Genomic DNA, 144,179 nt, shown 5'->3' on the forward strand with positions numbered 1-144,179 from the left:
ATCATATGCATTACTCAGTCATGAGGAGGGCCCATAAATGTGCAGCAGCGAAGTCACCTTGACCTCTAGTAAAGGTGTAAAAGGAATGTACTATAATGTGAACTATTGCAGGTACTTGGTACGTGTAAGGTACTGCACCAGGAAAAAAAAGTAGTCACCTGATGGCAAGTGACATGACACAGCTTTTTTTTCAGCTCCAAAACTACTCCTTTGCTGCTCCTCTCCACCAGCACATCTGCGGCTCACATGATAGGTGTCAGGATCAAAGCACTCAATGTGAAAAACCAGATGATGCTCAGCTTTGGCCCTGGCCCAGCTGATGCTCAGCTTTTACCCTGGCTCAGCTGATGCTCAGTTTTTCACCTGGCCCAGCTGATGCTCAGCTTTGGAACTGGCCACCTGATGATCATCTTTGGCCCTGGCACATCTGATGCTCAGCCTTGGCTGTGGCTCAGCTGATGCTCATCTTTGGCCCTAGCCTATCTGATTTTCAGCTCTGATCCTGTCCAAGCTGATTCCCATCTTTTTCCCTGGCCTGGCTCAGCTGATACTCAGCAAGCTGAGAATCAGCTGGCTAGCTGGCCCAGGACTGGGCCAAAGCTGAGCATCAGCTGGGACAGGACTAGGAGAAGGTTGAGCAAGGACTGGTACAAAGCTGAGCATCAGCTGCGCCAGGACTAGTACAAAGCTGAGCATCACCTGGGCAAGGACTGGTCAAAAGGCTTTATTCCAATTCTAAGAGTGAGCTGTGTGAAAAAGCTGAGTATGAGCTGGGCAGAAAAGCTGAGTATGAGCTGGGTACCAAAGCTGAGTATCAGCTGGACGGAACTGAGGATCAGTTGGGCTCATCAAAAACTGAACAGGACCTCCTTGGTAAAATTTTGAAGTTGAGGAGATGGTTGGGAGATGGGGGTAGATAGTGGATAGATATTAGATAGATGGTGGGTAGCTGGCTGGAGCTGGTGTAATGTCACTTGTCATCAACTGATTATTTTATTTTCCTGGTGCTGTGACATGTACTCTGTGGCTGACAGGGGGGAGGATGGTCTTGCAAGGGCTTCAGGGACCAATTGGAAGGCCAGGGCAGTTTGACGTAGACCGGAGGACTTGGCTTGCAGAGTGGGGAAGAGAAAGGGAAAATGGTGTCCTTAAATATAACATCCCTTGTATTCACAACTGAGCGCTTATCAAGGTCCCATACACGGAATCCCTTACCATCTGGTAGATAGGAGAGTAAGATGGAAGCTCGCCCCTTGTTGTCCAGTTTACAACTGTTTGCCTCTGGGACCTTGTACCACACCATACAGGTGGTACTCAGGTGTAATTAGTGGTTTTCCTAGAATTTCAATTGGAGTCAAGAAGCCCGCTGGTGTGCGGCACGGGAAAGAGTTAAAGGAAAACATTACGTGGCAAAGAGTGTCTGCCCAGAAAGGTTTGGGAAGATGTGCGTTTGAGAGCAAGCACCAAATCAGATTTCCTAGGGTCCTGTTTGTTCTCTCAGCTACCCCATTTAGTTCTGGAGAGTGAGGAGGACCCGGCTCATGAGTGATACCCAAAAGATTCAGGTAGTGCTCAAACTCCTTGGAGAGATATTCCCCACCTTTGTCTGAGTGCAATGCCAAAATCTTAAATATCCCAGTTTTCTCCAAGAGATCCCAAAAGAGTTTGAAGCAAGAAAAAATGTTTGATTTCAATTTCATGGGGAAAACAGCCGTATATTTACAAGAGTTTTCTATGAAGGTGACAAAAAATTTATGACCCTCTCTAGATGGTACCTCAAAAGATCCTACATCCAGTTTTATCAGCTGGCCAGGTTTTTTGGATCAATAGAGGGAGCCGGAGTACAAAGGTTTTGAATGCATTTTTGATTGGATGCAGACTGGGAATTGCTGAACATCCACCTCATTCAGTATTGTTGGATTAATGTTGAGGCGGCAGAGGAGTGTCTTCCGGGGCCGTAGGCCTATATAGGATAGACGGATATGAAACCCCATCAGGTAATTGTCATGCTTGGGCATGATAGAGGTGGAATGGCATCTCACATGGTTGGCCGGGAGATAGTAGAGGTTGTTCCTCCTGTATCCTGCGCCAACTGGTTCACCTGGGACTTTCACATTATCTGATTTGTATATTTTGCAAGTTGACTGGTTGAAGAATACTGTGAGGTTTGCATCACAGAGGTTGGAGATGAAGACAAGCTGTTTGTGTAGGTTGGATACAACAAGTTCAGGTACTTTGGTCGTGCCAGTTATTGGAAGATTGATTTATCCTCAGTGTAAAGCTTCAACAAGTGAATGGTTGGCTAGCCAAATGGGGGTGTTGTCCACACGTGGGTCCTTTACATCATCAGCGTATGGAGTCATTGTGATCAAGCAACCGGTGTGGTAGAAGAGAGGGGACCTCCGGTATGAAATGACCGGAGCAGACCTCCTTCTACACAAGATATTCCCGAGTAGTCAAGGGAAACTCAGGACTCAGCGTAGCATAAGCGTAAAAAGAAATCCGCAGAAGTAAAGTAACACATCAAGCAAGAATCATAATAGTAATATGTCAAAATAGTAAGGCAAACACCGTAAAACACCGCAAAACACCACAACAACTAGCCATAAAAGAATGATAGCCATAATAAACCATAAGAAACCCATCCCTCCGCAATCACAATCCGCAGAGAAGAGTAAGAATACACAATAAACAAAAGTCCGTAAAAAGATAGCATGATAAGCCAGGACTTGAACCCGGGTTGGGCTAACTCTAGGTGCCTGCTTTACCACTAAGCTACAAAGCCTGAGTTGCCAGTTTCATCATCTAACAGTATATAAATATGCAAGAAGCTTGGTGCAAAGCGGGTATGTCCGGGCGGTACACCTGGGTACCGCCGGTACCCAGGTGCAACCTATTTATTTGGGAAAATCAGATACCCGGCACCGCCCCGCGGGTATGAGGCAGTACCCACCAACTGGTCCTGGGTACCGCCCAAGCAGTACCCCTTTGCCATCTTTACCAATCGGCAATTACAGCTGACTTAATTGGGTCATAGTTGTGTCATTGGGCCAACCCAAAATGGAATTGGCCTGCCCAAACCCAAACCCAATTGACAATTGGGTCTTGCCGGGCACTGCAAGAAAAACTCTAGAAACTGCTTGTAGTTGAGATGCAAGATCTCAAGGCAAGCTGTGCCTCATACAAGAATCATGCACTGGTTGATTCAATTTCCATGCACATTGCATAATTTATGCAAGAGTGAGTCTAAGGTACAAAAAACTGAGTACAGGATCCAAAATACTGAGTTGATACCTGTGCAAATTCCCCTTTCATGTGAAAATTACCCTTTCATGTGAAAATTCCCCTTTCATGTGAAAATTCCCCTTTCATGTGAAAATTCCCCTTTCATGTGCACATACCCCTTTCATGTGCACATACCCCTTTCATGTGCACATATCCCTTTTGTATGTATTCACCCCTTTCATAATGTGTACATATCCCTTTATGTGCACATACCACTTTCATGTGCGTGTATCACTTTCATGTGTGTGTATCCCTTTCATGTACATGTGTCCCTTTCATGTACAGGTATCCCTTTCATGTGTGTGCATCCCTTTCATGTGTGTGTATCCTTTCATGTGAATGTCTATTCCCTTTCACAATGTGTACATACCCCTTTCATCATGCTTTCATGACCATTTCATGTTTACATGTCCCCTTTGAGTTTTTTACATCCTTTTCAACCCTTTCATCATTCAGGTTTACATACCCCTTTGATGTTTACATATCCCTTTCATGTGCAAATACCCCTTACTGCACATACCCCTTTCATGCATACATACCCCTTTCATGATTACATACCCCTTTCATGCATTCATTACATATCCCTTCTATGTGTTAATACACCTTTTCACATTCCCCTTTCATGTGTACATATTCCTTTCATATGTACATATCCCTTGCATGGGTACATACCCTTTTTATGTTATTCTGGCTGGATTCAATGGCACATGGAGTGTTTTCTGAAAGCAAATAAAAGGGTGCTCAGGGGAATGCTCATTTGCAAGGTTGAACATTTGTCTCAGCCTACCGCATGAGCACTACAGCATGTAATTAAGCATTGAGATGCCGGGCCCAAACAAGGTACACACTGAAGGTGCATCAGCATGGAATTTGGGTGCTTGACTCCAGCTTGAGCTGATGCTTGATTCAGGCTTGCTGCATCTCAACTGCAAGCAGTTTCTAGAGTTTTTCTTGCAGTGGGGTTGGGTTGGAAATTGGTTTTTCAGCTTTCAGCCTACCCAAACCCAACCCAAGACCCAACAGGTCTTGGGTTGGCTCCGGGTTGACCCAACCCATTTGCATCCTGATTATAACCTCAAGCTTCCTTTGAGTGGCTGCATCTCAGCTGTTGGCATTTTCTAGAGTTTTTCTTGTAGTGCATGGGGGGTTTTGCCTATTTCATTTTGGTTCAAATTCAATAAAGTAGCTCTGCACTGGCCATGGTGCCTGCAAGGGCTCACAGGTACCTTCTGAAGGGTGGCGGGTACCCGCCAGCGGGTGCCAAATGGCCATCTCTAGTCTGAGAGCCACTGGTAGCTGGATATGAGGTTTTGTAATACATCAAGTGAATTTGGTGTTTTTGTGATTGAGGTGGGGATTACCCAACTGTCCAAGAATTATTCAAAACATAATAAGTGATCATGAGTACCCAATGGATGATTGAAATACAGAGCAACTTTGATTGAATTACATGATCAGGACTTGCTGATTATTTTGCAAAGCTGTTAATTTAATCTGTTCATCACATTAAACAATAAAGAGAACAAGTATGCTTATACCATCACAACTGTACCACAAATCAATAAAGCATATCTATTTTTCCAGGTTGGTGAACTGTTACCCTAGAGATGTATCGGCGATGATGAGCTGAATAGCAATAATAGAAGACATTATTAAAGAATTGTTTGACTGTCTTAGGAATTGAACGATCCCTCTGTTGGAAAACTCCAACCCTCCACGAAGTGATCATCCAAATCCCTAAGTAACTCCAGAGGTGTGGATGCAAGTTCAAAGCTCCTCGAAGATTTCTCTTTTTTCTGAGCGCTTTGACGATTGGTTCCAGATCTTGATTACTCTGAGATTTCGGATCATTGTAGTTATTAGTCCAGTTGTTGAATAATTTTTGGGCGCGGAGTAGTTCAATTTCCAGGGTGACTTCCTCCTCTCTCGGGACGATCGAACATATCATCTCGACATAGAATAGATAGAGGGGGAAGAGCACCGCAGCGTCCTCGAAACCGATAAAGTGAGGTTGGAGCAGATTTTTTTCGAAGTCTATCCCAGTTTCATCAAACCAATGCTGATACCAATCCTTGTAATGTGACACAAATTCGACTAGTTTGTTCGCTAATCTATAATTATTTCTATCACGTTTAACGTGTTGAACTTGATCCTCGATGTGTGACTTTGCAGACTCGCGTGACAGCTTGACACTGACAGTCCGTCCGATATCCTCGCGTATAATGCCAAACCCGAGAAACACGCGATGGGCCCAGTGGAATTCCGACTTGGAGATGACAAGTTGGTCGTTCGGGAGTTTGAAAGCTCTGAGCCGTGTCAGGATCGGACCCATTTCCATCTGTTCTACGGGCTCCGATGGATTATTGAGCGCAAAGTCATTCAAATAAAACCCGAGTGGCCCCTGTGGAGGTAGCTTTTTAGAAAGCGCAGGCCGTTGGCTTTCAGGAAATGGGATGTACAATTTCGGTATGCGTGGCTTCCTCTGGGGCTTGAAAGGCAGATGCTGAGGTTTGATGCTTTTGTCCACAGGCCCGGCAGTTTGCTTCCGCTTACCAGAAGGACTTTCGTGGGGTCCGGAGGTTGTGCCGGAGGAGGGCACGAAGGGATAATCCGAGAAGGTGGGCAGATTCGACGGAGGAGGACCTGTGAATGTTTGACTATGACTATCCGATACATGCGCTACACCATGATGTGACTGCGGAGCCCTCACCCCTGTGAGGCCATCCGCGTCTGGTGTTCCGTGTCCGAGGAACTCGGTAAGGGTGTTGAAGTCGTGGGGTAAGAACCCGGGTTCAAACAGTTCGCCGGAGTCAAACGATATGTCTAGATCATGATAGGGCTGGGAGTTAACAGTACGTTCTTTTGCGGCCATTTGGGCAGGATAATAAAATTCTGGGAGAGGGGAGTGGTGGCTAGCTGATGGCGGCCCGGCTGGAAGACTGCCGGGGTTTGAATGGGAGGCCGAGGATGGTTGAGAATGATCAGCTTGTCCAGCCGTCCCGGCCTCCGATGCAGGAGCGGGAGGGAAGATATGGTCGAGGGCACGTGAAGCGCCTGCCGCCGCGAAGCCATTCGAGGCTAGTGTTCCGTCTGCGAGGAGCTTAGCTGATGGCCGGGCTGGAAGGCCGATAGGTTGTAAATGACCGCCCGAGAATGGTTGGTGGTGATCATCAGCTTGTCCAGCCGCCCCGTCCTCAGATGAACCGCCGGAAGGGAATATATGGTCGAGGTCGACCAAGTCTTCGTCCCAAGCAAACAACTCCGCGCTTATTTGCGAGGTGGGAAGATCTATCGGCTTGCACCCGCTGACAAGGAGGAATGCGAGAAGACTGACCAACCGAATGCCGCTGCGAAATTTGTAATTCAGAGTCATTGTGGATGCGCTTTACTACCTCTTCAATTTTATTGTGGTCCTCGGGGATTGACGATGGCATGGGCTCGTCAGCCCAAGTTTCTCTCGAGCAGATTCAAAACACAAATCTTCTCTAAATATGCCCACCCACAAAATTGTGTTTCAGGGCTTCTTCGCCTACATCCCAGAACAAAGCATGATGCACTTCCCCCACGCATATACATACTACACGAGCTTAACAAAGCCTCTCTGGAGGAGGGCCCCGCAGGGTCTCTGTCTCACAGAGAGGCTTGCCCCCAAGCGGCGAGGTTTGGCGTGAATCCTGACGGGCCGGAGGCTCGGCCAACCCCCAAATTTCATTAAATCCTTTGTTACACATCAACCACGGCCGGGATAGGCCCATGAGTGGCATGGCCTTGAAGCCTAGCTTCTTGCGCAGGCAGCCAGCCATCCACCATCCATCAAGCCCCTTGTAGAGCTGCTGGACATGCTTTCAAAAGGGGCTGGCTTTATGCACTCCAAATATTTACTACATGCACTCCAAAAAAGGAGTGAACCTGTGTCTACTCCAATAAATTTTGGAGTGAGCAAAGGTTCACTTCAAAAGTGGGTTAAATTGGAGTGTTCAGAAGTTCACTCCAATATATATTTGGAGTGAACCTTTGTTCAGTCCAAAAGTGGGCTAAATTGGAGTGTTCAGAAGTTCACTCCAACATTTATTGGAGTGAAAATTTGTCCACTCCAAAAAAATGGAGTATAAAATTAGGCACTCAAACTGTGGAGTGGAGTTCAACCCACTCCATGTTTTCTTTTGGAGTGTGGACCACTGGGCACTCCAAAAATGTGGGGCCAGTAGTTCCCATTGAAAAAGAGCATATAAATAGGCTCAGACTCAATGGAATCTTTGGGGCCTAGTCTTAAGGAGAGGAATTTGAGTGTGGTGGAAGTTTGTCTGTAGGGGGGAGGCAGGGTCTCCAAGGTCTGAAACATGACTTGGTTGATCTGGAGGAGTTGCTTGGAGTGCATGGATGTATTTAAAATAGGTGTAAACTCCAGTATTTGTTGGTGTGTACAGTAGTACACTCCAGTATTTATTGGAGTGTACAGTAGTACACTCCAATCTTGAAACATACCAAGTTTCAAAATTGGAGTGAACTTCTGAATACTCCAATTTAGCCCACTTTTGGAGTGAACAAAGGTTCACTCCAAATATATATTGGAGTGAACTTCTGAACACTCCAATTTAACCCACTTTTGGAGTGAACCTTTGTTCACTCCAACATTTATTGGAGTAGACACAAGTTCACTCCTTTTTTGGAGTGCATGTAGTAAATATTTGGAGTGCATAAAGCCGGCCCCATATTTATTTTGTATTTTGTATATTCCGTCATTTTTATTAAATTAATGTATAGACTCCCATCCTCAAGAGGGGAATTAATTAATCAACTCCCAAAATGCTTTTGGGGCCGCGCGAGGTCCCGAGGAACCAGGAGGGGCGTCCTGAGACGGTCCGCGCGACATAAACAACTTTTGGGAGTCGATTTATTAATTCTTGTGAGTCGATTTTTCAACTCCCAAACATCATAGGTCCGCATGAGATGTATTGACTGGAAAAATTTGATTTTTTTTGGTTGAAAGTAACGGGTTTTCCTTGAAAATAATGGCTGATTTGTTACGCAAATCGGCCCATAGATTGTCATGCATTGCATCGGCCCACCATTGCTGTGGCTTTGGGACCCGCGGGCACTATGTTTGGATGCATAGGGCCCGCTTTCAGATGGCAAGCGGCTTGCCTGGGCAGCGCGGGCCTAACTTAACACAAGTCCCTTCCTTCCGAGGAGGCGCAAAGCGCCTCCAAAGGAGAGACTTGAATATAATGTCCCAAATCTCGCGTGAGCGCAACCAGCCATTTGGCTGGGGAGGGCATTACAACCCCTGAATCACCCACAAGCGCTCTGATTCTGGTCACGCCTCCCAGACCATTGAAAAGCTTGTGACTTTTTGGTATATGTACGGCCATCAAAGCTCCACATTTCCATAGCATTAGGAAACTGTGGGGATGGATAAGTATTGGGCATTGGAGTGATCCGCCCAATGCAGGCCCAAATAAACTCTTGGATCAATCCGCTTCTTATTGCATAAATAGCAAAAGGCATACATCATAAGCCATGCGCGCCACCAATTGGAAATATGTACACATTTAATTAACGGACTTACTTCGCGCACTGCGAGAAACTCTTCGCGCACTGTGGGGGTTGTTGTCTCGACGTCCCGCCCCCAGTGCGCGCTTTTGCCACGGCTCTTCGCACACTGTGCATTCCCCCCAAAAAACGGCTTGCATTTCTTGAGATATTTTTTGATGAATCAATAGAATGACTTTTTATGATCCCCCTAAAAAATAATCAAGTCATTTAGGGGTCTCCTTGAGCCTAGAGAAAATTGACATGAAAAAATCATATTTTAACGCGGCAGGGACTTGTAATACCGCTTTATGTGCCCCAGTAGCCCCAAAAATTTCACAGTATCATGTTACATGTGCAAATTCATCACCTGATAATCTTCAGAATTTTCACTAGCTTTCCTTGAGCCCAAATAGGTATTGCATTTATTATTTTGCACATATGTATAACTTTTTTGTTACACACAACAAAGGTACAAAATTTTGAGAGCACAGAGAAATATGCTTCAAATTAATTCCCTGAAATTCCTAGCAATAGTGTGTCATTATAAAATGAGATATAAGGGGCGCGCAGCAGGCTTAGTAGGAAAATTACTGCTAACTGTATAGCCTTTTTGTCACACACCCAAACAGTCCAAAAATTTCAGAAATGTTTTCACTGTGGATATTCTCCGCGCCATAAACTTCTTGGCAATAGTGTGTCATGATAACATGAGATATAAGGGGTGCGCGGCGGGCTTAGTAGGAAAATGGCAGCAACATGTATAGATTTTTTGTTACACGCTGAAATAGTCTGAAATTTCCAGGAATGTTTCAATTTTGCATATTCTCCGCGCCATAAAGCTCTTAGCAATAGTGTGTCATTAAAACATGAGATAAGTTAGCAGTCATTTTCCAACTAAGCCCGCCGCACTACATCTCATGTTATCATGACACACTATTTCCAAGAAATTTATGGCGCGGAGAATATCCACAATGAAAACATTTCTTAAATTTTGGGACTGTTTGGGTGTGTAACAAAAAAGCTATACAGTTAGCAGTAATTTTCCTACTAAGCCTGCCACGCACCCCTTATATCTCTGGGAAAAATTCTGAAAATTATCAGGTCATGAATTTGCACATGTGCCATGATACTGTGAAATTTTTGGGGCTACTGGGGCACAGGAAGCGATATTACAGGTCCCTGCCGCGTTAAAATATGATTTTTTCATGTCAATTTTCTCTAGGCTCAAGGAGACCCCTAAATGACTTGATTATTTTTCAGGGGATCATAAGAAGCCATTCTATTGATTCATCAAAAAATATCTCAAGAAATGCAAGCCGTTTTTTTGGCGGAAAATGCAGTGCGCGAAGAGCCGTGGCAGAAGCGCGCACTGGGGGCTGGACGTCAAGACAACAACCCCCACAGTGCGCGAAGAGTTTTCCGGAGTGCGCAAAGTAAGTCCGTTAATTAAAAATACAATTTAAAACTTCAACTCTCCTTGATCCAACAAGAGCAGAATCCGGCAGGTCAGCAAAATCTAATCTCCCAAACCTGGAAGTGCCCTTGCAAAAAAAACTGCTGAGCTGGCCAAATTTCCCCCCAAAAAATCCAGCAGATGCCCAAAATGGGCAGCTACAGCTGTGCCAAAAGGCATTAAAGAGGGTTTATTGATTTATTTTTAATTTTGTGCTGGGTTTATTTTTTATCATTTCCCTGCCAAAATTTGACTGTCCTCAGGCCGCGGGTCCGACTTTACAAGTAAGCCTCTCCTTCAGAGAGAGTCCCTTTGGGACGCGGGGTGCCCCCCCCCCCCAAACCTCTGATTGGGAGGCTTAGTTAAGCTTGAGCGCGGGCGCCCTCTGAAAGAGAGAGCTTAACTAAGCCTCTCTGAGGAGGCGCAAAGCGTCTCCAAAGGAGAGGCTTAGGACTAAAGTCCCATTCTTGGCCTGAGGCTGACGGGTTTTTATGCAGAAAATCAAGTTTTTTGTTTTTAAATCTGTCTTACTCCTCCCTCTCAGTGTCAAAGTCAAAGCCTCATGTACCATGTTGTAGCCCACAATCTCAGCTGTCTTGTACATAATTTTTCAAATGAATCCATCAAAAACTGGCCGCCCAGCAGCCATTCTTGTGAGGGCTGTTCCTGAGCAATGTGATGGACCTGTAGGGCCAACCGCCGCCAATTGCAGGTCCAGGTTCTCACAATCTTGGCTCCACAAGACCTTCCCAGCCAGTTTTTTACATCCAAATTACTTGCAAGGGATGGGGATGTAAGTTTGATGGAATACATATTAACATGTAGAAAGAGGAGGTGATTCTAATGGTGCCGGAGGCTGTGAGGAAATCAGAGTTGTACCATGTGATACATGGGTTCAAAGGGAATTTTGGAAAATTGGCTGGGCAGCCTCAAGCCAAATATGGAAATTGGGCACAAGTCCCTCCTTCGGAGCCCAAGGAGGGACTTGCGTTAAGTTTGCTGAAAGAGGGACTTCCACTCTTTGGCTGGATTGGTTTGCCCCACTTGGCTGGGAGCCGTTTTCCAATTTCCTCTCATGTCCACACACCAGGGGGGGGAATGGTCGCACTCTCCAGAGAGTGCCAGACCATAATTCTGTCAGACAACCTGTCTGATGTTAGTCATATGCCAGTGCTAATTTCAACTGCAACTCATTTTTATCCTCATGTGTAACTCATCATGAGAACTTTTGGAAGTATCAAAGCTGCAACCGATGCGATGTGATGCATGTATCGGCCAATACAGTGCATTGCATCGCCTTGCAGATACATGAAATCTGCAAATTTGTGCATTGCATCGGCAGTCCCGATGCATGCTTTTCAAAAAGCTTGCATTGCATTGGCAGGTCAATGCACTACCAATGCACTGTATCGTCGATGCAATAAAGCCTATATCAAGGCCAATACCACCAAAAATGCATTGCATCGGCGGACCGATGCATGCAATGTGATAAGGTGTGCATCGCATTGGCCGTCCCGATGCATGTATTTCAAAAAGCCTGCATCACATCGGCAGGCCAATGCAATACTGATGCAGTGTATACCAGATGCAATTCAATGCAATACAGGCCAATGCGCAATACTTGCATTGCATCGGTTGCAGCGTTGGAAGTATGATGTATGTATCTTTCTTCCAGTATGCATTCATGAGTGAATTCTCATTATGTAAATCTTACCTCTAGTCCATCCTAACTTTCCGTGTATAATATCTGATCAAACATAACCTGACTGCAGATGTGCTTGTATCCAAGCAAGCCAAAAAGTGTTACATGGTCACCAATTTTACCAAATTAAATCAAATTCCAAGTCATGTTTCCACAGTCCCTTTTATTTGTGAGGGATTGAAGTCTCTCTGTGCCAAGCTGAAGTGAAGCAAGATTTCATCACTCTGTGATGCTCACATCATTATATTTATCATCTGATTACTTGCTTTCCCTTGGGTGTCAATTACCTCTTTGGAAGTCACACAAACTAACTACAACCCAGCCATTGAAGGAAGTGTGTACTCAATCTTCAATGTTGGGTAGATTTCAGCCATCAGGAGTACATATGTAGACTCCCCCCAATGGCCGGGTTGCACCCGCCATCAAAGGGTAACACACTCCCTTCGACGGCTGGGTTGTGCCAGCCATCCAGGGGAGTATACACTCCCTTCAATGGCTGGTAAAACTTGGCCATTGAAGGGAGTCAAACTACACACTTCCTTCAATGGCCAAGTGGTGCCAGCCATTGAAGGGAATGTGTACTCCCTTTGATGGCCGGGTTGTAACGGCCATCAAAAGGAGTCCACACTCCCTCTGATGGCCTGTGCAACCCGGTCATTGAGGGGAGTCTGCACCCAATGGCCAAGTTGTACTTGCCATTGAAGGGAGTACACACTCCCTTCAACAACTGGGTTGTACCAGCCATTGAAGGGAGTAAGGACTCCCTTTGATGGCAGGTACTTCTCGGTCATCGGTGGCATACTCTCCTCAATGACTGAGTTACACCAGCCATTGAAGGGAGTAAGCACTCCGTTTGATGGCTGTTCCAACTCAGCCATGGAAGCCCTTCATGGCTGAGTTACACCAGCCATTGAACGGAAGGCTTACACCCTTTGATGGCCGGTGCAACCCGGTCATTCAGGGAGTTTACCTCTGATGGCTGAGATGCGCCCGCCATCAAAGAGAGTCCGCTCACTCCTCTGATGGCCAGTACAACCCAGCTGTTGAAGGGAGTACACACTCCCTTCGATGGCAAGTACAATTTGGCCATTGGGTGTAGACTCCCCTTGATGACCGGTTTGCACCAGCCATTGGAGGGAGTGTGTACTCCTTTTGATGGCCGTTACAACCCGGCCATCAAAGGGACTCCCTTTGATGGCCCATTTACACCTGTAACATAGGTGGGGGATGTCACAAGGGCCTGTGCTTGACATGTCCACCCTCACGTTTGCCCAAACGGTAGGGTGGACATGGGAGACAATGTTCCTTGCCAAGCTGGATATATTTATATATATATATATCCAGCTTGCCGAGGGAACTCCTCCCAGCAAGCTGGATACATAAGTATCCAGTACACTGGGAGGAACCCCCTCGGCGAGCTGGTTGCATACATATCCAGCTTGCTGGGAGGAGTCCTCTTGGCGAGCTGTATATACATATATGTATATCCAGCTCAGCAAGGGAGGTCTCCAGCTCGCTGGGAGGACCTTCCTCACCGAGCTGGATACATATGTATCCAGCCCAATGGGGCGAGTCCTCTTGGCAAGCTGGATTCATATGTATCCAGCTTACTGGGAGGAGTCATCCTGGCGACCTGGTACGTCAGCTTGCCAAGAGGCATCTGCTGGGCTGAGAGAGCCTGTTAGGAGTGGTCCCTCATCTCAGCGAGCTTAACCAGCTTGGCAAGGGGGGTCCTCCCGCCAAGCTGGTCACATATCCAGCTTGCTGAGTGGACTCACCTCTTCAAATGGACGCATTCCTCCAGTCAACAAGGTGTACATGAATCCAACGGTGACAGGAGGGATTGATTCCTCCGGTCAGAGGTGTGTAAACCTCCTTGACCTCAGGGATTCCTCCGGTTGAAGAGGTGTACATAACTCCAACAGGAGGATTGATTCCTGTGGTTGGAGGTATGTACACCTTGACCTCAGGGATTCCTCCGGTCAAAGAGGTATGTACACCTGCTTGACCAGAGGGATTTCTCTTTTCAAAGAGATGTACATAGCTCTTTGACAGGAATCACTCTGGCCAAGGGGGTATGCCTCCTCAGCCAGAGGGATTCCTCCAGCCAACTAGGCAGTACACCTTTTTGACCGGAGGAATCCCTACAATTGAGGAGGCAACCTGTGATTGGAGGCATTCCTCCATTCAGAGCTGTGAAATTGTTGGAATTCCTCCAACCAGAGCCTCAGAGGTCAATTTGAATTGCAGCAAGCAGGGCAGCTATATTGTTGTATTATAAGGTTTAAATTAATCCAACAGTAAAATGGTGGTGCAAAAAAGACAACTCACGGGTCACAGGGGTATGGCAAGTACTTACATGTTGTTCAACCCAAGATCCCAGAACATGCACCGGCACCTGGCACCTGTAGATGAGTGGTTGTTGTGAGCCTGAAAATACTCCCCTATGGGTGCAGAGTACTTGCCAAGGAGTACTTTGTGTACTATCTATGGCTAAGCATGAATTGCACTGCTGCAACAAATGGCATGTTTGATAGTTACAGAAGAAAATATGGAAGTATCTCAATTGCCACATCATCATGCTGTGATGTTAACTTACCGGATTATACAAGCATGACTGAAGCGGAGATTGATATCAGTTGAACATAACATCAAGTGAGCACATGACTGAGTTAAAGCTGAGGCACAACTCACATCTGGCAGCCTTCCTGAAAGAAGTTGCCATCTGCCACTCTCTTGCTACTTCCCGGGAGCGCAGCGGGAGGTGGGCAAAGTCCAAGAAGCCACGTCCAGTAGACAATCCGGCTGCGCCGCGCCAGAGAGAGCACGGCGCAACCCGGAAAACCTGACTCTCCTAGCTGCTGCGGAGGCCGCGGTAAACCTATGTAGTTGATCAAACACAACCGGTACCGCCACTCAGATTGGGGGAAGGATGCGCAACACCTACGAATCCGCCGAACTTGCCCTACCGCCGCTGGCCGATCGTAGGAGTTTAGGACGAACATTCCTCCCCACCCACCCACCCAGTTAGTGCTCCCACCCGCCCGTTGGGCTCGGACCTTAAAGGTGACCAGGCAGCCTAGGAAAGAAGAAGATGGCAGCCCTGTGACTTCACACTCCACGACAGACCTCCCTTCAGAATGACCAGAGAGGCGTCAGAAGAAGAGAGGAGGAGTTGAAGTTACACAACACAGGATCTTCTCTCCGCTATCCCATACTTGGATCACTTGGGGAGAGGAAACTCCCGGGCCATCCTGGACAACTAGAAAGTGGTTGAAAATGTTTAAGACAAAGGGAAATCCAAAGAAGCATAGCTTCCAATGATTTGCCAAAACTCTGCGCCTAGAGCCGGATTGGATGGAGAGTGCAACCGTTCCCCCCCTGGTGCCATCACTGCACCTTTCCTCTTGCCCCAGAGGAAGCTGGATATTCTCGTTCAAATCGTGCGGGTCTCATCGCATTACCAACCAGTGATAAATTCCGGAAATGCAGATATTCCAAAGATCGCACATCCATGATATCCGCCATGAATCTTGCCGAAAAACATCTGGATATCTTTGTGTATCTTGCATGTATTTGCTGCTGTATAAGCATCCATTTCCCACGACCCTCTGATTTGCGACTTGATGGGCAACAGTGGACCATCCAGCCAGCCAGAAAACCGTGCAGAGGGGGGGCGTGCGCGCCATCACAAAAGAAGCCCAATTGATGACCGGCCGAAGTCGGTGTGATGGGGTGGAGGGGCGATGAGGCATGCGCCATGCGGCGATCATGTCTGTAGGAAGCCGATCCCTGGCCCCATCCACGGCTGGGCTGTAGGATCTTATTTAAATGGCAGCTGAGCGCTCGAACTGCGACCGCTAAGATCGAGATAGAGCTGCCGAGGGTCGCGCGGGCACGCAGGGGCGCTGCGTCCGAGAAGCGCAGTGACTCGGTGGCGCCCAAGCCAGCCGTCTGGCCCGGCGCGGGCCCACGCCCCGAGCAGTGCAGATGGACAAAAGACGGGTCAGATTTTTTTCGCGGGCGGCGGACGGGGCAAACAAGCAACACAAAAAGGACGGCGGGGATAAATAGGGCGCAGGATTAGGGGCGGATGGGGGCTGCGGAAGGGAGCGGGCACACAAGACGGACAAGCTATTAAGGCGAAAGCGAAAGCAGGGCGAGGGTGTTTTGGGGCAGAAGAGACGAAAGTGCGGGGTGCTTATGTACAGCTGATGATGATGATGAATAAAGAGAGAAAAGAGGTGCAAGTGGGGAAGGGGGAAGATTAGAGGAAGTCGGGGGGCAGGTCGGGGACGGGCGGGGGCAGGTCGGGGGCGGGGGGGAAGAAGAGAGCGCCGATGGATTTGCGGCGTTTGGTGGGTACCGGGGGGGCGTGGAGCGATGGGCGGGGCTTGCGGAAGCTCTTGAGCGAGGCGCGCCAGCCGGCGTCTGCGGGGTCGAGGGGTGCGCGGGCCTGGACGAGGGCGATGGCGGGGGCGTCGTCAGTCTGTCCGGGGCCGATCTTGAAGGAGTCGAGCAGCCGGGCAAGCGAGCGCAGGGTGGCCCTGGCGGGGGGCTTGGGCGGGGCTGGACGGGGCTGTTTGGTGGGGGTGGGGGGGACCTGGCCGGGCATGATGGACTTGCGGAAGGGGTCGACGGGGGGCGAGTCGTAGATCTGCGGGTCGCGGTCCTCCTCGAGCAGGGCAGCGTTTTTCGGGCGCCGGCCGAGCTCGAGATACTCGTCCGAGGAGCCCTCCTCGACCGAGGTGGGCACGGTCGAGTGGGAGCCGTCGTCGGCGGTGGGCGAGGCCGAGGAGGGCGCGCGGCTGGATGCGGAGGCCGAGCTCTGCGACGTCGACCGGCGCCCGTCGACCGCCCGGCGCGACCCGGCCTTGGCGCGCTTGAACGGCGTGGCGAACCAGCCCGGCTGCGGGGCCGGGGTGGCGGCCTTCTCCTCCTCGATCCGCGCCGCACGCATCTTCTGGTACTCCTCCTTCATCTCCTTGCGCTGCTTCTTCTTTGCCGCCTCGGCCTCCAGCGTGACCAGTGCGGGCGTGGATGCGGAGCGCAATGCTGTGGGAGGGTGGGTTGAGTCAGCCGGGCTTGCAGGGGCTCTGAGGGGCTGCTACTCACGCGAGGGCCGGTAGACGGAGCCGAGCCGGCTGGGGAGAGGCTTGGAGTGGCGGGCGCCGACGGAGCGGAAGCTGTGGACGCTGCGGATGCTGCCCTCGCTGCTGTTGCGCGCCTGGAGGAGATACACAGAGGTCAGCAGTGATGGCCCGGCCAAGCGAGCGAAGAAGGGACTGACGACGAGGGAGGGGGGGCGGGCGAGGGCGAGGCTGCGGCGCTGCTCGAGCTTGGCGAGCCGGACCCGCTCGGCCTCGCGGTCGGGGTCGAAGAGCTGGGCTGAGGGGGGCCAAACGGGGGGCGGGTGGAGGAGGGCGGCGGCGTTGTAGAGGTCGGTGCGGATTGCGGAGGAGTGGCGGGAGGCGAGCGAGGGAGCGGGGGAGGCGAGGGGGCGGTGGGGGAGGGAGTAGCTGGACGAGCGTGAGGATGGGCGGGTGGCGGTTGCGGCTGTGGGAGGGGCGTCAGTGTGTGGTGGGCAGCGAGAGGGGGTGGGTTTGGGACTGACCGGCGGGGGGGCTGAGGAGGGGGTAGGGCGAGAGGGGGTCGATGAAGGCGGTGGTCAGGCCGAGGTGGGAGTGGCGGAGTTCGGTCTGCGAGAGAGAGTGAGAGTGTGTGTGAGTGTGGGTGCGTGTGTGCTGTGTGGGATGGACAGTGTTTGGGTACCTGGCTGGGGGAGGCCCTGCCCATGAGCTGGCGGTGGAGGCGGTCGTCGTCGTGGGTGGTGGCCATGGCGGTGGGTGGTTTGCGAGTGGTTGGGAGTGGGGATGGAGGGAGGGCGAGCCAGGGGATCCAGCCATGAGAGATTCCCTTTTCAGCCCAGCCACAGCGTACAGCGCATACAGCCAGGCCCATGCGCACACCGTGGGGCTGTAGCACACTCCGCTGGGCATGCGGCCGGCGCTTGACAGGGAGCCATCGGACTGCACGAGGGTACATATTTATTTATTTAGCAGCACCGAGAGGCTCGAGCACCGGCGGGCTGGCCTGGGCGGGCACACTCATACCACCACCATTGCCATCTCGAACGGATCATCCATTCCAGCAGAACACCTTTTTTTTTTATATATGTAGCATGTTCTTGATTTAACATATCACACTGTACAACTAATAGCGGAGTAATTACAACTGTATGTCTCTTGTTGTCCTTATAACGGCGGTACAACATGTCATGAGGATGTCGGCAATCTGGATGGCATAAGGAAGAGGGAATTCGTGGTTCAAAGACTCTGGAACTTTGGTTGGGGGCTCCAATTGTGATGTTGTATACAGGAAGTTAACATTAACCTTTGTAATGAATCATCAGCGCTTACAGATAAGTTTTCTGAAGTATTTGTCACAGAGTCTCTGGCACGCCTCCCGCCCCATAGGGGGGATTTTGATTGCATGATTAACTTGAAAGAGGGGGCCGTTCAGCCCTTTGGCAAGATGTATAATTTAAGTAAACAGGAGAGAGATGAATTAATAACTTATGTTGATGAGAACCTTGCAAAAGGGTTTATTAGGGTTTCTTCTTCTTCAGCAGCAGCGCCAATATTTCATGTCAAGGTGGAGGGTAAAGCCAACCGACCTTGTGTCGACTATCACATTCTCACCAACATGACTGTGCCGGACTCTTATCCACTCCCAGTAATTGCTCATCTCCTTAACAACCTGCAGGGTTGTAAATTCTTGTCAAAGATTGATCTCAAGGCGGCATTCAATTTGCTTCAGGTGGCGGAAGGCCATGAATGGAAGACGGCATTTCAAAACACCCTGGGGCTTATATGAATACCAGGTGATGCCCTTTGGTTTAGCTAATGCCCCAGCAACTTTCCAGCAATTTATTCAGCATGTTTTACGTGAGTTTCTGGATGTGTGTTGTTTTGTTTACATTGATTTACTCAAAGACAAAGGAACAACATATGCTCGATTTGGATCGTATTTTACAAAAGCTTTGCAAATCCCAACCAGAGATTTCCCACTTTCTGGAAAAATTTCTGCAGCATTTCCCCCCACTGAAGGCTTCCATAGCAAGTCTGAAACTCCGGAGCCTTGCTCAATTTCCTCACATCAAGAGCCTCTATTTATACCTTTCAGAATCCGCCGCCGCTGCACAGGCTATTGTTCTCCTGACCCCTATTGTGTACTCCTCAGGCCGTTGTTCCTGTTTATTGTTCTCTACTCACCTTATTGTTTACTTATTGTTTACCTTCACAATGCGTTGATCTGATTCAAACACATAATTCTATCGCTATCATACATTTTGCTTGATTTATAGTTTTGTGAGGCCTTCTCTAATCGCTATTCCCTGATCCAACAATTCCTTGACCTCCAAAAATCTATTCACTTCCATTACCAGATTCCAAAGGTATATCATGCCGTCTTTGCAACAATCAAATTTCCTAAAATCAACAAGTTCTCCGTGCCTCATTCTATTCTGGATTGCCTCACACATGTCCTCCTCTAATCACTATTCCCTGATCCAACAATTCCTTGACCTCCAAAAATCTATTTACTTCCATTACCGGATTCCAAAGGTATTTTGTGCCGTCTTATCGCAAACAATAAGAATCCTACAAATGCCCAAAAACGACCGCCGCCCGCTTTGCCCAATAACACATCACACTACGAGTCGGATATGGTCAATTCCAAATCCACGTGAAGCTAATGCACACTTGCAGAAAGTTCCTTCCAGCTAATTCCCAAATCCAGCAGCACGACATCCTCATTGCCGACCCAAAATGTAGTATAGTTCTTCATACCCTCCGCTTGCCAAACATCTGCCGCTTCAATTGCACGCTCACTGCAATTTGCATGGCCGGATTAGTCAAAACCTGCTCTCAATTCGAGCTCGGTCTAGCTTTTCATACGCTTTGAATCCCTTCCATTGCCGAACACCGCCGCTTCAATTGCACGCTCACTGCACCGCTTCGATTGCACCTTCACTGCATTTCTCATTGTACGCATTCCACCACCGCACACCCGGCTTGAATGTAATGGGCAGTTCAATATACTCTTTGTTGATGTTCAGTTTCCAATGCTGATGTCCTCTCTTCATCAGTCCGTTTTCTTTTCTTTGCCAAGGCCGCCACCTCCCGGGCGTGGAATTTTGACGACTTGACATAACCTAATCTGTGCAAGCGGTTGGGCCCATGCCAACAACATGCCAAAAGCCAACGCCCATAACCGGCATCACTTGACATTTTGACTCTTCATGGTGACAATCACATTCTCCTAATTACTAATTCCCGACCGCTCGAGTGATATGTCGTTTAACAAAACCGGCAATTGCCCGTACACAGAGGCTGTTCAATCTCCGGATACCTCCAATCTTGGAAGGTACTTAAACTATTGCGACCGCCTGGCCTTGTCCCACACCCACACCCCTCCCCCACCATTCCCGCTACTATTCAATCAAATCAACACAATGGCCCCGGCACTTTCAACTTTGAGGCGCCCAAGCCACCCTATGTTCACCCGTTCCCCATTTGACATCACCAAGATGGTGAGGGTTTCTGCTTTTTCTGTACCACCTCCATCTGACTTCTCTCTTTAGCTCCCGCCCGCAATCAGCCCCGGTTCAACATATGGACAGCTCATGTTCGAATCAACGTTAGCATTTGTCAACAACTAGACTGGTGAGGATGTAAACATGAAAATCAAACTTCAGGGATATGGATCCACTACCTCTTCTCTTTTAGAAGACAAAATCTATTTCCTATCTGGCTGGCTGATTTCACCAAATTCAAAACCCCCCCCGGTCCTTTACTACGACCAGGAAATGACTTTTCCTATCGCTGATTCAGAAGGCTACAGTGTTTCACTTGCTAACAAAGCAGGGTGTTACAGATTTGGGGTTGTTGTTTCCAAGGTAGAAGCAAAGGATGAATCATCATCTGTGACTCAGTTCAACAATCTGTTTGTGAAGATCCGTCACACTGACTACGATGTTCAAGTAAGTCAACCCTTCTAATTGTGATCCAAGAGCCCTTTACAACGGTCTTGATTGTTGTCATGTTTACTCACACATAACGCTTTGTCATAGACTTGAACCTCTGTTAGTTTCGTTGTCCAATACAAGATTGCGGGCAACCGGAACCTTGCTAAAACTTTTGGCCTATTCCAAATTGGTCGAGAGGTGGTCATCTCAGGCTACATTGCCGGGTACAGTGTTGAGAATTGTATGCTTGAAGTTAATGTATGTTGTGATCGGTAACCGTCATCAAAAGTGAATTTGGACTGACTCTGAAATATTAGGCATTGTCTGTGTCTGTATCAGCCGGGAAACATCTACCAACGTTGTTGTAACCTAACCTGTTAGGTTACATGTAGTGACACTCGCCCGCCCTCGAGACCATGTTTTGGACTCGGGAACAAGCTGCAGAGCTTGTTCCTCTCTCTGCATTTACATATTCATCGTTTCAGTCACTTCAGGTTATGAGCCTGCGTTACTCATTTTTTTTTCCTTCATCTGCGTATCGCTATCTTGGTAACTCAGCATAGAGTGTAATCGACCAAATATTTTCATCGGCTATCTATCTTTTTCGCTTACTTCTACGGGTATCCCAGAGCAGGGTGTAATCGTCCCGGGTCTCGGTCTTCAACATTTTCATCTTCAATCTCTCGATTGCCGGTTTGGCGACAGTCGGTGGTTGTTTATCGATTATCTGAGTTTCTTCCGTTTCCCCACTATCTATCCCTGAGTCTCTAGAAGCACAAGCGTGGTCGTAGCGAAGCAGTACGCCAAAACTGTGAAATTTTACTCCTTGGCAGGAGTAAAGGCTCGACGTGGTTTGCTGTGGAAGTTTCTCTACTCCTCTCGTAAAAAAATTTTTGGAACTCAAATAGTCGGTAAGTAATCACCGGTTGTCTGTCTCTCCATCAATCACCCGAACTCCCGGTATCTCCTCCTCGGTTTATGTCTGGACCCAATCAACTCGGCAATCACTCAAGAACTGGACGACGATCATCTAACTCATCGACCTGGTCCAACCAATCGATTCAAGAACTCGACGGACAAGCTTTGATCGACGCAGTCACTGCATCCATTCAGAACACACCACACGCCCTCGCCCGAATTTTTGGACCTCCTGGAGATATTGCTGACGCCAACAACTCCCCGGGCAACGAAACAGCTGCGATCAATCGGCGGATTCCGGGCGGCTGGCAACAAGCAAGACCGGCAACACCCAGGAATCAATACTATCCTGAACTACCTCAACTGCCGACACTCGAATCGAATCCCGCGGAACCGGTTTTCACCGAACGACATTTCGCTCCCCTTCCTAGATCAACCTTCCGTGCTCCACTTTTTCCCCCGCCTCCCTCCCCTCCTGCTCCCCCTCCTCCCTCCCTCGCATCACCTCATCTACTCTCATCCGAAGACATCTCACCTCCCAACATCACAGTCCCACCTTCTCCACCTTCCCCCCATCATCCTCCTCCCGCTTCTTTCCGACAAACTTCTCCACGACAAAGTTCCCCCGAATCGCCTCATCCTCCGACCCAACCAATCATCCCAAACTCCCCTCCCACATCGATCATCCGTCCGCCGACAATGGATCCACCACCCCATCTTACAGCGGCGAAACGAGCGGCTGACCTGGCCGAAGCCAAGGCCCAGCTGGAAGAGTCCAAAATTGTTGGACAAGCCATTCTTTCGGCTACTTCGAAGATTCCGGACGATATCATCCTTGCACCGGACGGATCGAACTTCGAGGTCTGGCACCGAGAACTAGGCGAAAAAGGAGGAATCCACCTCAACAACAAGGATTTCTTTGTTCAGCGGAACTCGAACTCGGTCCTTGAGAAAATAGGCAGAGCTATCTTCTTGGCGATGATACACGACAGTCTCAAATCCGATGTCCACGACGCTGCAAGCAGTTTTGATATGTATGAACTGATGTTTAAAAAATTCAAGACCATCAGTAGAGCGGCTCAATTGGACGTCTTCTACCGGTTTATCGAATTCAAGAACAGTGAGAATCCGACGTCCGTCGGGGTGGCATCCAAGCTGAAAGACCTGGCAACCGAGTGGCGCAACCTCAAAGTTAATCTCACAGCTGATATTTTTATGGGTTTCATACTCCAAGCAAGCATCAGCAGGGACACTCCACTCGGGCTCGATTTCAATCGCCGAGTCGAACTTGAACTCCAGAAGACGCCGGAAAACACCATCCCCACGTTTGACAAGATGGTTCAGATTTTGTCGGCCTGCAAACTGCAGGACGATCATACTCGGACACCGGGACGCCAAAGCTCCACAATCTCTCATTCCCCGGCTCTTCTTCAGTCGAGCGCCGATCTTCCACCGTTTGATCAAGAAGCTTTCCTGGCCGACATCCCTGAAGTCGATTGGGCCGAAGCTTTGCGTTTTTACAGTGTCACAGCGAATCGCTGCTGGAGCTGTGGTGATGCGTCTCACTATTTGAGAGAATGCCCTACTCGATCTCGTTCCACACCAGTCAATCGACGGCAACGTGGACCAGGAGCTCTGTCCTATCGACCAGCCGCCCCGACTCGCGCTCTTGCGCCGCAAACCCCGTTCATGCCAATGATCGGTGCGGTTTATCCTCCCGCAGGTTTTCCGTTCCAACAGGGACAGTTCGGCTCAACCTTCCAACAATTCCAAAGCCGACCCCAGTATGGTCCAATGACATACTTTCCTCAACAAGCGATGCCCTACCCCCCCGCGACAAATCAACATCAGCCCCCCTTCCAAGCGCCTCCAACCTCAACATATCGCCCCGCCGACTCTTATCGCCCCCACACTGGCCAGTCTCAGAGACCGAACCAACAATACAACCGCCAGAAGTTCGACAACCAGAAAGGGGGTGGGGCAACTGCGAAGGAGGCGTCTGTCGAAGGACTTCCAGATGGGATCGCGGAAGCTGATTTTGGGGCTATGACAGCCGAATTAGACGTAAGCACTCCTGCCATTCTTGACTCGGGAGCAACCCACAACCTTACAGGCAACAAGGACCTGCTTCATAACTTCCGAGTACTCAAGCGCCATATTGCTTTGAATGTAGCTACTTCAGGCTCCGGGGCCTTCATATCTGGCGTCGGAGACCTGCTATTCCGAGGGCCAGGAGGGACAATCATACCCGTAAAAGGGGTTTTGTATTGTGAGCGTGCAAGTTCTACCCTTATCTCCTTAGCGGCCCTCCGGAAAGCTGACTGGACCTTTCAGTTCAACATGTCCTCAGATGCTTTTGAGATATATGACAAGTGTGGTCGTTTGGTTTTCTGTTGCGAGTTCGAACGCGCCAAGAACCGCTGGTGCATACCTTTCCCGTTGGTCCGAAACACAAAGGCGCCTTCCTTTCCGGTCTTACCTTCTGCCTCGATGACTCATGTTCCCCTTCCCTGTGTCTCTTCTACTCCTGTTTCTACCGGGCCAATCCTGCCTGAGTCCGTTTCCTTGGACAAATCTAGTGCTGTCTCTTCTGTTCCTGCTGGTATATCAAATGAAGTCTCAGTTCTCTCTAAGCCCAATAGTGGTGAATTCCTAGCGTCTTCACCCAACGACCCGTTCATTACACCTTTTGAACGGATTTATCCATCATCGTGGAAGCCTGAATCGCTCACCGAGTCTGAGAAAGTTCTACTTTTTTGGCATCGCATTTTCGGGCATGTCAGCCTGAGAAAAATTAAATCTCTCATCAAACAACGCCTAGGATTTGGACTACCATCAGATCTGCCACCAGGGAAGATCCACTACCCGATTTGTGCTATCACTAAAAGCACAAGCCTCAATCCTTTAGCCAGCACTATGAGAGCTCCGGCTCGCCTTGAGATACTGTGTACCGACTTGATGGGGCCTTTCCCAGTAGAAGCGGTTGATGGGGCAAAGTATCTCTTGACCCTCAGAGATGTAGCCACGAGTTATTCTTATGTGAAAAGTCTGAAGGCGAAATCCGACGCTAACCTAGTACTTATGGACATTATCCGTAAACTAGAAAAGCAGACTGGGGATGTTGTGAAAATACTGCGGAGCGATAACGGTGGCGAGTTTGCCAATAAAGCGTTCAATACCTTCCTGTCAGACAAGGGAATCATAGCGGAAAGATCTTTACCGTACCAGAACGGAGTAGTAGAACGTTTTAATAGGACAGTAGCCGACATGGGACGCACGGTGTTGAGTGACAGTCAGCTACCAAAGACATTTTGGAGCTATGCTTTTCTTTGGGCGAACCATATTTTGAACCGTGTCCCGAACAAAGCAAGTAAAGGGAAAACACCTTTTGAAGCTATGTTTGACAGGGCTCCAAATTTCAACACCTTCAGGATTTTTGGCTCTAAGGCTTTTGTTCACATACCGGTAGAAAAGCGGAATAAACTGGATGATCGAGCTTATGAAGCCTACGTAGTAGCTCACCTCGAAAGCAGCAAGGGTTGGCTGTTCTATCTACCGGATACAAACAAATTTGTTTCCTCGGCCATGGTTCGCTTTGTCGATAGTGTTCCAAGGGTGACTCTTCCGAAAGTCCCGGTGTCTGCACCGGCAAATCCTTCATCTCCAGAAAACAAGATGTCTTTAGAGTTCATAGCCCGACAAATCGAGTTAGGTAACTTCGTCAATGAAGTGGAGTTCGATAACCAGGAACTGCTAGTTGATGCTGTCCTGCAATCCTGCAGTTTTTATGGGGTAGATATTCCTAAAACATATAGACAGGCAATGAAGTCACCGGACAAAGTATCTTGGGCCAATGCTATTACTGAAGAGCTATCTAATCTGCTCCAAATGGATGTTTGGGTGTCACGCCGGATGCCAGAAGGAGTAAAACCACTAGATGGGAGATGGGTGTTTGCGAAGAAATCAGGGGACGATGGGACGACGAGGCGGTACAAAGCGCGTTATGTAGCTAAAGGATTTAAACAGATAGCCGGGAAAGACTTCAATGAGACTTTCGCTCCCACGGCTACTTTTGTCTCCATGCGACTGCTGCTAACGATTGCTGCGAGTCTCAACTGGCCAGTGCACAGTTTTGACTTTGTAGCTGCTTACCTCAATTCTCCCATAGATGAGGAGGTGTGGGTGAAGCCACCGGAAGGAGTGGATCTGCCCGCAGGACACGCTTTCTTACTAAAGAAGGCACTCTACGGGACAAGGCAGGCAGCCAGATGTTGGTGGTTGCATCTGCGCGGAATCCTCGACAAATTGGGATATTCACCATCGCAGTATGACAACAGTCTGTATGTCCTGCGCCATGCGACTGAGAAGGGTGTGATATGGCTTCACGTCGATGACGGTATTGTCACGGCTTCCAGTGTTCATCTTCTTAAAAAATTGGAACTAGATCTTAAAGATGTACTGAAAATTAAGTGGTCAGCTCAATTAGATTCGATTGTAGGTCTCAGCATACAACGGACTACGGAGGGTTTCATTCTCTCCCAACCTAAACTCATCAAGACGTTACTGGATGAAGAGTGGGATGGCGTTCAAGTGGCAAAGACACCGTTACCGCCCAATTTCAATGCTTTGACTGAGGATGGCGATCCCTCGACTTCGACCAAATACCTGCACTTATTGGGGATTATGAGCTATCTGGCAGTAGGTACCAGGCCAGACATTGCATTTTCCGTCAACTATTTAGCGCGTTTCTCTGCCAAACCAAGCGTGCTACACTGGAAGGGTGTGCATCATCTGATCAATTACATTGCAGGTAGTACTGATCAGCGACTCTGTTTATTCCCTGACAAGGAACCAAGGGCTCTTAGGACTTTCTGCGACGCCTCATGGGGCGGTGAATTTGCGAGGTCTTCATATGGTGTTCTGATTCTGTTTTTAGGTTGTCCAGTCCTGTGGGTTGCTCGGCGACAGACGACGGTCGCTGCGTCGACTTGCCATGCGGAATACATGGCGCTAGGCGCGGCGACAAGGCACACACTGTGGATTCGCCACTTACTGAAAGACGTGCTCCGGGAAGATTTTGTAGGTCATTTGCACTGCGACAACCAGTCGGCAGTGCGAGTGGGAACAGACAATGCTTCGAACAAAAGGACCAGGCATACGGACCGCGATTTTTACATTACTAACGAATCTCTTTATAGGAAGCTGACAACACTCTCGTGGGTACCTACGGCTGAACAGAAAGCTGATGTGTTTACAAAGAGTTTGGGACCTGAATTGTTTCGACGCATGAGAAGTTTCCTGCTCAAGGCTGCTTGATTGATTTATGTTTCCAAGTTTTTCTTCTCTAGTTGTTACTATTTGGTTTCCCTTACTTCCAATTTCCTCTTCTACTTATTTTTTCTTCCCTTCCCTCTTTCTTCTTCTCTATGAAGTACGTTGTCATTTCTATTTCTCATTCCGATGTTACTTGTAGTTAGGGTCTCGAGTCTAGGCGAGGGGGTGGCTGTTGTAACCTAACCTGTTAGGTTACATGTAGTGACACTCGCCCGCCCTCGAGACCATGTTTTGGACTCGGGAACAAGCTGCAGAGCTTGTTCCTCTCTCTGCATTTACATATTCATCGTTTCAGTCACTTCAAACGTAACCAACCTACAGGATGCAGGGCCTCTTAATGTCAAGACGCGCCGGCCAATCCAGTGAGCTTACTGTCTTGACAAGCCAATCCATCTCCTGAGAAGCTAATTCGGACTGTGTCTCTCATAACAGGATTAATTTCAAGAGTGACAACAAAGGATCTGCTGCGGATCCAGGATCCGCCCAAGTTCCACTCCAAAATTCACAGCACAGTGGCCCTGATGAGGGTTTCTCAAAGTGCAAAGCCGGAAAATCCTCCGGCCAAGACATTACCACCACTCCCCCGAAGAAACGCAAGTACAAAAAGCGTTCTGCGCCGGCTGTGCAAGATGAGGCTGATCAACTGGTTCCTGAAGCGTTATAATTCAGTTCTGCCGCAGTCTACAGCCTCATATTTGGGTCCAATCTGAACCCCTGTGGTATTGTTAGAGATCACTTGCTTTGTCCACAACACCATGGCCATGTCCATATTCTTCTTTGTACAGTTTCTTGTTTCTATTTTATAATCATAGTCCTCCGCAAACCTTCATTTTTATATTTTTACTTCAAATCAGTCGATAGAATATATTAAATATCAAGTTTCCAGTTACCGTGTACAAAACCTAAGAGCTGCTGGTTCCTAGGTCACAATTCGGAAGTGGCAACATGGCTTAGTCCGCTGCTCCTTCTTTAAATTGCATTTCAGGACGCGGAACTTGCGCTCAGTGATGTCACCAACTCAATCCCAGAAGTAGAGATTTTGCCGTCCTATAGAACTTTTCTCGTGCAAGCCGGTGTGGCTGTACCGTATCCGAGGCTTTGTGTAACATACGTTGCACCTATTCCAGCATATGATTGGGGGAAGTGCGTGGGGGCATTCAGGAATACTCCCCGGCATTGTATATGACCAGTTCCATCGCGGTATTGTAGCCTATGCTGGTGTTTGTGTCTATGTTGAATGTGGGAGAGCCATGCAGTTAATACCATCTTAAGAAACTTGGCAGTGTCGGGAACCGTGGCAATGACTATTCCGGAGAAGCGATCTCACATTTTGGAACAAGTGGTATGAGAGGACCAGTTTTGATTCCGCGGCCACTGCTGGTTTATCATTGTCGGTTCTGGTGGACAATGAATTAACATGGCTCTGTTTATTGCCTTGATTGTGAGTGAGGGTAGTGCAATTGTCACGACTCACCGTGATATGTCTTGTTCGTAGCCAGGTTTGTCATGGCCAGTTCCGGTGAACAATCAGTATGCTTGGTGCTCACTTTGTGGTCTCGGTCTACATACATAAATATAGGGCTGTCATGCCTTGGCGGCCACGTTCCCCCACAGTCAGTTAACTTTTACCATCTTCGTGGATTCTCAACATCCATCATGATACAGATTTATTTTTTTTGGTGTCATGTTTTTGTTGCCGCTACTATTGTATTGTGCGCAAATTAACTGCATGGACTTATGTTTCTGTGAGACTATTTCTGCTGGGTTTGCGAAACAGTGGGTTGCTGTATTGGAGTATGTACTTGCATGTATGTTTGAGGATACAATGATGATTGATTATGAGCGCTGGGTCCGTGCGTAATAGTGACAGTGACAGTCTGTTTGGAGATGAAGGGGTGTGGGCGTAAGCCAAGATTATATTTTGTGCGTGGGGCCTGTTTGATTTGCTTCAGTTCGCGCGGCGCAGCCGCGATTTCCCTAGTTTTCTTTGAAGGCTTTGCTTCACAAATGCCAGTCTTCTGCAAAATGGTAACGTTTCTAGGTTTTGACATTACAGATCAAGGCTTGAAGATGAACACTAACAAGCTCACTACAATAGCTGATTGGCCATTTCCGGTGACTGTTTGAGGTTTACAAAAGTTTTTGGGTTTCACAAATTTCTACATGCGTTTTATACCGCAATTCTCAACGGTAGCCGGTCCTTTGACGATGCTGACTCAAGAGAAGTATTCTGATTCTACTCTCCTTAATTCTTCTGATGCGTTACTGCCGTTTGAGAAGCTGAAATCTATGTTTATAAAAGAGCCGTTGCTTCTTCATTTTGACTTTGAAATGGATAGAGTCGTCCATGTGGATAGTTCGGGTTACGCCATTGCGGCGGTTCTGAGCCAGCCTAATGCTTCTGGCAATTACCTTCCAGTCAGTTATTTTTCCAGGAAGCTTTTTGATAGGCAGCAATCATGGAAGATTTTTGACTTGGAATTATTGGTGATTGTTTCGGCTTGTCAGGAATGGAGGGCTTGGTTGATGGGTACTGTAAACCCGGTTGCCATGTTTTCTGATCATTCAAATCTGTTGTATTTTAAAACCGCTAAGTACTTGTCTCCTAAACAGGCGCGGTGGGCTCTCTTTTTAGATAATTTTAATATGCTGATAATCATATATATATGCCCGCTTAACAGCAGGCTGGAAGTTAGGAGAAGAAAGGATTCCGCGTGTGAAGATCCTTTCTCCCTCTATATAGTAGGGGAGGCTCTCTTCCAGAGAACTTCCCCCAGAGTTTATTGGTACCAAGCCCGTCCACATTGCTGATCTGAATCAGCGATTGGGGCCTTTACCTCTTGAACTCCAACCTTTCCACCTCTTCATCTTCCTCTTTCCAGAACCTCCAACCTTCCTACCCTCTCCACTAGGGTTCCAATCCAAACCCGGTCATTTCGGAGCTACCCAACGGGTATTAGGATCGGATCGGGCTCGGGACGCCCCAGCTCCGATCCGAGCTCCGATTGGGTTCCAGTACATGATATGTGAGGGAAAATGGGAAGATTCAGACTTGTTTACGGGTCATAGAAGAGCCTTTTACGTTTTAGCAGTCAATACAAAATGGAGTTGATGAACAGAAAAAACAAGCAGATCAATTATTGAATCTGTATGATTGTGTTATTGGTCCAGCTCTTCAAACATAAGATTGCTTCAAGGTTTTTGGGTGACATGCGGTTTCTCAAAAACGTTTGAATGTGGCGCCCAACCAAGAACACCCGCTCACAAGGAGCACTTGTTGCCGGAATGGCTAAGAGTGTTTTTGACATATTTGCAAGAGTGGGCATTTTGCGTTGGTGTGATTTCCAGAAAGCCAATGGATCACATCCTTCATCCTCACACTTGGCTTCCAGGTAAGAGTTGATCTCCTTGATGGGCGAGTTCAGTCTGCGCTTCTTTTGCTTGAATAGACATGCACTACAAACTTAAAGTACTTTGCTAGGGGGCATAGCGGTTCTGTGACATGGCATAGCGTTTTTTTTTTCTGTAGCAAGAGGTGTCCAGGGCACAAAGCAACCCTGTGCTCTTGTGCGCTGAAGAGCGGGGATCAGCAAAAATTGCTGAAAATTGCCGCTTTTTAGCACAAAGCGCAGCATTTTTCTGCTACTTCAGCGCACAGCTCTCAGTTTTGATAGTTCATTTTTAACTTATATTTCTGATCTGGTAGCTCAAATAATCAATCACTACTTGTCATCATGAGATCTTTTAGCTCAAGGAATCAAAACAACTACTTCAATTTGAGTCAAATGACATTGGCAACTCACACAACTAGTACCAAAATCTGCCACAAAACATGTGTGTTATAGTGTGTACGTGAACTACCATGCACAACAGTTGAAGAGAGGACAGAGATAACAAACAAATAAATGAAAGTCTCCGCATTGACAAGTATCAAAGTTCAAAAAGATGAAGACACAAGAAGAGATGTGAGAAGTCCGACAGGGGTTCATTTGGATGGGCCTGCATCCGGCTTTTGGCTGCAGTCGTCAACAGAAAATCCACTCAGCGCTTCGCTAAGGTCTGTCAAGTTGACAGCGGGATTGGATAAGTTTGAAGGAGATTCCTTTGGTTGCTCCGGTTTGGTTGGCTGATCAGCTGTGGGTATATCTGTGCATTTGGCCCGGCAAATGTCGTCAGCGGTTTGCTTGATGTGATTAAGTCGGAATTGTGTCCGTGCGGTTGATTGTCCATTTACCGCCGTTGACCAAGTCTTACGATCTGTCCAATTTGTACTTCCTTCACAGGAAATTTTGGAAGCTGGATAATGATTTCAGAAAAATCGTTGTTGAAAAACAAAAGACAAAAAAAGTGCATACTTAAACATTTACCATCATCTTGCACTGGAGAGTCCATTTTATTGAGGCTTTCATACCTTATCCCTGCAGTTGCCTTCTTGTCTAGATGTGTATTGCCTAATTGAGTTTTAGGGACCAACTTGGTAAATTTAGAGTCCGGGCTTTTGTGATGATTGTGAGGTAGCTCATTATTTTGATGAGGTTGGTCAGAAGTGGGCTCCATCTTCTGATTGTTTTAGGTGATAATCAAGGGAGGTTTACGACACACATCAGTTAAGTTGATATTTAGTGAGGCTTAATGAACGAATCACCTACTTGGAAGGAAGTGGTATGTGGAGTAGATGACGTGCCAGTAGCGACTTGCACTGATTTCTCAAAACTTTCTATAGATACCCCCTTGCCTTTTGTTTCCGAACCGGCACTGGCAGATGATCGGATGGATGGAACCAGATGGTTTGGAGGTGTCAATCTTAAGAATTGATTGTTGTCACTTGTGGTCAAATTTTGAGCTGCAGCGGTATCTTGTCCAGATTGATAAGCAGCGGTGAAATTTTGACCCTGTCGCGGAGCAGAGGAAAATTAGCCCTGATTTTGTTCTGATCAGAATGTGATGCACAGATCATCTACTTGTGAAACAGTTACAGTTGGTGTTGACGGAGCCACAGTGACTGCTCCGGCCCCTGTTTGTATCTGGTCTGAATCAATTAAAGCACACAATAAATTATTCGCTCAACGTTGCACAAATTATGTGGACTCACCAAGGGTTCCATGATTTGCATCTGGATTTAAAGGAGAAAACCCCCCAAGTACCTCACTCGCGGTTGTAGATTGACCATTTTGCGTTGTAGATTGACAATTTTTTGATTGCCTGGGGGAAACGATCGGGCAAGAAGCAGCAGGCACCACGTGTAAGTTGAGGGGAGCATGGGAAGATTGTTGCGCTTGAATTGGGTTGAATGTAAACACAGGCGCAGATGATCCTAAATTGGTGAAGCTCCTTGCATGCTCAGTCACCGAGATCGTTGGTACCTTAGCAAGAGAAACAGTGGGTGGCGGAGGAGCAACAGCAAAACTCAGAGGAGATGATGATGTGGTGATTGAACTGGCGGATGAATCAAGTGAAGACAACACTGGTTGTTGTCTGCTGGTTGCAGGATTAGTGGGCTTGGAAACGGGGGTAGAAGAGCCGTCGGGGCAATTACGATTCTGAGCTTCAGTTAGCAAAGACAACGCATGTTGCTGAAAATCGGCCATGCTTCTCATAATATCCACAACTGTTGGGATTGCCGCGGGTTGAGAGAGGTCTTCAGCTGGAGTCAAACCATTCGCTTGATACAATGGGGCAAGTGGTTCACTATCTGCATAACGCATGAAGAAAAACGGTCAAATCCTTAAATTAAAACAATGGTGCACCCAAGATGTGCACAAACGTACCTTGGTGAGGTGGTTGCCCTGGAATTTCTGCCAGAGAGAGCCATAATTGGCGCGGTTGAGATTCTTAATTTATTGCTTCTAACAGAGAGGGTTCGTGGGGCATTGTTGATTCAAGTTCGTAGCCATAATATTGTGGTTTGGGTACTTCAGCATCCGTTACAGGAAGCCACCAAGAAGACAGCCGAAATGGAATCAAAGAGTGGATAGTGCGTTGCTCTTCCTGTTTTGCGTGCTGGGAAAACGCAGTATACCAACACGGTTCCGTTTTGCTCTCTGCTGGAGGCATGCGGAAAGTTGAGGATTGGAGCTTGCTTGGGCGTAATTCTTCGAGTCTGGTTCGATGCTCAGACTGCAAGAACTGCAGCCGATGATTGACCAGCCGGGACAGGCGTCGACATTCGTTGATGCTGAGGCTTTGAATGGGATTGGAATTGGATTTTGTGCACGAGTTGGGAGGAGCTGAATCGGTTTTGGAGGGACCTGGCCTCTGAGTGTTTTTTGAGAGGTAAACAGCTGGCAAACCAGGAGCCGAGTGAACTTTGGGATTATGGGAACTAGGAGACAAGTGAGCTTTGGGATTGTGGGAACCAGGACCTGAGTGAACTTTGAGATCATGGAAAGAAGTTGGGGGGACAGCTGGGCGTTTTGTTTGTGAGATGTCGCGACCTTTTGTGCGGTTAATGCTATGATCATGCAATGGTTGGCAAGGATGAGCAGCACTGGAAGGGAAAGGATGAATCAAGCGGCTTGTCGGCGCAGTCGCTGAGCGGGGATTATTGATGACATTGGGATTGGGGTTGACAAATGACACCGCTGGTGCTGCTTGTGAAGGTAGCCGATTTGGGGGAACAGTGGGCGCGATTGATCTGACGTGTCGACGAGTGGGGCCAAGTTGAACTGTAGGCTTGCGGGTGACAGGAACAGCTACTGATGAGTTGGACGTTTCTGACTCGGAGTCAATCGAAACGGCATTGCTTTGCGCAACTTCACCAACACCACTTTCTTGTTCGTCGTTGGAATCAAGAATTCTCGCCGAAGCTTTGCGTTTGGGGACAGTGGATTTTCGGGGCTTCGGCTTGGGAGGAGTTGGAGGTGACTTGGCTTTTGGGGCCAGCTTGCTGGATTTCTTTGAAGGCGTCTTGTTAGAGGATGTCGTCTTCTTTGGCTTTGAACCAGAGGTTACGGCGGGAGTACTCGATCTTCCAGTGCCAGACCTCCTGGGACCTAAGGCATGAAAATTCTTTGTGAGAGAAGTCATCATTAAGGTGGGTACATGAATTTAATGCTTGCCTGGTTCTGGGTTAGTGCGAGAGGGTTTATAATTTGAAGAAGTTGCCTGATCTTTGAAATCGTAAATGAATGATGTGTTGCATGAATTAAGTATGTAAATAAATGATGGATGACAAAAAGAAGTATCATACCTCGATGCATACATTCAGCTGCCATATCACGGATTGCATCGACCTTAGTACCATTTGGTATAACAGCGCTTGGGTCAGTTCTATAGATGTAGTCCTTCAGTTGAGGGCCTCGAACATGCTTGGCGTAAGGGTCGAATGGGGCTTCAACCATCTCGATATCGTACTTCAGTTAAGCAAATGGACTACCGCAACAAGGGCAAAGGAAAGGATCACAACCAGAAAACAAAACAAAACGGGCTTTTCTGACCAAGAGCACAATACCGCAGATGTCAGAGTTAGATGCAGAAAGGCGGTAAACACTTGTTGATGCTGGTGAAACAGGGTGGAGGCAGCTATGCTGAACAGGATGACGGAAAAATAAAATCCGCGCTGGAAGGAAGTCAGACAACACACGCAGATGGGGGCCAAGAATGTCAGGTATTGGTACTGTGGGGTGAATACGGTGGATAGAGAAGACTTTGACGTGTATAGTAACAATATGCAAGATGCAATCGATAAAAATAAGGCAACCATCAGAGAGGGGTGAAGGGATATTGCCACAGCGTGGTCCCAATAGGCACCTTACATATAGACAATGCTTCACCAGCCGTATTGTTGGTCGACTTGGGGCTCATCCAAATCCTGAGCTTTGCGCCAGCCTGGCCCACGCCTGATCACCGTCTAACACCGTCCAATCATCAATGCATCTAGCATTCATTCGATGGTGACGTGAAACTTGGGCCCATGTTTGTAAACCGGAAAGATATTGAATGGAAATGCATACGTATTTATGTAAATACTTCTTGTCATCTCGGCAGTAGGTGGCAGTGCAAATGCAGCAAGCCTGTCGAGATCTTGCAGAATTGCTTAATTTTGATTGTTTTCATCTAAAGATGTAGTAGGTCAGCAACAGATGGTGTATTTACGTTGACGTGATTACCAAAGCAGCAACTGACATGTTTTTCCTTTAGAATTTCAGACCGTTGTGAATAGAGACCACGCCGTTTGCGCGCAGACTCCGACCCACCCATAAGATCATGCGAGTTCGACTGTCAGATCCTACTTGTAGGAGTGGGCCTACATGTCAGCATCGCTAAAACTTACACAAAAACGTCAGATTGGCTGGCTAGATTTGGACACGGACTAAGCTTGATTGCAGACAAACCTGTGGGGATTTGGCAATCATTTTGTTCCGATCAGCCTGTTCACCTCCGCACATTCGTAGCAGTGATTGAAAACTGACATGGCGTTGGTGCGAAGCCAGAGCGAAAAACGTTTAACGGCCTTCAGTCGAATCCATCAAGCCATCCAAGAAGACGATCTTTGGACTGTAGCTTGGTACATGCGGAGTTTTCTCCTAATGCCTCACGTCCTATCAAACCTTGAAGAAAAAATACTACTAGCCAAATATGACTTCCGAGTAAAATTGTTTGAAGAGAAATTGGACTTACTGAAAGAGATGGCTCGCGGGCACGCTAGAGAAGACTTCGAAGATTGGCTTCAAAACGGCAAAGTATTTGGTCAAATCGAGCAACAGAGTCACGCCAAACATCAGCAAGAAGTAGGAAAATTACTCGTCGCAATCAGCACCTACGGTCGATCAGTGGCTTACCTTTACGAGATTATCAACATGAAAGTTGCGTTGCCCGAATCACCAATCGAAAAAGACACGTACAAGCTTCAGGCCATGGGCAGAAGTCCTGGATCAGGTAATCTCCAAAAGTAAGCTCGTTTGATTTTTTTCAGGCTGGTGACACACTTGCAATGCGAGCATCCAGTTAATTTATGGTCCATGTATCAGGTCGGCAACTTCGTTCAACGGTTGGGTCTTGATTCGTCGGGAGGAAGCAGGTGCTGGAGATTATCAGGGTGGAGAGTGGACCATCATTTGACCGCTGTAGCTGAAGTCAGCGAACACAAAATTCAACCTTTCCGCGTACATTACATATTGGACCCTTCTCTCAGCCTGACCGCTAGGTGGCTCCCCCCCCCGGAGCCCCAAATTTGGGGGCTTCCCCTTGCTTCATATACATGATCATTCTCTACGCTTTGTACCTAAACCCAGCCAATGGTCAATGACCCAGCCGTCGAGACTCCTCCCTACAAGATCACAAATAAGATCACCACCGGTGAAGAGCACAGAGTGGGTGCCACTGAATCTTATTCCAAGTCATTGCAGCCGGTGTCAACTGTACATGCAGGTGCGCGTTCAGTCCGGCACCAAGGCCCGTGGTGACGGATAAATAAGCAAGCCACAAGATTGAGTTTTGCTGAGCTGCGCGCATGCTACATAATTTACATAAAAACAACCTGACATCATCTCACAGGGACGTCGCATGTGTACATATCAATCCTACAAATATTGCTGTGTACATATTTATATCTCATGAAGTCGTAACAATCAGCATCATACATACATACATACATACATTTACTCCCTCTGTGTCTCATCACCAAGCTCCATCCTCCTTGATCGCAGCTGAAAAATATTTTGTGCCACATTAATTGCCGCTAAAAATATTTTGTGCCACATTAATCGCCGCTAAAACATATTTTGCGCCACATGCCTAGCAGAAGTACACTCGTTAGCCCTCGTCGACTCAGACTAACCAGCGCTTGTAGGAAACAAATCAACCAATCCGCAGCAAAATCGGTCTCCCAGTCGCAGGAAGCCTTTATTTCCAAACTACTGGACGACTGCGAACATGGTATATGGAAACGTGGGTATTTTACTTTTCAGGCACATTCTACTTGATCATCTAACATATGTACCCATTACAGCGTCAGATCAGCTGCGAGTGGTTGATCTACGACCAATATTGAAACACTACGGCGTCAACATCTCGCAGGCTAAACGGAAGACGTTGGTTGATAATTACAACATTCTAGTTGCCAAGAAGCAAGGTCAATCACACTTGCGAAACAACGTATACACTGAGGTTCCGACTGGGTCCACACAAAAAAAACGAAAAAGGGCTCAAAACTTTGAAAACGAGGATTGGTTGTCTGCGGTCTGGAAGAAACAATGTTGCACAAACAAAACTGTTGATCGAAAAACCGCCACTACCAAACATCAACTTGACTCTAGCTTGCAAAGACCGCCTTCCAGCAGAAGCAGGGACGCTGATCTCCTGACATTAGGCCTTGTCAAAGCGCGCGTCTTACCCGGTACATCCACCCAAGATGACGATGACAATTCAAGCACGGATGTCCCTTTGGCGAGCCTTCCCCAGCCAAAAAGAGCGGACTCTAGAGATCTCCCGACATTGGGCCATGTTGAAGCGCGCGTCTTACCCGGTACACCCAACCAAGATGACGACAACGATTCAAGCACGGATGTCCCTTTGGCGAGCCTTCCCCAGCCAAAAAGAGTGGACTCTAGAGATCTCCCAACACTGGGCCATGTCAAGGCTGGCCCAAGAATAACTCATTCCCCTTTTACAGATGCTCTCAACACCATTGGTAAGCCGTTTTTCAGTTGCATTCCAGGGAAATCCAGTTTGTGATGAGTACTGACTTCAGATCTTCTTCCAAAGCCGATTCTGTGCTAGGCAAGCGTAAATGGTCAAATGTGGACCCTAATCCAGGTAGAAGTTTTCGTGATTTACGTTGACACCCATAGAATACTCATGCTTGTTCCTTTATAGCGAATCCAGAGAGATCAATTAAACAGCCCAGGATCATGAGTGATGACGTCGAGCCAGTATTCAATACGCACAACCGAACGGACCAGAGCTCGAACGATGCTCATCCCAAATCCCCCAAACAAGATTTCAATCACCACAACGACAACACTTCCAGTGACGGTGAACCCTTGGCTACCCTCAACAAACGGCCTCCAGCACCAAATTCCAACTGCAATAATCATTTCAGCTCTGGCAAAGATCTGTCACCGGCCAGCCTTGCCGACTGCACATCATCCTCGAGCACTGATCACAAGAGTCAAGAGCCAAAGGTGAAGCTGGACAAAGGAAAACAGCGTGTGCAGAATACATTCAATGCTAAGGAAGGACTCAACGCTGTCGGATTAGGTTCAACCAACGCCTGTGATGCTCTTCCGGCAAGCCACCACTCGACTCAACTGTCTGCTTTTAATCATGTTGGCGAGACTTCAATCAGAACTGTTGGCACTCTTCCAACAACAAATGTGTTTTCAGAGTTCCTGAACACTCCCTGTAAGTCTTGAACTTGGTTGAGTACAACCTTTCAAACTAATAATTTTCAATTTATTTATTATTATCATGATTATTTTCCTTTGGGGGATGGGGGCGAAAGGTGTATCTGTATTAGGCAAGCGGAAATGGTCCACTGCAGGACTCAACTTACCAGGTGAGGTTTTCTTGATCTTAGAATTCAAAACAGCCACTTACTTTCTCTGTTTTCGATATCAGCGGTAAATGAGATATTGCTTGAACAGCTAAAATCCATACTTGATAACTATGGCGTCGGGTGCGTTAGGGGTTGTTGTTCCCAGATCAAGATGTATAATAGCCTATGCTTGCAGGTCAATGTCGAAAGACCTGGAAAAGTCCCGAGGCTTCACAATCGTGCTTGTTCAGCATGCTATTCATCTTCCGAATTCCTATCAACAAAGGCTCAACCGCAGCAACCCTCACAAGCTTCTACCATTCCGATGGCGTCATTGCCACAAAATCCCAGCATAATTCTAAGCTCCTGTAACTCTGTCAAGACTCGGGCTTGGGCCCAGAGCACAGGTCGCGCAAGGAACAGAACCCTAACCCCGCAAGGGGGATCGGTGAGTCCGCGCTTCCCTCAGGCACATGCATATGCATGATGCTCCCAGGCAGAAGGATTAAGCTAACGCTAATCCTCTGCTCCCAACTAGCCACGTCATCAAACGACGAAGTGCCTCAGCGATACCAGCAAACTCAACCATCAACAAGGTAAGAGAATTGCGGTATCGTCACAGCTAGGTCAAGCAGTGCTGACAGGAACTCTTCTCTGTTACAGCACGCTTGCTACCGACGCCAACCCAGACCGCAAAGGTCCCAGCCTCAGCGACAGAATAACTGAACCCACCACAGGTGGTAAGTACTTCGCTGTAGAGCCTAACAAACTCAAGCAGAGATCTTACCGTGAGCTTAATGATGAAGCAGATACCATCAGCTCCGGAAGTCTCGCGAGTCGAATCGGCCTGTGTTGAGCGCTCTGCCGTTCGATCTTAACTGAATCAAACAGACGCTTCCGTCCGAATCACGAACACGTGATTCCAGCTGCATTGCCCATACCAGAGTCGGTCAAGATCCGCTCTTAGGTACCTTTTATTTCTCTCTTTGTATTTCTTTCTCTAAGTCTCTGGATATGCCAGATAGACCTCTCTAATCAAGAAATACAATGCTCTTAGTTCTGTGAATTCCTACAAACTCTCAGCTCAACATTCAAGGCGCTCATGAAGTCAGACTCAATATTGATTCTTCTGGTGAGGTTCCTTGACTTCTCCCAATTGGAATAGAGCCGCTGATGGATTCTGTTCATTTACATGCGTCATACTAAGCAGCTCCTGCCAGTTTTCCAATGGATCTTTGTCCTGCCGCGGAGACCCGCCATATCACTCCTATCCAAATCAACCCAGAGCCCTGCCGCTTTCATCCTATTGAAATCGAACCTCTTCAGATCGAACGGCGTCTGCCAGTGACCACTCAGGAGCAAAACTTCAATGGTGTCGAGGGCAGTTCCAGTTCTGCTAATTTGCCGGGTCCTTTAGAAGATCCCCGAAAATCAGATATGGATGTAGATCAAAGTGTAGACAAAAGAAATTTGAACGAATCCCGCGCTCATTTGGAAGATTCTCGATTATCTGAAGTGCATGCGTATTTATCACGTAAGTTCCTCCTTCCAAAAAACATCTCAGTCTTGTCGCACCTCTAGTTCGATATTGACTTTATCTCCAAAAAATTCAGAAAGTGGAATGCACCCAAGTACGCAGCAACTCCCACCCGGTTCTACTCATATACATTCAACCCAATCCTCTCACAGCAATAGTATTAACTGTCTTGGCGAATCCCTTAATTGCGACGAAGAAAGAAAATATGGTGGCAATTTTTCGAGCAATCATGGCAACTCCACAAACAATGAACTCGATGTTATCGACAATCATAGCGACTCCTCAAGTAATGATGAACTTGATGTTATCCGCCAGCTTTTGCCTGAATCAGCGCAGCCAACACCTGAGGTACCAAATCCAAAACCCAATTGACTTAACCAAGGTAGTCCTTTCGTCCGAACTCCCCCGACGGGCCCTCCCGTCCAACTATCTGCAGGCAATTACCTTGTTCATCTTCTTCCACCTTGCTCTCCGGTGTCCTTGGCTGGCGATGGGCAATCTACTGTTTCAAAGAAATCCCTCAAAAATTCCAACTTCGATGATGACCAGCTGTCACTCAATAGCCCCAATTCTGAGTCCACTCATCTTTCCGCCGGCAAATCAAACCACCAGCAAGATTCTGATCCTGATTACTCACCCAAGTCTCAAGACATTGATGGTACACGTTTATAACACATTTTATTTATTTGAGTTGCTGATTTATCGGTTTTGGTGTGGCTGGCAACGTGTGTTCAGAGCTTGCTGCGTCAGAAAATGCTTCTGAACAAAGCAGGATATCCAGATCAAGTGTCGCCCGCGCCCCCCCTGCTGATTCTGACTCCCCGCAAAGTAGGTGTTACCCGAAGTATTTTTTCTTCAGGATGATGACCAAGTGGTGTCTTTCATTCATCTAGGCGCCAGTGACTTATTGAATCCAGGAGGAGAGGATGAGGTATCAGAATCGCAAGGTGCCCACAACACAAGCTTGTCGGGTGCACCTGATATGCCAGTTTGGACTCCTGGTTTGTTTCTTATTGTATATACCTCAAGATAGGTTCCAGACTGCTGGTCTACCTCAGAGTCAAGATAGGCATCTGACTGCGGGTCGATTTGTTACAGGTCATCTGCTCACAAAAAAACAAATCTTGGAAATTCTCAAGCAGCACAATGTTCCTCACAAAGGTTGGGACAAGAAGGAAATCCTCGTCAAGATATATACAAGGTTCTGCAAATCTGAAGATCAAGCCAAGAAGCAGTCGAATTCTGATAAGCCGATCCCATCAACTGCGCCCAATGAACCGAATCAGCCACAAGTCATCTCCGAGGCCACAATTGCTTCGACACCGCGGTGTGTATTTGAGCAGTTCTTGAATGATGAGCTTCGAGAGCTCTTGGAACCTTTCTCAACAAGTACTGGAAGCTTGTCAAGGAATAAATTGATATTGCTATGTGATTCCTATGTCAATCGTAGTAAGTGTTTTGAAACTATACGGTTTCCAGACAACCATTATCAATTTATTAACCCCTAGTTTATTCAGACCAACCTCTAAAGATTCGAAATTGTGCCCATCTTCAGGAAGGTGTGAGCACACCATGTTCTAACGCGGATGATCAACTACCGATGGACGTGGACTCACCTCAACCAATTCTCAAGGAACCCTGCGAGTCTACGGTCGCACAAAGTGAACCAATGGATTGGAGACTGTCAAAAGATCCACCTCATCAGTATGGCGATCCATCAGAGCCTGCTGACTTGAATGCCTCTCCCAACGCAACACCTACACTGTACAGTATGGGTACTACTACAGCCAAAACAACACAGCTGTCAGAATATCTTCAGCTAACCACCAAGCTTCAAAAAAAGAACAACCAACTGCTCACAATTCAAGCAACCAATTCCGAGTGCTTCCAACAGAAGTTACTTGATTGAATCGACAGCGTCACCCCTGTACTAAATCGACTTGTAGAGCTCACGGAAGTCAACCTCCAAGGTGGCAGTGATACACGTTCTTGCCAGCCAGCCAAGCTTACAACTTCTCAGAAGACTCCTCGGGGCGGCCGCCTTGCTGTAAGTCCAAGGGCAATAAGTTTGGAATCCATCCCCTCCGTCCCCAATTGCTGATTTGTACTTGGTTTGTAGGAGTTGGTTAGGATGCATGTACGCACCTTGTTTGGTCTTAAGACCAAGCAAAAGATCCCACCGCCCCTCTCCAAAGCTGAAGCACAAAAATGGGTTGACCATCCGGAGTCGAACTCAGAAGATTCCGGGTGCAGTACTATTGAATCCAATGGAGGAACTGATGATTCACCCTTCCCTTACCCAGATGGACCTGGTCATGCTAATGCGACGCTCTCAACACTCAAATTTCTCCGCTGGGAGATGGATCGCTACGGAGTTTCTTCATTTCGTCCAGATCTGGCCAAACCGTGGGGCAGCCCACAAAATTCTTTTCTTTGGAACTTGGCTATCAAAACATTCATCCAATTGGTCAAAAGAGGCGAGTATTCTGGGATTAGTTTGGATCAGTATAGCCGCACAACAATTCAAGATGCAATCCGCAATCATGTCGTTCACAGATGGCAGAAGCCGTAAGCATCCTCATTGACAAGTCACAAAAAGACTTTCGTAATCCTAACTGTGCATACTTCATTGATTAATTATAAGATATCGAAAACAACGCTCTCAAACACCTGAAATCACCCAACGCGCAGCTCAACGTGCCCGTTGTGAGAACTCCTTTGGGATGGTTTGGCAGTCCTTTGAGGGGGAAATAACAATATGATATTCCAGCTAAGTAATACTACTGTTACGGGTGGTTTGAAAGACCTGCCCCTCTATTATACTACAGAATTCTGACAACAAATTTATTTATTGTTGTGGCGTGACTTTTATGACGGAGAAAACTTGTATGTAGTAGTCTCTATCAGACCTAGATCAGTTTTAACAAGTACAAGATGCGTATACAACCTCTATATGGCAAGATGGGCAAAGAATATAATCAAGTGAGAATATGTTTTGTTGGGTTTTTAATGGTTTCAGCAGAGGGAAATGATGATGGAGTGTGGTAGGAGATTTCTATGTTAATGTATGATGACTGTGTCTTCCGTGATGATGGAAAAATGATGACTGGTGACCACTGAGCTGGGGTGCCTGGGTGATGATGGAAAAATGGTGGGAGGAGGGCCTCCTTATATATTCTTTTCTGAGTTATTTTTGCTGGTGAGGGCTGCACTCAAGGCATTTCTGCTGGTGGTGACCCTGTGGATTGCACTGCCTTCTGCAAGGGGTGCATAACTTAAACTGATGTTCCGCATGACCATGTGTGATTTGTACTTTTTAAGGCAAAGTCCACCTAGGTTGGTTGCACTGCCAAAGTGGAGGCTTTCTGACCGCATGCATCGATGTAAGGTCCGTGCAAATCTGTTGAGTTGTTGAGTGGAGGCCTAGTCGATGCAGTTTCCAACGCGCAGGTTGCGTGAGGTGATCTGAGCTAATGGTGGAGGCCTGCCTAACTAGTAAATCTAACTATACTCTTCTATATATGCATGCCTTTTATGATTTATATGAATTTCCACCTGGGTATGGCCTATACTAAACCTATAATTGTAACTAACTTCTAAACTAAAAGAGCTAGCTGGGTAGTTGAAGTGAGTGACTAGGGTTAAGTTTGTATTTAGAATCTATTTCTTTAATAATATTCTATCATATGCTAGTATTGTAGGCTTTGAGTTGAGGTTTTGGCAGTTTTGTTGCGCGCAACAGATCTGGATCACCACACCGTCAGATTACTTGAGTCAATAAAGTTAGTATACATGTTTTACCCTGTAACAATATTTCACTGACACCCTTGATCTGTCAGTTGCGTCAGCTCCGCGCCAGTACAATTGTAGTTGACCTTAGACTCAAGGGGCTTTTGCCAATCGTGCAAGCCTGCTGTAGTGAAGACAAAACGGAACCCAAATCAGATGAAGAAATGGATATTGACGCAAGTTCTATTGGTAGCGATGATATGACCATCAACACATCACCCCCTCAGTTAGAACCCAAAAAGCCAGTATTCACAAGTGCCAATCCAAAGCGTTGCACAGTGTGTAAGTACTACTGACGCAATCCTGCCGTAGATGATCTCATGAAGACTCTTGACGATTTGAGAATTCACAAAGCTAAATCTTGCCCCAAGAAGCGCACTGGTCCCATGCCAGCCATTTGAAAGCGCTCTGCTGAAGCCTCTACAAGCAACATCGGTCCTCCACCTCATCTTCCGTGTGATTTTTATGATCCAAAATGGTTAGAAAGTTTGTCTCAAGTAGAAATGACAAGTCTGCAACCCAGTGTTAAGCCTGCCTTAGGTTTCTATTCAAAGATCTTAAACCAGCCTTGATGTATTTTTTCTGTCTGATGCGGATTTGTTTCCTCCACACATAATTTCATTATCTGTTTTATATATGCATATGATGTAAGCTGGCTTGTTACACTCTAAAAATTGTGATGGCTCTAAGCTCCTGATGCAGTTGAATTGTTGAAATTTTGTGATGCAGTGGGTTTTGTTACTCGGAAGAAACTACACATATATGTACATATATTCTTTGCGGCGGGAGGGTCATAGGTGCCCTGCTGCGGGACTGTGGGTCCTTCCCTTCCCAAACAAACGGATGATTACCTGAGCAAGGGGGTGCTTGGGCCTTCGCCAATCAAAACCGGTTGGTCAAGTCGCAAACCATAACCGTTTTTACCCATGTAAGTTTTTGATCTCCCTTGCACGCCACTTCTTTCCACGCCTCAAATTGTAACCATGTGCTCATTGAACGCGCCCACGAACAGTCATCTGGTCGGTTGAAGTCTTTCCGGTTGATTGGGTTCTTGCGTTGTGATCTGCGGTGAGTTGTAGTTATAGATAGATTCCAGATACAATGGCTTCTTTCACGGTACATACATTGACAGGTCAGGTGTGATCTACGCAGCAGTGACGAGTATATACAATTATGCAGTTTTTTGCGATTACGAGCCGCACCAAGCTCGTGATGGACAAATGTTGGGTCCAGCGAGCAGTCAAACTGGAAATGCACCGAGCTTGTAAGTATCCCCATGATGCTCCAAGTGCTCCAGAACTTCAAGAGAATATGTAGTAAATATTGCTCTCATTTCTTTATCGCTCCTTATAAATGGACAGGCATTGCAATGGTGCCCACCACCCATCGGAACATCGCGGTATTCCTCCTCAGCTATTTGTGTCACCAATCCTATTGTCTGCGTAGGAGGTCTTTTTAGCAAAGTTAGTCCAAACACAATGGATTTCGATGAGGTTGCCAAAGTCATCTACGCAATCAATCCTTACATTTATATTCCAAACCTTGCTTTGTATTCTGAAGTTTGACGTCTGGCATTCTCACTTATAATCCAAGGTATAGCAATATGTCTTGCCATCCAACCCCTTACTTGAACTTTTCTGACACTCAGTTTAATGTATCCGCATACTGCTTCAGCCCCCCAACATACGCTAACGTGGTTGATTTATGCCATTGACCCTGGTTCACCTACTTTGGACCACGCTTCACTGCCTCTACTTCGGCTTTGGGCGGCTGGCTATCTATCCGGTCAATCACGTATTCATCAATCAAACAAACAATTTCATCAGATTGAAAAATCACCGCTGTCTTGATTCCTTTCCCTCCTTCTATTATTTGATAATACACAAAAAATTGTCTGTTTTATCCTAATCTATCTCTGGTTGAGCTTATGCTAGCAACCCCTATGACGCAGATATCTATAAACAGACCACCTTCGAGCCCCTGTCCCAAGGGTGTGATGCTCTGAGCGCCTTAGAAACCTTAGTCCCCACTGCGAGACTTTCCCCATGGTCTATGTTGAACGTTGTGGAACATATATGATGTGGCCCAGCGTTCAAAGTGCCCCACTTCAGCCAAGGTTCTTCCATCCTATCCGTATTCAACCAATAAATCCCTAACTGATTCTTGTGGCAAGTTTTAGAAGCCTTAGTAATAATGCCCCACTATTGACACGCGTAAACTGAAATTTTACCACATCTCTTGCTTGCCCTTGCAGATTTAGACCAATCAGGCTGAATTCAACCATGGCAACGCCCCTTGCACGACATCAGCTGATAAGCCTCATTTATCACATCAATCCTGATGCTCGTATTTTGCATTGCACTCCAAACACTGAACTCCGTGCTCTGGCAGCCCAACACATAGGTCGAGGTATATAGCTTGTTTTACATCCACCGTTTTGCTTCAGCTTTGCTGACATGATTTATTCTACACATAACCCCATACCACTTTAGACATCACTCGCGCACAGCTGATTTCCTTGATACATACCATTGACCCTTATGCCCATGTCTCGTACTACAGTCGGTTGGCTGAACTCCGCTCCCAAGCAGTCGGATACATAAACAGTCATTGTAATTGAACTGGCAACCAAGAACCACACGAACACCCTTGAACGTTGCTTTTATAATCCCTAGGCTAACTGCGATCTGAAGCACATTTTCAATCCCCAAGACTGAAATACTGCACTGTTTAGTAGAAAATGATAGTACTGTTGCTTAGTAGAGGTTGCTTTTTGGAAAGAAAAAACCCAAACAAAGAAACAGATGAAAGTAAACATGAAATCAGTGAACATAAACAAAAAATGAGCATAGCCGCAGCCAAGGGTACTGGAAAGACTTAACAAAAAGGAACAATCAGATGAGCCGGGCGTGAGGTGAGGGATTAGGAGGGCAAGACTTGTGAAAAAGGATAGCCCAATTAGCACCTTTGAATGGCTAGGATCGGGTGAATCTAGGAGCTTGTGTTACGGCACTTTGAGATTGATCAGCTGCGGACACGGCGGTGAGGAATCATGAAGGTAAAAATGCGTACATGATTACATACATACATTTGCAGATACGTACAAGCTACATAAATGTCCAATAGTATAAAACATGTGCATATGTATGTACATGTAGCCTCATTTTTCCTGACGCTTGCTCATCGCCTCTGTCACCCGCACCTCCTGCACCACAATCAATTCTATCTGGGGCGGCCCTTTTTTCCTTATTAATACACTGCTATGCCACCAAAGAAAACCAGTCAACTCAAGGAAATCTGTCAATGTCAGACCTATGGATGTTTCTCACACCATTACATAGACTCCGAAGGACAATCTCGTCTTGGTGTTGTGCTAACCCGCAATACAGTCAAGAATCATTGATTAGCCGATCGGAAAGCTCAGATTGCCAGCCTCGACATCCCGACTCACGTTGACACAGGCAAAACCAATCCGGTCCGAGGTTTGGAATCGCTCTCACTGGCATTTGACAGCCCTATTCCTTCACCGCCTCTGCCACCGAATGCGTCCTCATCATCCCAGAACCAAACACAATCACCCGTGGCTTACGATTGCAGTATGTTATTTTATCTTCCCGAGTGGGGGCCGAAATATCCTGACCCATCTTGCTGGATTGCTAGGTCAATTTTTCTCGCTTTCACTCAAGTCATCAAACCCATCCGTCGTCCATACTGCGATTGTGGCTGCGATCCTTTCCATCTTCAACCAATGCTCCAGCAATGTTGTTTCGTGGTTTCTCAAATCTCAAAGAGATCTCCAAAAGCTGATAATAAGCCGCTCTTTGACGCCCCACCTAATCAATGAACTTGCGCATCCCGACCTGCTCGTTATTCAAGAGATACCGCAACGCATCGAGACAATCGTTGCGTGGCTCAATCTGGATCCGGTTCTAACCCGACTTCTCTGTTGCAAAAAATGTTTTGCAATGTATCCCATCCTACCCGACACCCCGCTGCGATGTTTGCACCAGTTGCCAACCGTGGATTGTATCCAGCCCATCTCAGATAGTTCAACCTCGCCAGTATCGAAGACACCATCTGATTCGCCTGTATGCAACTCTCCGTTATTCAGAACACGTGGGACCAATACCTACCAATTCGTACCTACGGATTCCAGGATCTTCACGCCTGGATTGCCAAATTATTCTCTCATGCTCACATAGAGGATGCACTTGACCAGGTGGCTATCCGCTCCCAAACCGCCTTTGATCCTCAAGTGCCAGTCCACGATATCCACGATTCACAAGGTTGGAAACAATTTGTGGGTCCCGATGGGCGAAATTTCACGGCATCAAGTAATAACTTGACATTTTGTCTCTACACCGACGCAATCAACGCCTTTGGAAATCGTCAATCTGGAAAGCATGCTTCCATCACCTTCCTTGTCTTGATTTGCCTCAGTCTTCCTGTTGAGCTGAGGTATCTCCCTGAAAACATATACGTGGCGGGTATTGCCCCTGGACCCCATGAACCCTTGCTTGAGCAAACAAACTGGATACTTCGACCCCTTGTCCAGCAGCTCAAAGTCCTTTGGGATCCAGGTCTTGTACTCTCTAGAACGTACAACTGTCCAAAAGGCCGTCACATATACGGTGCACTGCTGAATTTTCTAGCCAATATCCCAGCAACCCGACGTGCTCTAGGGTTTTCATCAGCAAGCTCCGCTCACATGTGCTCACGTTGCTTACTTACCAAAGACGAAATAACCAATTTCGACCTGTCAAGTTGGCCGCGGCTAACTATATCAGAACATTGCTATTGGGCCACTAAATCTTTGAATGCTACATCTGTCAAAGAGAAAGATGCCATTTTCGATAAGCACGGACTACGGTATTCATCTCTTCTGGAACTCGAATATTGGGACATAGTATCTATGCATACAGTTGATTCTATGCATAACCTGATACTTGGTCTACTCAAGTGGCACTGCAAACGGTTCTGGGCGATGTCAGATGTAGAGGATGAACCTGAACCTAAAGGCGTAAGTACCACAGAGCTTGTTGACCTACTTCTTGATGCAACTCAATCTGCTCCTCCGTTTGTGGCGCCTATCATACCAGAGACCGATGAAGAAGAGCACAAACTCAATCTTTGTTGGCTATTTAATGAAAGTCTTGACAAAGAAGTAGATTCATCCAATGGCAAAGATTTTACTCCAGATCTGCCTGAAGACGGATGGTCCGGTGATTGGATGCCCCTCTCAGACAACCAAATATTCATTGACTCGCGGGCATTGGCCTTGATTAATCGTCTACTCCCTCGGATCAACGTTCCATCCTGGATTAAACAGGCATTGCCTGCATTAGGCAGAGCCTCTCTGTCAGCTGGCTACTATGGCAGAGCCACCGTGACATAGAAATAATACAAATAAAACCATAAAAAGTAGTGTTACATATGAAAGAGACATTATTACTCTTACATATGTAAAACTACGCAAAAAACATTAAATACATATATAAAAAATTAATTACTCAGCTTTATGTAATTAATATGTGAAATATTATAGAAGATTCTTATTCTACGGGTAAAATAACCTAGGGTACCTCACTTACAAGTACCCTTAATTATTATCCCTTCCTTGTGTAAACTAACTTCAAAGTTTGCACAAGTGCATCACGCCCCGCGTGGATGCACTTGTATGCACATATATATACAAGTACATATATTTACACCCATTTTCAGTGACGTAACTGAGGTGTTGTGTATAGTTTAAAAGATGGCTTTATTTGTTGCGTGGTGCACCCAAGCCCGCGTGCTCTGTTGCCTAGAGCTCAAGCCCGCGCTCCTAGTGTACATATATGCATAATGCATAAACTAGCCCGCAACCAAAGCGCTCAGGTTACCAGTAAGTAAGAATGGGCCAGAATACGCCCCAATAGCAATATTACATGTGTTATATGTCTTGTACACATGTAATTAATCACCAAACAAGATGTAATTACCACGTCATTCAATGTCAAAACATTCTAGATGGAAAAAGGCTCTTGCAACGTGCACAGGAGACACTAGAAAGCGCCCCAGCTTCTCCCAAGCCTCACTACGTGTAAATTACAACTGTAGTAAATATGTAGAAGGGGTCAAATGAACTGGAGCACTTAATAAGCGCCTCCAGAACATGTATGAAGCACTGCTTGCACGTGTACAAGTGCACAGAAGCCAGTTCTAGTACCTTCTGTGACACATTTCCACGGAAATGAGCGTCACAGAACCCCCAAACCAGCCCCCATGACGCGTAAGGCTTGTGTAAAACCACGCAGAACCTCTGTAAAAGGCTCTTGGCAACCCTTGTATTCAAGCCCCAAGGTCCTACGACCCACAGCGCCTTCTAGCGCAACCAAATTGCCTCAGAATGCGCCCACAAGTGTCCCCATGTCCCCTGGGCGCCCCTGGAGGCCTGCCTAGGCTATAAAAAGGGCCCTTTCTCCGCCCAAAAGGAGATTCCCCAGCTTTACATTACCTATTAGAATTTTACCCGCCTTCAACAGCCTCATTAGCCTGTGATTTGCCAGGTAAAATACCTACTTTTGTGATTTTTAGCCCCAATTTCCGCCCTGAAGCTGCCCAGTAACCACCCTGCCCTCAAGATTACCTCCTCTGAGCGCCCCCAACTGCCCAAATTCACGCCTGAAGAACCTCAAGTGCCTCTAGGGTCTTATACTAGTAAGTTTAAGCCCCTTCTCTTGAGATTCTCTGCCATTTCTTTCTGGGATTTAAACCACACCTGTTCACAGGCCCCAGTTCTTCATTCTAGAGGGATTAAACACCCCTGATTTATCAGGCCCCTCTTAAAATTAATTATATTCATTTTATTACGTCAAATTGGCCCAAATTGGCCCAAATTGCCTTATTTCTTACGCCATAATTCCCAACAATTACGTTGGAATTATCCCTTATAACCTTGTCTTAAAGTTTTATAACTCTAATCTTTAGCTTTGCACCACGTGTAGCTAGAAGGATAATATCCTTGGCATCACGTAGGCTGACACTCTCATGGGAAACTCAAAGCCGATGAGTGGCGAACTCTCTTCACTATTCAACTTCCGCTTGTCCTCCCTCTGTACTGGAAGGCTTCGGATCCCGAGCACAACTGTCTTTTGCACAAATTTGGACATTTGGTTTCCCTTGTTAATGTTGGCTTGAAGCGGCAAATGAATTCACAATTGATTGCCAAGTATCGACATCATCTTCAGTCTTACCTTCAAAGTAGTCTCCTAATATTCAAAGGAAGGCCATTTGCCCCTAACCACCACATGGCTATCCACCTTGCCGAATGCCTAGAGAAGTTTGGTCCTGACAGCTCTGTTTATGAAGCTTAGGGCAAAAAACCCGTCAAAATAAGGGTTTTGGGCCCTAGCACTATAACTGTGCTGATTTAAACACTAGTAATATAAATTACTAAACTTGTTACGTGGTAATTTGGCCACTACAAGGGTTTTAAACACTCTTCAAAAAGAGGAAGATTTATTATGTAATTAATAATATATAATTATTAATTACAGGGAATAAATTTGGCGTAGAAAAGTAGGTGGTAAGCGCTTAAACTGATTGGCTGCTTGTCAGAGGCGGAGGTCTTGCGGCAACTACTTTTAAGGATAAATCTTGTAAATATGCTAATAAGGGATTTTTGATATTTTAAAGGTTTAATCCAGTGGATTTTACGTGCAGGGGATGGTTTAAAAGGGAAAAGAGGCTACCATAGTAGCAGGGGAGAATATTCACGGCAAACTTACAGTTTATGGGCGGTGAATGGTCTGGGGGATCTTTTCCTGAGGGCCAAATAGGCCTCTATTTATAGAGGGGACTTCAGTGGGCGTAAACACTGAGTCCTTTTCTCCCTATGGGAGTATCCAGGGCTGTAGCCGTGAAAAGGGCTTGGCTGTGGGTATTTTAATTGTATTAAAATAGAATAATTTCCCTGACTCTGTCACATGACATGTTTATGACCAATTGTCATATGAAAGAGCTTCAGTAGAAGTCTACATAATACTTTCACGGGGTATTTTTACACGAGTAATATTACTCATTATTGTACAACAGTTTAATTTTATGTACTTTAATTGTTTTACTAATTTTTTGTATGTAATACTATTTTTGGGCGCTTTCTGTGGCCAATTCTTATTTATACATTTAGTACATGAAGGAATAGGAATAAGGGGGTACTTCAAGTGGGTAACCCCCCTTAATTTATGATGAGGAATCTGATTCTGCAATAATAATTTAATAATAATTATTATTTACTGAGTTATTGCAGTCTTTTGGATACTTGATGTATCTCTAAGGCTGACACTCGCCCCCTCTAAAAAGGTTAAATTCTGAAATAATTTAATCTTTGTGTTTAGAGTTCTTGAATCTTCTTAGATATTTATCCGCATATTTAATGTCTTTTTCTGGTAGCCATTCATCTTCATGAATTGGGTTCCTGTATCTTACAAGATATAATTTATCGTTCTCTCCTCTGATCTTCTTGTCTTTCAAGATCTTATGAATTTTCTTCTCCTCTGACTCTTCAAGTGGAGGTACTTCTGCTTCAGGTATTTCCTTGCGTAAAGGGAATAATTCAGCATCTGATTCATTATAGTGTTTTAGTAAGCTTACTGGGAATGTAGGATGTTTCTTTTCTAATTCTCCATATAGTTCCACTTCTACTGCATTTGGTCCATGTAATGCCTTGACTACAAATGGGCCAACAAATGCATTCCTAAGCTTCTTAGGTCCTTTAATATTAGTAAAGTTTGTAGTTGATATTAATACTAAATCTCCTATTTTGAAGCTGGGTACTTTATGCTTTTTGTCCCATTTTTCTCTGCTGTATTCAAATGCATTATCCATGCTTTGTTGGGCGTGTTTTCTGGCTTTGTCCAGCATGTTTTTAAAGCTTGCTGCTGTGGGATGTACTTCTACCAAGTCCTTCTTCAGGCTGTCTTGTGGTAGTCTGGGGTTCCAACCTTTCTCTAAAATAGCTGGTGTTTTCCCTGTTGATGCATGGGTTGATGTTCTGTATGCTAGTTCTAGGGCTGGTAATAATGTGACCCAGTCATGAGTAAATCCATCAGAGTCTTCAAATTCTAATCCATAGGCACAGAATCTCCTTAGCATGTCTTCCAAGGTTTGAATCACTCTCTCTGCTAGTCCATCTGTTTGTGGATGGTAGGCTGTTGAGAAAGAGAGTTTAGTGCCAAATAGGCGGTACAGTCCTCTCCATAGATCTGATGTAAACTTGGGATCTCTGTCACTGATGATATTTTTGAATAGTCCTGTCCATGAAATCACTTGTTGCCAAATCATTATAGCTGTGTCCATAGCTGTATCATCCTTGTGACATGGTAAGAATATAGGTGTTTTACTAAATCTGTCTACAATAACTAGACATGCATTATAGTTTTTCTTTCCTCCAGGTGGTAATCCTGTAACCCAGTCCATGTTAACTGTTTCCCATGGTCTAGTGGGTTCTTCTATTTTCATCATCTGTCCAAACCTTTTGCCTGTTGCTTTATTTGCTCTCTGGCATCTTTCACATGTAGTGCAGTATGTTTCTACATCTTGTTGCCATGTTGGCCACCATGCTAGGTTTCTTACTCTGTCTTCTGTTCTGTCTGAAGATAGATGGCCAGATGATGTACTGTCATGGCATTCATGTAGTAGTGTATTGATCAATACTCTGTCCATTACTGTTAGTACACATGTGTGTTTGGATCTATGGTAGATGATACCGTCAAATAGGTGAAATCTTCCTTCTTGGTATGATTTCTTCCATGCTGTATCTAGTGCTGCAATCAGTTCATCATCCTTTGAATCTGTTTTGGACAATATTTGTACTAGTAATGTACAGTTCTTGTCTTGTTTGTAACTATTTCTGATTTCGTCAAAGAATTCATCTTCTAGTTCAGTAATGCTAATTCCCATAATTGGCAGTTCCTCTGGGTCTTCAGGCGCCCAGGCTGGATTATCTGGTGTGTTTGGTAGGGACCATCTAGAGAGTCCATCTGCATTTTTATGCAATCTCCCTTCTTTATGAATTATTGTCATGTTACCTCTGTACACTTGAATGGATATCTGCCATCTAAGCATATGTCTGTTAGAGGTTTTCAAATTGATGAGTGATTTTAGTGCAATACAGTCTGTGATGACATCAAATACACTTCCATCTAGATAGTAGTGGAGTTTCTCTAGGGCCCAGACTAAACATAAGCATTCTAGTTGGCTTGCTCCATATCTTGCTTCAGTTTTCTTGAGTTGTCTGGATATGAAACAAATGGGACCTTCCACTGGTTTATCATTGATGATTTGTAATTGATGGAGTGCTGCTCCTAGTCCTTCCATTGAGGCATCAACATATAATACAAAAGGTTTCTTAAAATCTGGCATTAATAATAGAGGTGCTCTAGTCAGATGTTCTCTTATTTTATTAAATGCCATATGTCTTTCTGTGGTCATTTCAAAGGCAGTATCATTAGAATCTATCTCATACAAGCTTTTGGCCATGGCTGCATAGCCTTCTAGGTGTTGTCTATAGTAGCTGGCAAACCCAAGAAAGCTTTGCATTTCTTTTTTGTTTGTAGGTGCTGGTTTTTGTAACACTGCTGCTACTTTATTCTGGTCTATGCATAATGCTAGTCCTGAAACTACGTGTCCTAGTGCTTTAATTTCTGCAAATCCAAATGCACATTTCTTCAGGGAGATTTTCATATTGACATTAATTATCTTTGTAAGAACCAGTTCTATTCTGCTCATGTGGTCTCCCCAAGTCTCAGAGCATATAATTATGTCATCTATGTATATAATTAGCCATCCCAGTCCAGGTTCTTCACAGAAGATGGTATTCATCATTCTTTGGAAATGTGATGGGGCATTTTTAATTCCAAAAGGCATTCTAAGGTACTCATATACTCCTTTATGTGTTATGATTCTCAGGTACTTTCTTGCACGTTCTGTTACTACATTCTGATGAAATCCTTTCAAAGCATCCATACTTGTAATGTATTTTGCTTTAGCTAGGTTAGTCAGAGTCTCCTGTATCCTTGGTATAGGATATCTGTCTGGGACTGTGTAGGTGTTCAGTGCACGGAAATCTCCTACCATACGTGATTTACCATTGTGGTAGGTTATAATTACTGGTGTGGTTATTTCCACCTCTTCATTATGCCCTACTTTTCTAAGGACATTAAGCCTTACCAGCTCATCCAAGTGTTTTGCAAGCTCTTCTCTTGCTCTGGGGCTTGCTGGGTAGGCTGGTCTCCTTAGCAAAGGTGGGTATGGGCGCTCAATGTTTAATGTAATGTCCACTTTGTGGCCTATAACTGCCCCTAGTGGTTCTTTATCTGATGCAAATGCTGTCTTGTTCCTATACAGCATGTTGCATAACTGTAATAGTTGATCTACACTCAGTTTATCATTAAAATTAGCTTCTCCTAGTTGTTCCCTTCCAAATCTTTCTTTTTCTTCATCCTGTATTTCTACTTGTTCCACAGGTAAAGGCTCTTTGGATTTAAATAGGAATTTCTTCTTTTTATTGTCATTCCCAATAGTGAAGTATCTTTCTCTGCTATTGGTTATGTCAAAGCCATAGATATTTAAGTAGTCATTTCCTAGGATGAAGTGTTTACTTACTGCATCCTCTATTACAATGAATTCTACCGTCATTCTTACTGATCCTGTTGGGTGAGGAATTATTATGGGGCATTCAAATACTCCTATTGGCTTCATGGTACTACTGGCACTGTTTATTCTTACTTTTCCTAGTGGTAGAAGAATATCCTTGTAGTCTGGGCATAATTTTCTCAAGTATGTCTCAGGTACTACTGAGCAATATGCACCACTGTCTAGTAACATTTCTGCTTCTCTACCATTAAACAGTATATGTGTAATGTTGGTTTTACCAGCTGTGTAGCCTTTCCCTCTTGTAGGTTTGGTTTTCATCAGTCTGGCTTCCTGGATATTTCCTATAGGTTGTCCAGGATGCCATGCTTGTGGTAAATTGTGCTCTGTTTCCGCTTCTGCCACTTCTATGTCTATGTTGATCATATTACAGGACCCTGCTGATACTGATGACCCATCATCATGTGTTTCCTCTGTGTCTGATTGGGTCTTTTCTTCAGCTGTCTCTTCTGCCTCTATTTTGACATTATTAATGTTTTTCTTTGGTTGAGGGCAGTTTGGTGAAGTGTGGCCCATTTTACCACAGTTGTAGCACTTCTTATCCTTCTGATAACTCTGTTCTCTTGACGAGGATGGTTTTTTCTCTTCTGTTTTCTCAATTTTGTCTCCTTGATATTTAGGCTTATATCTTCTGCCAATGCGTGTACGTGTAGTTATGTCCTCTAAGGTATTAACAATATCTTCAGTACTTGCATTGTAGGGTAGTCTACTTTTAATGGCATGCTCTAGATCTCCTCCACATTTTTTGAGGATTCTCAGGTGGACTTCATTGTCTGTTAAATTAGGCCAAATGGCTTTCAACCTATCTTTCTGAGATATTACCCATTTAAGTGGATTGTCTTTTTCAATATCAAATGTGCTCTCATCAAATTTATTTTCAATTTTGAAGCGCCATGCTGGGCTTCCCCATTTGCTATTGATCTTTTCTTTCCACCATTCCCAAGATTGTTTGCCATTTGCTGAGCGTAGGTCTGTAAACCAGCGCTTGGCACAACCTTTGAAGAGGCTGTTAAGTCTTCCAGTAATTGAGGAATCACTTAATTCAAAATCTTCTTGATACAAATCAATTGTTTTGATAAAGTCCAAGTGATCATATTCTCCTTCACCTCTAAATGATGGCCAATCTTTAATTCTAGGTACATCTTTAGAGTTGTCTCTCATAGTTTGGATACTAGGATTATATGATTGTTCTTTGAAGAATGGTGTTGGTGGGACTGTGTACTCCTTTCTCAAGGGTGTTTCTTCCTCTGCCATTCTTCTAAAAGGATTACTAGATTGATGTGGTGGTACATCTTTCATTCCTTGTTTGTATGGTGTTTGAGTTTGAGGTTGTAGTTGTGTATTGTGGCCAATTTTTTGTGCTATGTTATCCATGCTGGCCATGAGTTTACTCTGCATTTCATCAAACTTATTATTAATTTTGATGATTTCATCTGCCATACTGTCACTGTTGTGTATAATAAGTTGTTCTAGTTTATCAACTTTGTCCATTATCTCAAGTATATTTTCATCTTGAGTTTCACGGTTTTCTGACTCATGCTCACTATCTATTTTCAATTGGTCCAATTTACTGGTAATATCCAATCTATTAATATCAGTATGTATTGCATTTAATTTGGCAATTACTGTAGTTTCTTTAGCATTTGTCTGAATTTCTGTGGTAACTTTTTGTAGTTTATTATTATAATCTGCAAGTCCCAATTTAATATTGCTAATTTGTTGTATTATTCCTGTAGTTTTCTTGACCTCTGGTACAATATTTTTAATATCTTTAGCGCTTTCTACCGCATTTTCCGCTAAGTTTTTGATTTTAAAAGCGCTATCATGTACATTGAGGTGGATAGCATTGATTTTACTATCAATGTGTTCGATGTTTTTAATCAAAATTTGATTGAAAAAATCTTCCACACGTGCTAGGGGCTCATTGGGATCAATAAGCTCTTCTATCTTTTCTGTCTTATCTTTTTTATAGATTTCTTTCGCCTCTTTGGGTTGTGTGTTAGGCTGCTCTTGCTTGTTTAAGCGTTGGACTTCTTGGCGCACTGTTTTAGTCTTTTGTTTAGGAATAATGTTGATTTCTCGGTCTTTAACACTTGGTTGACTATTAACAATGGTATCATGCTTGTGTTGTTCAATCTCGTGTGGATAGGACTTGATAACAGGATGTGTAGCCGATGAAATAACAGGCTCTTTAGCATAGGAGATGACACGTTCTTTAGCAGATGGAATAATAGGATCTTTAGCGGTCAGTAATGCAGGCTTGTATGGCAGGGCTTGGTCAGATGGTACAACAGGTTCAGGCAATAGGACATGGTCGGAAGAGGCGGCAGGCTTGGTAATGTGAAACAACTTAGCGGACGATGCAATAGGGTCAGCGTTCCGGTCTATTCCTCAATGGTGTCTTTCACTTCCATCAGAACGCGAGCCATGCGGAACGTTTCCTTCCACTTGTTTTTGCCTTTCTTCTGCTTTCTCTCGTACGGTTTTGGTTTCGATCCCGATGCTTCCGGTTTGGATCGGTCGATCTTCGGGATCTTGTACGGTTTCTTCGGATCGCGCTCGTTGCTTTCCTTTGCCGGTTTCTTGCCGTTCTCGAGCACCTTTATGTGCTTGCGCTCCGTGTACGGATTCCAGCCGTCCAAGTGCTTCGTCAAGATTTCCTTCCACGGGAGGAATTTCTGAACTACTCGAAACGAGGAGATCACCTGCTCGAGGTACGACTTGAGTAGGTCCATTTTGCCGTAGTTCTTCGCGTTCAGATAAGCGGCCTTCGTCGCTTTGAAGATCGCTATAGCGTCTTGTTGAGCTTTGTTTAGGACTGGGGCATAGCGACGTCAGTATGGAATCGTCTATCTCTCTATCTATATCTTTTGAAGGTGTGTAGACTGACCTCAAGGGGGTTCCTCGGTGACTACCTCGAGCTCGTCCTCCTCGGCTTCCCCTTCCTCGACCTCTTTTGGTGGGGGGAGGGTTCGCTGCGTGGTCCTTTCCTGATCTGGTATCGACCATATCGGGAGGGGACTTAGTTAGTTTGGTTTTAGTTTTATGTCTTGGTTTGGTAAGTGAAAGGTTTTTACCTTTGAGTAATTTGAGCGCCGCGGTTTTCGGGTCGAATTGGTTTTCGATGATCCTAGCGGGTAACGTTGCCGGGCGAGGTCGTCGTCGCTCCTGGTATGGGCTAAGGAAGAAGCCGGGCGGGAGAGACTCGGTGCGCTTGGCTTGTTTCTTCTCGGCCGCGGTTTTCGGATTGGCGGATTTGGTAGTATCCGGGTAGTTATTGACGAGTTTAGCGGCTGGCACGGGAGCAGACACTAAAGTCGAAATATAGGGATAAAACGGCAGAAATATGTTTTTTGGTAGTTTAGTTTATGTAATTTTTATGTATATTTTACTGGTTTTATCTCTAATGCGCAATAAGTCAAAAAACAAGGAAAAAATCGTACTTGTTTAGTGGATTTAATTGGTTTTTATGTAAAAACTGGAGTTCTGACGGCAAAATTATGGGGATAATTGTTAAAAATAAGGAAAAAACTCAGCAAAAAGTCAGTTTTATCCTTGACAGGTACTCTGGGTAAAAAAACACGATGAGGCCCCCAAATGACAGCTCTGTTTATGAAGCTTAGGGCAAAAAACCCGTCAAAATAAGGGTTTTGGGCCCTAGCACTATAACTGTGCTGATTTAAACACTAGTAATATAAATTACTAAACTTGTTACGTGGTAATTTGGCCACTACAAGGGTTTTAAACACTCTTTTAAAAAGAGGAAGATTTATTATGTAATTAATAATACGGACTTACTTCGCGCACTGCGAAAAGCTCTTCGCGCACTGTGCAGTGCGCGAAGTTTGCAAACACTTCGCGCACTGCGCGTGAAGGGCGCAAATTTTTCAAATTATTTTTTGACCAATCAATAGAAAAGCTTATTATTGTCCTCTGTGAATTTATTTGGAGTTTTTTGAAGCTTCCTTGTATGCTTAAAAATCCCACCAATAAAAAAAAAAAGTACAGCCATTTGGGGACCTGGAATTCATATTCCCACCAGTCAAAAAATACAAATAATTTAGTGAATAATGATACATATGAATTCAAACTTTTTAGAATTTTTTGGCCACTTTGTGCAAGAATAAGGCTTTCAAAAATTAGGAAAGTTCACCACTTACTGGCGCATTTTGGCATATCTTGAGAAACAGTTACTGGTTTTTGAAAGCCTTGTCCTTGTACAAAGTGGCCAAAAAGTTCTAAAACTTTTAAATACATGTTTAATATGATTCAATAAATTAATTGGATTTTTTGGCCTGTGGGAATATGAATTCCAGGTCCCCAAATGGCTGTACTTGTTTTTTTTATTGGTGGGATTTTTAAGCATACAAGGAAGCTTCAAAAAACTCCAAATAAATTCACAGAGGACAATAATAAGCTTTTCTATTGATTGGTCAAAAAATAATTTGAAAAAGTTGCGCCCTTCACGCGCAGTGCGCGAAGTGTTTGCAAACTTCGCGCACTGCACAGTGCGCGAAGAGCTTTTCGCAGTGCGCGAAGTAAGTCCGTATTATTAATTACATAATAAATCTTCCTCTTTTTAAAAGAGTGTTTAAAACCCTTGTAGTGGCCAAATTACCACGTAACAAGTTTAGTAATTTATGATTCCCCCGTTGTTATTTTTTCTATTCTCTCAATTAATTCTTTATAAAAACTGCATGTCTGTTGTGGATTTTTGGTTGAACTTTTCACATATCAATCCCAGGTTTCTGCTTTGCTTGTGATGCTAATTACTTGCATCTTGTATAATTTGTTTGTACTCACAGTCCAGAGCTTCATTGTTGGTTGTGAAACAAGGCATGATTTTCATTTGACTTAAGTCAAGGCTTTTGAGTTATCATAATTTTTCAATTTAAGAGCTTTGGAGATATCACTTTAATTCAACAAGTTGGTGGCTTTTGACCAACTTTTTGAATTAAAGTCATATTACACAACACATACTGATTGTGTTAGTGAGAAAGCAACCTAAGATACAGGTTATTGAGGATCTCAGCTTCAATGTACTCCATAAATGGTAAGGGGAAGTATTGCCCTCACCAAGATGTCAAGGTGGACGGAGGATATGATTATGTATTTCAATTAACTCTTCAGGGAATTTTGGAGAATCTAAGGACACACTTCTGGCCAAACACTCAAAAATGAGAAACTTGGCAGAGGAAAGGAATGAGATTGTGAGGAGAGAAATTTTTTTGATTGACACCAAAAGAAAGAGAAAATTCAAGCATTTAAGCTGGAACCACAGTTGTGATTATTTGTAGGGGGAAGAAACCATAAGGGGGGGGGGGGGTGCTAAAACTTTCACTGAAAGGGTGAAAGCTCTCACACCAAGCTTTTGCAATTACCTGCAAGTCCATCCTTCATGGGTTGCACTTTCTGCAAGGGTGCATGGTGGCAACCCAGGCTTTAACAGGGCATTCTAACGCAAGGGAATATTGATAAGTCATTTTGCAATCATTTTTCATGCTGAAAAAAGTTCTGGTGGCTACTTCATCCAAATCTGACAAAGCTTTGAAATATTTTTTGCCTGTGCCATGAATGAACAGTTCACAGGCCTTCAGCACATTACTGTAACGTGATATAAATCAACTTCTTCTGAAAAAAAGTAATATAATGGCACTGAGAAAGAAAAGTGAGAAAAATTGACTATGGATAGTGCCCTGCAATTACTGCTAAGGGTAGCTGTAACAAAGGAAATATTGATAAACTATTGCTATGGTACTGTAAAGCTACCCAATGAGTCCAGCAATAAGAGCCATGGCAACATATATATGATTACCGGTCAGATATCTCCCAAAAAATGTTTGACAAAATTAAGACCTCCAGCACAAATTGGGCGGCCACACATGCTGGAGTGGTGTGGAGACAGTGGCTTGGGAAACAATACTGATGTGGGTAACAGTGAGTGATGATCAATGCAGATAATGTGGCTCCGCCGGAGGAGGCTATGTCTACTCCGCAGGAGAGAGACACAGCCAAAAAGACTGTGACTCATGTCACAACAAGGGCAATTTCCCAAAAGAGAACGCAGTCACACTGAGCTTCCAACATCAAATTTACCCATTTTTGGTTGGAGAATTGCCATGAAATCTGCAGCGGCGCAGCTGCCTTGGCCCCTAGTTATATGTTAAGGTGTTCTAATGTTGATTTTTGAAGTAAGTTTTTGATGTTTTTATGATTTGATGAGTTTATACTGATTTTTTGTTTTTCTGATTTTTCCAGATTTATCAATGTTTTGACTTGAACTAGAGACCAAGGCGGCTTCGCCGCTGCAGGGGGTGTGTTAGGACATTGTAACCCCCCTCTCTCAGTTCAAATTCAATCTAGACGCACTTCCCAGCTCCCCCTCCCACCCTGTGCCAATGAACAACAAAGTGTGTGCCTGGGTGCCAGGGTGTGGGGCAGGAAAATGTGAAAGTCTGACAAGACTCGTTACTCAAGATTAAGGATGAAGACCTTTCAACATTTGGACTCAAGGAAACAAATCACAAAGACTGAGGCCATGTTTGGAGCCAATATAATTGCGCAATATAATCTGGAAACTTGTAACATCTGATCAAGTTTTGGCGGACCTGATCAGATGTCACATAGGATGTCATGCAAAAAAACTCATATATCACCTGGATTATATTAGCTCCAAATGGGGCCTGATTCTTCAAGGAAGCTTGCTAAAAACCAAAAACAATTGTATTCCTAGTGCAGCAGAAGAGGCTGAACCCCGCAGGACATGCAGGGCTTCACACAGGGCCTCAGGCCAAAAAAGATGATTTTGTTGGGCGGCCCAAGCTAAGGCGGAGATGGGCTGTCTAGTACAAGCACCCTTCCAGGCTCATTGACCAGCAATCAGCTTGAGCCCATCAGGAGACCACAGGCCAAATGATGCCACAAATTACCAAGTCTCTCTGAATGGGTGCCCTGTACCCTTCCTGTCTCCTTCCCATTGCTTCCTGCAAGGGGTGGCTGCCCCCTCAGAAGGTAGGCACTGATTGATTTCAGTGATACTAGGACTAAAGAAAGGAATGTGGGTTTGATTTCCAGCAGGAGGCACCAGGGGGGAATGTGTGGCACTCTCTAGAGAGTGCCAGACCGTAATTTTATCCTTCAAATGGTCTGATGTGAGTTCAATTTCAACTGTAACCCTTTGCTCAACTTTCTTCTCAATCCAAGCGTAACTTTAGGTGAAGTTGTTTCCAACTGATCTCCCTCAACGCCAACACATGAAAATCTCTCTTGTGAAATTGTTTTTCTGTTCAATCTGAATCACATTCTGGATGTTAAATTCAATGCACAAGATGTGGTGCCAAGCATTTGACTATACTTATGCTAAAAATATCCTTGACTAAGTGAAAAGGAATATTTTGAAGAGCTGATTTCTTTCATTCAAAACACATGTAAAATCAGATTGTGGAAATTTTTTTATAAAATTTAGCAACTCCAAATTCTCAACCAAGTGGTAGATGAATCCTTCCGGCATGTTTCTGTCATGCCTATTCCTGTAACAAATTGGGAGGTAAGTGATGTTAAAACCAAATGTCTATTCTTTGAGTATCAAACAGTGCCAAAGCTGGGAAAAGCTGTGTAACTTATAACTTCCCACATTGCAATGCCATGAAATGTGAACAATAACAGGGGCTGTTTTCCCTACCATTTTTAACAAAGGATGGAATACTCATGAAAGGTAAAGTTTGAAGTGTCATCAGCTGTTATTTTTGTACTACACCTGGCATATGAGAATACACATTGCAAAATTTTCATAGTTTTACCGCCACCTGACTACAAAATGTGGCTAGTTGTGAAATTAATCAAGTTTCTCAAGAGAAGGTGGGTAGATTGGTGGATATCAACAGGTTCATCAATATTTCAGGGATCCTGGAACCAGCAGGCAAAAAATTTCAGAAACTGGTCTGAGAAATCCAAGGTGAACAGTGAATTCTGAAATGCCCATGCATATCCCAGCATTGGTAAAACCTTTTGTCTTGTAGATTGAGTATCTTCACATCTTTTCCCTGAAATTTTCCGCCAATTTGTTCCTACAGGTAGCATGCTTTCATCACAGGTACCATCATGTTGATGGGCATTGTGCAATAACTGCATGGTGTTGATTGCTATTATGACATGGTACGTAGTTGCCAAGTTCTTAGATAACACTGCTGCACTTTGTAGTAGTACCTGCTTTAACCAGATCAATCAACATAATTCACATTGGAGGAGGTGCATTTGCACCCATGTATATGTGGTGAAAAGCACCAAAAAAAATTAGGGAGTTTCAAGGTGGGCATAAGTCAACAGCAGCTGCGGAGGGACGACAGAGATCAGGCCTGCATCCCCGTGTGCCCCCGGGGAGTGTTGATTTTTTTCTGCAATGTCCACCGTCATGTTCGGCCGAACATCAGGGAGGACATTTGCAAGGTGCCGATGTACCCAGACTCACCAAGCCCTGCTTGCTATCATTGAGCTGGGAAAGCCCCCACCCTCAACAGTAAAACACATACTGGTCATTGAGCCTGGCTTTCCCAGCCCCCATGACCAGTATGTGCTGCCTACAGAGCTCGGAAAACCCAAGATCAATGACCAGTATGTTCTGGTCATTGATCTAGGCCTCCTCAAACTTGATGGCCAGCACAAACTGGTCATCGAGTGGGGAGAGGCCGCGCTTGATGGCTATAATGCCCCAGTAATTAATCTGCGGCGTCTCCGAGCTCAAAGACAATGGCCAGCACCTGGTCATCAAGCCAGGGAAGGCTTAGCCCGATGACCAGCACATTCTGGTCATCAAGCCAACCTTTCCAAGCATGGTAGGCATATATACTAGCCACCTAGCTCGGAAAAGCGCAGCTGGATGGACAGTATGTACTGCTCATTGAGCCGGGACTCTCCCAGCGCAATGTACAGCACGTACCTCTCTGTCAAACATGGAAAGGTAAGGCACAATGACTCCCATGTAGTGCTGGTCATTGAGGCGGGTTATTCCACCCCAGTGACCTGTCATCAATTGGAGGGTGTCTCCGCCCAATGGCTGGTAGACACCAATCACCTAGTGGAGAATCCCTCCACTCAATGTCCGGTACACACCAGTCATTGAGTGGAGAATCCCTCCACTCAATGGCATTCACCGCCGGTCATCAAGTGCAGTATGTCTTCACTTGATATGTAGCTGGTAATGTGCATATGTTAATTCAGTGGATACACCCTCCACTCAATGGTTGTCCAACAGTCATAAATTGGAGGGTATCTATTAGAATTCTAAGAATTATAATGATTTATAACAGAACCAGAACTATAGAAAACAAGTTAGAAAGAATAGAACATGTGACAATAAGAAAAGAAACCGTACCAGCTGAGACAATAGTGTATGTAAATAGGTCAGGCTTAAAGACAAGCTATAAGGAAATGAACAAGGCTAAGGACGATGAGAGTCAGCAACAGGAAGCGCAAAAAGAAGAGATTGATGTTCTTTTTCTCACCGAAGAACTCAGAAATGATGGCAACAGAGTTCGAGAAGGGGAGGACTTGCGGCGATGGATTGAAGCCGTACAAGTCAGAATTTAGAAGATTGAAGTTGAGTTCGAATCGATTGGGTCGAAGATTGGATATCGCCGATCAAGGTCGATGGACAACGGAGGAAAACAAAATAGAGCTGGGTGAGAAAGAGACAACGGAAGGAGTGGAGGAATTTTTGAGGTTAAGATTTTTAAGATCGACAATCGCGATGATGGAGTATTTAGCACGAAGTCAATAAGTAGCCTTCACTTGAGGATGACATTCAAGTGCGATCGAAGGAAAGAAAGTTGATGTGGTGAAAGGTGTGAGATGGAGGTGGAGTACAACTTTGTTGTTAGAAGAAGAGAACGGAGATGGATGAATGATGCGATGGGAGGAAGGAGAACGGAGTCGATGACGTGATGGATAAACTGACATCATGAATTGACAATCCGGGGAAAACCGCATACAGAAGATGAATAAAGTTGAGGTTATGCGAAAGCAAGCAGCGCAAGCTGCTTTTCTAGGTTGTTGGAGCCAGAATTCCAACAGTATCTCCACTCAATGGCTGTACACCCCAATCATTGAGCGGAGGGTGTCTCACCTTGATGGCTGATACACACCAGTAAGTGTAGAATCCAAGAGTTTACCAAGCATCAAGTGGAGGTACCCTCCACTGAATTGCCAGTGTGTACACCATGGAGTGGATCTATGATCAGCCTTAATTGAACATAATTTCAACATATTTGAAGCCTGCATCACACATGCTCACACAGTTGAAATCAAACAGCTTTCCCAAAGAAACATACGGCTTGGCACTCTCTACACCAGGAAAAAACAATGATAACTTGACTACAAGTGACATGAGAAAGTACAAAGGCCCCTTTTTACTTTGCTATGTCACTTGCAGACAAGTGATGATTGTTTTTTCCTGGTGCTAGAGAGTGCCACACATTCCCCCCTGGTGAGGCAGATTTTTTCATTGGGAAAGCATTGAAAGGAAGGAAACCATGTTGATGATGAGTCAGAAGAAAAAAAACTATGCAAAAGGATCCAAGATCTTGCTATTCATCTTGGTAAATGATGGTAGCCTTTGGCAATGCATGATGGCTTGTTTTTATGGTCTCTTGAAAAACAAATTTAAGAGCTTCATGATTGGTAGTGCCAACAAAGCAAGGTTGATCATTTTGATTGATCAGGCTGATGAGTTCGCCGAGTTGATTATTGATCACGCATCTCACACTTTTACCAAGATCTACAATGAGCTCCCTTTCTGTTTTTTTTTGAGTGCTTGATAGCGTGGTCAATGTGTGAGAATTGGAAGACTTAAAGGTTTATTTCATATTGAGTCAGGATACGAGTGATATACATTTTATGGTGAAGTAAAAAGAAAAGAGGAGACTGGTGGGGTACCTTAAAGGGCAGGGTACAATTTAGTATGGCACAAGTGTATAGAGTATGAAAAAGGAGTAGCGCGTGATGGGCTTTTAAGTAAAAGGGGATGGCTGAGGTACGGTGCGAGGTTGTCGTACAATAGCTGATGATAACAATTGGAAAGAGAAGCGATTCAGGAGCGCGGCGAGTTCTGTGGGAGCAGTTTAGGGGAGTCTGGGATGAGTGAGCAGGAGCAGGAAAGAAACGTGAAGAAAGTGAGTCGGATGGCCTAGGAGCAATGAAGGTGGTCAGCTTTTTATGTCCGTTCTTCATCACGCAGGTAGGACATCTGCTTTGGTAACGTACACGCTGAGGGTCTGCTTGCAACTCAATTACATGAGTCCGGTCCAGACGAAAGAAGGAAATGCCACGGCTGGTAGGGCACAACCGGTTGGGGCGGGGTCTTTGTCCATGCTTTCATTGTCTGTACAAAACAGTAGGCAAGGGTGTCAGTTTTGGCTGTTGCTTGTCTTCAGAACCGGTTCAGGCATTGGTCTGGTTGGGTTGGGAAATATGTAGGAACTTACTGGTCATGGTGTGGCTGGTGGCTGCTTCAGGATTGTTGGTCATGGCTGGAATGGTCAGAGGGGTTGTCACCGGGTCAAGGCTTTTGTTCGGGGAACCCAATCCCGAACTCTGACAGTCTGCCGTGCTTTGTGCTTTGGAGCGCGAAGCAACCATGCTAGAGGCATCCATGGTGAGGGTCTTCAGGGACTGAGTTATTTTGCTGCGGCCAACCGGTTTTGTGAGGAAATCGGCGGAGTTGTTGGATGATGAGACAAATTTGAGTTTGATGACTTTGTTTTGAATGTGCTCTTGTACGAAGTGTAGCCAAAGGTCCATATGCTTCGTGCGGAAGCTGTTTTGGCTGATCTGGCTGTGAGCTAGGTCAATCACACCGCAGTTGTCAATGCATATGGTAGAGGGGAGACGAGTTGGTTCAAGAGAGATCTCGGCCATGAGATTGGACATCCATCCAACCTCCTTGCTAGCATCGGTGAGCGCCTTGTACTCGGCTTCCGTTGAGGAGAGAGAGACGGTGCATTGCTTTGTTGATTTCTATGAGACGAGGTGGCTGTTCCACGTGACGGTGAAGCCGGTGTGAGATCGCCTAGTGTCCGGGCAGTTACCCCAGTCCGCATCAACTGATGAAAACAGAGGAGAGGATTGTGAGCGAGCAAAGCTGATCCCTCGACCGGGAGTACCCTTGAGGTATCGGAACACTTGAATGGCGGCTGATTAGTGCGACAGTCCAGGGTTTTTGAGAAATTGCAAGAGCTTTCTGACTGCGAATGAAATGTCCGGGCGGGCCAGGATACTCAAGTAGTTGGGCGAGCCAATGAGTGCTTGGTAGTTGACGTGGAGGGGACGAAGAAGATTGACGTCTTGAGGAGAGGCGCTTGCCAGGTGCTTTCTCGGATCAAGAGGGCAAGAAGCAACAGGAAGCTGAGTGACATCAAATTCAATGATTTTCTGTTCGACGTACTGGGACTGATGCAGGATGAACCCATCACCGACCCGTTCCAGTTTCATACCCAGGAGAAATGAAGCATCCCCAAGGTATTTGATGGAGAACTCCGCTTGAATCTGGTCTTTGAAGCCTTCGGGATCTGTGCCAACAATGATGAGGTCGTTGACGCGGGAGAATATCCAAAGTGGGCTGGGATTTGTCCTCCAGAAGACGCAAGGGTCCGCTAGAGAAATAGAGAAACCAATGGTGACCAGGAACTTGCTGAGGCGCTTGTACCACGCAAGGGATGCCTGCTTGAGTCCGTAAATGGCCTTCTTGAGGTGTAGCACAATGTTATCGCCAGATCTGTAGCCAGGGGGAGGAAGCATAAAAACCGTTTTGTCAAGGTCACAGGTGAGAAAGGCGCTTTTGACGTTGAGTTGATAAATCTTGAAGCCATGGACGACCGCATGGGAAAGGAAAACGTGCAAGGACAATGGTTTTCCGGTGGGGGCATACTGCATCTTGAAGTTGAGTCCATATGTCTGTTGGAATCCCTGAGCACATATCCGAGCTTTATACTTGGTGACCTGGTTATCAGCGCCGAGCTTTTTCTTGTAGGCCCAGGTCGAAGGGATGGCAGCGTGGCTGGGGAGCCGAGGAATTTTAGTCCAGACGTCATGTTCATGCATGTTCTGGATCTCCTTCTCCTCCGCTGCCTTCCATTGCTCTCGGTCATCGCAACGCATGGCTTGGAAGTGGTTGCCGGGCTCAACGGTCATAGCGGAATAGACGACCGCCGGTCAACGTGGTTGGTTGATGATGTTGGATTGATTAATGTTGCTTGTGATTTGTGTGAGATGAGGTCCAAGTCACAGAATCAAGCGCTGTCGAGGTGCGGGGGCGGTGGAATGATCAATGTCATTGCTTTCAGATTGTTCCTCATCATCAAGGCTCATGTCCGACTTGTTGAGATCATCAGGGGCCAAATCTTCATTGCTGTCATCGGTTGAGAGGGGAAGAGGAAGTACTCCAGAAAAATTGGGGAGAGGGTCATGAGGGGCAAGATCTATGCTGGAATGAAGGGCGGAAAGAGACAGGAACACAGATTCGTCAAAGTACGCGTTTCTGGTCTCAACAATCTTTTTATCTTCAATTCAAGCGATGCAATAGGCTGAGTAGTTGTTGGCGTAGCCAATGAGGATACCGTCCCAGGAAATGGAGTCAAATTTAGACGTGCGTAATTGATCGGGCTTCACGACCCAGGCCTTGCATCCAAATGGTCGGAAGAATGCCATGTTGGGCGCTTTCCCAAAGAGTTTTTCAAGAGGGCTTATCTTGCCTTTACTGAGCGAGGGAAGGCAGTAAGGACAGCTTCGCCCCACCATTCTTTGGCGAGTCACGACTGGACCATCATACAGCGTGCCATGTTGATGATGGTCTTGTTGGCCCGCTCCGCAACGCCGTTATGTTGAGGAGTGTATGGGGGGGAAACGTTGTGCTGGATGCCATTAGCAGTGAGAGTGTCGGAGAGTAGAAGGTTACAGAATTCCCCGCCCCCGTCAGTGATGAGCTTCTTGATAGCATTACCGGTTTGTTGCTCAAAGAAGGTTTTAAAGTCAAGGATTGCCGATGTAGCGTCCGACTTCTTCTTCAAGAGAGTGATGCTGATGAATCTGGTGTGTTGGTCGACAAGGGTAAGGAAATATCTGGATCCGGCATTAGTCGATGGAGTAATTGGTCCGACCAGATTGCCATGTACAACTTTGAGAGCAGCAGAAGTTGGGTCAAGGCGTCCTTTGAACGCACTGCGGCTAACTTTCCCTTTCATGCAGGGGTTGCAGCAGCCATCATTGGTGAGGGTTTGATTATCCAACGCTTCCCGGATGCGTGCAATGCTTGCATGACCGAGTCTGGCGTGCCACGTGTGATACGGGGTGGTGGGACCAGAGTGAGTTTTTGATGCGATCAGGGATGTGGGAGCGGGAACAGGGCCAACACAGGTTCGAAGCTCAAGGATGTTGTTCCGGGTGTGACAGTGGAACTGAAATTTGTTGTCAATAGTGACAGTGCATCCATTGTTGGATTTGCTGATGGTGTGGAACTCCTACCGTGCCAGGCGGTAGGCAGAGCGTTGAGGGGATGGGTGCTGTTGAGGCTGCCCTCGTGGGTGGTCCGAGAAATGAGATGAGGATCAAAAAGAGTGATAGCGTTGGGGGTACCATGCCCTCTAGACGACGAGGTGACGCTGTTGCCACCGCCAGGACTAGAATTCCCTCCAAACTCGGTACTCGAGCTTAAGAAAGCCATCGACGGTCTTCGACAATCACCGCTTGTCTGGTATAACAGGCTGTCTACCTATCTGAAGTCTATTGGCTTGCGATTTCTCTTGCAGATCCTTGCGTATTCTATCGCCGAGGTGTCGCGGGACGAGAGGACATCTATGTATTTGCCCATGTAGATGATCTGGTGTTCAAGGAAGAGATGGAAGCTGAGTTCAAGATTAAATATCTTGGGGAGGCAAAATTCTTATTGGGCATGAACATCAAGCGCGGGGCAAACGGAATTCACATCAATCAATCTCAGTTTGTGGAGCGGAAACTTGAAGAGTTTGGCTTTGATCAGCTTCATCCGGCCTCGTGTCCGCTCAATTCGAAAGCATACCTAAAGAAAGCAACACAGCAAGAGATCTCAGAGTTTCGCAAGACGGGGGTGAATTATTGAGCGCTCATAGGATCGCTGAATTATTTAAGCGTCTTGACTCAACCAGATATCTCCTACGCTGTCAGCGCACTGTCGCAGTATCTTGAGCATCCTGGAATTCAGCACTATCATGCAGCAGTTCAAGTGTACCGGTATCTAGCCGGCACCAAAAGTCTGGGTCTCACGTACACGAAAAACAGTGACAACACTCTTAAGGCCTATGTAGATGCTGATTGGGGGAACTGTCCCGATACCCGGCGCTCCTTGACGGGATTCGCCATTCTGGCGGGCTCACATATTCTAGCGTGGAAGTCATCCAAGCAATCTACGGTCTTGTTGTCAACAACGGTGTGGAGTTCTAGCGCGCACTCAGGATCAAGACCGTCGACAGCCTTAAGAATCTCAGTTTACCCCCTCCCCGCCCCTCTCTGGATCTTTTCCTTCTTCCTCCTTTTTGTTATGTCCCTTTTCTTTTATGCCATCCTCTCCATTCCTCATGTTTTGTTTTCCCCTTTCTTGTTTTGTTTCCTCTTCTTTAATGTTTCTTCCATTTTCCTTTCTTTGTTTTCTTTATTCCCCCTGGTGGTTCCTTTTTCTGTTTTCCCAGACCTTTTCTTTCAGGCATCTTAGGGTGGGTTGGCTTTTGTTTGAGTTGTTGTTTCTTTTGTTTGTTGGTTTTTGTTTCCTTGCTCCCGTCTCTCTTCTCTTGGTTGTACAAGCGCGCGCGGCGGGCACGAGGGCCTGTCGCGCGGTCTGTCGCAGTCTGTCACGGATCTGGAACTCAAGTTCAGCCGAACTTGGAGGAAGGATCCGCATGGTACTCTCTTCCCCCCCCAGAAAGATATCATCACAGTTTTGAGAGTTTATTGATCCCGGATCGTGTCGATCCATCTCCGTATCCTTTTTTTTAGTTTTGAGTACCCAAGCTTCCTGAGTTTATTTCTTTTGAGCACTATCCGAGTTTCCGACGACCGCGCCGGCTTCCCTCTGAGTTTCTTTTCTGAGTTTTTCCATCCAACCAAACCGCCGAGGGTATTCCATCCCCTTGTTCCCTCTCAAACAAATCCCCCCCCCAACCGCTATCACTTCTGTTTGACTATTCCTGATATTTTTGCAGGACCACCGACAAGGGCAGCACTCAGCACCATCCCCTCAACCGACTGCCACGGCTCAGACCCGACAGGAGTCCATATTTGGTCCCCCGAGCCGGGATCGAACCAGCGACCTCAAGATTTACAGTCTCGCCTCAGGATTTCGAGACGGACTGGCGGTCTTAGGCTGGATTTCTCTTTTTTTTTACGGAAGTTGATTCTTTATTGGGTCTCCGCTGAAGACCTTGATCTTCATCAATATACAGATCTCTTCGTTTCGCGGACTACGCAGCTTTAGGAGTTTAGTTTACATCAAGGCGTTTCAGGATCAAGACCATCACAAACGGCATTTTTTTTTGTTCGGTTACGGCTGTTTTCTTTTTTTTAGGTGTTCAGCGGCGGGGCACAGGAGAGACAGAAGTAAGTCCCATCCATAGTGCACCTCCAGGGTATCTCTACACGCGTCAAAACATTACTTGCCACGCTGTGAGCCGCCTTTTTCGTTCGCCCGTTTGCTTTTTTTCAGTCTGAGGATTTGTCGGACGCCATGGCCGAACCCGAAGTCATCGAATCTGTCAAGATCAAGCCACCGCACGGCAAGAGTTTGAAGTTTGATGGGTCCAATGTCGAGAGGTTCCTCAGTCAGTACCAAGTTGCAGCTCGATTGGATAAGGCTTCGGGTAGAGATATGGCCGAGCAGCTGTTCTTTTTCGTGGACGACAGTCTGCTAGACGTGCTGGAAACATTGGACGGATACGACCCGCCGGACTGGCCTAAGCTGAAGGCATCTATGTTATCATACTGGGAAGATATTGATGCGGCGAAGTTCACCACTGCGAACATCAAGATCCTGAAAGAGGAATGGGTGGATCGCGGAGGAGTGGCTTCTGTTTCCGATTATCAGGCTTTCCGTAAGGAGTGGGAGCCCATCCAGGCCTACCTCGTTTCCAAAGCTCACATCGAATCGGTCGAGGAAATCCGTAACGATTACTATCAGTCGTTTTCGGCCGCCGTTCAGGAGAGAATCCGGGACCAGTTGTTCAAGGATAACACAATGATCACAACCGCCGACAGGAGGTTTAAGCTCCCCAAGTTTGAGGTCCTCAAGACAGCGATCAACGATGTAATGAGGAGGCAGACTGCTTTGATATTCGAAGACTCAAAAACTATCAAACCTGTGGCCTCCTCCACCTTGAAGGAGGCCAACGAGGTGATGAAGAAGATGGGAGCAGATAAACGTATCAAGGATGTTCCGCAGACCGCTAAACCGGCGCCGAATATGGACGACTTGGCGAAGATGTTTGAGTCCTTCGAGCAAAAGCTAGAACAGAAGTTCGCGGCCGGGCGTCCCCCTCAAGCCGCCGGATCAAGACCCCCAATGGTTTGCTTCTATTGTCATCGCGAGGGTCACGGAACAGCTAGATGCTTTGAGCTCCAGAAGGACAAGGACGACAAGCTGGTGGAACAGAATGGCACCAACTTCTTCCTGCCTAATGGGGCCCTGATTCCTTGGGATTCCAGCAGGCCGATTCGGCATGTGGTTGCTTCCTTTCAACCGTCAAGGGCTACCACCAGCCAAGCAACACTGGAGCCATCTTCAGGATTCAAGGTCGGGTGCGGGTCGCTTCAGCCGTGGTACCCACCAGCAGTGTCTTCTCAGTCGTTCTCAGGGGCTTATGAAGCCGATCCAGCAGGAAGGAAGCGGCACGAAGATACGAAGCTCTACAAGGCCCCAGCCGTCCCACCTAGCGCTGCAAAGCGCCCGATCCGGCGAGCCCAGACCCCACCGGTTCCCGAGGAAAGGAGCGCGATGGATGAGGAGCCGGTACTTTTTGAGCGCGGCTCGAGCGGCGATGACGCTCAGGAGCTAGGGGCCGATCGTCCTTCGACTCCCCCACCGCCCTCAAAGCCCGCGGGACCCAAAGTTTGTTTTGAAAGGGAGGTTTCCCGAGAGCATCCAAATGCCGTAGATGGAGTGCTGCGAAAGATAGCTGTTCTGAAGGTGCCTGACATCACGGTATCGGAACTCATGGCGATCTCCCCTTCCATAGCCGAGGGCATGAAGAAATGGGTGTCTAGACGGCGCGTGGAAGTGGGAAGTGAAGAACTGAAGGTGAACTCTGTCAGGATTCGGGTACATCCCCGAATCTGAGGAAGCGCAAGGCGGTTAGACCTAACCCCACTGGGGACCGAGGTGAGCCGGCGCGACCTCCAGGCGCATGCAATATGCATGCCGCCCTCAGGCGGATGAAGTTGGCTAAAGCTAATTCATCCGCTCCTAAACCTTTAGCCACGTCAGCAATCGACGAAGCGCCCAAGCGAACCAAACAGGACAAAACACCTACCAGGTACGTGAGTCCGTTTGGAACAGCCTCAGCTAGGACAGATGGAGCTGACTAGAGTATCGTAACGATCTCGCAGCCCACTCGTATCCGACGCCCTAGACCAACAAGGTTTCAGCCTCAGCGAAAGAATCTCCAACCCCGACAACGGAGGTAAGATCATCGCTGTTGTGCCATAGTCACAAATGACTTTAGACTGATGGTTGTTCCTGTGCACAGCGACAGACAACCGCGGTCCCAGATCCCTCCTAGCTCGCATTGGTGAATCTTGAGGAACAAGACCCACGAGCCTAAGTAAGATAAATCTTACTTATCAGTGCATCCACCGGAGCGCAATTACTGACAAGATAAATCTTGTCAGCTCTCAGAACCCAAAGGTTTCCCCAGCTACACAGTAGCTCTCTAGATTTATTAAATCTCATTCTCACTCAGTACAGAGCGGATCTGCTCTTAGGTACACAGTTGTTTTCATTTCTATCTCTGTCTCCAAGATTGTTGGATTGACCATTAACTTACAAGAAATGAAATAATATCTTAGTTGTGTGAAACCTAAAAAACTCTGGTACTTTGGCTGAGGTCTCCGACAGGGATTTGGGGTCGGATCCGAACCTGTACTCCTGCCCTCTGGGGTACTTGCCGTGCCTCATAGGCGACGACGAGACTTCTGCCTCCCCCCTTATTGATTCAGGCTCCCAATTGAATCTCATCTCGGACACGACGGCCAACAAGTTCAATCTCAGCCCGCGAGTTAACTTTGCATCCGCGGTCTATGGTATTAATAACCAGGCTTGTGAGTTGATGGGCGTCGCAGAAGACGTGCAGGTTCGGATCGGCAAGACTCTAGTGAAGACCTGCCACTTTTGGATCACAAAAATGGACGGACCTTTGATTCTGGGCCGACCCTTCTTGATGGACGTAGGCGCAACCTTGGCGTTTTCCGCGCAATCAGGTGAAAAGCTGGTCATTCCGGACGCAACAGGTCGGAACATAGAGGTGTCTTTGTGTTCGACGGGTTCGGGACGATGGGAGCGCGACTTCCCCGGTCAGGGCCGCAAGGCCGTGCTTACTCATGTGGCGCGGCTCCCTGACGATCCTCAAGAGGATTGTCCTTTTTTATGAGTCAGGTTGGTTCAAACCACGGCAGTTTTAATGTAGATCTTCGCACTCTCGCCGTTGAATCAACTCCAGCTTTAGAAGATCACCGGCCCGCCTTTTCATTTCAGTTTTTTTCTCCTCGACCAATCATAAAACCCGAAAAACATCTCAATATAATTCAAAACATAAAAAAGAAGATTGCATTTCGATTTCATTTCAGTTTTCAGTCCCATGTGTACAACAGAAGAGGGGCGGCAGAGGAGGAAATAGGGTCTTTGCGGAGGATGGGAGAACTAAAAGTAAGTTCCTCCCAATGTGCACCTCCGAGGCAAGATGCTTCACCGTTGTCAAAAACTCTACAATCCGCCACACTCGTGAGCCCTTCTGGACCTCTCTCTACCCCTTTCAGGTCCTTGGTGTTAGCAGATCCTGTTCAGCGTCACCGAGAAGAGAAGAAACTACCCGTGTTTTGTCGCAAGAAGGACTCAGCCCCTTTAAGGGAACCCTTCAAATCTTCTCAAGTCTCTCTCTATCGCACAACGCACATTCATCAAGCTCAAGTTTCAGCAATACCAGCCGCGTTTCACCTGAAGGAGTGGTCCCCGTTTCAGGAGTCGCTTCAAGATCATCTCCGTAATGAGGGTAAACTATGCACCTTAGGTTTAGAGGAAAAGGATAGGTGGATGGGGCGGAGGATGGGAGGTATCAAAGTGAGTTCCTCCCAATGTGCACCTCCGAGGCGTGATGCTCCCGCGTTGTCGAAAACCCTGCCTTGTGCCACACTCGTGAGCCACCCCCCGGCGTTTGGACTTGCTTCTCTCTTAGGTTTGGGATCCGCGGGCAAGCCAACGCTCCGCAACGAGCTTAAACTATGTAGTCATCAAGTAGATTGTGAGGGAGGGAAGGTGGAATTTGGGCCATCGTGGAGGGCATTTGTTGTCAAAGTAAGTTCCGACCAATATGCACCTCCGAGGTGTGATGCTCCCGCGTTGTCAAAAACCCTATCACGTGCCACATTCGTGAGCAACCCGAAACTTCCCGGCTTTTTATTTTCAGATAAGGCAGCCATTGAAGATCAAGCGGAGCATCGGACAAGTCTCCTTCTAGACTCTGGACTGGGATCCCAGGCGCGGACGGAGCTGTTGGAAGCTTGGAAGGCCGGGGAGTACTTGTCTTTCGCGGCTAAGTACAAGCCTGTTGCTAAGAAGGTTAAGCCAGTGAATCAGGCGATGCCTCAAGGTCTGAACCCCCCGCTTCAGCGACCTCCTCTGTCCCGCGACCCGTACTGCGGTCTCTCTCAAGCGCTAGCTGGCCCATTCACACCAAAAGGACGAGTTACTGAGGAGCGGCTGTCAGTAGTCAATTTCGGACCAGAGGGTTGGCTCTACCCGGACGAGTTGAATTTGATCAAAAATGTCCTAGCCGAGCGGAATCTCTCGATAGCTTTCAATGAAGAGGAGCGCGGCCTTCTGAAGGAGTCCTACGGGCTCCCGTACATTATTCCGATAGTTGAGCATGAACCCTGGCAGAAAAAGAAGATCCCTATTCCGGCGGCCAAGCTCAAGGAATACACCCGGCTCATTCGGGAGCGCATCCGTACAGGACTTTATGAACAATCTACTTCGTCGTATTCGAGTCCTGTCTTCTGTGTTCTTAAGGGAAACGGCAAGTTGCGTGTGGTTCATGATCTGCAGCCGCTCAACAAGGTGACGGTGCGCGACGCTGGGGTTCCGCCGGCAACGGAGGAGTTCGTGGAATCTTTCTCTGGGCGCGCGTGCTACGGTCTAGGCGATATTATGGGTGGCTATGACGAGCGCGCACTTGATCCCATCTCCAGGCCCCTCACCACTTTCGATACACCTTTGGGACGGTTCCAACTCACCCAATTGCCTCAAGGAGCCACAAATTCTGTAGCCGTGTATCAGGCGCAGATGATGTGGATCCTCCAGGCTGAGATTCCAGAGCATGCTGGGATCTTCATTGATGACGGGGGTATCAAGGGACCAAAATCCAATTACGACAATGAGCGAGTTTCCTGGCATCCCGGAATCCAACGATTCATCTGGGAGTACGCCGAAACTTTGGAGCGTATTCTCTTCAGGATAGAGGAGTCCGGTTTGACGGTATCTGCATCAAAGCTTGCGGCATGTGTTCCGGCTCTAGAGATTGTGGGGCACGTGGTTTGCAAAGAGGGCCGCAAAATGGCCACCAGTAAGGTCAACAAAATCATTTCCTGGCCTAATCCGAGAAGCGCTACCAAAGTGAGAGGCTTTTTGGGCGTGGTCGTCTATGTCCGGATCTTTATCCTGTCGCTTTTGCAGATTTGTCTGCCTCTCCGTCGTTTAACTCGCAAGGACTCGGAATGGGAGTGGACCAATGAGTGCGAGCAGGCTTTTCAGGAACTGAAGAAGCTGGTGGGCAAGGATATTGTGCTTGCCAAGATTGACTATGGGCCAGAAGCCGGCAAACTCAAGCTTGCAGTCGACTCCAGTTTTCATGCGGCCGGCGCCGTTCTCACTCAGACGGACATGAACGGGCTTGATCGGCCGGCCCTCTATGAATCACTTTTGTTTTCCGACGTGGAGTCACGATATTCGCAGTCCAAACTCGAGCTATGCGGCGTGGCTCGGATCCTGAAGAAGCTCCAAACAGTACTGTGGGGCCAGCACTTCGAACTTCAAGTGGACGCCCAGTCCCTCATCCAGATGATCAACGCCCCAAGTCTACCCAATGCACCAATGACGCGGTGGGTAGCCTTCATCCAGTTATTTTCCTTTGACGTGGTGCACCGACCCGGCAAATCTTTTACCATGCCTGATGGGCTGTCTCGCCGCCCTCAAGGCGACGATGAATCCGACCCTCCGCCCGATTTCGATGAGGAGGCCCCCTTGATCTTTCCCGCGCGCTCCTTCCCGGCTCAGGTGGAAGAGTACTCCGGCTACCAGGAAGGATATTGGCGCCAGTTGGAGTGGTTCCTGTCGACGCTGACGAAGCCTGCGGGTATGGACGCGGACGAGTTCCGTGCTTTAAAGCGGCGGTCCGCAGACTTCTTTCTACAGAGCGGCAGGCTTATGAAGAGGGGTACCCCCTTGCCTCGAATCGTCATCACCATTCCCGCGAAGCAGGCCGAGGTGCTCCAGCAGTTACACGAAAATCTAGGCCACCAAGGAGTAACAGAGACGTATAGGAGAGTGGCCGATCGCTTTTGGTGGCCGTCGTTGAAACAAGTTGTTACGCGTTGGTGCCAGAGCTGTGACGCGTGCCAGCGGCGCAGTCTTCGTAGGCCTTTGGAGCAGCGGTATCCGACGGGTGAATCAACAGTGTTTGGGAGAGTGGCAATGGACGCGGTGCATCTCAAGGCCAGCGGAGCTAAGTATCTCATTGTTGCTCGAGATGACTTCTCTGGCTGGGTGGAGGCCAAAATCTTAAATAATCTCACTTCGGAGGCGGTAGCCTCCTTCCTTCAGGAGCACTGGACAATGCGGTATGGGCCGGCTCAATCCTATTCGACAGACGGCGGCTCAGAGTTTGGAGGCGCGCTGGCGGAAATGCTGCGCGCTCTACCTGGACAACATCGAGTGTCAACCCCCTATTACCCCGAAGGACAGGGTATGGTTGAGAGAGGGAACGCGCCTTTGAAGGCGGCTTTGGTCAAATTGGCGGGCGAGAGTGGCAAGAACTGCCGCAAGTTCCTTCCCCTGGTGCTCTTTGCGGATCGGATCTCCACCAAACGTACCACGGGATACTCCCCTTATGAGCTGGTTTTCGGGCAGCGGGCTGTTCTGCCAATTGACCTTGAAATGGAGTCTTACCTCGGCGTTGATTGGGAATTGGTACATATGACTGCGGATCTCCTAGTGGCTAGATCTCTTCAACTCGAGCGTAGCGAAGAAACTCGAGGGATTGCCTACCAAAAAATGATGGAGGCGCGCGGCGGCTCAGTCCGGTATTGGGAAGACAAACGCGCCGACCGACTTCGCGACGCACTCGAGACCGGTGAGATGGTCATGGCTTACAACCGGTCATTGGAGACGCAGTGGGGCCAGCTATTTGCTAACAGATGGAACGGGCCCTACCGCGTCGTCCGTCAAGTCGAGGGAGGCTCCTACATCCTGGCCGAGTTAGACGGTACCGAGCTCAAGAGGAGGTTCGCGGCGGACCAGGTCAAGAAGTACCACATGCGCAAGGGCATGGAAGGACAAAAGTAAGTCCTCCCATGTGTATGCATCTCAAGGGTTTTCTACGCGTGTCGTTAGCATTACATGCCACTCTGTGAGCCGCCCCGTTTTGGTTTCCTTCTGTTCTGGTCGTCGGTTTGAATTAGGGAGTCGACACGACGCAGTCTAGGGACAGACTGCAAACGGGAAGGAGATGTGGAGTTCTAGCGCGCACTCAGGATCAAGACCGTCGACAGCCTTAAGAATCTCAGTTTACCCCCTCCCCGCCCCTCTCTGGATCTTTTCCTTCTTCCTCCTTTTTGTTATGTCCCTTTTCTTTTATGCCATCCTCTCCATTCCTCATGTTTTGTTTTCCCCTTTCTTGTTTTGTTTCCTCTTCTTTAATGTTTCTTCCATTTTCCTTTCTTTGTTTTCTTTATTCCCCCTGGTGGTTCCTTTTTCTGTTTTCCCAGACCTTTTCTTTCAGGCATCTTAGGGTGGGTTGGCTTTTGTTTGAGTTGTTGTTTCTTTTGTTTGTTGGTTTTTGTTTCCTTGCTCCCGTCTCTCTTCTCTTGGTTGTACGAGCGCGCGCGGCGGGCACGAGGGCCTGTCGCGGGGTCTGTCGCAGTCTGTCACGGATCTGGAACTCAAGTTCAGCCGAACTTGGAGGAAGGATCCGCATGGTACTCTCTTCCCCCCCCAGAAAGATATCATCACAGTTTTGAGAGTTTATTGATCCCGGATCGTGTCGATCCATCTCCGTATCCTTTTTTTTAGTTTTGAGTACCCGAGCTTCCTGAGTTTATTTCTTTTGAGCACTATCCGAGTTTCCGACGACCGCGCCGGCTTCCCTCTGAGTTTCTTTTCTGAGTTTTTCCATCCAACCAAACCGCCGAGGGTATTCCATCCCCTTGTTCCCTCTCAAACAAATCCCCCCCCCAACCGCTATCACTTCTGTTTGACTATTCCCGATATTTTCGCAGGACCACCGACGAGGGCAGCACTCAGCACCATCCCCTCAACCGACTGCCACGGCTCAGACCCGACAGGAGTCCATAACGGAAGCCGAATATAAGGCTCTGTCCGACTTAGGTCGGGAACTAGCATGGCTGTCAAACTTAATATCCAAAGTGAAGACCCGACCAGAGCTCCAACACATTCAAGTCCTGGTTGATAATCGAGGCGCAATTGATCTAGCCAAAAGCAAAACATCTCAGAATAGTTTTCGTACTAAGCACATGTTGATAAGGTTACATTTTGTCAGGGAGCTCGTGGTGCGAAACTTGATTCAACTAAGTTACATTCGATCTGAAGCAAACGCTGCTGATTTCCTCACGAAACCGGTCGGACGCGTCAACATTCGTCGAGCACTAGAAACTCTTGGCATCGAACCCTCGTCATTAGTTGCTTCCAACCTCCCGGCTCGAAGCACGTCGGGCTGTCAATACTTGGGCTTGTCACTAGAGCGCTTGAAGCGCAAGGAACAAAACCCTAACCCCGCAAGGGGCGAAGGTGAGTTTCTAGGCCCATGCATATGCATGTGGCTCCAAGACAGTAGTTTGATGCGCATGCTGAAAACTCTGTTCCTCTCCATAGCCACGTCAAACCCAGACGAAGAGCCCAAGTGACCTAAGCGAAGCAAACCCTCAAGCAGGTAAGTCACGCTTGTATAGGGTTCGTCATAGCTAGGAAGTGCCGAAGCTGATGCGTACATAATTGTACAATATTGCAGAAAGCTCGCACCCGACGCCAACCCAGACTTAAATGGTCATAGCCTCAACGATTGAATATTGGACCCCTTCACAGGAGGTAAGTCGATCGTTGCAGAAGCCTAACTCTACAGCAAGGACTGGAAGCTGATGGATCGTCGCACTCCTGTGTTAGACGACAGCTGCGCCGGTTCCTTAGCAGCTCGTATCTGGAGCCCTTAAGGATTGAGCTCCATCGAGTCTATGTAAGATAACTCTTGCTGATTAACTCAGCATCGAACTGAGTCCAGGCGCTGACATGGACTTCAGTCGCTCCCAAAAGAACTCCGATTCTTACAGCACGATAACGTGTCTCAGCCTGCACAGCAGAGCTTTACTTTCCAAGTTTTCTTTATTCTATCTATTTGTAGAATCGGTCTTGTATCCACTCTTAGGTACATGACTGTTTTATTTCTCTATATATATCTCCTGGTATGTTAGGATTGATCGCATACTCACTAGTGAAATAAATATCTTAGTCTTGTGACTTTTCACAATTTTATCCTTCCCAGGGCCAAGTGGAAATATATTTCTGCTATGATAATTTTTGGATGCCTTGCACTCTACATGTTGGTCGCGTGTGTGTTGATTTTAGTCAAAGCTGTCAAGGGTGGAGCCAATGCCACCCTGTATGCGCAAATCGTCATTTCATTGATTGCTACTTTGGGTAAGATCGAGCAATCTTGCTCTTATCCGATTATCCTTGACCCGCTCGCTGACTGATCTGGCATTTTGCTCGACTCAGGTTCTTGGATCACGTCAAGTGTCCTGGCGCTAGATCCGTGGCATTTGCTAACCTGCATGTTGCAGTATTTGTGAGTAACCACTCAGCCAATCTATCAGAATTTGAACCAAACATCACTCATCATTGAGTGTTTATTCCTCTCAGGTTATTGGCCCCAGCATATATCAACGTACTCAACGTCTATGCATTCACAAACCTTGTAAGCCAGCAATTTGGTGCCACACAACTGTGTGATTCTTTGACGATTCTCAGACTGAATTTCGTGTGCGTACCCTTTTGACACGGCGTAGCATGATTTTTCTTGGGGAACGAAGGACCAGAACATCATTTTAACCGACCTGGGAGTGGCAGTCTTTGCTGGCGATTCGAAAGTAGAGATCGCATGCCCGCTGGAGCAGAAAGATCTTGACCAGACTTATGACGAAGCGCTGATGAACCTGAAAACTCGGCCGAAATTGGTCGAAAAGAACCGGTCGGACAAGGAGAAAGAAGCTCTAAAGCAAGACTATTACAAAAGCGTCCGAACAAACGTTGTCCTGCTCTGGACGCTCGCCAACTTAAGTCTCCTCCCGATCCGCCTTGATCGATTCTTATAGGTACACTCGCTGAGCGCTGGGTTATCTAGGGTATCGTGGTCGCTTGCATATTGGATGGCGATGTGAGAAGCTCCTTTGCTTTGGGAAAAGCCAGCTTGAAGGTCCGGCTATACATGATCATCATTCTTGGCTTTGTAGCCTTCAGTAAGTCTCCGCCCTGGTATCAATCATCAGACCGTCCTTCTGACCAATCCTCCACCTTCTCCCCTCCCTTTTTGTTCCACAGTGGCGCTGATCCGTCTCGGCGGATCAACAATCTACCTCGGCATCCGGCTGTTTGCCTGCTGATTTCCTACTGTCAACTGTTTGGCTGTTTAAAACATTTTGACTGTGGCATCCATTATGTGTAGCAACAACCAGATCCACACGTGTTTATTTATATTGCGCACCAATGTTGTACTTGCATGTAATTTTTGGCTTTCTTTGAGGGGCTTGACTATTTGACTCCCAAAAATTACATTCTGACTCCCAAAACATAATTTTTGGGAGTTGGAATGTAATTTCCCCACATAGATTGGGAGTCAGAAATGTACTTTTATAAGAAATTACAGAAAAAATACCTTCTCACTGGGGTACCCAAAGCCCATCAAAATTTTACAGCGGGCAGAAGACCTCTCAAGAGCACATGCTGCGTGCACTGTGGGTCTAATTTGGTGGATTTGCTAACCTTCAAGTATGTATGTACAGTGGGTCATCTAATGTTTTTGGCACTTCATTTTTCATTGCAGAAGCTCAAGCAACAGACCCAAAGTCATGGGATTGGCTGCAGGGGTGTAAAATAAGTTCCCAAGAATGATTATGACAGAAAAAAAATGAAAGTGAAAATTTTCCAATTTTGTGCAAATTTCTCAGAATCTAAGTTTATTAAAGACACAGTTTTGTAAAAAGTGGAAAAAAAATCAAGGGGTTCCCCTTACATTTTGTCAAAATAGGGAAAAAAACATCAAGGGTTTCCCCTTATTATAAAACACAAAAAAAAAAAAAAACAAGGTTTCATACACATACAACAGAACTGAAAAAAAAGAAATCTCAAATGCCCCCAAACAACACCAAAGGTGTTGTGAACAGCAATGACTGTTGCGTCTGGGCCAACCTCCAGCCCACGTCAAGCGCAAAGGTCAAAAAGGAAGGGCATTGAAGGCCCCCATCCCGCAGCAAAGGCTGCAGAACCCGGGGGCCAACTCTTTAGCCCCTCAAACTGTGCAAGTGCAACAGCGGAGGGGGTTGAGCACAAACTGCACGCTGGAAGTATAGCAGCAGAGGATGCCATGGGGGACACAAACAAGCAAGTCAAAGCCTGTTTTATAGAAGATCCAGCACTACGGCTCTCAAGATCCACCCACTCGAGTGCCACATTAATCAAGCCCTGACAACTACGCCACCGCCATGCCCCTCCTGTCGGTTTTTTGACCGGCCAGGTGTTGAAAGTGTGACAATGACGACGACCATGGTACCTGGTTCTTCCTTCATTAATTTATGACAAAGTTGTCACTAATTCACTCTCAGTTGCTCAGCAGACCATCCGGAGTCAAAATGGATCCTAATGATATCTGAAAACTGCGCAATCTGCAAGCAACTCAACCCCCATCACCAGCCCCCAATATTTGCACTCAAATTTACGCCACTGGGGCGGCCGTCCCATCAACTCACAACACCTTCCGCTTGTGGCTCTTGGGCATGGCAAAATCCATCTCATCTGCGACCGCCCGCTCAACCTCCGCCCTAGCAGAAGCACCATCAACTTCCCCCATGATAGATGTCTTCTGGCCTTCAGAGGCCCCATCCACACCTTTGAAAAACACTCTCAACCACAACGCCAGCCGTCAACCATTAGCAACCTCATCCTCAACTCAACTCAATGTCAATCCTGGCAATGTAAGTGTCCTCCTCACTCCTTGGCCCAACCATCCACCCCTCCCCAAGACAAATAAACCTACCTGTACTGTCAGCCGGCTACGCAGCGCAAGCCAGCGTAACAATTATACAAATGATTATAAATAATATTTCACATTTTTTGTGTGACAGATGTCTATGTAATCTGTCACATATAATATCAAAATATAATACATAAAAGTATATTGTACATATAATTAATATTGATAGTTATCTTTAAAAATAGATAATATTGGTAATATACTCCGGGTGAAGTATAAAGTACACCCGGGTGAGCGAGTTACACCTGTCAAAGATATTCAAGTGACAGGTGTCCAGTGTCCGGTAATTTTAGAGAGATCATACACAAGTATGATCTTATAGATAACGACTTCCCCATCCAAATTTGAGATAAACAGATCGACATCAATAACTAACCGCGCCCCAATCAAGCACGAGAAAAGATAAACTGACGGATATCAATGGCCTCATCGCAAGACAAAGGGTCATCAAGCAATAGTTACCGCCCCAGTCCGTAGTCTTTGAAGAGACTTCCCCATCAAAATTGGATACATTTTGGATATATAAAGAGGTCCGTTCTCCCTCTTCTCTTTTCTCATCAGCTTAAGACAGACAAACAATAATCTAATCACTTCTTCGAATCGAAATATCCAGATTCCGATTGATCCAGTTTTTAATCGCCTGCGTCTCAATGCCTTTCGCTTAAATCTTCGATCTCTCCTTCTGTCGCGATAAGAGTCGGGTTAAATATCAAAGTAAGTTAAAACCCCTTCTCCTCTTATCGTTGACAATTCTTTTATTTTCCTGGGATTCAACCATACCTGCTCTGCAGGCCCCAGTGTATATCAGAGGGACTAAACCACCCCCGCTACGTTGGGCCCCTCTTTTTATTCTTTATATTTATTTCTTTGAAATAAAAACCCAAAAAACCTTCCAAATTACTCTTTTTTATCAATCATCACCCGGTGTAGCTAGAAGAACACTGTTCTTGGCATCTCCGTGGCTGACATGTACCTTCTGTGGACCTAATTATCAAACTTTGTCTAGCTTGATGGATCCGCCTGGTTGCTCTACATATTCCGAGAAGGAGCAGAACCGCCACAAAGCAATATACGATCTGATCCTGACGGAGTTGGTCTTTGTCGAGATCTACTAGATCTTCTTGTAGGTGTTTTACCAGGAGCTTGAGCTGCTGATTGGCGTGCGGGGGGTGCCAATCATCTTTGCAAACGTTGAGGAGATTGTGCTATTCTGGAAGCCGTTTGTGAGCGCGCTGGAGGGCCGCCAGGCCCAGACACCCAGCGCCCAGGCACTCCCTTGCCAACTTAAGACTCTGAAACTCCGTCTTTGACCCGCGCAATGGTCTCAAAGTTAAGGGCCTCGAATTCAAGCATTAATTGCTCCAGCCTATGTAGAGGAGAATTGCACACTACCTGCTGCTGATTGACCGGGTAAGCAATGCCTTACTCTTCCATCCGCCTCCTCACCATCTAATACTCAGAGGAATCCCTTTCTTCTTGTGTCTATCCAGGTCACGAAATGGATGGATGAAGGATTGTCAGAATACAGTTGTCTGGCTCTGACTCTTCCCTGCTGCCGTTCCTCAATAGGTCCTCCATCAGACTCATCACATAGCCCCCCTTCCTCCTTCCAAAAAAGCACACTCCATTTGTATTTGTAGGAGTTTGCCAAAGCACACTCCATTTGTAGGAGTGTGCCAAAGCACACTCCATTTGTAGGAGTGTGCCAAAGCACACTCTGTTTGTAGGAGTGTGCCAAAGCACACTCTGTTTGTAGGAGTGTGCCAAAGCACACTCTGTTTGTAGGAGTGTGCCAAAGCACACTCTGTTTGTAGGAGTGTGCCAAAGCACACTCCATTTGTGGGAGTGTGCCAAAGCACACTCCGTTTGTAGGAGTGTGCCAAAGCACACTCCGTTTGTAGGAGTGTGCCGAAGCACACTCCGTTTGTAGGAGTGTGCCGAAGCACACTCCGTTTGTAGGAGTGTGCCGAAGCACACTCCGTTTGTAGGAGTGTGCCAAAGCACACTCCGTTTGTAGGAGTGTGCCAAAGCACACTCCGTTTGTAGGAGTGTGCCAAAGCACACTCCGTTTGTAGGAGTGTGCCAAAGCACACTCCGTTTGTAGGAGTGTGCCAAAGCACACTTGGTTTGTAGGAGTGTGCCAAAGCACACTCTGTTTGTAGGAGTGTGCCAAAGCACACTTGGTTTGTAGGAGTGTGCCAAAGCACACTCCGTTTGTAGGAGTGTGCCAAAGCACACTTGGTTTGTAGGAGTGTGCCAAAGCACACTCTGTTTGTAGGAGTGTGCCAAAGCACACTTGGTTTGTAGGAGTGTGCCAAAGCACACTCTGTTTGTAGGAGTGTGCCAAAGCACACTCTGTTTGTAGGAGTGTGCCAAAGCACACTCTGTTTGTAGGAGTGTGCCAAAGCACACTCCATTTGTAGGAGTGTGCCAAAGCACACTCCGGCATTTGTAGGAGTGTGCCAAAGCACACTCCATTTGTAGGAGTGTGCCAAAGCACACTCAGGAGTGTGCCCAAGCACACTCAGGAGTGTGCCCAAGCACACTCAGGAGTGTGCCCAAGCACACTCAGGAGTGTGCCCAAGCACACTCAGGAGTGTGCCCAAGCACACTCAGCAGTGTGCCAAAGCACACTCAGGAGTGTGCCAAAGCACACTCAGGAGTGTGCTTTGGCACACTCCGTTTGTAGGAGTGTGCCAAAGCACACTCCGTTTGTAGGAGTGTGCCAAAGCACACTCCGTTTGTAGGAGTGTGCCGAAGCACACTCCGTTTGTAGGAGTGTGCCGAAGCACACTCCGTTTGTAGGAGTGTGCCAAAGCACACTCCGTTTGTAGGAGTGTGCCAAAGCACACTCCGTTTGTAGGAGTGTGCCAAAGCACACTCCGTTTGTAGGAGTGTGCCAAAGCACACTCCGTTTGTAGGAGTGTGCCAAAGCACACTCCGTTTGTAGGAGTGTGCCAAAGCACACTCCGTTTGTAGGAGTGTGCCAAAGCATACTCCGTTTGTAGGAGTGTGCCAAAGCACACTCCGTTTGTAGGAGTGTGCCAAAGCACACTCCGTTTGTAGGAGTGTGCCAAAGCACACTTGGTTTGTAGGAGTGTGCCAAAGCACACTCTGTTTGTAGGAGTGTGCCAAAGCACACTTGGTTTGTAGGAGTGTGCCAAAGCACACTCTGTTTGTAGGAGTGTGCCAAAGCACACTCTGTTTGTAGGAGTGTGCCAAAGCACACTCTGTTTGTAGGAGTGTGCCAAAGCACACTCTGTTTGTAGGAGTGTGCCAAAGCACACTCCATTTGTAGGAGTGTGCCAAAGCACACTCCATTTGTAGGAGTGTGCCAAAGCACACTCCATTTGTAGGAGTGTGCCAAAGCACACTCAGGAGTGTGCCCAAGCACACTCAGGAGTGTGCCCAAGCACACTCAGCAGTGTGCCAAAGCACACTCAGGAGTGTGCCAAAGCACACTCAGGAGTGTGCTTTGGCACACTCCGTTTGTAGGAGTGTGCCAAAGCACACTCCGTTTGTAGGAGTGTGCCAAAGCACACTTGGTTTGTAGGAGTGTGCCAAAGCACACTCCGTTTGTAGGAGTGTGCCAAAGCACACTCCGTTTGTAGGAGTGTGCCAAAGCACACTCCGTTTGTAGGAGTGTGCCAAAGCACACTCCGTTTGTAGGAGTGTGCCAAAGCACACTCCGTTTGTAGGAGTGTGCCAAAGCACACTCCGTTTGTAGGAGTGTGCCAAAGCACACTCCGTTTGTAGGAGTGTGCCAAAGCACACTCCGTTTGTAGGAGTGTGCCAAAGCACACTCCGTTTGTAGGAGTGTGCCAAAGCACACTCCGTTTGTAGGAGTGTGCCAAAGCACACTCCGTTTGTAGGAGTGTGCCAAAGCACACTCCGTTTGTAGGAGTGTGCCAAAGCACACTCCGTTTGTAGGAGTGTGCCAAAGCACACTCCGTTTGTAGGAGTGTGCCAAAGCACACTCCGTTTGTAGGAGTGTGCCAAAGCATACTCCGTTTGTAGGAGTGTGCCAAAGCACACTCCGTTTGTAGGAGTGTGCCAAAGCACACTTGGTTTGTAGGAGTGTGCCAAAGCACACTCTGTTTGTAGGAGTGTGCCAAAGCACACTCCGTTTGTAGGAGTGTGCCAAAGCACACTCTATTTGTAGGAGTGTGCCAAAGCACACTCCGGCATTTGTAGGAGTGTGCCAAAGCACACTCCATTTGTAGGAGTGTGCCAAAGCACACTCCGGCATTTGTAGGAGTGTGCCAAAGCACACTCCATTTGTAGGAGTGTGCCAAAGCACACTCAGGAGTGTGCCCAAGCACACTCAGGAGTGTGCCCAAGCACACTCAGCAGTGTGCCAAAGCACACTCAGGAGTGTGCCAAAGCACACTCAGGAGTGTGCCAAAGCACACTCAGGAGTGTGCTTTGGCACACTCCGTTTGTAGGAGTGTGCCAAAGCACACTCCGTTTGTAGGAGTGTGCCAAAGGACACTTGGTTTGTAGGAGTGTGCCAAAGCACACTCCGTTTGTAAGAGTGTGCCAAAGCACACTCTGTTTGTAGGAGTGTGCCAAAGCACACTCTGTTTGTAGGAGTGTGCCAAAGCACACTCTGTTTGTAGGAGTGTGCCAAAGCACACTCCGGCATTTGTAGGAGTGTGCCAAAGCACACTCTGTTTGTAGGAGTGTGCCAAAGCACACTCCATTTGTAGGAGTGTGCCAAAGCACACTCCGTTTGTAGGAGTGTGCCAAAGCACACTCCGTTTGTAGGAGTGTGCCAAAGCACCCTCCGTTTGTAGGAGTGTGCCAAAGCACACTCCGTTTGTAGGAGTGTGCCAAAGCAAACTCCGTTTGTAGGAGTGTGCCAAAGCACACTCTGTTTGTAGGAGTGTGCCAAAGCACACTCCATTTGTAGGAGTGTGCCAAAGCACACTCCGTTTGTAGCAGTGTGCCAAAGCACACTCCATTTTTAGGAGTGTGCCAAAGCACACTCCGTTTGTAGGAGTGTGCCAAAGCACACTCCGTTTGTAGGAGTGTGCCAAAGCACACTCCGTTTGTAGGAGTGTGCCAAAGCACACTTGGTTTGTAGGAGTGTGCCAAAGCACACTCCGTTTGTAGGAGTGTGCCAAAGCACACTCTGTTTGTAGGAGTGTGCCAAAGCACACTCCATTTGTAGGAGTGTGCCAAAGCACACTCCATTTGTAGGAGTGTGCCAAAGCACACTCCATTTGTAGGAGTGTGCCAAAGCACACTCCATTTATAGAAGTGTGCCAACATCTGACTCTTTCATCTCTTGATCCCTTCTGCCGCCTCAAGACATATCACTTGTTAAGAATTCCACTGATGTGTCCAGGGGGCCTGACTTGATGGTCATGACTAAAAGAGTGACTGGGGCTTGATAAATGCACACCCAAAAAAAGGGGCACCCCCGGAATTTTTTGACTCACTACACCTTCAATACTTTTTGGTTTATTTCTAGGTTCTGCCAAATAATACATCTACATCAGCTTTCTTTTTTTGTCTTTTTTCTACTGCAAAATCATGTCTCAATCTATGGAAAAAAAAGGGCCAGCCTAAAGGCACACCAAAAAATTCCCCAGCGCACGCCAACAAAATGTGGTTCTTTCACGGACACGCCAAAATATTTGGCGTATGTCAAAGCTCACGCCAAGAAGCTGGCGTGATTTTAAGTCTAAGCCAAAAATATGGCGTGCGCAAGCCAAAAGTAATGAAAATAAAGGCGTAGGTATCTATGTACGCCAATAAAGTTGGCGTGCATGACCACCCTACAGTAAAAAGTGTATGCCAAGTCGCGAGTAGGTTTCACCACAAGATTGAGACAACTCTTGGCCTCTGGACCCATCCCAATTTCATCATACCACACCAGCCCCTCACATTTATCTCCTGGGAAGTTTCCACTTCATTACCTGAGGGAAAAAAAAATGAAATGCAAGTTTTTCATGTGCAAAGAAAACAAAAAATTCTTTACATGCGGAAAAGAGAAAACAAAAAGATCCAAGTTTATTAAAGACACAGATTTTCCAGAATGTCAAAAAAAAAAATTCATGGGTTCCCCCTAGAATTTACAAATCTCAGAAAAAAACAAACATGGGTTCCCCCTACAAGATTAAAACAGTGAAGAAAAAAAACATGAGTCCCCCCAAAGTATAAAATACACAAACATTCAACAACTCCAATAGCCTTCCAACATCAGCAGAAGTGCTGTGCCACAGGCTCAGCCCCCAGCCCGTGTCAAGCGCACGGGTCAAAAGGACTGGACGTGAAGGCCCCCGGCCCGCAGCAAAGACTGGTGACCAGTGGGGGGCCCACTCTTTGCCCTTCAAACTGCGCATGTGCTGCAGCGGAAGGGTTGAGGGAGACGGATAGCTGGAATTTCAGCATCTCCAATCCCCCTGGGGGACTACGACCATCAACCCGCGCCTTTTAACCAAGACCAACCACACCGCCCCCAGTCAAAAGTAACGCCACCCCTCTCATTTCCCATCGCCATGGCCGCCACACCCGCCCCAGACCCAGTTGTCATGGCTCCAACCTCCATGGAGATGGTCTCCACCACCACACCAAAACACATTTATTTGGTTTACCCCTGGTAAGCCCCATCATTTCCCCCCATCGCGACCACCCCTTATGCAAATCAAACTCGGTCGCTCTTCATCTACAGCGTCCCTTTTGACCAATGTACCGCCGGGCCTTCAAAGCCAGTAACCCTTGGCGGCCACCCAAGCAATTCTCAAGACTCATGGGGTGACAGAAATGGACCACACCGTGGCCAGGATTCATCTTCTTCACCCGTCTACTGTTGGAGCTCGCCTGGATGTTGCTGCGACTCGTGATCAACTATCAGATGCCGCTACTGTTAATCACCTGGTAAAGGCGGGGCCTCCAGATTTACTGCTGTCTGGCGTCACACACGATCCAGAACCTGATTCTCTTGACGCCACGCCACGAGGTCCCGCCGGAAACTGAGCTGTTACAACCGTGGAACCGCATCGACGAGTTTGAAGGAGAATCTGCAAAGGTTGAGTGTCAGCAGCGTGACCGTCTCTTCTCGGCGTCGGACGTGCTTACAGCCGGCGTCAATGACTCCGATCCACTCCTATGCAAGCTTGCGGGTGTCGCCCGGCACCTCCTCCGAGTAGAAACACAGCGCCCATCAAGCTGGCACCCGCCCTCCCGACAATAGACCGACCGCCTCCAACGTTGCTCTGTTTAGCCCCATGGTCCGGGCTCATAGTCATGGCGGACCGGCAACTGTAAACGCGGACCTCCAGGCAATCTCCCATAACCTCATCATCACCCCATCTGAGCTCAACACCCTGGTCTACAACCCAAGCAGCAACAATTGAGAGGACCAAGAGACCTACTTCCAACCCTTCAACCCACTCCAAAACCATCTTCACCCTGATCAGCAGCAGCAGCATGTACGCTCTGCTAGCCCCCCTGATTCACTCATGATTATCCACTGGAGTCCTGAGTGCGCGGCAAGGTAAATGTGAATATGTAGATGGATGATTGATTCAGCTTGCTTGATCCCTTCTGCTTGCTGACAATTGATATTGAAAATTAACCAAGCCCCCCCCCCCTTGCCTGAGGCTTTTCTAGAGGCACTTTTGTCTCATCAGGGTTCTTTGTTCCAAAAAGAGAAGTCTCACTTGATTAGCAAAAGGCAGGGATGAGAGCTGTGGGTTCCTTCAGTTCTGATTGATTTCAATAAGCATATGTTGCATATCCCAAAGAGTTATACACTGGCAAAAACATCCATCATGTCTCTCCTGATTCAGGGTTGATTGACAAGCAACTTTTATCTAACTTAATTAAGGACCTCTGTAATTGGAAGGGTGAGACTGTCCAGTAGAGACCCTCTTCTGGTCAGCAAAACACTACCAGTGTTTTACCAACATGCAGTAAGGAAGTCTCTTCAGGTCAAAAAATATACCTCTTTCTTTGTGCCATGCAGTGGTGGCTTCTGCTGCACTGAACCCCCTGAAAGCAGATCATTTAGGAACTGTGAAACTGCAAGAAAAACACACCCAGCTGATCCCAATTGAAGTTGAGAGCTTGGAATAAGCTTGTGGTTCTAATCAGGTACAAAACAGGTATCAGTCAATGCAGTGTATTGTATATTTTTTTTGATACAAAAGAATTTTATAGCATGTATTCTATTGAAAAAAAAAGCTATGATACAGTTGGTATTGTATTTCGAAAAAAACACCTCTTTTTTGGGTAATTGGGGCCTAATATAAATACCCCATCCCACCAATCCACAATGTATAGAATCAGATTGGATCATATTGGCAACCAGATCCACATGTATTGGATTGTATTGGTGACCCAATCCAATACAGATACAATGTATTGGAGCCCAAACCAATGTGATACCAATACCTATATTGTATTGGTTTCACCATTGCCCATAGTGTATGTGATCAAACACAGGGAACTACTAGAGTTTTTCTTGACCTTCCCAGTTGGACTATTTTCTATTTTAACTTTGTTTCCACCTTCCTCCTCTCACTATGGAATCTGCACACCAATATTGGAATCTCACACTTGTTTGAAAATGTTTCCTCATTTTGGTGCTGGGTTTGAACCTCTGGAATGAGCTCTGTTTGCCTTCCTTTTTAAATAAAGGCAGCTCTTTGCATGTCATATTTATTACTTCTTGGGTTAGCCTCAGGAGGTCCATTCTGCTGTTTGATGGAATGAATAGCTGATCTTTCTGACTGATTAGCAGCCACGTAATGTATTTATCAAAAGATGAATATCTTGCACTAGCTGAGGAAGAGTGGGGAGGGGGGGTGGGAGGCCTGAACCTTGGGTTTGCAGCGGCGAAGCCGCCTTGGCCTCTAGTATTCAGGAAGAAAAGAGAAAAGAGAAGATATTCACTTCTTGCTGTAGAGAAGCACACCAGAGAGAATATCAGATTTCCAGCCCTTTGCAGCGTCTGAAACCATTTGCTTTGACAAGAGTGGAGGGGGAATGGGTCTGACACCATCCTTTGGCTCAACGTATGCCAAAGCCCAGTGATTGTTGTCCACGTGCAGGAGATAAATCGGAGTTGTGTCTGGAGACTGATTGGGGCCAAGACGTAGTGGAATGAAGGAACTGGAGATTTTCAATGAAATAAATATCATGGGCCGGACGTAGAGATCCGCAAGTATCTGACCATGCAATTTCAGTTTTTCAGTTTTGATAATATAATCACAGACAAATCTCACCTCAAGCAAAGAAGAATCTACAACTTCCTCTTTATCCGGCTCAGATTGATGGGATTCTTCAGCTTCATGTGGTTTGCCGGCCTTGGACCCGGCCTCGGACAGCATTGCATGTGATTTTTTGGCCTTGGAAAGGATCTCCCTGGATTTGTTGGCTTCTGAAGTTTCTTCTTCAGAGTCAGACCCTTCTTTGGATGTTGTCTTGTTAGAATCTTTGGATTTGGATGATTCAGATGGCACATCATGTGTTCCTTTTGTTTCAGGCACTTGGTTTAATCTTGTTGATTTTTGTGTGGCGGGTTTAGTATCGGTAACTTCTTGGCCATCAGACAATGGTTCAGCATTGGAATCGTCAGAATGATTTTTTTTAATCGTTTTGAGTTTCGTTTTGGAGCCTTCAAGGCCCTCTTCTTTTTCTTCAGATTAGCTTCAGTTTTTTCCAGTTGAGCTTCCACAAGTTCAAACTGCAAGGGATTTCTCTTGGTTGAAGTTGAACGAGGCTTTTTGAGAGTCGGTCGCCCTTTTGTATTCTTTCTGACAAGCGGCGCTTGAATCGGGACGGCCTGGTGGGTGCCAGCAATAATTTTATGGACCTGGTCAATGAGACTCACAAGAGTGTGAGGCTGTTCTTGAGAGAGAGTGACCGTGATCTCCCGTATCTCAGCATCTAAGCTGATTTTGTCTTCGTCACTTTGCTGTATTCGATTGGGGCAAAAAGCTTTGTTAGTCGTCAAATTTATATGCTCAATGTGGGAGATTCCTTACCGTGATTTCTGGATTATATTTGAGATGCCATTGGAAGTGGAAGTCATCGGGTGACAAAGTATCACCCGCTTCCCTTAATTCAGTGATTTTATGGGCACAAGGAATACCAAGGCCAATTGTAACCGTTTGCAAACATTCTTCTGTTGGATCAAGATCTTGCAGCCATTTGTATTGAGTAATACATTCTTTGATAGCGAATGTCAAGATATGGTCAAGGAGAGGGATGAACATCTTTGGCACATTTACCAGGGTCTTAACCGCATCGCTTCCAACTGACTCGTGGACGTGATTGATTTGCATGTTTACTGCATGAGCGAGTGAATGGAAAACTGATAGCATGTCGCCCGTTGAGTTCTTCACAAAGGTTTTGAGATAGGCATGTCCGGATCCAACCCTTGAAGTGTTGAGGTTGCAAAGGTGAGGGTATTGACAGGCCCAAGCCACGATAAAAAGTTCTTTAACCGGGATTACATTCTTTTTGAGGTACTCGAGAACGGCTGGGCGGGTTGAGAGGAACTTCTTCAAGTTTTCAAATTGTTCTGTGTAGAGCTCACTTGTTTTTGACGAGGTTACTTGCTGCCAAAGCTGCACAAAGATTTCCCACGGATCTTTGGGTTTCTCGGTTCCTTCCTTCTTCTTTTTTTCTTTGTCTTTCAGTTTGACTGCAGGAAAATGTTTCTTACAGTTTGATGTAATATTCTTGTTGATGTGCCAAACGCACAGGTTTGCTTGCGAGTCCGGGAAGACGTGTGCTAGTGCCTTTTGTAATGCTGAGTCCCGATCAGTGATAAATACTTGGGGGATGCGCTGAGGACGCCAAACATTTTTCTTGAGTTGATTCGCAGCCCAGACATACCCGTCTACGTCTTCATCAGTCATAAAACAGAACGCAATAGAAAAAAATTGGTTGGAGGCTGCCTGTCCCATCACGTGCAGCAAAGGGAGATTGTAGCGGTTGGTTTTGTAGGTGGAATCCAACAGCGCAATGTGGTGATTGATTTGAGCTAGATGGATTGATCCGGGGTGTGCAAAGAAGAGGTTCACAACATGGCCGCTGGAGTCTACCTTTACATCATACGACCAGTTTGATTCTTTCAGGACCGACAAGAGGCTTTTGGTGGGGGATTGTCCATCCAAATCTTCGAGGCGTATCTTCTGAAGCGCATTACTTACATTCTTGTTGGTTGCAAAGGTCTTGTTATTGGACGTTTGTAGTTGGAGTAAAATTTGGGCTGGCTTCAGATTGGATTTTGACAGCTTCCGGATCTCCTCAAATTGCTCCGGCAGGAGTTTTTTGTGCGCGGTGTGGGAAGAAGCTCCAGACAATGGATTGTGATTGTGGGTCCCATTCACTACCAAGATGGATGAATTTGCAATGTCTTATATTGATCAATATAGCGTATATTGATCAATTTATATTGATCATTTTTTTTTATTCCTCTTGATACCTTTTTCTGTGTTGCATGTCTCCTTAATAGTCTTCTATAATCTCTCTCCTTCCCCCTGTGTTAGCTTCAAGCCACAGGATTTTTTTTTTTTTTTTTGCCTGATAACATTCATAAATTTCTACATACACCATTTGATTCTTCATGAAAAAAAGACATTGCAAGTTTTAGGATTAATCCAGGGTGGCTGAGGGGTCTCAAAGTTTTTTTATTTTTCTTTTTTACTTCAACAACTGATGTTATCAGAAGTCTCCAAATCTACCTTTTTTCAAAAAAGGAAAAACATTGACCCCTGACCTCTCTCATGATACCATCCTGCAAACATTGTTAATTTGGTTGGTTGAACTTCCTGAAGATATTGCACATCATACTTGAGGTGCTACATGCATAGAAGGCCTTTTTGAAATTAGTTTACCATGGTTTAGCATATTTTTGTTGGGTTCTTTGTTTTATCTACTTTTGTTATCACCCACAGATTAATGAGGAACTAGAGGCCAAGGCGGCTTCGCCGCTGCAAATTCAGATTCCTGTTACTCTCTCATCCAGGTTCAATGGTTTCCAGTCCCAACCTGCAAGCATAGCTCCTCCAAGAACACACCACCTCATGGAATTAATGAATACCCACAAGCATGATATGAATATATTTTCTTTAGGGAGCAAGAAAATAAAATTGGTTATGCTTCTATCAACATTTATGCCTAATTGACACTCAAAAACAAAACAGTGAATGATTTCATTGTAAGTGGGCATCTACAGTACCTTTATCACTATTGTTAAATAACCCACAACTTCAATTTTGTGGCACCCTTACAAATGTCAGAAATTCTGGATGACTGAGTCTCTCAAGTCTCACATTTTTCATAACTTCCCAGTTTGGACACAAAATTATGTATAAATCATCAGATTTTTGGAGAGGAAGATCATCAATGGCCAGGTTAAAACAAAGTGTAAGGTGAAGGATGTTTCAGTAGTACACAGAGTATTCCCTGCTTAAGCACTTGAAAATTCTATGGGGTTGGATATTTGTCAATGACCCCACCTTAGTTTAATTTTTTCCCTTGGGGTTGACCTCCTCAACCCGTTGGGTATCAGGGAAGCTCAACTACCTTCACATAGCACAAGACAAGAGGAGATAAAAAAGAAACAAGGACACAAGCTTCTCTCCAGCCAATATTACAATACTAAGAACCCACCAGTCCCCCGGAAGGTTGAAGTGAGATATGCTGCTGGTGGCGGGAGACCGGGTTGCGCTCGGCGCCAACACAATCAAGGTCCTTCGCTGCCTGCTCATAATACTAAACAAATAGTACTCAAGATTCAGAGATTGCCTCCAGGTTGGGTATCACATTGGGGGGAAGAATCACATTGGCACAGCGGTTGCAGTCACGCCCATAATCTGCTTGTGCACCACCTTCCCGTGCAACCTTGTCAAAAACATATGCAACCTCGTTTAGGCTTGTCCATCTTGAACTGGACCAGCAGGGCGCCACGGCCCGAGCCAAGGGCACCCATCGAGGGGCAGGCGCGGGAAGATCTGACGCTGTGAATGCACCTTGCACATGAACTGCTGTCACAGGAACTCTTCCGTCCGGCTGGAGGCACATGCCACCACTCTCCTGCTTGGTCCGGAGAGCTGACCACTTGTGTTCCCATTCCTTCGTTGTCGACAGTCTGAAGTACTATTATGGGGCCCTGACCGGGTTCCTCTTCTTCTTCCAGAGCTTTGTCTTTTGATGTCAAGAGGTCCTTCCTTCCCAACAGTGAGTCCTCTCGCGGCCTTGGAGGAGTCATTGAAGAATTTCAGGATGGTTGAGTCTTGGGAGTCCAGCTTCTTAGGCGGGGGGCCGAGGGAGAAGCTCTTAGCTGGAGGAAGGTTGCTGAAGACCTGCTTGGAATGGTGTGCCTTGCTGTTGGAGTACCACATCCATTCGGGCGCAGGGAGGACCGCCCGCGCGGATCCTTGGCGGGAAGCGCTCTGCGGGGTCGTCAGTGCGCCTGCTTCGGGGCGGAGATGCTCGTGCAGTCGTGGTGTGACCTGGTGCGAAGATGGGCCGTCCCTGTGCGGCGAGTGATGGCGCCTTGTCTTCTGCTGCGTCTTCCGTGGAGATAGTGAGTGCACGCCCTTCGTCGACACGGGCTAGACGCGCTCTAGCGACTTGGACGGCTCTCGATTGGTGCTTCGTGCTCGGCTCCTGCTTCGCCGAATCGCCTGTGCTCTTCCAGTCGTTGGGGCCAGTCGGCTCGACTCTCTTCTGCTTAGCCGAACATGAATGTTTCCTCCTCCCGGGCCAAGAAGGGCTTGATGGGAACGGTCGGAGTGTGACGGTACAATGCGGAAGCCTGTAAACACACCAATGAGACTGCCGCTCCTGCTGCTGTGTATACATATGACATGCCATAAACGGTCCTGAATTGCTCACCTGTTTTTACTTCTCATCAAGGATATTACACGCTACCATCGTTGTATAATCTCCCTTGAAGGCTATCCACGCTTGGCATTCTTGGTCAATCTGCGTGCGTTTGGTCGCGAGCGTCTTTCTGAGACTGTGACACACCATCCTTGGTTGTTGGTTACTCAAGCGCGGAGGGTCCAAAGAAGAAGGAGGGTTGGGGAAAGCCAGTGCATTCTAGGGGGATGGTGTCGGGCGCTTGGCTTGTGGGTGGGTGGTCAGGTTGGACGGATGAGCTAAGCTGCTCGTTAAGACTGGCGAACTGAGCCAGGAAGGAAGTGCGTGCATGGCAAGCTGCACTCTGAAATCCAATATGTATATTTGACTGGATTGGGGCCTTGAATGAGTCGGCCTTGTGAGTTCTTGGCCAGCCGGGCCTGGGTAGATTATAAATCTGGTGACCATGTCCAAATCAGATACACATGTACATAAATATAATTGTTGGATTTGTGTGTATTGCACGGAGGTTACCACCCGAGCGCGTTGATAGACCTTTGCACAGGCTGAGGTGGGCAGGTTATGCAAGTGATGGTTGTGGCGCGGGGTTGGCCCAGCAATGGGATGACGAGCTTGATGTGGTGCCTTGGTAAGAGCTGTTAAGCTTGTACAAGATGACAACAGTGGCGGTGGCGGTTTTGTAAATGCAATGGAACATGCGCAACAGTTACAGTGGCGAGCAATACCGCCCAAGGCAGTAAGAACAGGTGTATGGTTGGTGGTGGCGGGTGATTGGGGAGCAGTAATAGCAGGGCATTGGAGACGAGCGGATGTGGCTGGGGTCAAGTGCTCGTGGGGGATCCTCCGGAAAACTTATTTAAGGAGTACTGTTCCATGAGGTTGTCCCCCCAGGGGCTCCGGTTTCGTCCTACCCCCTCCCTGGGAGCCCACTAATCACTTGATTAGGGCCTTCCTGGAATACTCTAACAACCGGCCCACTTTTGCTTGTTGCTGCGGCACAGCTGGAGGGTCATCCATAGGGTCTTTGGGTCTTTGGGGATTTTCAACTTGTGCCTGTGTTTAATTGTTGTGTGTGCTATTTTTTGTTGAAGCTTTGTAAAAAAAACACCCCAAAACTTAGATCCAAGAGTCTAGGATTCTGTGGATTTAAGAAAGTGGGATATTTCGACATAAAATTTCATCCAAAAATTGTTCTGCATATAAAACCCACAAATATTGTGTTTCGGGACACATGCATTATGCAGCAGCTACAATCTGATCAGTTGCCAAATATCACTACTTTTGTAGTTTCTTGGTGTTTCTGCCACTATATCTCATCACAGTGTGGGAATTGTTCTGCCATATGGTTATAAAAATGTTTAAATGCCCCCAAACATTCTTTGTGTACCTTTACTCACCACAAAACCACCAAATGTAGCAGCTACAGTCTGATCAGTTCACAAATATCACTACTTTGGTAGTTTCTTGGTGTTTCTGCCACTATATCTCATCCCAGTGTGGGAATCCTTCTGCCATATGGTTACCAAAATGTTTACGGGCCCCCAAGGATTCATTATGGACCTTAAGTCACCACAAGAACGCCAAACGTAGCAGCTACAGTCTGATCAGTTCCCAAATATCACTACTTTGGTAGTTTCTTGGTGTTTCTGCCACTATATCTCATCCCAGTGTGGGAATCCTTCTGCCATATGGTTAGCAAAATTTTAAGAGGCCCCAAAATTTTCATTATGTACCTTTACTGACCACAAAACCCCCAAATGTAGCAGCTACAGTCTGATCAGTTCACAAATATCCCTACTTTGGTAGTTTCTTGGTGTTTCTGCCACTATATCTCATCCCAGCGTGGGAATCCTTCTGCCATATGGTTACTAAAATGTTGACAGGCCCCCAAAGATTCATTATGTACCTTTACTGACCACAAAAACCCAAAATGTAGAAGCTACAGTCTGATCGGTTCCCAAATACTAGGGAAATTGTGGCTGCGCCACGGCAAATAAGCTAAGAAAAATCAAACATGACACTCGAACCTCCCATAATTAAAAAACAAATGTAAATATATTTTTTTGAGATAAAGGGATTGAGCCCAAGCAATGGTACAAATACAAGCCGCATGGAAGTAGATCAGAGGAGCAAATGAAAACAGCAGAAATATAAAGATAACAATCAAGACCAACTATACTGTACTACACAACATAATTAAAAGCAGATATACAGATTTCTAACAAAAAATAAATAGAAAACCTCTGAATCATTACAGTCAAAATTCAGATGGATTTTATTGTCTTCTAAATATGACCTGAGCAGGGGTAAATTGAGAACTTTTGCTCTTCATCAGTAACAATTCCCACACACATTTCCAACACCAAGGTTAATCTGGACAGAGCAATGTAAAATTGCCTGTGGGCAAATATGGCCTTGGTAGGGATACTCCCACAGTTGAAAGCAAGTTTCACTGGCTATTATTAATTGAAATTGCAAATGCAGCAACTATTGGGAACTGAAATTGAGAAAAGGCAGAACCAAATTCAATTCTTGGCTTGTGTATTAGCTTAACTTGGGGTAAGCATCCAAATTGGACCTGACAGGATCAGAACTTTGAGTACTCTTGGTTGAATGTCTTGGATTAGCATCTTGGTTCAATTGGCAAGGCCATTGGCTAAACACAGATTCTGGATGAGTACCACCCAAATGTTGACAAGCATTCAAATCAATAATCTTGTGCAACAAAACCTTGGCATTAGAATGGGACCTCATTCCCATTGAAAATCATTTCTGGAAAGGAATGGTTCTGGAGATGAGATAAAAATGGTTTCAAACATGTTATTGTCAAGGGGTGTACATTTCAAAAACCTAGGTCACAGGTATGTTAAATAGGGACATGAAAAATGTAACTTTTACAGGCAAGACAGTTTCATGGCTGTGTACCAACACTGGGTAAATACGTTACCCTACGTTATCCACGTTATCTCAGTAATGTAATGGTTTCAGTTGCCGCCCAGCTACGTTACTGCTATCTGGAATTTGTGATTTCCTGACGCGCCCGTAACATAATTGTGTGCGTGTTTTTGTTTTTGCATCCTGAAACAGATAATGTAATGATAATTTTCCAGGATAGTGCATTATTGCTGTGAAGCAGATGCTGTACGGTGCTCCGCTCCTGGATAATATGCTTATATAGCACTTCACCCCTGGATAATGTGTTATCTCAATTCCCAGGGGTGAAACAGCCCTAACCCAATGATATTTTTCGCAAGCTCTAGCACACACAGTAATTGTATTGGTCCAGGGGCAACTGTTTGCCTTCAAAAAAATACCAGCCACATCCTTAGTCACAAATCTTTGCGCTTATCTGGGAGCTCCTGCGCTGTTGAGAGATTATTCTTGGCAGTGTCAGATGTTTGTAGCAGTCGCTGTGGGAGCCTACTCCCCTCAACCATGGCGCACTGTGTTAGTAGCCTGATGTGGCTTCGCGAGGATATCCCTTTGACTGGGGAATTTGTGGAGGCTGGGAAGGCATTGAAGGTGATCCTCCCCTCAAAAACAATAATAATATTTATTTTTAACTACATTATCCATAATATTACAAGTAATTTAATCTGTTCCTGCACTTCAGTAACGTAGCAGCGGGCAAAAAATCCCCTCCCGCCGACAGGATAACGTAATTTAAACAAAAAAATAGTGCAAATGGATAATTATAAAGTAAAAATTGTCCATTACAGATAACAGTAATGATAATAGTCAAAAAATTGTTACGTTACCATTACGCTACCATTACTGGTAGTTTAATTACACAGTGTTGTGTGTACTAATATTGGGTGCAATTTGTGAGAATTTATCAGTATTTGTCTGGTCAAATCTACATTAGTTCTGAATGCCAGGCAAATGAGGTTGGGTGTGGCTAATAAGCTCTGGCTATGAGACAGAGTCATATCAGGTCTCTGGGCCAAGGAGTAAAGCTGGCTTACTTCAAGAGAGATAATGTTCTTGGCTACTTCACCAACCACACCCAAAACATAGACTTGGCTGTTGATTTGCAATTTTTAGACATTACTTTTACATTTTGGGATTTTGATAAGGAGATTTTTTTTTTTTTTCCTGAGTCCTGACAGTAGGGTTGGTGTCAATGAGACTATCATATAGAAAACTGGGTAAAGAGACTGGCAGTAAGATTGGAGTGTCAAGAGCCATGACTTGAGTCAAGATTTGAAGTGTCCCAACATGCGGAGAACTTCTTTCTCAATAAGAAAGGGGGTAACAGTGGGAAATGAACTATGGTGTTGAGGCGAGCTGATGGGTTTGGATTTTTGTGGCACAAACAAGTCTGACTGTTTAGGGTTTGGGTTGGTGGAGTGTGTCAAGTGGAATTCCATATTTAGAGAGGGAATCAGGATGTGAACTTGTGAATTCCATAGTTAGAGAGGGAATTGGGATGTGAAATTGTGGTTTGGCAAAGTAGACATAGTACTTATGGTGTTCAAAGTTGGTTTGCATAATTTTATGCATGCATAAATCATAAAATCATGAAATCATTTTTGCAGGGGATATGACTGTCTGATTATGTGATACAAAATTTCCTCACCAAAATGTTTTTATGATTTTATGATTTATACATTCATAAAATTATGCAAACCAACTTTGAACACCATAACTATGGTTGTGCAATGTGATATTTCATTATGTGTCTGGCTTGGAGATGATGTAACATGCAAAGACGTACCTGGAAATGGACAAGATGGAGATTGGGTCATGAAGATGTCTGGAAAAGGGCAAAATTCAGGTTGTTTTTTGATTCAATCAATGTTTGATTTGTGACATCTGATTTCTTAGCAGGCAACATGGCACTGTGGTGCTCAAATCAAAGGCTTCATTAATCAGTGTCTTTAAGTGTTATGAAAACATGTGGTAGCTAAAAGCAAACTGCATTGACCACAGGAATGTTCTTGAGGACTCCAAAAAATCTCTTCTGTCAGCCAAAACACCATGTACTATTTCATTGGGTACTGTTGCCAAGGTTTTACTATGTCTTTGGGTACTTTTGCCAAGGTCTGATGATTTGCAAATTGGACATTGGGTTTCTCACTGCCTCAATTGTGCTGTAGTAAAGAAATTTTACTCAGTGCCACTGAGGATCATGATCTCTGATATCATAATGGTATTGGACAAACAATGAAAATGTTATTACTTGAATACAAACATTCTTATTAATAGTAATTTGTTGGTTAAGGTGGATGTAGCCTGATGATTGAATTCATGATGAAGTCGAGCCAATTTCATTTCTTGGACTGATCCCTTGCAAACTCTTGTATTTTTGTTCATTTATCTATTTAATTTATTCTATTTTTTCTTTTTTCTATTTTCTCACTTCTCTCTGATTAGCTATACTGTTACCATGTGCTCTCCTGATTTTATCAATATCTCTAAGGCAAATATTCTTGTTCTCTATTCTACTTTACTCAGATGCTTGAATATTCATGGTGTGCAATGCTCAAGGCAAAATTACACTAGAAAAAAAATCAATGTGAACACCCTCCTCCATACCCAGGGCCATGTGGTGAGGTTATGGATTTTTTTCAAGTTCTAGTGAAAATTTCATTGCCCTGGACGCTGTAGATGTCAGCAGCATCAAGAATCAGGTGACATGTTAGGGCATGGTGTATGTGAATAAAGAAGTTGGTGGGGACTTTTTGCACCGGCTGGTATGTCAATGGGCTCCTTGGGCTTGGAATTCCGAGTAGGCCGGAGCGTAGGGTTGAAATTCTTGAGTTGCCCTGGGTGAAAATTGTCTGGCAGGAACACCAAGCATGAGAGTCCCAATCTTGTCATGTTGGAAAGGAGCTATAAAATTTTATCTTGTAGGTTTTGTCTCAGGCTGACATAAAGGAAACATCTGGGAATTGACTTTATATAGGTGTTGGGGTGATTTCCAGAGTCGCCTCTGGGCTCTGCATCATCTGATGTCCGCTGCGCGGGTCAAGAAACAATTGAGCATTGGGAAAGGTTGCTCCAAGGCACAGGATTAGGATCTCATCTAAACCTCACAGTGTTAAATATGGTAGATGCTTTGCATCAATTACACACGCAGCCCTGGGATGAGAGGGCCGTTTGTGGACCAGGTATGCCCCCAAATATGATGAAGCAAACTTGGGGAGACGTTACTTAAATGTGTTTGTTACATCACAAGATGGGTAGTGTACCAGGGGTATATGTAGATGTGCAAGGCATACCTCCGTAAATATAAATACATACTCTTTCTGGTAGGCGATGGAGACGTCGGTTTCAGTGAAGCCGGGTGTGTGACACGCACTACTGTGCGGGGTGTGGATTGGCCGGAAATGGCTATTAGGTTTTTTCTAGTTAACATTTTTTCCCAAGCCATCTCAACATGGAAAGCACGTCTTTGGATATATTGGTGGCAAGACACTCATGGCCATACAACCGGGATAAGAAATCCGATTTCAGTTACCGGAATTAGGCCAGGTACTATCTGTTTATATTGTTTGCAGCGGTCGCTTAATGCTACAGCCTACAGGCGCAAGTCTCATTCAGTGGGCTAGTGCGGAGGGAAAAGGTGTCATCACAAGCCATCGCAGGATCACAACAATAGCCATAATAGGAACAGAGACTGGTGACCATGGAGCTTGGATATGATTCCATTCTAATTACTGGAATAGGGCTTGGTGTGGCCCGTTTAAGGCTCATAATTTGGGCTACACTGCAACAATTAAATTCTTGGAACAGCAGTTCCAACAAGTCCCAGACCGGCATGTCCGAGCAGTTTTTGGACATGGCTCTCCGACAAGAGGTTGGACTTCCCTTTCCAAGCAGAGCCCGCCTGGTGACTGCTCGGACAAGCCTCTTCAACAGCTTGTTGGAAGGCCATGTGCGAGAACTGCTTGGACACACCGGTCCAAGGACTCGTCGGACTGGCCGATCCGAGCAGATAATTCAGGTAGTGCTAGCAAAATGGTCCTTGAGATCATACAACCGGAATATAAATCAATTTTCATTTACTGGAATTGTACTCAGTTTAACCGGTTTAGGTCACATGAGTGTGCGGCGGAATTGCAGTGCAGGGTTGAGTGTAGGAAGAGCGGTCTGGTGAGGTAATTTGAGCACGCAGAATAGGGAACATGGAACAATAACGCAGCCAACGCAATTTTGGGCAAATTTATTTGTCCGACTTAGGTATTGGAACAATTTTCAGTTGTTGCATGACTGAGAGGCGGGCAGTATCAAGAAAATAGTCCGGTTTTGGGAGTGGAGGATGTCTTTGTTGCCAGGCAGAAGGAGAAGCGAGGAACAGAACAAAAAGCAATTGGCCGTGAGGATTTGGGTATAAATAGAGGCACTCCTGAGCCAATTTGTTTATTCCCGATGAGGTTCCAGAGCTTAAGGCTCACATTGGTACCTCAACCTTGGGATAAGCAAAATGCTGCAGAAATTTTCTAAGAATTTTGTGGAATCTCTGTTGGAGATCACTACTTTGGTAGTTTCTTAGTGTTTCTGCCACGATATCTCATCCCAGTGTGGGAATCCTTCTGCCATATGTTTACCTAAATGTTTACAGGCCCCCAAAGATTTATTATGTACCTTTATTCACCACAAAACCACCGACTGTAGCAGCTACAGTCTGATCAGTCCCCAAACATCACTACTTTGGTAGTTTCTTGGTGTTTCTGCCACTATATCTCATCCCAGCGTGGGAATCCTTCTGCCATATGGTTACCAAAATGCTTACAGGCCCCCAGGGATTCATTATGGACCTTAAGTCACGACAAAACCCCCAAATGTAGCAGCTACAGTCTGATCAGTTCCCAAATATCCTCACTTTGGTAGTTTCTTGGTGTTTCTGCCACTATTTCTCATCCCAGCGTGGGAATCCTTCTGCCATATGGTTATCAAAATGTTTACAGGCCCCCAAAGATTCATTATGTATCTTTACTGACCACAAAACCCCCAAATGTAGCAGCTACAGTCTGATCAGTTCCCAAATACCCTCACTTTGGTAGTTTCTTGGTGTTTCTGCCACTATATCTCATCCCAGATTGGGAATCCTTCTGTCATATGTTTACCTAAAGGTTTACAGGCCCCCAAAGATTCATTATGTACCTTTAGTCAGCACAAAACCACCGACTGTAGCAGCTACAGTCTGATCAGTCCCCAAACATCACTACTTTGGTAGTTTCTTGGTGTTTCTGCCACTATATCTCGTCCCAGCGTGGGAATACTTCTGCCATATGGTTATCAAAATGCTTACAGGCCCCCAGGGATTCATTATGGACCTTAAGTCACCACAAAACCCCCAAACGTAGCAGCTACAGTCTGATTGGTTCCCAAATATCACTACTTTGGTAGTTTCTTGGTGTTTCTGCCATTATATCTCACCCCAGCGTGGGAATCCTTCTGACGTATGGCTACCAAAATTTTGACAGGCCCACAAGGAATCATTATGGAGCTTAAGTCACCACAAGGCCCCCAAATGTAGCAGCTACAGTCTGATCAGTTCCCAAATATCACTACTTTGGTAGTTTCTTGGTGTTTCTGCCACTATATCTCATCCCAGCGTGGGAATACTTCTGACATATGGTTACCAAAATGTTTAAAGGCCCCCAGAGATTGATTATGTACCTTTAGTCACCACAAAACCCCCAAATGTAGCAGCTACAGTCTGATCAGTTCCCAAATATCACTACTTTTGTAGTTTCCTGGTGTTTCTGCCACTATATCTCATCCAAGTGTGGGAATCCTTCTGCTACATGGTTACCAAAATGTTGAGAGGCCCACAAAGATTCATTCTGTACCTTTACTGACGACAAAACCCCAAATGGAGCAGCTACAGTCTGATCAGTTCGCAAATATCCCTACTTTGGTAGTTTCTTGGTGTTTCTGCCACTATATCTCATCCCAGCGTGGGAATACTTCTGACATATGGTTACCAAAATGTTTAAAGGCCCCCAGAGATTCATTATGTACCTTTAGTCACCACAAAACCCCCAAATGTAGCAGCTACAGTCTGATCAGTTCCCAAAATCACTACTTTGGTAGTTTCTTGGTGTTTCTGCCGCTATATCTCATCCCAGCGTGGGAACCCTTCTGCCATATGGTTATCAAAATGTTAACAGGCCCCCAATAATTCATTTTGTACCTTTCCAGCCACAGAGTACATGTCACAGTACCTTACACGTACCAAGTACCTGCAATTGTTCACATTACATATAGTACATTCCTTTTTACGCCTCTATTACATATGTATATCATTAGATACAAGCTTAAGAATGTACTCCTGTTACAAAGATAACCATAGTTAAATACAGTTACCATAATGTACTGTTGTTATGAGAGTTAAGTTATGTGCAACAGTAAGATTACAATACATTGTAATATTACTGTACACGTGAAATACACCAAGACAGGTATCACTCATTTATCCCCTGTTACGCCTCAGTACCTATTTACATAACATATTGGTTATGATATAAATACATAAACAATACATGATGTAATCCAATTCAAAGAGCACTGAATGGAATCAATGATTGGTTATGATCAGCTAGTGTACACAGCTACTGATCCAGGATCAGTACTGATCATTACACTGCCCTGATCATTTTCAATGTTGATCCTCATGAGGATCTGCTTCCCTTGAGCGCTTCCAGTTCCCCCCTAGTCCTGAAGCGCCTCCAAGCGCCTCATGTTCCCTCCTGCTCATTCCCCTCTTTATCAACACGCCCCCCAGGACTGTTTATCCCTCAGAATATTATTATAGCAAGGTTTAACACATACATAGTTAAACAGTGCCTTCATTCTCACCCATCTTTCAATTCAGGAATAACATCAACTCTTGATTACCCTTACCTTTCTGTAGGTAAACCCACGAACCCAAGTTGAGTTATTCCTTGGATGCCTATTAACACCCTGTGTTGATCTGGATGTGCCTTAATTGAGCAAGCCTCTCAGTCAAGATTACTGATAGAGTGAAACCTTTTACAGGTCTTACCACGAACCCATTGGCCCATCCTTGGCATCTTACACCATCATCTTGATAGTAACAACCCTCTCAGACACGGTTAGTTACATGCAGGCTGACAATTGGGGGTCTGGCCTATTATTTATCCATGATTTTCACTCCCAAACCGTGATAATCATACTAACATACCTATTTCCTTACCATTTTTACGCCAAAATGTCTTGTTAAAAGACAAATGACAACCATTATCTGTGATTTCAAACCCAACTCCAACCTCCTGAAATTACAGAAATACACGAAGGAAGACCCTAATAACCTTGAAGTCCAAGAACACGTCAGAAAAACCCATACACTGATTGGAGAGGACCAATTCTACACCTGTACCTGGATTACTTACAGTACTCTTTGGATAACTTGTATCTATCATCCTGACGGTACACTTATTGATACTACTGAAGAATCAGAATTTGTGGAAGAAGAACAAACTAAACTTGTTAGAAAACCACAACTTACAGCTTTCCCATTTGGATATCCTCCCTTTGACGAGGAATACTGCTCTTATACAGAGCATACCTCCTACTCCACGCTTCCCCCCTTCACTTCTGACGGCCCTCCTCCGCAACTTACGCGCAGAAAGAGAAGTCAAATCATTAACTAGATTTCCCGTGATTGTGTCTTAGATTCTGCCTTATTTTCTCATCATTTTCCTAGACTCTTCACCCTGTTTCCTTCTATAAAACCGGAAAAATCCATAAAAAATCATCCTATTGTTGACTATCTCTCTCTTTTTGTACTGGAAAAATTGTCTCTATTTCGCCAAAAACCCATAGAAATTGAATCATACACACTTGGTTGACTCTACACATTGAAATTCTAGTGAATTTCATTCATTTTCTCTGCGGAAAACACACCGGAACTCTTGTTCCCCCCAAAAGGAGAATAGATACGAAAATTCTGAGTAGACCAATCGAACCGCAAGGGTCAATTTACACTACTAGGTTTTTTTCGTGAGACTCCAAACTCTACCATTCCTACGGCAGGAAAGCATTTGTACTGCATTCCCACTCAAGAGCGCATTAGGTCGCGGGACTAAGTGGTACTACATACACCGTGCGCATCCTGTGTATACAGGATCTACATAACTCAATTACAGTTCAATTATACTGTACTACTGTATTACCCCGGATCTGCAAGGATCTACAGGGATTTACACGCTAGACGCACTCCACCTAACTCAATTAGAGAGCGCATACAGGCGCATACCTACCGTACATACCCCCCTCGAGCCGCAACCCTTGAGCAGGATCACTGTAACACCTGTAGCTCCTGATCTAGAGCAGCTACAGACGATTTTAGACCGCCGATCGAACCGCGCGAACCTAGCGGATCAGACTAGAAGTGACATACCTAGCCTACAGATCCCAAAAGCGCTGTACAAGCGCATCAATACTTTCCCTCCTCTTGTAGAACCGCTGTTCCAAGAGTTTAAAAGGACCTCCACTCCACGCCGTTTGAGCAATCAACAAACCAAGTTGATACACTTCTGCGCCACCATCTCAGCTTTCATTCAACAAAAATTCAGACCTTTCCATCGACAGGAAAAAATTCCTACACTGATTTTCCGGCAAAATCACTATAACTTTAAAAGTAATCAGAAAATCCAAAATCTGAAAAGTACATCTTTTTCCTTACCCTTTTCCCGTCAGATTGGTATTTTTTAATACTAATATTTTCGTGTTTTTCATTGTGTACAGTGTCCACCAACGTTGACACCCTCACCCCAGAACTTCAATCCCTTGGAGTTACGGACAAAAACACGCAACCCCGTGAGGCTAGAGAGGAAACCACTGATACTAATCAGCGCGTAGATTCCCCAGCCATCTCTGATAAATCTTCAGGTACATTACACCGGAAGAAATTCTCTAAATAAAAACAAAAATACCTACTGAACCAAAATACTTCTATTATGTCTCCTCCTTCTCTCAGAACTCAAGGTTATAATGGAAGAACCCGCTCATCAGACCCAGGCAGAGGATTTCCACCTGCGTCAGTTCTTCCACCTGCTAAACAACCTGTAGCAGATAAAATTATATACGCTACAAAGAAAGGAAAAACTAAGAATCTATCTTCTCCTAACAGTCTTGACGGAAGAGAAGTTTGAGCGCTACTATTACAGGATGAAAGGCTACAAGACGTGGCTCAAGGACGTGCGCAACCGCAGCAGCCACGCGGCAATAATAGCGCATCTCAAGTATTGCCGGGCGGATTTCCAGGCGATGATAGATCTCAAAGGATTAACATCCACCTTGAAGAGGACGAAGGATTGGAATCCAATGGAGATCAGTTCAGAATCCCTCCTAATCCACCAGCCATCCCGCAGACGAAACCACTCTCCATTAAGAAGCCCGCCGCGCCGCAGACCAGCTTCAAGACCCCAATCACGCAGGGGGAGAAATGTGAATTCCAGACACCCGCGGAATGCTGGGCGCAATCAACAATGGCGCAGTCAAATCTACAAAGAAATGATACGCCTGGGCAGATCCCTCCAAGGCACTTATCAACATCTGGAGCAGGGCAAAATAGCCCGCCAAGAGCGTCAGATGGACCTAGATCCTTAAATAGTTCCCACTTTTTTAGTAGTAATAGTAACTCTGGTTCTGAACACGCATCACATGTCCCAGAAATTCTAAATGTTGTTAACAATCCAGATACTCCTTTCAGAACTGCTCTACATGTGTACACAGAGAATCTTAACTTTGTTGTAGAAAGAATTACGCAAAGTAACAAAGAACTGTCATCAGATCTTAAGAAATTGTGCCACAAAGTTACAAAGCGTGTAGATGAGCAAGTAAACTCTGAAGATGATGCCTTCACTGTCATCTTGAATAAATTGGAGAGTATGGATAAGAAGCTTGATGAAGCGCCCTCTGCTCTTGAAATATTGAGTACCCAAGTTACTAGATCCCTAGCTAGAACTGAAGAACTGGTTGAAGATCAAGAAAATACCAACCAGGAAATATTACAAAAATTGAATTTGTTGGAATCACGCTTCAGAACCCTGCAGAATGATACTAAAGATAAAATTACATCACAATTTACCACATTTGAAGATGTAGTAAACAGGTTTGAGAAGCAAACCACGGACACAGCATCAAAACAAGATAAATTGGAAACTATAATTTTACAAGTAATAAATTCTATTAACAATATTGGACACTCATCACCTAATCCCCCGGTGAAAGAGAGCGTGAATAAAGATACTCCACCCCATATGCAGGCCAGCAGCAGTTCAACAAGAGTGAAATCTGACAGAGCACCTAATGTGAACTCCCCATCTCACAAAGCAGAAAATTCAGATTCAGATGATAGTGATGTAGAAATTCCACTACCAACTCCCAACAGAAGAACAACATCTTCTACTCCACGTAATTTTCCAACAAATGAAGAGGACAAAGCCATTCATAAATTAGTATTAGCCAATTTACCCAAAATAAGTGAATGGGCCACATTTTCTGGCAAAGGAGAATATGACCATTACAAATTTATAGAATGGATTGACAGTTTACAGGATGATACAAATGCACCAGATCAAATCATTTGTTCCAAACTTAATTCATTATTTACAGGACCAGCAAACATATGGTACAACAATAGAAAGAAAGAAGTTCAAGGACCAAAAGATTGGGCTTTCTGGAAAGCAGAAATCATTAAGAAATATAGCTCCCCTGAATGGAAAAGAAAAGTCAGAGATGCTTTTAGAAGTCTAAATTTGACATGTATGGTGAGACTGAGCCTTCTGAATGGGTTACCAGCCAAGTTAACAGGATACAAGCTGTGGAAAGACACTTGGATAACCAATCTATCAATGATAAATTACTGTCTCAACTTGACCCCAAAACTGAGTACAAAATGCGCCTAGCTATCAGAACTAATGATGACACTTCAGAATTCATTAACCAACTTGAAAGTATAGTGAATGTTTGTAAGAAAGACAAAGCTAGAAGCAAAACAAGCAGAAGAGACAATTACAAAGATAAGAGACCTGAGACCAAAGAACCAGGAGCTCCTAAAGAAATTACATGCTATGAATGTGGTAAGACTGGGCATAAGTCTACCAAATGTCCCAAGAAGATCAGCAAGAAGATATCAGTGATTCAGAGTGAAGATAACCAATTACCATGTGACACTATTAGCATTTCCTCAGGAGAATCCCTTCCTAGTGATTCTGATGACTCAGATGATGAATCAGCAAGCAATTCTAATCACGCCATTACATGTAAAGCAGACAGGCTTATATCTAATATTTCCAAGATCCCAGAGGATAAAGCCCCACATAATATTAGGAAGTTACCAGTAGTTAAACCTGACCAAGTAGGTAATATGCACACTACAGGAGGAACCAACACTACTAATATACTATGTAACAAGTATAAACTCAAATGTCTCATTGATGGCGGAGCATTCTGTTCAATAATTAGCCCCAAATTATTAGACACTATTATGCCTGACTGGAAGACCAAGCTATCCCCAGTCAAGAAGGAGAAATTCTACAGCTGCAATAGCAAATTGTCCCCACTAGGTATCATTACTCTAGATATTATTTTCCCTCACACAAGATCTAGTGTACAAATTACAGTTGAGCTAGTAGTAATGGCAGATTTCAAGATGAAATACATTATCCTTGGTAATGATTATATTATTAATTATGGTATTGACGTCATTAACAGTAATGGCAGATACTTTACAATTAATGGAGATCTCTTGACTAAATTTGAACTAGGAATTACGGAAAAATTTACATTAGAGGAACTAGAATGTAATGCTGTGGAAGCCTCAAAATTCTCTAACACCATATCTGAAGCCAGAATTTCACCAGATCTGACACCAGAACAAACAGACAAATTAATCTCATTACTACATGAACATAAATTGGCCTTTGCTACAACTGATGAACCATTTGGATGCATTAAAGGACATGAAGTAAGAATCAATCTTAATACTTCCAGACCTTATCCACCAGCTTTGAGAAAAGCCTCCTACCCAGCATCCCCTAGAAGCAGAGAAGCCTTGCAACAACATGTAAATGAATTAGTTAGAATGAAAGTTCTGCGCAAGGTTGGCGCAAATGAGAATGTGGAAGTTACAACACCTGTAATCATTGCGTGGCATAATGATAAGTCCAGGATGGTTGGTGATTTTAGAGCCCTCAATACCTACACTATCCCTGATAGGTATCCTATGCCCAAGATTAGTGAAGCAATCACGCAACTCAAGAATGCAAAATTTATTACCTGCATGGATGTACTAAAAGGATTTCATCAAAATGTAATTCATGAAGACAGTAGACATTTGCTGCGCATCATATTACATATGGGTATTTATGAATATCTCAGAATGCCCTTTAATTTGGAATTAAAAATGCACCTCACTTCCAGAGAATGATGGATACTGAATTCCACAGAGAATTACGTGAGGGATGGCTTATAATTTACATTGATGACATTATCATATTCAGCCAAGACTGGGAAGAACACCTCAAGAAGTTGACCATAGTCTTAGAAAGAGTAATTAAAATGAACATGAAAATATCAATGAGTAAATGCCAATTTGGATTTCAAGAACTTAAAGCTCTAGGACATATAGTATCAGGACTCAGTATAGCTATAGACATGAATAAAGTAGCAGCTGTTTTGCTCAAACCTATGCCAACTAACCTGAAGGAAGTACAGTCATTCTTAGGTTTTGCAATTTACTATAGACAACACATTAAGGATTTTGCAAAAATAAGTGGCCCACTTTACCAACTCAGTAGTCCCAACACTGCCTTTGAGATGACAACTACTAGAGTAGAAGCTTTTAATTTAATGAGAGAAAAACTTACATCAGCACCAATACTGTTCATGCCTGATCCCCATAAACCTTACAGATTATATGTAGATGCCAGCATGGAAGGTTTAGGCGCTGCATTACATCAGATACAGGATTTTGAAGTCCCCAGAGAAGGAGTCATATGCTACATTTCACGCACCTTGAAAGACAGTGAGAAAAGATATGGAGCCAGCCAGCTAGAATGTCTTTGTCTGGTATGGGCACTTGAAAAATTGTACTACTATTTGGATGGATGTGACTTTGAAGTCATTACTGATTGCATAGCCCTTAAAAGTCTCTTAGGTATGAAAAGTCCCAATAGACATATGCTTAGATGGCAAATTGCTATTCAAATCTGGAGAGGAAGCATGACTATTATCCACAGAGCTGGAAATATCCATAAAAATGCGGATGGTCTTAGCAGATGGTCTCTAGAAAATTTACCAGAGAACCCAGCGTGGGACGGAGAAATTGCTGCAAGAATCATGGCTTTATTTCCCCTTGAGAATGATGAAGATAATCCTGCATATGATACTCCTTCAGAAAATTATGATATCCTTGGTTTACATGTATGTGAAATGGAAGAAGAATTCTGGTATGAAATCAGAAAATCCTATGATACCAATAAGAATACTTCTACCATCAAAGAAATACTACAGAGTAAGTATAAGAATATGGATTTAATTAACTCATTAGAAGAACCCTGGGCTACAGCTTTTAAAGAAGACAGATTTTCCCTTCTTGATGGATTACTTTACCATAGAACCAAACATACTAGTGTGGTAGTACTGGTGCAAAGAGAACATATCAATTTATTTCTTAGAGAATGCCATGATAATATCACTGCTGGGCATTTCTCCGTAGAGCGCACTACAGAGAGAGTAAAGCACATTGCATGGTGGCCAAACTTTAAGAATGAAACCAAGGACTACTGTGAATCTTGTGAAAGATGCCAAAAAGCCAACAAAGCTACAGGAAAGAGATATGGACTATTACAGGAAATTGAAGAACCTACTGAAAGATGGTCTGTCATTAATATGGATTTTGTTACAGGATTACCTCCTGCAGGACAAGATAACTATAATTCAGTACTAGTGGTAGTAGACAGATTTTCCAAAAGAACCAAATTCCTTCCATGTCATAAAGAGAATACAGCCTTTGATATAGCTATGTTGTTTTGGCAAAAGATAATTGCTGATGTAGGATGCCCAAGATACATTATTACAGACAGAGATCCTAAATTTACGTCAGAATTCTGGAGAGGACTTTATGATCTACTAGAGGCCAAGGCGGCTTCGCCGCTGCAATCCCCAATTCACAGGCTGGGCTTCCTAGCGGATGTTGGAACAATGATAATTTACCCATAATGCAATAAGTAATTGCTGAATATTTTCATCAACCATGTCAGTTTTTTTCCCATCCCCATCCTCATTGAAGGTTCAAAAATTTCAACTGCTAATTAAGATAAGCAAAACAATAATATGGAAATTGAGAATAAACAACCACACATGATGATGAATGAGAATTACTGAGGAGGGAACTGCAAAGTATATCAATGATTTCCTCAATGAGGGCAGAAAAGAGGCTTGGACTTTGAATTTTCAGTGGCAAAGCCACCTTGGCCTCAAAGACGGCCAATGCTATTAGAGAAGTTTTGATTCATATATTTACAAACTGTATAGGTGGGCAAACCAGATCTTCAAAACACAACAATCAGATTATCCACACATCATCACTCAGCCCCACCAACCACCCAGTTTTTTTTTTTTTTTGGACATGTGAGGAAGGCTGAGATAAGACATATATGGAGGGTCAGGATTATAATTTGATGAGAAGCATATGTGAAAAAAACAACACAAAAAGCTAAAGATATATATCAATCATGAAATTCATAATATATTGACCTTAGTGGTTTATCTTGAACCAATCCCAAATAAGCAATAAAGTATTAAACTCCTTGATAGCTCTAATGATTCAACAGAAGGCAGATGATGTATGACAACCATGTATCAATTTGAGATTTTTATTCCTCTTCCTCTTCCTCTTATTACAAGTCACATCAACAGGAAAGCCAGACGAAAGCTTGGAGTAAGCAAAGGCGCACCTCTTTCCCAGTGCGAGTGCTGAGCAGCAAGCGCTTGGAGAACAGACGATCCAAGTACGCCAAATGGCCCTCCATCAGCGGGTCTAGATCCGCGCCCTTGCTCATCAGCTTCTTGATCTCCTGCCATCCACAGTCCATGACCTCGAGGTGGCATTAGGACTGGAGCTGGCGGATGAATTTGATCACTTCCGGGATCATGATTAACCATCTTGAGTTGCAGATTGAATCAAATAGGTTGAGGGATTCCTGCATTCTGTTCTGAAGAATCACACGAGTCAATTTAATTGAATCCCCGTTTTGTTTTCCTGAGGGAGAAACAAAGGCTTACCACCGAGTCGTCCTCATAGAGCATCTGGGCGTACTCGCTGAGCGTCACCAAAAAATGATGGCCGTCATGTTTCCAAAGCAGTGAATCCATTTCTTCCTCTCGCTTCTCTGTCCTCCGACATCAAACATCCGATACTTGAGCTCTCCAATCACAATCACAGTTTTGGTAATTCCGGTGGTTTTTACTCGTGGACACAGTATGTCCTGATCATCTGGGACGTAATGAGGCTGTTCGATTCGGTCAATTGAATCGAAATAGTAGGCCGCAGAGTTGTTTAACCTGACAGAAGAATGGGACAAGATGTAAGCAAGCAAAGCTGGATAGCAAGGGCAACCCCCCCGCCCCCCGGCTTAACTGGTACTCCCGACTGCGCTCAAAACATTGCCGGACACCTGGGTCTTGCCACAGTTGATGAATGGCTGCGACGACCTGAGGTTCAAGATAGTCCTTCTCCATCTGGCTTGGTAGGGATTGGATCATCTGGCCGAACGAGAGCAAGGACTGGTTGTTGAGTTCTTCTTAACAGGGAGAGAGAAAGACTGACAGTGGAGGTGTTTGAGGGAACAGTACACGCCAAGGATGGCCACTTTCCAGGCGCGGTCAAGAGATTGTTCGAGCCGGTTTGTCTTCAAGAGCACTCTGGACATCCGGAGGTAGTTCTGCATAGCAGCTACGGAAAGGGTGAGGTCAAGGGGGCGTTCGGTCTTGTATTTGAGCATGAACCCGTCCCAGCCGGACTCGTGGAGACTGAACTTGAGCATGCGTACGTTGAGTCTGTTGAGCAGCAGTCGCTCGTCGCTGATGGGAGACTTGATCTTGAGTTGGTGGTTGAGATAGATCTGCTATATGATTAAGACAAAGCTACTGGTGCCGGTGCCGGTGCCGATACTGATACTGATGCTGATGCTGCTAATGCAAGGGTGAGGATTGAGGGGAACTTGATGTTCTGGCGAGAGTTGCTGATGAGATTCAATGTGAGCTTTGTTTGTTTGGTCGGACAGAATGCGTGTGAGCCGAATTGGGGGAAAAACAGTGAGCCAGCGCTGATCGTAGGCAGGGTGTTGTCGTTGGGGGTCAAGAGGTAGACCTGGTGCGGGCAGAGCTGTCCGTCCTATCTGATCTTGACAACGCACGGTCACTTGGAAGCTTGGCAGTCTTGGCCCTGCGGAAAAAGATAATTCCAACGCCGCGATTGAGTGGGTGTGAGGGGGGAAGGGAAACAGCATCGGAGTATCTGCGGTGACATCTATGTCCTAATGAAGGAAGACCTGGGGACCAATATGGTCATCTTCGCCACGCTCAATGCCAAGAAGGACGGATTAGACCAACCTAGTCTGGCACAAGGGTCTTGTTGACAACGCCTAGCCAGTGAAAGAACTGCCACGTAGGCCAAGAGGCGCTGGAGGAGCGTGGTGGTGGCGTATTTGTTGTGGCTTGATGAATGTGGTAGTTGAGTTCGCTGGTGGATCTTGAGGGCAGTGTTGGATTATCTATAAAGGTGGGTGTTGCCTTGCTTGCTTGTTTACCCCAGGGCGTCCTCTGCCGCTGTACTTCCAGCGTGCGGTTCGTCCTCACCCCCTCCGCTGTTGCACTTGCGCAGTTTGAGGGGCTCCACTCGGTGGCCCCCCTTTGCATAATGCCTTCAATCCGGCGCGCTGGGGGTCATCCTCTCACCATTTCTTAACCCTGCTAGACAGGGATGGATGGTGGGCCACGGTGCATCAGCTTGCTGATGTTAGGTGGCTGGGTGCAGATTATTGCTCTGTTTTTGGTTGTTGTAATATTGTGGGTTTTTTTGTTGATTTTGGCATTTGTAGAGGTGAAACCCTTCATCTTTTTTTCCTGAAGGTTTTAAAGGGGAAACCCTTGATTTTTTTTGTGATTTTTGAAAATTTGTAGGGGAAACCCTTGAAGTTTTGTTTTGTGATTCAGAGGCTTTAATAAACTTGGATGTGGTACACAATTGAAGTTCTCCACAGCTTATCACCCACAGACTGATGGATTAGCTGAAAGGATGATTCAAACTCTTGAAGACATGATCAGAAGATATTGTGCCTATGGATTGGAATTTAAAGACAAAGATAATTATACTCATGATTGGTGCTCACTCTTACCAGCCCTTGAGTTTGCCTACAATTCCAGCAAACATAGCTCTACCAATATGACTCCTTTTGAATTAGAAAGAGGATGGATTCCATGGTTCCCCAAAGACTTAGTTTTATCTAAATCTGTAACAATACATCCTAATGCAGCAGACTTCCATCAAATGATGACTAAGACAGCTAATTACGCAGCAGAATGCATTAAAAAATCCTTTGAATACAACAAAACTAGATGGGACAAGCCTCATAAACCTCATCAGTTTAAAGTTGGTGAAGAAGTTCTTATTTCTACATTTAACTTTACCAACCTCACTGGCCCTAAGAAATTGAGAGACTCATTTGTAGGACCATTTGTTATTAAAGCCTTACACAGAAAGAATGCTGTTGAAGTCATACTGACAGGTGAATTAGAAAGAAAACATCCTACTTTTCCTGTTAGTTTAATCAAACCTTACGTGCCTAGTAACAATGAAAATTTCCCTTTAAGGAAAGACAACATTAAAGTTGTAATTCCAAGACTGGAGAAAGAAGTTGTGAAAATAAAGAAGGTTTTACAACACAGGAAAATCAGAAAAAACAATGTGGACATTAAACAATATCTAGTTAGATATAGTGGTTCTAAAGAAGATGAATGGCTCACTACTGACCAAATTCCAGACTCTGAAAAAGTCCTCAGACAATACAGAGCTGATAAAAGAAATCTTTAATTCTTTGATCAGCCTTTTTTGGAGGGAGGAAGTGTCAGCCACAGAGTACATGTCACAGTACCTTACACGTACCAAGTACCTGCAATTGTTCACATTACATATAGTACATTCCTTTTTACGCCTCTATTACATATGTATATCATTAGATACAAGCTTAAGAATGTACTCCTGTTACACATTACATTACAGATAACCATAGTTAAATACAGTTACCATAATGTACTGTTGTTATGAGAGTTAAGTTACGTGCAACAGTAAGATTACAATACATTGTAATATTACTGTACACGTGAAATACACCAAGACAGGTATCACTCATTTATCCCCTGTTATGCCTCAGTACCTATTTACATAACATATTGGTTATGATATAAATACATAAACAATACATGATGTAATCCAATTCAAAGAGCACTGAATGGAATCAATGATTGGTTATGATCAGCTAGTGTACACAGCTAATGATCCAGGATCAGTACTGATCATTACACTGCCCTGATCATTTTCAATGTTGATCCTCATGAGGATCTGCTTCCCTTGAGCGCTTCCAGTTCCCCCCTGGTCCTGAAGCGCCTCCAAGCGCCTCATGTTCCCTCCTGCTCATTCCCCTCTATATAAACACGCCCCCCAGGACTGTTTATCCCTCAGAATATTATTATAGCAAGGTTTAACACATACATAGTTAAACAGTGCCTTCATTCTCACCCATCTTTCAATTCAGGAATAACATCAACTCTTGATTACCCTTACCTTTCTGTAGGTAAACCCACGAACCCAAGTTGAGTTATTCCTTGGATGCCTATTAACACCCTGTGTTGATCTGGATGTGCCTTAATTGAGCAAGCCTCTCAGTCAAGATTACTGATAGAGTGAAACCTTTTACAGGTCTTACCACGAACCCATTGGCCCATCCTTGGCATCTTACACCATCATCTTGATAGTAACAACCCTCTCAGACACGGTTAGTTACATACAGGCTAACATACCTTTAGTCACCACAAAACCCCCAAATGTAGCAGCTACAGTCTTGTCAGTTCGCAAATATGACTACTTTTGTAGTTTCCTGGTGTTTCTGCCACTATATCTCATCCCAGCGTGGGAATAATTCTGCCATATGGTTACCAAAATGTTAACAAGCCCCCAAAGATTCATTATGTATCTTTTTTTAACCATATGGCAGAAGTATTCCCATGCCGGGATGAGATATAGTGGCAGAAACACCAAGAAACTACCAACGTAGCGATATTTGGGAACTCATCAGATTGTAGCTGCTACATTTGGACGTTTTCTGGTCAGTAAAGGTACATAATGAATATTTGGGGGCTATATAATATTTTGGTAACCATATGGCAGAATTATTCCCACGCTGGGATGAGATATAGTGGCAGAAACACCAAGAAATACCAAAGTAGTGATATTCGGGAACTGATCAGACTGTAGCTGCTACATTTGGGGGTTTTGTGGTCAGTAAAGGCACATAATGAATCTTTGGGGGCCTCTCAACATTTTGGTAACCATATGGCAGAAGTATTCCCATGCTGGGATGAGATATAGTGGCAGAAACACCAAGAAACTACCAAAGTAGTGATATTTGCGAACTGATCAGATTGTAGCTGCTACATTTGGAGGTTTTGTGGTCAGTAAAGGTACATATGAATCTTTGGGGGCCTGTAACCATTTGGTAACCATATGGTGAAGTATTCCCACGCTGGGATGAGATATAGTGGCAGAAACACCAAGAAACTACCAAAGTAGTGATATTTGCGAACTGATCAGACTGTAGCTGCTGCATAAAGGATGTGACCCCAAACACAATATTTCTGGGTTTTCTATGCAGAAAAATTGTCTGATGAAATTTTATGTGGAAATATTCCTCATTAATCTGTGGTTGACAACAAAAGTTGATAAAAAAAAGAACCTGACAAAAATATGCTAAACCATGGTAAACTAATTTCAAAAAGGCCTTCTATGCATGTAGCACTTCAAGTATGATGTGCAATATCTTCAAGAAGTTCAACCAACCAAATTAGAAATGTGTGCAGGATCGTATCATGATACTGATAGAGGTCAGGGGTCAATGTTTTTCCTTTTTTGAAAAAAAGTAGATTTGGAGACTTCTGATAACATCAATTGTTGAATTAAAAAAAACAAGAAAAAAAATTGATCCCCCTCAGCAACTCTGGATTAATCCTAAACCTTGCAGTGTATTTTTTTCATGTAGAATTGAATGGTGTATGTATAAATTTATGAATGTTATCAGACAAAAAAAAGATTCCTGTGGCTTGAAGCAAATACAGGGGAAGGAGATAGATTATAGAAGAGTATTAAGGAGACATGGAACACAGACACTGGTATCAAGAGGAATAAAAAAAATTGATCAATATAAATTGATCAATATACGCTATATTGATCAATATATGACATCGCAAATTCATCCATCTTGGTAGTGAGAGAGCGTACACTCCCTTGATGGCCGGTACTGGCCATCAAGAGAGTAAACACTCCCTCAATGGCCGGTGCAAGCCATCAAGAGAGCGTACACTCCCTTGATGGCCGGTACCAGCCATCAAGAGAGCAAATACTCCCTCAATGGCCAGTGCGAGCCATCAAGAGAGCGTACACTTGCTTGATGGCCGGTACCAGCCATCAAGAGAGTGTACACACCCTTGATGGCCGGTACTGGCCATTGAGACAACAAACACTCCCTCAATGGCCGGTACCAGCCATCAAGTGAGCGTACACACCTTTGATGGCCAGTACCGGCCATTGAGACAACAAACACTCCCTTGATGGCCGGTACCAGCCATCAAGAGAGCAAACACTCCCTCGATGGCCGGTGCGAGCCATCAAGAGAGCGTACACTCCCTTGATGGCCATTACCAGCCATCAAGACAGTATACACTCCCTTGTTGAACGGTACCAGCCATCAAGTGAGTGTACACACCCTCTCTTGATGGCTGGTACCAGCCATCAAGAGAGCAAACATGTCAATGGCCCGTACGAGCCATCAAGAGAGTGTACACACCCTAAATGGCCAGTACCGGCCATCAAGACAGTATACACTCCCTCGCTGGCCGGTACCAGCCATCAAGTGAGCGTACACACTCTCTCAATGGCCAGTACCCGCCATCAACAGAGCGTATGCACCCTCAATGGCCAGTGTGGGCCTTTGAGACAGCAAACACACTCCCAATGGCCGGGACCAGCCATCAAGAGAGCGTACACATCCCTCAATGTTACTTCTCTTGTCCTTCAGTCTTCTGGCTGGACTTTCCCTTGGTAGACCTGGTGCTCTAGCGCTCAAATCTGTCTACAAACACTCTCAAGCCCTTCATAATAAAACTGAATTGTATACTGTCTTGATGGCCGGTACTGGCCATCAAGGGTGTGTACGCTCTCTTGATGGCTGGTACCAGCCATTGAGGAAGTGTTTGCTCTCTTGATGGCTGGTCCTGGCCATCGAGAGGAGGTGAGTACGCTCACTTGATGGCTGGTACAGGCCAGCGAGGGAGTGTATACTGTCTTGATGGCCGGTACTGGCCATCAAGGGTGTGTACGCTCTCTTGATGGCTGGTATCGGCCATCAAGGGAGTGTTTGTTGTCTTGATGGCCGGTACTGGCCTTTGAGGGTGAACATTGAGTTACTGATCTACATCTGTTACTGAAGTTGGTAAAAAAAGGTAAGGATTATAAAGAAAGCTAGAACCTAAGATTCAACTACCAAAGGAAGATAACCATCTGAACATGGGAAAAAGGATTCTTTAATTCTATTGGAAAAATTGAATGATCAAGTCAAACACTTTATCACTTCCTGATTTCTGTTCAACTTCCTCAACTCAATACATTACTCTGGGCTACACATGTTGATAGTGAAAATGCTCATGTGCCACTTGATTGAGCCTGTGCAAATAATGTAGACTTTTGGTTCAAGGTTGCATTTGAGTAAAAAGATGAAGATAAGATGAAACCAGGCAAGATTGGAAGGCAAATCTAACAAAAAAATTCATTAAGTTTTCCCTGGTAGTTAAAAGCAGAGGTGCAATGGCTGGTGTGTGTATAAAGTGAGATTGAGGGGGGGGGGGGGGGGGTTCCTTGGGGTGCGGGTTGGGGAGATTGTGAACTTACACTACATAAGGTGACCCCTGCAGCGGCGTAGCCGCCTTGGCCTCTAGTGAGTCTCAAAATATCCCCAAATTGGTCTTTTCTTTCTGTTTCTGCCACCATATCTCAACCTGGAATGGTGATTATTACATGATATTGGCACCAGAATATTCATCCATTTATAAAGATTATTTTGGTATAGCTTTCATGTCTGGAAATGCCCAAAAGGAGCTGCTATAGTGGGATTAGTCTCAAGATATCACCTAATTGGGTATTTTTTGGTGTTTCTGCCACTGTATCTCAACGCGCAATGGGAATGATTTCATGATATTGATACCATTATGACAAGAGCTTTTGAAAGATTAATTTGGGTCAGCTCTTGCCCATGGAAAACCCAAAATGTGGCAGCTACAGTCTCATGGGTCTCAAACAATCACCAAATTAGGTTTTTATTTGTGTTTCTGCCACTATATCTCAACCAGGAATGGTGATCATTTCATGCTATTGGTACCAGAATATTGATAAATGTCCAAGGATTCTTTTGGTTTAGAGTTCATGGATTTAAATCCCAAAAAGGAGCTGCTATAGTCTAATTAGTCTCAAAATATTGCCTAATTGGGTATATTGTGGTGTTTCTGCCACGGTATCTGAACCGGGGCTAAAATTATTTCGTGATATTGACACCATTATAACAAAACATGTTGAAAGATTAATTTGGGTCACCTCTTGACGATGAAAATCCCAAAATGAGGCAGCTACAGTCTCAAGAGTTTCAAAATATCACCAAATGAGACTGTAGCTGCCACATTTTGGGATTTTCATGGTCAAGAGCTGACCCATATTACTCTCTCAACATCCCTCATTATAATGGTATCAATATCATGAAATCATTCCCATTGCGCGTTGAGATACAGTGGCAGAAACACCAAAAGATACCCAATTAGGCAATATCTTGAGACTAATCAGACTATAGCAGCTCCTTTGGGGCTTTTCCATACACTAGACTTTCAAGGCGGCTTCGCTGCCACTCGTCCCAGACTAATTAAAATCCAAACATCAATTATAAATTCCCCTCACCCCTACTTACAAGGAGTTGAAAAGCAACCGCGATCATTGTGTAATTTGAAGTTTGACTGTGAAATTTTAATGAAAAGAGATGCAGACTATTCTAATTCTGAGACTGTATACAAATGAAGCGCAAATGGTCTATGACATGATTTTTCATTACGGCTCAAGAGAAATGATGGAATATGAATTTCAAACAGACAGGTTGATAATGGACAACACTGGGTCGCTACGCTAACCATAGCGGTTAGCGTAGCGTAGCGCAGCGCAAATGCGCTATTTTTTAGCGTAGTGTTAGCGCAATTGCACGCATATGCGCTAACGCTACGCGCACGCGGTGCGCAGCTATTTTAGCTGATAGCGTAGCGTTAGCGCAGATGCGCGCAATTGCGCTAACGCTAAACATACAGGGCGCAAAAGAGCGCGCGCTACGCTGCGCTACAGCGCCTTTAGCGGGAAAAAAGGGCTTTTTTTCCGCTAAAAGCGCTGTAGCGCAGCGCAGCGTAGCGTAGCGACTGTAGCGGCGCGCTAACGCTAACAAAGAATTGGCGCGCTGTTAGCGCCGCTGAAAATTAGCGTAGCGTAGCGGCGCTAACAGCGCGCTAACGCTATGCAAAATAGCCGGGCGCTTTTTGCCGCTACGCTAACGCGTAGCGCTGAAATAGCGTAGCGTAGCGTAGCGACCCAGTGTTGTAATGGATGAAAAGTAAGAAGGATTCCCGTTGTTGTAAGTAGGGGGGTTACCAAAAGTGCCTGAATTAACCTGGAGAGTGAAGAATCAGCATTCATACTAATGTTCTTTTGGACAAACTACTTCATACCTTGACTATTAATCGAGAAGTGGTTGAATCAAACCCATGAAGCTTGCCTTTAAGAAACACCCTGACCCCAGGATACAAATTATCAGATACATCAGGATTAAGCTGGAATTTGTCGGTTATGTATGTAACATAAAATTCGCGGGTGAGCATTGCCTGATTTTTGTTGTCAGCAACGTCAAATAAATCACGAGTTCATGACAAACTCACATCGGTGCGATGAGCAACCACGAGTTGAATAATACATGAATTTGCTGAGATTAGGATGTTGTCTTTTTGGATCAACCTGAGGCGTCAAATTGTACCTGTTCCTTCCATTTTAATCGGTTTCAATGCTTCATTAACGGGGTTTGATCGTATTCTGTGGAATTTTTCAGGCGTGTAACGAAACTCTTGATTTGCAAGAGTGTCGTAAACTCTTACGATTCCTTTCAACTTATAATATTCGCCCATGCGCAATTTTGGAACCCCACGACCATGACGAACGAGTCGTATCGCCAACATGCCCGCTGTTGATTCTAATAAGCTAGGGGAAAGAACTTTCGACTGGTAGACTTCTTCATGAGAAAAAATTCCATTGCATGTTTCAAGGCGCAATTTCTTTGACAATTCATAATCTCAGTTCCACTGACTGAATAAGAAGATAAGACAAGCAAACCTTACGCAATCTGTAGCTTGAAAGGTTCCCTTGAAGTGTAAACCATCAAAATCTGTTAGTCCTTCGAAATCGGCGTGTGGCCTGATTGAAATCATAATGTTTGCGCGAATATATGAATGGAATTCGTGAAGTTGGATAATTACGGTATCAATTGGTAGATAAGTCCACAAAATTTTAATTGACGGGGGATTCTTGTCATGAATCCTATGCCTTGACGCTCTCTTTTATTGATGGGGCAGCAAAGCCATCGGAAAAAACTCACGACTGGGGCAGCATGTTTAGCCAAGATTGTCTGGCTGAAGTTTGGTGATTGGCTTAGCGGCTGACACTGACTGGCCCTAAGTCCCAGCGCCGTCGCGCAAGGCATCGGCGGTTTGGCTCAGATCCGCATATGGTAAACAATCAATCACATTTCAGGCCATCATGTTCTCACATGAAGACATAGTGTATCACAAGAAAACAAAGTTGATTGATCTCCATGTAGTTTTCTAGCTGGAAACATGACGTCCTGGATTAAGATAGCGACTTTCCCATTAAGTTTAGTTGTTGTATTTGAGTAGACAAGTGCGGAACAACCTTTGTAGATATGGAAGCGGAATTGGAGAAATGAGATGAAAAATTCCAAATTGTGATAAGGGCCTGCTGATTCTCTTAAGTGGTAGACCCATATATTTCATGGAAGAAATACTTGAATGGGAGTCAATCAGATGTTCAAATTGGCCAGTGCTTTTGATTAATCTCTGTATAACTCTTTGTCTTGAATGTCTAAATCTCCACTGATAACCTGATGCAATCATACTTGTCACTATAAAGCGGACCATATGAGATAGACTCGTCCTCACCTCTACCCTCATCATATCCAGTTCCCAATTCCGACCGGCCAATGTTCCACGGAATAAGACTCGCTTCCCCGCTGAGAATAATATAACCTCATCATCGGGAATAATCTTAGATGGGACGACATAATTTACGAGCATGCTATCATCCTCCGTGTCCTGTCCGATTAACAGGTTAGTATTGAAGTTGATAAAAGTGTTCCCAATTGCTTACATGTTCGTCGAATCCATCATGTCTTATGATTAAGGAGATGGGCCCTTGAAGCCCGAGGCTTGATTTAGAGTGAAAAGTCTGAACAATAACACCTAGTGAATGAACTCGAGTTTCTCCGCCGGCGTGCGTAGTCGGAACTTCGCGGGTGTTGTTAATGTCGAAAATTACGAATGGCATTTCGTGCCTCTTTGCCCCAACAAGAAAACCCTCTATGGCATATGTTTTACCGTAAGTCAACTTGCGGGAGAAGTTGGCGCAATACATTAACCGAACACAGGTGTGGTCCTTGTCCGCCATCAATCCACCAGAAACATGGTACTTGGCACGAGTCATATTCCGCCTTTAATCCATTTGTTGGTGACTGGTAAACAGACTTGTCAAAGTTGTGAGAAAAAAGTGTCTGTACTTTTGACGGATAAACTGGGTCGTGCTTACTGTGTGTGATACCGAGAAAACTCCTGAAAACTCAAACCAAGAACCGCACTCAACATTTGCTTCACGAAAAAAGCAAGTCTTCATGCTTGTTAATGATTGGGGCAAAGCTCTCCATCTGTTTAAGGACGCCTTTTAACTTGATTTTCGTGATATCAACGCGAGTGAGCAGCTACTCCATTAGACCCTGGGGAAGACCCTGTCAAACCCTTAGTGCCCCTTGGGGTGAGTTCGACCATCAGCCGCAATGATCAATAGAGATTGTACAAAGGTCAAAAACAGATACTTCCAGTAATGTTGACTACTGAGGATTAGAGCCCTTGTTAGGCGGAATTTCATTAACAGTCTGTCGCCCTGGTGATCAAACGCGAAAGACGACGGTAAAGGTGGGATGGGTAGGAGATTTTTTGTCTCTGACCTTTCAGGGACGAATTTGTCTTATTTCCTAGTATGTTGCAAAATGTATGAGTAAGGGATTCTGTGAGAAAACAAGATTTTCTCGAAGATGAGCCTCAAGTGGTGCTCAAAACTACCGCCTATTAGATACTCGGCTCTTTGTTGAAGGGGGTTATCTTCAATTGTGAGTCTGTTGCTTGAGAATAACAACATACCAGAACAGTATTTTAACACATCAAGAAGTCATAGCAATCATTGTTATCACGGAGAGACGTCATCATCCGAGGTTTTGATTTTGAGCCAAAACTCAATGTAGTCACTTTGGAGAGGGCGGTGGTCGATATTCTCCAGACCAATACAATCAACAAGGACTCCGGTGTTTCACTGCGTCAACTAAGTGACCAACAAGAACTCCCATGTTTCACTAGGTTAACTAAGTGACCACTCGCCCAAAATACTAACTTGAACAGAAACATTTAAACAATCAACACTCAGCATTAAGCTAAATGAGATTGATGATCATAAAAATTTGACAGAGGAAAAAACAGAGTCAGTTGTTCTTGACTAAAGTAATAATTAAGTTTGAGATTGAGAATAACTAATTCAATCCTAACTGACTAACAAAGCTAGCAAGCGGGTAGGGGCGTCAAATTATCATAATGACGAGTAGAAGTATTATGTTTGACAAGAACTGAGGATCAATCTTGAATTGAGATGAAAGTATGCTTAGGACCATTAGCGTAATTTGGACGGCCCCCAGTTATTCCTGAAGTCACCTGAAAAAATTTCGCAATGAGATGATATATTTATCAACACTATTAAAGTCGAAGACGTACGTTTACAATTAACCTGCCAGTCTTAACTTTGAATCCAATGATATACCAGCAAACCTCACTCGAATACCCGGTTCCAACCGGACAAAGTCATCAACCAGAATTTGAGAGCTGTCAAGTACATACTTGGCGTAAAGTTCGCCAGAAGTTGTGCTCTAGGAGAATGTCAATACTAATACACTCGATGGGAAAATGCGCGAGTCGACTCACATCTGATTTGTGGCCAACAATCATCTCAATAACATTGGTGTTGGTTCTTCCATTACTCCTGTTAGCCAGGTCTGGTAAAAGGCGAACCCAACGTATTGTGCCCACCCCAATAATTGAGATAAGTGACGATGAGGATGACAACCTCGTGTGCCGAATTTGATGAATTCCAACCGGAGAGTATAAGAACTGTAGATTACCTAGAGGTTTGGATATAATTACTTCTCCTCGAAGGTTGTAATATTTGCCAATAGCGATTCCTCCTGGATTATCAGAGGTCGGTCCTAGTATGACACTAAATTTGGATGCTTGGGATTTATGGTCTCCTTTCACTTCAATTATAGATTGGGTTGTGGCTGATATGTCTCCCTGGTTTGGTGTGAGGTTAATATCTCTGGTGAATTCAGCGGTGAGTGTTTAGAATAAAGAGATGAACAGTGACTAACCATCGCAACTGCCTGAAATTTTCCTTCAAACCACATTCCGTCAATATCACCTATTTGATCTGGTGAAGACATCCGGGCAACTTTCTGGAAATAAGAGTTGTTGGTATCGGTCATGGTGAATAATAGAAAAAACAATAAGTGTGACTCAACTGGAAGTTTAAATAGATTGTTGGGACCCTGCAGAACTGACGATTTGCCTTAATTCTTTGAGAATAATGAAGAGCCCATCAACTCAGACACAGTATAATCAAACAAGACCCTAGACCCTTTATCTACGGCATGAGGTGATGGTTGAGCATAGGAATAATGTGGCGTTTGTTGTTGGAGTTTCTGGCCCTACATTTGACAACTATCAAGTCGGTTACAGTAGAGGAAATCCATGGAAATGGCTTGAATGCAGGGTCCCTTCAGGCGAAGTGCTAGTCCTCTATTTAACTTTCCCAGGTTGATGTTGAAAGTTAACCAATATACCGCTTGGCCAAATAGGATGATTTGTCTTTGGAAAAAATAGTCAACCTCGAGATGAGTTGATATTAAACTGGGTTAATGAGTTGTCTGTTGCCTTCACGCTAATTTTGAGGAACGATAATGTCGACTTCAGGTACACTAATCACATGATAGGAGTCCGCTTACTGGCCGGGCCTTTGGCCGAGCCGTAGAACCGCTGCAGCAACCTTTTTGAATCTCCCGTTACCCTCAAGACCAAATGCACCAACTTGAAGGCGGATTCTTTTAATTAGCTTCAGCTGGCGAATTAACTTCCATATCGGCGAAAAATTTAATGGTAGCATTTCATTCTATGTCGTCAATATTCATTTCATCCTGATGCGTGTCAAATTTTAAGTGTTATATGGCCGACTTGTTCTTTACATGAAGACTCAGGTTTTTAACAAGAAAAGAATATATTGCACCTAATGTATTTAGCCAAAAGATAATTCCTTGCACCCCTTTAGGCAACCACCGCACCCCTTTACTCGACCACCAAGTCTATCAAGCAATTACAATGGCTCTTGCAAGCGTCCGATACCATTTTTAGCAAATGCTATTTATAGGATTAAAGTCATTGTACCAAGACCAGGCAAATAAGAACATGCAATACTGAACTTTGACAATTAAATCTGTTTGGTCTCAGGCAACAAGTATTGGGTTATAATACCTGATGTGAGCTCTAGAGATGCTAGAAAAGCTTTATTGAAGTACCAAAATCCAGCTTAACAATAGTCATGGTAAATTGGGAGATAAGAGTTTCATTCACAAATGGGGACTTATTTGATTATCATGTGAGATATGATGAATGCAGTGGTGTGAAGAACATGAATAGAGAAATTATAATCAGGTTTGTGGGATCAATCCTAAGTAGGGGACTTAATTGTCCTAAGTCTTCAGAAAAACGAGACAACAATCTTACATTCAATCCAGCTTCACAAGTAGGTGAAGCAACCAACCCTTTGATGAAAGATGAATAATTTGTCCACTAATCGGAGTGTCGCTCAATTCACCCAAAGTGAACCTGTGAATAATATAAGTTTTTGAAGCAAAGAATAAAAAATTTAAGACATACCTCGACGATCATTAGGCCACTTTTTTCATCAATGCCCTGAAGTCTTCCACACAAATCAACACAATCCCCAAATTCAAACCACGGTAAATGGGAAACACCAAATTTTTCAGGTGTAATGATATAGTTGACGTAGACTCGGTTGTGGTCAAAGCCCTTTAATTAATGAGGTCAGCCAAATGACATTAAAGTTTTCCTCAAGAAATGATTAACCTTTAAGTTATGAAAAACCATGAGTCTCATTGCTTTATTCCCACTGCCAGCAACAGGCTCAATGACCTCGTTCTTGAATATCATACCAACACCGGAGAATAAGACACCTCTCCTCGACAGTAGAGGACCACAAAAGGTCTTTTTGGTAACAGTGGAGGGAATGGCTTCAAGAATTGGAACCCAATCGGCGCCAAGACCGACTACATTCCCTTTGCATGCGTGTTTTTCTCCGAAGATGAGGACTTTTGTCGGTGGTTTGGCAGAGGTCAACATAACTGGGAGGCCGCGAGATGAATGGAAAAAACCTGAAGTCCAAGCATAATTTTCTCCTATGTGCATATCTTGAAATTGCGGATCTGCGTAGTCCATCCGTGACTAAAATTCATGTCGTAAGGTTTTTATCTTCAGATTAGATGAATGTAAGTGCTTACTGGAGAGAGTACTTGAAATCTCCCTGAAAACATCAAGGAGTCAATAAAGTCAATCACAAATTCCTCTTTACGCGAGGAGAAGGTTAGTGTGGTCCCCGGCATTTGAGTAAGTAAAATCAAGTGCGAGGTGGATATAAAATCTACAAGGACAGCTTTTCATGGTAAATTTACCTTTGCTTGCCTTAAGAAGTTCCCCGGCGGTTGTCAAGGGTTGATTAGGAACAAGAACCCTTGGAACTGGTGACAATAAGGGTCTGTAAGGTATTTCTAATCATTTCAAATATAGGGTCTTTAATTTCATCATCAAGCCTCGCTTTGTGTACAAGGATAATGGTGTATGTTGACAAATGTAAGAAAAAAAAACATGGGAATCACTCAGCAAGTTTCGTCAAGTATGTCAAATCTATATGTAAATTTCCGTTAATCTTTTATTATTGGATGATCTGTATTTCCCATAAAGTACCAGTTGAAGAGACAAGAAAGTGAGTTCTTAAGGTTATAGAATAAAAAAAGTGGTGGAAGCGGAACCCAACTCACTGAAAATAGTCTTGTGAACAACGTTGACGAGGCCTTCCTTCTGGTCAAGCTTACATACTAACAAATTTGCTTGTTGAGTAACTGTGAGCTCACGCCCCGCGACCTCACCAAAGGAGTCACGAGGATGTCACCAAATCACCTCGAACCGAGTTCTTAGACCCCGTCGACCCGCGCCCTCCTAGTCCAGCAGGGAAGTACTGACACTTCCCCTGGACTAGGTGAGCATTTCCTCTTCTTCATCTTTAAAATTGTAAATAGCAGGGAAGTACTGACACTTCCCCTGGACTAGTTGAAATGCATCCCTAGTTAGGTTCCAGAAGTGTTTCCCTCCAAGGTTTGACCTTGTACCGTGCCCCGTTGAGACCTCCCAAGACGCTCAGATCAGTGAAGCTCGGTCACGAGCTTACAGTAACCTGGGAGAGGGCAACGTATAGTTGGCCATGTGCAAAACAGGAGTTCTTGAGCATCACTCCGACCCGATGTAGCGTTTGACCTTGTGATTTATTGATTGACATAGCATACGCAGGCCTTATAGCAAACTGATGACGGAAGAAACTAAGGCCTGATTTCTGACTCCCTTCATGGTGAAGTTTTATTTTTGGGAGCATTACATTGTTGCCTTTGAAAGGGCCAGACATCAAAATCCCTTCCACGGATCCACGTCCTATTCGTGTCAAGATCAACCTCGTTCCATTACAAATCCCGGATGAAATATCAAGGTTACACATCACAACGACTGGCATTCCAACTTTTAATTCCAAGATGTGCTCAGGAAAATTTGGCACATTTATCTTGTTCAGTACTTCCTCTGGAAGACTATCAAGTCCATTAGGGTCGGGAGAATCAATGGAAATTGCTCGGATGAAAGGTACCTTGAGGCGAAGAGCTACTTCTCTATTTAACTTTCCCACATCAATGTTCAAAGGTGCCAAGATTCAGCGCTCGGCAAGATAGGATAAGTTTTCCTTGGGAGGAAAAGTCGACCTTGACATGAGTTCAGAATAAACGAAGTCGATGAGTTGTTTGTTGCCTTCACGCTCATTTTGAACCGCGATGATATTAACCTCAGGTATGCTGACCACATCATAATCTGCTTGCTGGCCGGACCCTTCGCCAAGGCGTAGAAGCACTTCGGAAAATTTTTGGTTCCCGCTCTTATCTTGAGAGCCAAAGGCACCGACTTGAAGTCGCATGTTTTGAATTAGCTTAAATTGCCGAATTGATTTCCACAACGGCGAAGACTTGATCGTCGCATCCCATGATTGAGGATATTCGTCATATTTGACCACCGGCAGGATTTGCCTAAAATTGCCAGAAAAAATGACCACCTTCCCTCCGAAGGGGAGGTCCGACTGACAACACCTTCTTAACGATTGGTCAACGGCTTCAATCGCCTCCTTATGTATAGTCACTATCTCATCCCAAACAATCAGATCAGCCGTTGCAAGATGTTTTCCCAGTTTATGATGCGGCTCGAAGTTGCACTTGATGTCAGGTTTCAAGTGGATTGGTATACTGAATGCGGAATGTGATGTTTGACCGCCGGTGAGTAACAATGCGGCGACTCCAGAGGAAGCAGCAACAACCGGAATTTTTGCCATTGAATGACATAAATTGATAATCGAATTGAGGAGGAAGGTCTTGCCCGTTCCTCCCGGACCATCAAGGTAGAACATTTGGGGGACATGTTGCTTGAGAGATGTCCTTACAATGGCAAAGAAATCCGCCTGTTTGTTGTTGAAACTTTCAATAGCAGCATCAAGTCAGACGACGACCGTGGCGAGGGATTCAATCTTTCCAGGAGTATCCTCAAACTGGCGTAGTTTCCGGTAATCAGAAGATGTTACACTTATTCCAACGCACTGAAGGTCAGTATTCATCTTTTCCAACAAACACTTCAATTTGAAAAGTCCGTAGACGCGTCTCCGCGAGCGACTCAGAGGAATAGTGTTCCTATCTTTTTGGTTGAGGCGAAGCAAATCATCGGTCATTGCGTCCCAATGCTTTGTATAGAGAGCAGTCGGGTTGGAAGGCGGTGAGTTAACAAGCACCAAACAGAAAAAGTGGCGGAGTTGATGTCCGCTCTGAAATGACGAAGCCTCTTTGAGGGCTTTATTGTAAAGAAGATCATTGACCAATAATCCCAGTTCGTTGCAGGCATCTTGATAAGACTCGCATAAGACTTCGCCGACTGTTCTGAGATCCTCATGTGATGTAGGCCCTTTCCGATGACAAAGTAGAGTCCAAAGATAAAACTTTTCCCCGGCTAGATACGATACGCTGAAAATCCTTCCAACCGAAATGGTCTTGTTCTTGCGAGGAGTCCATACCTTGTCCTTCTGATTCCAAGTAAAGAATTCAGGAATTTGTTCGAAGAGAAGAGATCGGGCCCGACGACCCTCTGCACCTATGGCGTCATTCGCGTTGAGAGCAAAGAAGGCAAGAAGATTTGTGTTTCCTGGCTCTTGAAATTTCAATTGGTCCATGACTTCAACACCATCCCGGAAGTAAACCAATTGTTCGTCCTTATCGTGGATACTCAATCTGGTCACGGGAGGCCATCGCCTTGAGAGAGGGAATTTTAACAGTCTTTATGCCGCTAAATTGAAAAATCAGTATAACTAAAATTGGATTTGAGGAGAGGAAGCCCTCACCTTCTGGAGCACTAATGTATCGAGCGTCAAGAAAAGCCTTTGACTCATCGCCGTCTTTAATCTCAATTGAGGACCAATCGTGTCCTTTCGTGATGTACTTGTATAAGTATTTTACTGCTGTGCTGTCGACTGGAATCTCTACGTTGATGTGACAATCGAACTTGAGGGAAAGGTACTTGTTATAAGGAACTACATGGGAGCTATTGAAAGTTTGTTTGTTCTTCAAGATGACGTGACCGGAAATACGTCTGCAATAGACGGGATAAGCGCCACTTATATTAATTGTCCTTGCGGTGAAAGGTTTGGGGTAACCGGCGCTACAACCATCCTTGGACCAGCATGCTCTGCCAGTGCAAGGGCCGTGAATCATAAACCGGGAGACTATATTGTGAAGCTTTGGTTCTCATTTTGGGTCGGGCACTTCTGCACAGACGAGAAAGTCAATTTTATCAGCTGTGTCAGGCCTATCGGTCTCCTCGAGAGTCACCATCAAATGTAGGTGAGGAAGACCACGTTTTTGAAACTCAATGACTGAGACGTGGGGAATAACTTTGCCTAGCCGGCCTAGGTCAACAATTTCTTCAAGAAGAGCGTCAACTTTTAACTTGAACACTCTATCAACTAGCACAGGATGATCCGCCGATGATGCTGAAAGACCAATTTCATCAGTGATATCCTTCCACTTTGGGTTGGCAGTCATGGTGATAAATAATGACGGTGGACCGTATTTCCTAACAATCGCCATTGAATTGTGGTACAACTGAGTCATTGCTTGAGGACTGCCAATAAACGTCGACGGAAGAATGACGCGACGACCAGTGGGAACAATAGGGTTCTCAATAAAAGCCATGAGACTGTTGTACTGACTCGCCTTTAAAGCAAGTTGATGGTTGCGGATGAAGTTGAGCCGTAAGCCTTCAACGCAAACGTACATATCTACAACAAACTCTTGGAAAAGGGTCCTCCCGTGCAAGATTATTGAATATCGACCGACTCTGGCAAAAAGGAGGAAAGCAAACCATTCGAGTGACTTTACTGGCCGATTCGTGGCTGCAAAGTGGGTTAGTTTGAATATGAGATGGTTAGATTAAGACTGGTCTACTCACAACGTTTTGTTGAACACCTGTAAACGTTGTCCCATTGTTGGGAACCAAATGAAAAGAAAATTGGATATTGAAGGGGAAAATAGCAGGAATGGAGGTCGGATATGTATTCAAATCTCCCGTCTTTGCGTCTCAACTGGATGTGGCGGGCCTTGTTGAGTTCGCCGCCTCCTTCAATGACAATCCCTACTTCCTCCGGCTTGGGTATGTTATATCGTTTCGGATCCGTGCCAGGTTTGTGAATTGTTGTAAGAGCAAGTGTTTTCAAGGGTGATCCTTTGAGCATTGCTCGCGCATTCTGGTAAAGCTTGGCGTAAGGATTCTGGCGATACATCAACGTCATCAAGTCCGAAACAATGTCCTCTCTCATGTTGAACTTGGATCCTGCTGGGTTACGTCTGCCGGAGGCTTTTGTGATTCGTAAGCGGGTTTCCTCGAGTCCGCCATTGCCAACCACGTAAATTTGTGCCCATCCGGGGTCATTCATATTGAGAGGCTCTACACTTGGCACTAAGTGACTTAGACCCCCCGAAATTCTAAAAAGGTCAATTCCTTTTTGGCCCCTGACGGAGGTGTCAATATTTGCCCCGAGGGAAGTGAAACTGAGAGAATTATTATAAAGGCGAATTAATGCTTGAAAGTTGACAGCCCCTAGTTGAGAAAGAGTTAGCAAGTCAATGAAATATTCATGGCAATAGGTAAAAACCTTACTCTCATCAGTTCCGGTAAACAAATCTTCAAGGACTCTTGGCGTCTTGGGTGCTTTGGGGTCCATCATTGGCAAAGTAACTTGGTTCTTTTGACAACAGGTTGAAAATTCTTTGTGAACTTTCACTTGGTCAAGTTTGGTCGCTTCTTTGTTGAAGTGTAGTGCACCGCAACCAGTGCAAACAACACAACACCCACCGAGCCGATGAGGAATAGTAAATAAGACTTGGTTCAAAATGTAGTTCTTGTTGTTGTCGCATTCGCGAGTAATAGCTTTGAGCTTGAAGGTCATACCTAAAAGATAAATGTGGGATGAAATTCTAAGCTCTTTGTCCTGCGAATTGGGAAGTGTGGAACATAGCTTGAAATGAAGTTAATCAACTAATTTTTATAATGACTCACTTGAAGGAAGTGATTAAGTTATTCGGCAGGTAACCTTTTGCCGTGAATCTTTTAGGAGAAGGTGTTTGTTGGGTTAGTATAGCTTTTTAATTGGATTATTGTTAGTTAATGACTTACAAGAGCCTTCAAAATGTTCTGGATTATCCTTTGGCAAAATGGATTGGATATCAGAGCCTGCGTGCTTGTTTTAACCAGAGATGAATCAGTCAAGCTGGTAGGATTTTTTCGACCGAACAATTAAACTTCCTTTTGCCTTTTTCACAATGATGGAAATTAGTAAGTACAAAAGAATTTTGTGATTGAAAAGTTGAATTTTAACAGAGGAAAGAAAGTGGTGGAACAAGCGTAACTGTATATATTAACCAAAAGGTTGACACGGGTTGTCGACGACTTGATCTGTGGTTAAAGAAGAAGTGTTAAAGAATATGTGAATAGACGAAAAATGGGACGGGTTGGAAGCTTCAAATGAATCTTTGCAGAGGTATCTGAGAAGGAACAAGTAGTACGACCATGAGAAAGTGAAGTTGGACCTTATATTAAAGAAACCAGATGAAGCAAAGGGGACTTGCGGATTCTCATTTAATAGAAAGCAGCGGCAGATCTTAATTGTAGTTTGCGCGGTAAAGCCAGCTCTCGTGTGCAATGGAAAGGTTGTGATGCAATCGTGACCGGGCCAGGCAAATGAAAGTAGTGGGGCTGCAATGAACGACGTGACCTTAAACTTGACCTTAAATCCATGAAAAACATGCCCCAACGGTTTACTCACCAACTTATGATGTACAGCGAAATCACCCTCTGATCATTTCAACACGGGAAAGGCCATTTTGGACGAGGCGGGGTTCGATGTTAAGTGGTTGTATGAATAGGAGTAGCAGGCTGGGGCTTGACAACCTGGTGTTCTGGAAAAGTTGTGAAAGAATCTGGACCAGGTGAACCACTTAGATGAGAAGGACCGCCATGTTGAAGAAAAGAGTGTGAGATTGAATCTTACCTTGAGTCTATGAAAAGGAAGACCCAGTACTTAACTTACCAGTTTGCCGTGGACACTAACAGCGGATTGAACGCCTTTTCTTGAATGTTTCAAACAGATTTGCTGCCTGTTCCTGTATCTCTGAAGAAGTTACAAATGATTTTAGAACATCATTAATCCCAATGTCAGGCTGTTTAAACCAGGAGAGAACTCTTACAAAGTCTCAGACACGCTGAACAACAGCAAAAGACATATCTCAACTACGATTTCTGTTGCGGACCAAATCTTCATGTTCCTCTTCATATAGTCTTACCTTTAATAAATACCCTTGATTTAGTTATGCTGTCAGAATCTCCGAATCCAAACATTAAATTACAGATCAAAGTGATATGTTTGCATTGGGCTGTTGTGAGACTGTAAATCACAACTGATCTCAATTGCGCGCAAAGATGATTGAGAAAGGGAAGGAATCGGATTGACAAGAAGTTGAAGAAAGAGGACGACAATGTGTAGAGAGTAACTGCAACTAAAACATGTTCAATGATAGCCAAAAGATGAAAAGGACTTTGTAATAACGACTAAATCTCGTGACTGCTAGAGAGAAAAGAGAAAGAGGTAAACCGAGTAGAACTTGCCAAGATGTCGGCGGTAAAGTCGGATGGGCGTGATAGTCTTTTGATGATTAATGAGTTTTAACCGGAATGACCGTGGCAAAAACCTTGAAGTATAGGTTGATGACTTGTGATTCGAATGGGAAACATTTTTCAAGCTGAAGTGTTGGGACTCTTGGCGATTCTTGGCGATGATGTGTGAAAGGACTGGAAGAGAAGTCAAAGCAAAGATAAGGCACTGAGGAATTAGTTACGCTTCATCCTCTTGGCAGCATCGGCCAAAATGTTCTTGCGGGGACAACCAGGCCCCTTCCTTTTTTGCGGAGGAAAAGCTTCTTTGTTGTCCTCGTCGTCTTCTTGATCTGGGAAATCGTCGTTTTCATTGTTGGATTGACTGGCAATTGCCTTCTCCTTGCCCTTATAGGATTGTGTTGAACCAATATTGCTGCCGGAACCTGATGGAGTCGGTGTTGGCGTGAGGGGGGAAGAGTCACCCTTTTTGAAGGTAAACCTGTGTTGAGTTGAAGGCAACGTTAGCATTTTATGTGAATAATTATTGGGATAGCGTACAATTTTCTTCCCCGGCCACCTGGAGTTGAGCCACCCGATAACATTTTGTTGGGAGATCGCGAATTTTGATGACCGCTGGTAACGCTTACTCCTCCAACCTTTGAAGACTTGGTTCAATGAAATGCGTGAGAATTAAAGGAAGAAGAAAGACATACCAAGATGACAGGCATTTTTGCCTCAATGTCCCAATCCACAAGGTGACCGACGATGGACATCTCTCGTCCGAGAACGTAAAGAATGTGAGTCTTGACGAGGTTCTTTGATGCTGGAACAATATATTTGGATAAGAATGGTCGGTGACATCGAGCCTGAAGAAGCAATGTTAGCTAGAACTAATTTGGGCTTTGGTGAATGGTTATCTGAACTTACAACAGGGTCCCAGTCATTGTGCGAAAGAATGACCTCAAGCTGATTGTCTTCCCCCGCATGAGGGCTGGGAATCTTGTTTCTCTCGACAATGAGACCTAAGCCGACAACGCCGGTCCGGTTGCTGAAATCGAGGCCAAGGTCTGATGCTTTACCAATCCGCATGATTGATTCTTGAGTATAGGTGATGGTAGGAGTACTGCCGTCGTTGAGGGCGATCATTCGTACTCCCGTCAAAGAATAAAGGACTCCTTCTTCCAAGGTGTTAGTGATTGCGGTATTAGTCATGAGTTTCACTTCAAAATCAATTTATTTCTCGCCTGCGACACCAGCACATTGGAAAAAGGTCCCAGTGGTTACCAAACCGTACTGGTTGCCGCGCACTACATCGATTTCAGACTAAAAGAGGAAATGGAATCAACAGCTTGCGTCCTTGAAGAGGACAATCCAGAAGCTCACATCAGCTGTGGCCTCGAAGTGTCCAGAAAGAACGCTTGGATGATTGGAAGGTCTGGCTTCCGACATGCTAGACAAGGTTAAGTGAAAGGATGAGTTGTTGGGTTGAGTCTATGTTGGGGTTGTTGGGCGATGTGGATGATGAGACGAATGAGGTGGTTGGAGGTCTTTAAATAAGTGAGAAATTTCCGAACTGGTGAGACTATGTTTTTCTCAGGGAAGTAAACGTCAACACTGCCAACAAGAAGTGAAGTGCAGTCGCAAGGGTAAAGGTTTGAGGTGGCAGTAAGGGTCTAACAAGAAGGGAAAAAAAGGTGGAAAACAAACTTGGCTTCATGTCGCAATGCTAGGGGACAAGGCAAAGGTAGACGACCGCATGAAAACAGAGCGAGGGTCGCGGGGTAGAAGATAATCGTTGGTGATAAGGGTCTGACAATCTTGGAAGATCATTTGAGCGGAATAGTGGAAGATTTGGTGCGAAGGGTAGACCCCCTGTAGTGACTGATGGGACAAAACGTGGCGTGAGCAAAAGGCAGTTACAACAACAGGTTGTTGTAGGATTTGCAAAATAGGGAGCCTGGCGATGACGGCGATTCGTCAGGGTTGAGTGTGAAGCTGTAGATGCGGTTTGCGTTTCATGGGGTCTAGATGAGTGTGCTCCCAGTGCCGGGTTTAACCGTTGTGAGGTGTGGGGTGAACTTGTTGCGTTTCGTGTTGGAAAATTAGGAGTTCAAACACAGTGTACGGTCAATGAAGGTCCAGTGTTGTCAAAATAATGTTGAAGGGTGAAATTGGAAAAGGAACAGGATCTGTACTAACTGGTGGGAGGAAGGGTGAAACAACCGCCACATGCAAGGACGACGATTCATCAGGGTCGAGTATCGTGATATATTGCAATTCGGTGTTTCAAATAATCCGGATGAGGTGCGCTTGCGGTGGCGAGTGTTGACCGTTATGGGATATGGGCGGCGCTTGTAGTGTTTTGTGATGGGCAAAACATGTACAGGCTGAGAGGTTTTGGGATATGGGCGGAGCTGGGGGCGTTTTGTGAGGGGGGAAGTATGGACAAGCTGAAACGGTGTGTGCTTGTTGGGGGGAGGAATATTTTGGGCTGGGTGGAATATAAAAGAGGGGTTGAAGCGGCCAAGGGGAGACGAAGCAAACCCCGGTCTTGGCTTCTTTATGCCGTCGGGGTTTATTTACAATGGGGGCTCAATGGGAATAGGGGGTTTAAGACAGGTTAGCGGGATTTGCACCAGTCTTGGGGGTCTCACTTTTACGGAAGTGAGCCCCCCAAATACCAAGGCAGAAGCCATGCTCCAGGTTTCTGTAAAACACTTGTTTATTGAAACTTGGATGAAAGCTATACCAAAATGATATTTGCAAATGGATGAATATTATGGTCCCAATATCATGAAATAATCACCATTCCTAGTTGAGATATGGTGGCAGAAACACAAAGAAAACCCCAATTTGGTAATATTTTGAGACTCATGAGACTGTAGCTGCCTCATTTTGGGCTTTTCATGGTCAAGAGCTGACCAAAATTAACCTCTCAACATGTCTTATCATGATGGTATCAAGATAATGAAATCATTTGCATTGCGGGTTGAGATACAGTAGCCAAGGGTGAAAGCGCTGCACTTCAAAAAGCGCAGCGCAGCGTGAAGCGCAGCGGTTTTGGTGGCCGCTGCGCTGCGCTGACAGTAGCGGCCCCGCCCGCTGCGCTACCGCTTCTTGGGTCTGGCAAGAAGCGGGGACGCGCGACTTTCAGCGGTAGCGCAGCGGAACCATCGCTGCGCTACCGCTTTTTGAGCTGGCCGCGTAGCGTTGCCCTTCTGCCAGCCAAAAAAACGCAGCGCAGCGCAGGGCGCAGCTTTTTTTGGTGGCCGCTACGCGGCGCTGAAAGGAGAGGCCCCGCCCGCTGCGCTACCGCTTTTTGCGTCCGGGGAAAAGCGGGCCCCCGCTATTTTCAGCGGTAGCGCAGCGGGACTGGCGCTGCGCTACCGCTTTTTGGGCTGACCGCACAGCGTCTCCCCGCTGCGCTACGCTAAAAGACCGCTTTTTTGTAGCGCAGCGCAGCGTTTCAGCCTTGCAGTAGCAGAAACCCCAGAAGATACCCAATTAGGCAATATTTTGAGACTAATCAGACTATAGCGTCTCCTTTTTGGCACTTCCATACATGAAAGCTAAAGCAAAATAATCTTTGGAAATGAATGAACATTTTGGTACCAATATCATGAAATAATCACCATTTCTGGTTGAGATATGGTGGCAGAAACAGAAAGAAAAGCCCAATTTGGTGATTCTTTGAGACCCATGAGACTGCAGCTGCCACATTTTGGGTTTTTCCTGGGCAAGAGCTGACCCAAAGTAACCCCTCAACATTTCTTATCATAATGGTATCAATATCATGAAATCATTTGCATTGCAGGTTGAGATACAGTGGCAGAAACACCAAAAAATACCCAATTAGGCAATATTTTGAGACTAATCAGACTATAGCAGCTTCTTTTGGGCATTTCCATACATGAAAGCTATACCATAATAATCTTTGGAAATGGATGAGTATTCTGGTACCAATATCATGAAATAATCACCATTCCTGGTTGAGATATGGTGGCAGAAACAGAATGAAAATCCCAATTTGGTGATACTTTGAGACTCATGAGACTGTAGCTGCCTCATTTTGAGATTTTCATGGTGAAGAGCTGACCCAAATTAATCTCTGAACATGTCTTGATTTAATGGTATCAATATCATGAAATAAATGTTAGCCCCGGATCAGATACAGTGGCAGAAACACCAAACAATACCCAATTAGGCAATATTTTGCGACTAATCAGACTATAGCAGCTCCTTTGGGACTTTTCCATACATGAAAGCTATACCAAAATATTCTTTGAAAATGGTTAAATATTCTGGTCCCAATATCATGAAATAAGCACCATTCCAGGTTGAGATATAGTGGCAGAAACACAAAGAAAACCCCAATTTGGTGATATTTTGAGACTCATGGGAATGTAGCTGCCTCATTTTGCGATTTTCATGGTGAAGAGATGACACAAATTAATCTCTCAATATTTCTTATCATAATGGTATCAATATCATGAAATCATTCCCATTGCGGGTTGGGATACAGTGGCAGAAACACCAAAAAACACCCAATTAGGCAATATTGTGAGACTAATTAGACTATAGCAGCTCCTTTTTGGGATTTCTATCCATGAAATCTATACCAAAATAATCTTTGGAAATTTATCAATATTCTCGTACCAATATCATGAAATGATCACCATTCTTGGTTGGGATATAGTGGCAGAAACACAAAGAAAAACCTAATGTGGTGATTCTTTGAGACCCATGAGACTGTACACTTCAAGGATAATTAAATTTCCCAAAAAAAATACTCAAAGTTTGAGGTTGGGAAAATCATTGAAAAAAATCACTCCGTACTGAAAAAAAATACAAACTGAGAGTGCTCAGCCAAAAAAATAAAAATGTGTCAGACTGAGTAAAAAACAATGAGGCACATTTTTGGGTTGATTTGTTGGACGGGCCTGCACAAGGCCCGCATGGGCCCCTAACAGGCCCGTTGGGCCCATTGAAAAAGTAGTATTTGTTTGGAATTCCCATGCTCTGCTAAAATGTGAAATGGGTTGAAATGAATGAAAAATGAGGGGGTAAATTTTTGGGGAGATGTTTTGGACGGGCCTGAATGAGGCCCACATGGCCCCCACAAAGCCCACTGGGCCCATTGAAAGAGTAGCCTTGGTCAAGAATGCCTATGCTCAGCTAAGAAACAAAAATGTGTCAACCTGAGTAAAAAACATGGGGCCACACTTTTGGGGAGGGCTTATTGACAGACCCGCATCAGGCCCGTCAGGCCCCACCCAAAGCTGGTTTGGCCAACCCAGAAGTAGTATTGCTTAAGAATGCCCATATGATGTTTGAGAACAGCACCAATTGACCACTAATCAACAGAAGATATTGAAGGGCTTCTGACATCTGTGTGACATTTGTGCACTCACAGAATGTATGTCCAGGCCCTTTCCTTCCCTTGGAAATCTGTTGGCCCATACGGGCCTGATGCAGGCCCGTCCAA

General features: G+C 45.3%; 10 protein-coding genes across 10 annotated transcripts; 4 read left to right on the top strand and 6 right to left on the bottom strand.

The window, feature by feature from the left end:
* Nucleotides 1–4,843: 4,843 nt before the first annotated feature.
* PtA15_3A542 (uncharacterized protein) lies at nt 4,844–6,658 on the bottom strand (the record flags this gene model as incomplete). The annotated part of the gene is made up of 1 exon (XM_053167520.1): nt 4,844–6,658. One exon carries the CDS (start codon nt 6,656–6,658, stop codon nt 4,844–4,846), a length of 1,815 nt encoding a protein of 604 aa, XP_053018728.1.
* Nucleotides 6,659–16,058: 9,400 nt separating this feature from the next.
* PtA15_3A543 (uncharacterized protein) lies at nt 16,059–18,249 on the bottom strand (the record flags this gene model as incomplete). The annotated part of the gene is made up of 7 exons (XM_053167521.1): nt 16,059–16,109; nt 16,342–16,479; nt 16,579–16,713; nt 16,831–17,030; nt 17,091–17,202; nt 17,266–17,494; nt 18,245–18,249. 7 exons carry the CDS (start codon nt 18,247–18,249, stop codon nt 16,059–16,061), a joined length of 870 nt encoding a protein of 289 aa, XP_053018729.1.
* Nucleotides 18,250–33,087: 14,838 nt separating this feature from the next.
* PtA15_3A544 (uncharacterized protein) lies at nt 33,088–34,498 on the bottom strand (the record flags this gene model as incomplete). Its single annotated transcript, XM_053167522.1, has 2 exons — nt 33,088–34,263; nt 34,445–34,498. 2 exons carry the CDS (start codon nt 34,496–34,498, stop codon nt 33,088–33,090), a joined length of 1,230 nt encoding a protein of 409 aa, XP_053018730.1.
* Nucleotides 34,499–35,666: 1,168 nt separating this feature from the next.
* PtA15_3A545 (uncharacterized protein) lies at nt 35,667–36,315 on the top strand (the record flags this gene model as incomplete). Its single annotated transcript, XM_053167523.1, has 2 exons — nt 35,667–36,145; nt 36,225–36,315. 2 exons carry the CDS (start codon nt 35,667–35,669, stop codon nt 36,313–36,315), a joined length of 570 nt encoding a protein of 189 aa, XP_053018731.1.
* Nucleotides 36,316–36,986: 671 nt separating this feature from the next.
* Nucleotides 36,987–42,840, top strand: PtA15_3A546 (uncharacterized protein; the record flags this gene model as incomplete). The annotated part of the gene is made up of 13 exons (XM_053167524.1): nt 36,987–37,143; nt 37,205–37,885; nt 37,960–38,010; nt 38,071–38,598; nt 39,942–40,265; nt 40,349–40,650; nt 40,818–40,926; nt 41,004–41,096; nt 41,162–41,269; nt 41,367–41,717; nt 41,786–42,043; nt 42,215–42,315; nt 42,388–42,840. 13 exons carry the CDS (start codon nt 36,987–36,989, stop codon nt 42,838–42,840), a joined length of 3,516 nt encoding a protein of 1,171 aa, XP_053018732.1.
* A 4,479-nt stretch (nt 42,841–47,319) lies between these two features.
* Nucleotides 47,320–48,259, top strand: PtA15_3A547 (uncharacterized protein; the record flags this gene model as incomplete). The annotated part of the gene is made up of 3 exons (XM_053167525.1): nt 47,320–47,362; nt 47,465–47,653; nt 47,718–48,259. The coding sequence occupies 3 exons, from the start codon at nt 47,320–47,322 to the stop codon at nt 48,257–48,259; spliced, it is 774 nt and encodes a 257-aa protein (XP_053018733.1).
* Nucleotides 48,260–81,854: 33,595 nt separating this feature from the next.
* Nucleotides 81,855–82,916, top strand: PtA15_3A548 (uncharacterized protein; the record flags this gene model as incomplete). The annotated part of the gene is made up of 6 exons (XM_053167526.1): nt 81,855–81,954; nt 82,033–82,102; nt 82,177–82,231; nt 82,323–82,550; nt 82,658–82,772; nt 82,855–82,916. The coding sequence occupies 6 exons, from the start codon at nt 81,855–81,857 to the stop codon at nt 82,914–82,916; spliced, it is 630 nt and encodes a 209-aa protein (XP_053018734.1).
* A 21,054-nt stretch (nt 82,917–103,970) lies between these two features.
* PtA15_3A549 (uncharacterized protein) lies at nt 103,971–104,236 on the bottom strand (the record flags this gene model as incomplete). Its single annotated transcript, XM_053167527.1, has 2 exons — nt 103,971–104,017; nt 104,095–104,236. The coding sequence occupies 2 exons, from the start codon at nt 104,234–104,236 to the stop codon at nt 103,971–103,973; spliced, it is 189 nt and encodes a 62-aa protein (XP_053018735.1).
* Nucleotides 104,237–116,505: 12,269 nt separating this feature from the next.
* PtA15_3A550 (uncharacterized protein) lies at nt 116,506–117,906 on the bottom strand (the record flags this gene model as incomplete). Its single annotated transcript, XM_053167529.1, has 6 exons — nt 116,506–116,610; nt 116,681–116,717; nt 116,807–116,959; nt 117,036–117,181; nt 117,268–117,522; nt 117,619–117,906. The coding sequence occupies 6 exons, from the start codon at nt 117,904–117,906 to the stop codon at nt 116,506–116,508; spliced, it is 984 nt and encodes a 327-aa protein (XP_053018736.1).
* Nucleotides 117,907–126,864: 8,958 nt separating this feature from the next.
* On the bottom strand, nt 126,865–127,672 carry PtA15_3A551 (uncharacterized protein; the record flags this gene model as incomplete). Its single annotated transcript, XM_053167530.1, has 4 exons — nt 126,865–126,915; nt 126,974–127,126; nt 127,182–127,521; nt 127,617–127,672. The coding sequence occupies 4 exons, from the start codon at nt 127,670–127,672 to the stop codon at nt 126,865–126,867; spliced, it is 600 nt and encodes a 199-aa protein (XP_053018737.1).
* Nucleotides 127,673–144,179: the final 16,507 nt, after the last annotated feature.

The sequence above is a fragment of the Puccinia triticina genome, chromosome 3A, assembly GCF_026914185.1.
Source record: "Puccinia triticina chromosome 3A, complete sequence".
NCBI lineage: Eukaryota > Fungi > Basidiomycota > Pucciniomycetes > Pucciniales > Pucciniaceae > Puccinia > Puccinia triticina.